Source organism: Caretta caretta, chromosome 2, assembly GCF_965140235.1.
Source record: "Caretta caretta isolate rCarCar2 chromosome 2, rCarCar1.hap1, whole genome shotgun sequence".
Classification (NCBI taxonomy): Eukaryota; Metazoa; Chordata; order Testudines; family Cheloniidae; genus Caretta; species Caretta caretta.
In genome coordinates, this window is record NC_134207.1 from 267,888,240 (window position 1) to 267,992,964 (window position 104,725).

Below are 104,725 nucleotides of genomic sequence, written 5' to 3' on the forward strand. Positions count from 1 at the left end.
CCAGTCATGGACCAGGACCCCATTGTATAGGTGCAGTACAAACCCAGAACAAAGAGATGGTCCCCAACACAAAGAGCTTACAATACCAATATATCTGAGGAGACAGATGGATACACACAGTCCAGCAGAGGAGTACAAGAAACAATGACAGCCTAACCATTAAGTCTTTGGTAGGCTTCATGGCAGAGGAGTTTTAAGGAGAGATTTGGAGGAGGATAATGAGTTGGTTTTGCAGATGTTTATAGGGAGCTTCTTCCAAGTGAGAGAGGCAGCATGGGAATTGTCCACACTACACCATACTGCTCAAGGCTCGTAATGATGGAACTACATTGGAAACAAACAGCTTGGATTTTAGGTAGTTTATTCCCTCAGCCTGCAAGAGTCTATTACAGATGCAGGCTGTATTAGTACAGATCCTATTTAGGACCATGTACATCTTACAACTTCCCTCCCACCCAAACAAAATACTCAAACCAGGGTACATACAAAAGAACAAAGTAAGGTATAAAACAAGGTTTTGTATTTCCACACCCTGTCCCCCCCCTCCCCCACAAGGTTACATGGAACTCTAACACAAACCGAACACTGCAACTAGTTAACAATGTGGTACAGCAGTGTTAAACAGCGATACTCAGCATACATTTAATATCCTGAATACCAGGAAGTTGGGGGTATTCTCAGGAAATACAATGGTAAAGCCACAGATTGCTATAATGGTTATTGTTACACAAGAAACCAAAGGTGAATGACCCTTTTCAAATGGGGGGGAAAAAAACATTACTCAAACAGTCTCCCACCTGCTTTTTTTGGATGTGACTTGGATCTTCACAATTGTTACCGACATGACATTTGTTTGCATGTTGCACTGGGGGAATGTGTATGTCAGATATGTTGCTAAATTGCCAGCTTTGAGTACATACTGATCACCTGCATACAGTGACGGTAATCATGTATCAGAAGGTAGCTTTAGTCAAATGGATTACTGATTAGATTTCAGAACAACTTTCCCCTTCCCAGATTTAATACTGACACATAATTCAGAAAGTTTAGACTTAAGTCATTTCACTGGGCTTCTTACAGAAATTCCTAATACAAAATACCATACAAGGATGTGGAATACAACTTCCCTCCTGTTTTTTGATTATAAGTTTGGTAAATCACCAGCACTGATTTAACACTTATTAATCCACCCATAAGAGACTTAACTTTAAAAAAGAATAAAAGCGTTACGTAATGTTTTTGAAACTTAAAGGAATAAAACTTGAACAGTAGACGTTAGGAAATGGAAAACTTAAAAACAAAATAAAACGCCACAAAACCTTTCCAACCCTATACTTTGATGTAAATGCCTTTTTTAATGTTGACCTGAAGGGCACAAGTCAAGCCATCTGAAGCACTTCAGGATTTCTGCTAAGCTAAAAATAAGGGTCTTTGAGAATCTCTGGAAAGTAAGGCTGCTCTCTTACACATAGAGCTGGTTTCACTGATATGTTGGCACATGGGGAAGCAGAGCCATTGCCAAATCAGACATACTAGTCTCGCTGTGCTCAAAGTGAGAGGCAGATCACATGCTAAGTCATTAGACCACAGGTGGGCAAACTACATCCGGCAGGCCACATCCAGCCCGCAGGACCCTTCTGCCCGGCCCCTGAGCTCCTGGCTCCTCCCCTGCAGCCTCAGCGCTCCACCAGCACAATGCTCTGGGTGGCCAGGCAGCACAGTTGCAGAGCCGCGGCCTGACCTGGTGCTCTGTAGCGCCACCAGCCACCGGTGCTCCAGGGAGTGTGGTAAGGGGGCAGGGAGGGTTGGGTAGGGGTCAGGGTAGTCAAAGAGTGGGGAACAGGGGGTTGGATGGGGCAGGGGACAGGGAGTGGTGGATGGGGCAGGAGACCCGGGAGGGGCCATCAGGGGGCAAGAAGTGGGGGGTTGGATAGGAGCTGGGCCACGCCTGGCTGTCTGGGGGGAGACAGCCTCCCCTAACCGGCCCTCCATACAATTTTGGAAACCCAATGTGGCCCTCACGCCAAACAGTTTGCCTGCCCCTGCATTAGACTGCTTTAGCATTTGCTAGACATGCTTTACATGTTGCCAAAGAAGCAACTAGAACAGGTTTAACACTGGCACAATCTCTTGCCATGGGATCCTCTGCTTTGGGTAGCTAATTTCTAGGATTTAGCTCTTTATTTAACTGGAGAACACAAAGCCGGCCTTTGAAAGTTTTTCCTTTTACCAGCATCAACTATCTACTGATGGAGAAAGCTCATTGGCTGCAGGCTCCTCTCTTGCTTTGTCCTTCCAACAAACCCGTTGTAAACACCTGAAGTTAAAAATCCACAGCTGCTGAAGCAGTTTTAGAACAGCTGCACAGCGGGAGGTGGCTGAAGTTTCACTGAGAAGCAAATCAACTTGCAAATGACAGGATAAGCATGATTCCACATAGCCAGGTTCTCTTCCAGATGTAAACCATGATAATACCTAGAACTGAAAGAAGCAGCAATATGCTGCTCCATCACTGCTCAATTTGGCAACGCTAAATACATAATCAGGTTTGCCGCCTGGCATTTCAGAGTTCATCAGAAGCAACCTGTTCTCTGGTTTATGGGAACTGGCAGTAATTCTGCCCACTTTGAAATGATGGTTCCTTCAGATTTAATGAAGCAGCTAAGGAGAAGTTCCTGAAGTTAAAATATAAAATAAAGCAACCTAGATCACAGAATAAATTAAAAGAACATGATATCTGTACAACGAGCAGTTTCCCGTTATACTGTCAGTAGGCTTCCTGTAGGTGTTGCATTTTAGTTGTGTGAAAAGCCTCAGAGAAGCACCACTCCCCATCCCACTTCACTACAGTGTGTTACACTGCCAACAAAAACCAATCAGAGCTGCAGTTGAAAGGAAAGACTTGAGAACGCCACAGTAGGGGTTGCCTGTTAGCAGAAATTAGGTCTCAGTGCAATCCAGATGACTCGCCTGCAGTGGTATTAGCTTCATTCGACTGTACTTAAATAATAAAATAAGGCATAGTTTTAAAACAGGCACTAAAATAATCTCACCATTAACACTTACACAGCACATGCCAGCTCAAGCCACCGCACCTACAGTAGGCTGTTGGGTAGCTGTTTCTATGTATGCCATAGAAGAGAATCCATTTCCATGAACCATGTTGTGGAAGGCATACAGAAAAGTCATCTTTGCAGTCAGCATGCAGATCACTAGGTCAACAGGAGCAGCATGGTGAATACAAGTGTTCCATATTGTTTCTCTTATCACTTCCAGCAAGACTGACAAGAATGCAAAGTTGTCCATGGAGTGAGTTGGTGCATGATAGTCATGACCAAGGAACAGATACACTCTTCTCCCCTCCCACTTCAGTTTTCCTACATGGTGAGCAGTCTTCCGCTGCCCATCAATACAGCTCTTAGAGTTTCTTCAGGCGACTGTACAGTTCCCTTTTGCTCTTCTCACCTGCCCATGTTCTACTTTTCGTGCGGAACCTTTTCAAGTCTTCCTTAAAGTCCTCATGGTGCATGGGGCGGTAGCTTTGGGGTTCACAATAGTTCTAGGAAAGAGAAGCTGGTTTCACATCAATTTGTCATTGCTTCATGTACAAATAGAAAAGGAGTACTTGTGGCACCTTAGAGACTAACCAATTTATTTGAGCATGAGCTTTCGTGAGCTACTGATGAAGTGAGCTGCAGCTCACGAAAGCTCATGCTCAAATAAATTGGTTAGTCTCTAAGGTGCCACAAGTACTCCTTTTCTTTTTGCGAATACAGACTAACACGGCTGTTCCTCTGAAACCTGTCATGTACAAATGACATTCCTATCTGAACCCTGTCAGACCCCAGGTCCCAAGCAAACAAGCTCATGCTTACAACCTTCCATACAACTACCCAACCATCCTATCACCGTGGCATCTAGATCCAGGCCCCAAATTGCAATTTAACAACTGGTTAAGGTGGTTTAAGTCAACATTCACAAACTGAACTCATCATTCAGCTCTACTTGACATCTTTCTCCTGAAGATGGCCCGGCTTTGAGACAGCTGACAACCTTATATTCACATTGTTCCCATCCGAAAGCCTCTTCCCAAGAAACACTCTTCCCACCAATGAAACCAACAGAGCACAGCAACACTACACAGCCATTTAGGAGAGAGAAACAGTGTCCACCCTGTGAGTGTAGGAGAAATTTGGCTAGGACACCAGTCTTAAGTGGAACTTACAAAATACAAAGAAATGGATTTATTTGCAATAGAAAGGCTAGGAAGGGGGGAAGGGAGCATGGTTGGTTTACTTTATTTTTAAAAGAACACTCTCCTTGCCTATGCTGGAATGGTATGGAGAGCTAGCTGGAGAACTGGTAGAATAAGGGCATGGCACCAAAGAAATGGAACCTGATTGAGATGGAAAGCAATTTTTATTCAAACTTTTAAATGCACTAAGGCAGAAAAAGCGGTAAGAGATTTAATATCACCCTTCAAAATAAGGGCTGAGCATACCCTGAAGAGCCCCAGCAAAGACCAGATTTGACATTTCTGATATTTCTAATGTAAAAACGAGCTGAGAATCTATGGGAAAAAACTCAAGCTTTTGATCATCATACAGCATCAGACAATGACAAACCCATGTTTCTCCTTTGTTCTTGCTTTCATGAAGAATATCATGGATTTTAAAACTACAAAAGGTCAATTTTATACCTCATCCAAGAGACATTGGTGAGTGCCAGAGTGACTACAATAGGTAGCTTTGAGGTGTTGAGAGGGTTTAGGCAAGAGCCTTTGTGACGCATGGCTAGAAAGGGTTGAACATCCTGCATAATAAATAACCCTCAAAAGACATGTGGGGAGATAATGTTTGTGTTTTTGTATATTTATATATGTATGACTAGGGTCCACAATGTAATCAACAGTCCCTGTTTATGCTGTATTCTGATATCATTTAAACAAATTGTAAACATGGGATATCTCGATATTCATCTCTCTTTGAAATATACTGTGAATGGGGGAGGAACAAGCAAATGGCCTTATGTTAATTTGTATAGCTAAGTACTGGTGATGGACCTCCTTCAAAGTCATCCTAATTACCTTTTGTTCCCTGAAGAACTCCAGCTTGTCAAAAGACATGGAATTGTACAAAAGATCTTTGGATCCTATTCTGTCATCCCAGATCTGCTTAAGCTTCATCAGGGGAAGTTTAAGTTGCAAGACTGAGGTCCCAGTTATGCTGGTATGCCCTGAATGAGAGATTTGGACATTGGACTATGACCTATGAACTGAATTCTATAGGAACTCTTTGCAACTACAAAGCTCACCAACTCTGCTATGAATCTGAACCTCAATGGATTGAACTCATGTCTGTATGTATATTGATTTTTTAACCATACTCTCTCGTTTTTTTAATAAATTTTAGTTTAGTTAATAAGAACTGGCTGTAGCATGTATTTGGGTAAGATCTGAAACATTCATTAACCTGGGAGGTGATGTGTCCGATCCTTTGGGATTGGTAGAACCTTTTCTTTTATATGATGAAATAAGATTTTCAGAAATCATATTTGACCTGGGTACCTGGAAGGAGGCCTGAGGCTGGATCACTTTAAGGGAACTGTGTTGTTTGGACTTCTGAGTAACCAGTAAGGTAATAAAGAAGCTGTTTTATGCTGGCTTGGTGAATCTAAGTATTGGAATATCCACCAGCTTTTGGGGGTTTGGCTGCCTCATTCTTTGCAGTTCACCCTAATTGAGTGACCACAGCTGGCCCCCACTAGGACCCCGGTCACAACCTTTATTGCAAAAACTCCTCAAATGGCAAGTTAATCATAGCAATCAATCTAGTCTTGTAGCACAGCAAGACCACTATGTACAAAAGAGCAAGAATCAAGTATAGTGCAGTGAAATACTCTTCATCTGTTCAGAAGCACAGTTTAAACCCTATAGCTGAATTTAGCTGGAGAGAGAGGCATTTCTTCAATGTTATCCCTGTTGTGAAGAGTGAAAACAAAAGGGCAATGAGAAGTTAATAAATGAGCGATCCTTACTTGGCATCTTAAGAAGAAGTCCTTATAGCCCCCCTTTAGCACATAGAGCTCTGGATAATGCAGGTTGGGGTACTCGTTCCCCAGTCTGTCTCTCTCTCTCACAAACCGGCACCTGTAATAGGGACAGAAGTTAAAACCTACAAACCTGAGTTTAGAAAGGAAGTTATATTTGCGCAAACCACATTCCTAACCTGTGCCTCCCGATACTCCAAGAACAGAGTACAGCAGCCAGCCCCCACCTGTTAGAAACAATTGCTGTACTGTCTGACAAATTCTGAAAACTAGTTGTCTATCAGGAACGACAGAGCCACCACCTACTACAGTAAATTGCGTAAGCGGTTGACACGCTGCTATCTAAAGTCTTAAGCCACTTTCAAAAGCTTACTAGTAACAACTGTGTCACTAGCACAGCTGTGGGGTTCCAATCCCAGTATAGGTAGGACCATGCTCAGATACTCACATTCGGGGACCCCGCTCTGAGGAGAACTCACAGTGGAATACTATTATTACTCGTTTGTTCTCTGATGGCATGATAGGCTTCTTCAGCAGGAAATCCTCCACATCCTCTTCCATGTGGAGGTTTACAGCACCCTGGGAAGGCAGAGTCGCAACTGAGCATACAGCACAAGGTAGGAGGGGAGATGTAACAAAGCCACTTCTATCTTCTTGTTGAGCGCAGTTGCTTTGCTGTTTACACTCCTTGGAGAGCAGTACTCTCTGCTGGAAGAGCTCCCGTTCTTGTGGTCACTTGGGTGACTGCACAATGTCGGTAGGATTTAGGATTTAGCTTTCCACCTCAAAGCACAGGGCTCTGTTGAACTGCTTTTTCAAACTAGCCAGCTTACTCAAGCAGCACCCTTCAGAATAACTGCTCACATGTCAAAGCTTGTGTAAGAGAACAACATCATTTCTTCTACAGCTAGAATATTAACATTTAGTTCAAGTAAACTGAATGTCCAATTAAGCTACGGAAGTTTTTAATATCTGTTTCCCGAGAGACAATAGGTACCCTAACACTCTGATTCTTCTACAGAGAAACAAGTGTACGGCCAGTCCTCTACAATTGCCCTACACTTCCCATTAAGGCACTCCCTGCTTCCAGCCAAGGAGAGCTGAGTGTTCCTCCCTTCAGAGGGAAAGCTAATCCAGAGATCACGAAGAGTGAGCTTAGTCCTAAACAATTTGTACAGCACACAGCACAACATGGTCCCAATTGTGTTTGGGGACTTTGGGCAGGGCTGTAATATAATTTTAAATACAAGATCAGACACCATCTCCTTAACCTGAAGGGGCAACAAAAGAAAAGAAAAAAAAACCCTCAGCAGCCAGCCTTCCCTTGGATTTTCTCATGAATAGTTAAGAATGAGCATCTTTAAAGATACTTCCCAGTGCTCCCTGATTTGCCCAAAGGGTAGCCATACATCAGACACCTATACATTTCTCCTGCAGGGTCACTGTACCTTGATATGGCCTCCCTCATATTCATATGGATATCTGCAGTCAATTATCACACACTCCTTAATAAAGCTTGCAAACTTCCCAGTCAGCACAGATACAATCTGCACAGAAAAAGAAGATTTCAGGAGTTTATCTTATGTGCTACATGAGTTTGCTTCCTTGTAAAAAGCAATTTCTTATTGCCACTGGGATACATACCATTTCTGGGTCAATATATTTTAAATCTTGATGCTTCCCATCTACAGTGTGGAAAAGGTAATCCTAAAAAAGAAAACAAAGGCTAACTCAGCCTGAGGAAATCCCATTTATGACAGTGTAAACCATACATCTCAGTTACAGAATGTCTAGTTATTGATTTTATAGCACCCACTAGTATAACTAGACACTCAGATCAGCAGAGGCACCTGCCCATTATTTATTTTATTATTAATTTGGCATAGGCAATCTGGTCAAGCCAAGCCACAGCGTTCTTAATAATAGTCAAGGCACGAAGACTTCCAGGAAGTTGAGTCATTTTGCAGTCCTCCATGTGTGTCATGGTTTGTGGCTGCCCACACTGACATAGTAGCCAGTCTAAAACTCCACCCACCCACAAGACCTTACAATCTAAAGAGGCAGAGGGAAAATGGATGCAATTTTAACAGTTTGTAGGGAGTTAGAGAATTATGAATATTGTGGGAAAGGATTGAGAATACCTCACAAGGGTGAGGAGTTAATTAGTAAATGATTGTTAAAGTACTTTAGTGCTTAGCATTTATAGAGCACTCAGACATGCACTGTTGGAGCAAGAGAGAACCTGACTTGGGTTAGTTTGACACACAAAGATGCTATTAAAAAAAAAAAATCAATGTTACCTTTGAGAAATCGCCAATAAGATTTCTTTGGTCACTGTCCAAAATGCTCTCAATCTCTGAGGATGACTGAGTTCTAATTAGTTTCAGACTCTACAGGAACAACAGTTAGAGAAGATTGCTGAGTAACAATGGCCTATTATCCTTTCCCACAGAGAATCAATGCACTTCACTAAGAGTGGACACTAACATCAATTGGTATATATCATAGAACACCTAAATCCTGGCCTGCCACACCCTCAAATTTATTTTCACTTGGGATCACAATGGAAGACCTGAGCTTAAGCCCACCTAACCCATCCTCTAACGTCATGCATTAAGAGACTACAGCTTGTCAGACGAACAGTTATCTACCTGGAAGATCACTGTTCTCTTGAACATCCTTATTATAATTTATAAAAGAATTGGATACCTAGCCTCACAAAATGAAACTGATTAGACAAGGGTTAATGTCAGATTATTAGGCCACCAACCATTGCTTCTTCAGAAGTTGTTCCAGGCACATTTCTCCTCCTTTTGCTGTTTCCTGGAGAGGTCTCTTCTTGGGACCTTTCCATTCTTTTCAGGGCAGTCCTAGCCACACCACTGGGCAGAGATGGTGATCCAAACAATCTGCACCGTTTAATCTGGAAAAGAAGCAGAGAAAAATTAGACACTCCCCCCAGCCAAGGATGAGGTTAAAGTCTAGATCAGTCTCAAACTTAAAGTTTCCTGCAAACATGTTTATAGAAGATTTCATTAGAGCATGAGTGGGTGTTGGACTGTCACTGCAAAGTAGCTGAGACATAATTTGGTGCCACAGCCAGCTGACCTCTTTTAACTTCAATACTGGGCCATATATTTAGTTGCCATGCAAGAAACCTGGGTCCTAATCACTGTTCTCCCTAATTTTTTTTAATTTTTCATGTGCAGAATGAATTTTATGTGCACCAGTATGGAGGTGATGTGTGACACATGACCTTCATATTGGTGCACATAAAATTCATGTGGTGGGGATGGGGCTGAGGGGTTCGGAGGTGGAAGGGGGCTCAGGGCTGGGGCAGAGGGTTGGCATGTGTGGGGGGTGAGGGCTCCAGGGGGGGGTGCAGGCTCTGAGGTGGGGCTGGGGATGAGGGATTTAGGGTGCAGGAGTGTGCTCCGGGGCTACGGCAGGGAGCGAGGACCCCCTCCCCCCGGGGCCATGGGATAGGTGCCCCTCCCCCGGCAGCAGCAGTTCCTGGACGGGGCTGAGGTAGGGGAGGGGAGGGAAAGGGGCACCTAGGCCATGGCAGGTCCGGGCCAGGGCTATGTTCGGGCCAACCCTCCCCTAGCAGGTCCAGGGCTGGAGCACCCACAAAGAAAAAAGTTATCGGGTGCTACACATAAGCACCCACTGGCAGCCTAGCTCCCCCTCCCCCCAGCACCTCTCATCTGCTGGCAGCCCCACTGACAAACTCCTCCCCCTCACTCCCAGCACCTCCCGCCTGCTTCGAATAGCTGTTTCGCAGCATGTAGGAAGGGAGGGAGAGGAGCAGCGATGGGGCGCACTTGAGGGAGGAGGTGAGGAAGAGGCGGGACAGGGCAGAGCGGGGTAAGAACTTGGGGGGGGTGTTGAGTACTCCTGGCTAGAGGGGAAGTTAGCGCCTATGAGTGCCCCTCCCCCAGCAGTTGGGGCTGGGAGAGGGGCGCCCCCCTCCGGCCATGGCAGGTCCCAACTGGGCGGGTTCCCTGAGTACCTGTGCAGCATTACAAATGCTGCTGTGCCACGCTGTTTGTAGGGATCTTAGGTCCCAATGTTGGTCTCTTGCTATGCAGGTTTACCAAGTTTGGGGAACACTACAAGAGACACATGCTCTGCCCTTCGGGTGAGGGAGTGTTTTGTAGAGCTTGACAGCAAATCCTCTGGCAGATTACAGAACTGAGTTGATGGACTGTGAAGGGAATCCAGACTTCAGCCTTAAAAGATGGTGGCTGGAGGCATTACAGATGGGTGTACGCAGAATGGGTTGGAGAGACATTTGTAAGACTCTGTTTAGGATGCAAACTTTGGACATCTCGCAAATTGCTGAAGCTTTAAATCCTATAGACACTGTCCTACTGTTTCCAAATGCTACAAAGACAGAACCCTCTAGTCATTAGGCAGGCTAAGGTTAAGAGCAAACACGTAGGGACTACCATGCCCTGGATCCTGAGAGGTACAGGCTCAATGTCATAATTATGGTCACATGTCTCAAGGGCAGTTTTCGAAAGCCATATTAGCAAATGTATGGCTTGAGTGTACGAGGGATGCCAACTAAGAGTAATGATTTAATCTGTATTTAATAAGGAATTTCAATGGTCTAGATGGCCTTTTGAAAGAGATGCAAGTTTCATTATGTTGGGATGGGACACTTACGTAGTTGTCTGCTTTTCTCATGACCAGCGGAGCCGTCCAAAGGCTTGCCACACCAGATGGCATCTCTTCATTGTTCTGAGGAAGCAGAAAGTTCTATCACATTTCAGGAGAACCACATTTTATCATGGACAGTGATTACACAACATGTCTAAGGCTTTTGCCCAGCTCAAGCAGCCATTTAAATTTAATGCAGGTGGCAGAACAGTTCTTTGGGATTACTTATTCATTCACAACTGGGGGAACTACCGTTTATCTGGTAATTCTTAGATTAGCAGGAACTCCAATCTAATGAAGACTAGGATACTGGAAAGGCAGAGTCTTAAAGCTGTTGTAAGGGAAGTTACAGCAATTGATTCATTTAGCAAAAACTCCATTTATGGTTTTTAAAAATGTTACTTTACAACTTTAAGAGTCTCCTGCTCTCACGCATTCAAATAGGAATAGCATCCTGTTTAAGCAAAGGATTGCAAAGAAGGTACATCCAATTCTGGGCTTACCAATCATGACTCCATCCCCAGAAATATGGCTTCTCCATTAAATACCCCACTGTAGACAGATTTTTTTCCTTCCCACTATTTCCTGGGCATTCCCCAGTAAATTGCAATGTAAGTACTTTATCATCAACATAGGAACAGCAGCAAATTGTCTCCATTTAACTGCTACTGTCTGCTGGTGAGGAACTGAAGTGACAAGGTCTACAGTCTACTGTTAGAAGCAGAAGCATAACATTTCTGTAATTCTATGAAAGGCAATAAGAGGTGGAAAAAGACTACAGCTATGTCTACGCTAGCACTTTTGTTAGTAAAACACTTGCCAGTCAGGAGTATGAAAAAACCCACCCCCACGACGTACACAAGTTTCACTGACAAAAGCACCCGCGTGGACAGTGCTGTCAGCAGGAGACGCTCTCCCGCCGACATAGCTACCACCACTTTGGGGTGGTTTAATTATGCCGGTGGGAGAACTCTCCCCCACCAGCACAGAGTGGCTACATGGGAAACCGTACAGCTGTGCTGCTGTAAGGTCTGTAGTGTAGACACGGTCTACAGCATTAAGTCCTCTTGGAGGATCATCTGCAATTACCAACTTTTTGCCACTTGTGATGAAAAAATTCTATTGTTCTATCTATCTTAGTTATTGTAGTTACTCAACATAGATGTTCACCCTGGACAAATACCATTAACAGATTGTTGATGGCCCTACAAGGCTTAACTAGAATTTACATTACTATGGTCACTTAAAAACCTGCATCAAGACTCTGCACTCAGGACATTATGTATACACATTACTTCTAAATAAGTGTTCAGTACAGACAAAGGAATGCTGTCCCCTGCAAGCATAAATCAACCACTCCCCTTTCACGTACCTTCAAGTCCTCCCCATCCAATATATCTAGGAATCCATCATCTTCTTCCTCAGTGTCAGGGGAAGTTAGAGATGATTGCTGTATGAAAGCAGGCCTATAGTTTCCCAAGTCACCTTCAGGGGCTTCACCAGTGGGAAACTGGAAAGAAGACATTTTGGTTGAATGGCAGCCTCCATCCAGCCCTTTATTCTGGGGATTGTGTGTGACACTGACAGGCCAGCAGGTCAGAGCCATAGGCCAATTCACTTGTGTGTGAATATCAAAGAAATGTTAAGTGTACTAGTATGCACAGACCAATTCACTGATGTGTTAATAGGTATTGTTTTCACCTATCCATACCCTGTTGATTGCTATCACGTTACATTTGTATATTCCTGTAGGTTTCAGAGTAACAGCCGTGTTAGTCTATATTCGCAAAAAGAAAAGGAGTACTTGTGGCACCTTAGAGACGAACCAATTTATTTGAGCATGAGCTTTCGTGAAAGCTCATGCTCAAATAAATTGGTTAGTCTCTAAGGTGCCACAAGTACTCCTTTTCTTTTTGCATATTCCTGTACTTACTTAATCATAGATCAAAACTGAGTGTTAGCATTCAGATGAGAATTTACTTGATGTGTAAACTTCATGAAAACTAATTACATTATAATTTACATAGCGTATATCCTGGTAATTAAGTTTACCCATCAAATGCAATTGGACCTTTGGAAATACAAATGAAGAAGGTTGCTAACTTCAAAGCATGGGTCATTATGTTCCACAATGGAAATTCAGACTCAGTATGCATTTAGTCAACAAAGCAGAAGTCCATGCTGTGAATGAAAACACTTGCCAGATGGCTTTCAGTGGAAAGGAGCTATAAGAATGGATCCAGGGAATGAGACTGTCTTTGAACTATTTGGACAATCACAGAGAAGCATTCCAGATGCAAGACAGAGATCCCCAAAGTTATTCTGGGTAACCTTGAGAGATTTATGGAAGACTAGCAGATTATTACATCTTTGCTATCATTTTGGACTTACAAACTTAGACTCACCTGTTAATGTATTTTACCTGCTTTAACCTCTCAATAACTTCATTTATTTTTCTTAGCTAATGAATCTTTAGTTAGTTTACTAGAGAAACTGGCTGCCAGCCTTGTCTTTGGTGTGACATAGAGAGTATCCATTGACTTGGGGTAAGTGACTGATCCTTTGGGGTTGCAAACGTGGTGTGATTTTTGGTTTTAATAACCTTTTATCACTAAGATCAGTTTGTGTGGCAAACAGGCTGAAAGGTCTAAAGGGACAGTCTGTGACTCCATGGTAACACTGGTATAGTGATCCAGGAGTGCACTTTTGTTACTGTCTTTGTGAAATCTAATTATAGAATATATCACCAGTTTGGGGTGTCTGCCCTATTTTCTGACCTGAGATTGGCACTCACAATTGTGAACCACTCCAGACAGCATGACACTATGGTCTCCCTTCTAGATGACTAGGAATACTGGTTCTAGCAGCTAAGGCAGTGCCATTCCTTGAAATGGATTTACAGGAGTTGTTCACATGGTCACCCCACCTATTCATCAACTGGCTTAGGCAGCTCCAAACCTGGCTCTGGCACTGTTATTTGGCCAGCAGAATAGTGCAAAACTTCATTGCTAGTTTTCCATTAAGGGATAATCCTGCATTCTGGAAAATTATACAATCCAGCACGTTTGCAAAGAGGAGCTCACTTCCAGGATGGTGCAGAGAGAGGAGGTCTCAGTAACAGGAGGTTACCCAAGTCTCCAGGTTTTGTGCATGCAGCCAGGAGACTTTCAGAAAGAAGAGGGATCACCATAGTTAAGTAGTAGATGAAAACCAAAGTCCCCAATTCCCTGCTTCTATATAGTGGTCTTGGCCCCTTTCCTGGCCAAGCAACAGAACTTGCATAGAATAGTACTTCATCCCTGTATTATAAATGCAATTTTATTCTTTTAAACGCATCTAAATTTTAACACAGCTGTCTGCTTCACTGCAGAACCAGCAACACAACAAAAAGATTAATCCAATCCATGCTTTGTTAGACATCCACGCTCACTTGACTTATTGCCGTTTAGCTCAAGTTTCATGAAGGATTATAGTCAGTAACTACTTGTGGTGTTTTGGTAACACCCCTAGCTGATCTCCCATATTCAGGGTACAATGAGATTTTTCCCAGCGTTAAAGCCTGAAAGCTGGGTGGACTTTTTTTTCCAGCTCAGTGTGTTATCAATAAAGATGCAGAAAGTAGTCGGTGCTTCTTCCCTCCCCCACTCCCAGAGCATCATGTCTCCGGACCACCGCTTCAGTGTGCTTTTTCTCCTAGAACCAAGCAAGCCTACGGCTAGGCAGAGGGTTCGTTGCCAAGGACAGCCTGATACATACCATCCGAGCTGGGGCAGAGTTCTGTCTTTGCCCAAAAACATCTTTTCCATCTTCAAGGGAACGGACACGCAGACAACTACGAGAAGCGGGCCTGGTTGGCTTCTTAAACTCAAAGGACTCCTTAATGAAAGGGAGCAAGGCAAGCATTTTATCAAACCAACGAAGCTTAGAGGTTGAAGGGCCCATTGCACAGAAATTTTACAGCCCCCTCTTGGACTCAGCTCCCTGCAGTCCAAGGGAGTAAGTAAATCTTTCAGCATATGTGCATTTCCAAAGGAAAGTTGTTATAATAGTGATTAATATAGGAGAATTAGACTCACTTTCTCAGAGTATCCTTTACAGTCAACTATCAGCCCTGCACCTACCAAACTTTCCAGCAAGAGTCTTGTCTAATCATTTCAAAGGCAGCCAGATCTGTGCCTAAATCACTAGAATGAACTTGCTGTTGTGCGACAAGCTGCGCCCTCCTCCCATTACTCCTGAGAATGACAGATAGATTTCTGCAGAAATCTGAGTCCTTTTAAGATTTCTTCATTGATCAAATTCACAGCTAGTTGGTCTGTAATGGAGTTGGACTCAATAGCCCCAGACAAGTTCCTTAATCAAGTTCCTTAAAGATTTACTCACTCAGTTTAAATGAAATCACAGATGTTTACAGTTTGATAATTACAACCTGACAGGTCAGTTGTCTGGTGAGGTAAGGGAAAGCCTTGAAAGTAAGAGGGATGACAAGGTAGTAGGTTTGGACTCTAGATCCTCAGCGAAGGTAGGATGCCCTAATTAGGTTAGGGCCCATCCCGCACAGACTAGTTTCGAGATAGGAACATCCCTAGCAAAGAGCTGAAGTGGTCCTAGAAAAATGCTCCATTTTAATAGGGCACAAGAGTTAAGGAGCATCCATCTTCCCTTTCCAGTTACCCTCACCTCTCTATAGTTCCCACCCAATCTCCCCCTTTCTTTCATCAGAATATAGGTCTCACATCCACCTCCTCCCCCTCACTTCTGGTGACATTTGCCCCAGCAGGGGCCCTCCTCCTATCCCCACCCCCACACCTGTCCCGTCGCATGCTACCATTCTTACCCTGACACCCATCTCCTTCCTTTTGCTGTCTGTTGAATACTCCTTCCAGCTCTAAAAAGATCTGTGAAGCAAAGCTTGTCCCTTCCACCAACAGAAGTTAATCCCAACAACATACTGTTGTGCCAACTGTGTCTCCCTAACAAGATCTGTCATTCACAACCTCTTCATATCTCTCCCTCCAGCTTCTGGCTCTCCCAGAACCCTTCATCTGATGCTGCCTCTGTAGCTGCGCTCTTAGGGCTTGTCTACATTACCGGCTGGATAGAGGGGCAGCGATCGATCCAGTGGGGGTTGATTTATCGCATCTAGCTGAGCACTCTCCCCTCGACTCCGGTACTCCACCAGGGTAACAGGCGCAGGTGGAGTTGACGGGGGAGGGTCAGCCATCGACTTAACGCAGTGAAGACACCACGGTAAGTAGTTCTAAGTACATAGACTTCAGTTACGTTATTCACGTAGCTGAAGTTATGTTATTCACGTAGCTGAAGTTACATACCTTAGATCGATCCCCTCACCCAGTGTAGACTAGGCCTTACAGAGGGCTCTTCCCTTACCCAACCATAACAGATCAGACCCTGGTGGGGGTGGGGCTTCTCTCCAGTTACTGCCACTTTAGATCCCCTCCCCCCCAATTTCAGCATCACTGTATCTGGTTCTTCTACCCTTCTATGTTGCTATTATTTACCATCCACCCAACTCCTCCCCATCAGCCTTTCTCTCCAATTTCAACTTTGGCTTTCTCTCCTTTATTTCCCCCACTCATCCTTGGTGACTTCAGCTTCCATGCTGATGACCCATCTGACCCTCTAGCTGCACAATCCTTCACGTAGAGCTCTTTATTCAACCTGGAGTCCTGGTTCAACTCTCCCACTCACCAAAAGGGCCATTCACTTGACTTGGTCTTCAAGAGGCACTACCCTCGATGATCTCTGTTGTGGAGTTCCCTCTCTTCAATCACCACCTGATCTCTTTCAGCACACCCATCAGCCTGTGCCCTCTCACACGGCCTTACTGTGACTTGCAGTCTATCTGCTCTCAGTCCCCTTCTCTTTATAGTATTGTTGTCCTTCTCCCCCATCACAAGGTCTATCCTGCCAACCTCCAGCTCTGGCTCACCTTCAACATCCATTTCCTACACTCCTGCTCTCATGTTGTGAAAATCTTCAGCAGAAATTCTGGGACCAGGCTGACTTCCTCTCTTACAAGTTTGTTCTCTCCTTCAGTTCTGCCATCTTCCTAGCGAGACAAATCTAATTCTTTAACTTAACTGAATCTCACACCCACAATCCCAGCTGCTTTTTCTACCACCTTTGACTCATGCCTCAAACCCTCCCATCCTCCCTCCACTTCTCTGCACAGGTTCTTACTGACTTCTTCCAAGAGAAAACTGACAAGATGTGACATGGCCTTCCTCCTCCCCTCACCTTGCCTTCCTGTCCCTGCCTATAATTCTCCTTCTCCCCAGTGAGAGGCAAATGTTCTCCTCCTCTAACCCCTCCACTTGCCCTAGTGACCCCAATCCATTTTCTGATCTCCCTCACGCCCACTCTCAATCCTTACCTACATTCCTCCTCAACCTCTCACTCTCCTCTGGCTCTTTCCCCTCACAAAAAAACCATACTTTAATCTCCTCCCATTTAAAAAACACCTCATCCTTGACCTAACTTAACTCTTCAGTTATTGTCTCAGTTCTCAATCTCTTTCATTCCTAAGCTCATTGAATGTGCTATTTACAGTCGACATCCAGAGTTCATCTCCAAATCCATCCTAGATCCTCTCCAATCTGGCTTCCGCCGCTTGCACTCAACTGAAACTGCTCTCATCAATATCTTCCTGGCCAAGACTCAGAACCTGCACCCAGTTCTCCTTGACCAGACAGCTGCCTTTGACACAGTAAACCATGCTCCCCCTCTTGAAATCTTGCCCCCTCTTGGCTTCCGTGACTATCCACTCCTAGTTTTCCCTCCTACCTCTCTAATCATGTCTTCAGCACATCCTTTAGAGGATCCTCCTCATCCACCTTCCAATTTCTGTGGCTCTAGAGGGCTCTCTTTGGTTCCCTTTTCTTCTCCCTCTACATCTTATCACTGGGTAATATCATCCACAAATTCAAATACCATCTCTATTCTGATGGCTCAGATCTACCTCTCTGCTCCGGACCAGTCTTCTTTTGTCCAAAGTTAAAATCTCAGCCTGATGTTTTCCAGGTGGACATTTCACCATCAACTCAAGCTCAACATGGCTAAACCAGAGCTCTTCCCCCAACTGCCTTCTCAATCACCGTGCATGACTACACCATACTGCCTGTCACTCATGCCTGTAACATGGGCATCATCTTTGACTTGGACTTCTCTAGGGCCTCACATCAAGGCTATGTCTAAGTCTTGCCAATTCTTTCTGCATAACTTCTCTAAGATATGGCCTTTCCTGTCCATCCAAATAGATAAAACTCTTATCCAGGCTTGCATCTTCATTACTGAAATGTCCTTTTTTCTGGCTTTGACAAATAGTGTTTCCTGGCTCGTATCCATTCACAATGCTTCTGCAAAGATGATTTTCCAACTTACAGCTTTGATCGTGTCACCCCTCTCTCAATCCCTCTACTGGCTCCCTCTTCTCTATCATATGAAACATAAGCTACTTGTCACCACGTTCAAGACCCTTCACAACCTAGCCCTCACCCTATCATCCGTCATTCAGTATTAACAGGTCAACTCCTGCCTCCAAGCAGCCTTCACTGCCCATTTTTTAAATTTCCAAACAAGCATCTTTGTGCTTTCTCCCTTGCAACGCCTCATGCTTGGGTGCCCCCCCCCCGGCCCCATTAAACATCTACAAAGCCACTGTGGTGGTTTCCTTCAAATCCCATGTAAGAGCTCTTTACCACAATGCCTAAAAACTTGACAACAGCTAGACTAGACCAGTACCTATCAGGCTGACCGACACTGTCCACTGCCTCTTGTACTCCCATGTCTTTCTGTCTGTATCAGTCTGTTGTCTTTTGTCTTAGACTGTAAGTGCTTTGTTCTGCATTTGTACAGTACCTAGCACAATGGGGTTCCTAGGCATTATGGTAATACAGAAAGTGGAAAGTCAGCTTTTGCACCAGATTAGTGCGAATTCTGCAAGACAAACCATGGAGAAGTTTAAGACTGCCACAGTTCACCAAAAATAATAAGAAAGGCTTTACCCACCACATCAACCACTCATTACAAACCTCCTCCCCAAATAAGGAGTTATCCCTATGTATCAAGCCCCATACAACAAGTCACATCTTCCTGGGTATAGCTTCCCATACTACACTACTTCGGAGATGCGTAGAGTGAATTAAACTTACATTCTCTTTGTTGTCATCTGTTTCAGTCAGGTGAAAAACATCACAATCCAATGAATCCGAGTTGCTCCTCTTCAGAGCAGGACTAGACCCCAGAAGCTTCTGCTGCAAAAGTGAGAGGGTATATCCTGCTCAATATCAACCAGTTCCCCAAATTTTGGGCAACTGAGAGGCCATGCTGACAGCTTGCCAAGAATGTAAGGGCTATGGTACCCAAACTGGCACAAACTATGTTAAAGACAAGGGCTGGCCATGGACATGCAGCCCCTGGAGACAACAGGTCCCAGCATGCAATACTTCCACATAAAGCTAGTGATAGGCTGCTTGTAGAACATAACAGATTACACTTTGATCCATTTCAAGATTATAGCCTATGACTTTGTTATCTTAATTTTAAGCAACAAGCAACACCAGATTCTTGGGACTGGAAGATTAATGAGTTTTGCTGGATATCTGCGAATAAAAAAGTGGGTGCATAAGTAGCGTAACGCTTAATACTGAAAACCTCTTTGCCACTCCTGAAAGACCAAAATCCCTCTCACTTACCGGGAGGGAACGTATTCTTCTGATGGGTAATTGAATACTGCAATGAGAACACAGACAAAAATAGAATCAAATTTTACTTTAACACTTAAACTGAAAAGCTTTTAACAGTAACTGACAACACAACTCAGATTTTCCACTGCAAAACTGAATTAGTTAGTGGCATAATTTAATAGATCAATAGATAACTAAGAAGGGAAGTTAAAATTCAAATTGTACTCACTTAGTAAATCTGCCAGATTCTATAACTCTTTTCTCAAAGCTGAAAAAAGGCAGACAAAGGACATTAGTTACTTTTACTGCTAATTCATTATCCAATACTTTGGACTACTTAGTGTTGTTTAAACTCAAAGTCATGGAATGTTTGTTGCTGCTACTTGTCCCCAGCTTTTAAACTTGTGCACCTTAGGCTATGTCTACATTACAGCTTATGCTGACATAAATTGTGTGAATAAAGCACTTCCCTGAATGACAAATTATGCTGGAATAAGCGCTGGTGTGGACAGAGCTATGTCGATGGGAGAGCTTCTTTCACCAACAAAGTTTCTACTGCTTGTGAGGGTGTTTTTTGCATAGAGCACCTTCACCACACCCACTACAGCACTGTATGTATAGACATGGCCTTAAGAACAGCAGACCATCTTGTTCTTTGTTTCCTAGAGACTTATTGTCTCAGCTGGGCTGGAGGACTAAACCCAGTTTCCCCAAGGAGACTAGAGCTAGTGTTTCCTAATTCAGGATAGTATTAACAGCAGATTAGCCTAAATGGAAACAAGAGTTTCTCAGTGAGAAATGGGACAGGGTGGCCCAAGGACCAAGTGTGTCCAAAACACCATCATCTTCTTTACCTGCAAGGTAAGGACATAACTGATTGACCATAGGTGGAAAACTCAAAACAAGCAATTGCTGTTAGCCATCAGTTAAGGTACATGTACAAGCAAATAGTATTGCTGAGTATTTAATGAAAACTATAAGTTACATGCAAGATAGGTGTAGCCCTCAGACTCCTAAGCAAGGTGCCAATGTGATGCTCAGAGTCTAGGGTGCTCAGAAGTACATACTTTGGTCTGGGCAACACATTAACTTAGACATAAGACTGTTAAGCAGTCTGGGCCACATTCTGTTGAAATAGAAAACCTAGAATTTCAAGCTGCAATGTGCCAAGACATACACTTCAAGAAGGTTAAGTGAGAAGAGCCCATTTTACATGTACTAGCTGTGGAATTTTCAGATCAAGCCTCCCATTAGCCCACATTTAGCAGTTAATAGTATAGTCTAAAATGCCAAAAGTTTAGCACATTTTTACATACGTTTCCTCAATGTCTGAGTTCAGGGGATCAGGAAAATCTAGACAGTAGCCTGTGAAAGATAAAAATTTTTTATTAATATTGAAAATATAAAGTACAGGGCACTGTTAGCGAGGAGTCTTAGATCTTCTCCCCCGAAAAGGAGACAGTGACTTGCTCAGCAGGGCAACTTTTTGCCATGCAGAGAGAGTCATAGACCAGATAAATCATCCCCTACTGGAATCCCTGGAGTGGAGGGGGGGAGGGGAAGAGGCAGGAGATACAGCCTTGAGTATCACCCAGCTACTACTTCTGACCACAGGTAATAGTTTGATACTGGGCTTTTGGGGTGAGTGAGAAAAGGAGGAATAAAAATATCCCACCATAGTGCCCTGTATGAGAAACTGTCACATAAGAAAGGAACATACCACTTTAGAACCACAGCTTAACTAATATTTTGGCCTTTTTCCACACAGACTAATAAATTGCCATTCCTTTGCAGGTTAGCCCTGCCAATTGATTGTTTCCTATATGCAAGCTTTTAGCCATGCTCTTTTATTACCCCCCTCCCCTGCACAAAGTAGGTAATATTAGCAAATCTCACGCAGTCATCTATCGAAAAATGCCTTCGTGGCACTACACAAGACAAGACATACACAGAGAGAAGGCCGTTTCCCTATACTGGGTTGTGTCAATAGAGTACCATGAAACTCCCACGATTTTAGTGGTATTAGTTAATCATATCACTCTAAACAATATTTACATTGATGTAGCGCCTCCCATCCAAAAATACTTCCAGTTTTAGACATAGCTGTATTTAAGTGGCTCTACATATCTCTGGGGTGCAAGGACAATAGTTGGACAACCAACAGCACACAATATGCCACCATGGTTTAAGGTATTAATCAAGAAGATCAACATGAAATTACATTGTATTCACGCAGTTTATCTACCTCAGAAGGATGAAAAGCACAGTCAATTCTGCTAAGAACTCAATTTGTGATTCCAAGGAGTGTAGGTATTTCAAACCCACTGCTTAGACCATTAAGCCATTACCTCTTGATTGTCAGCAACCACAAACTAACATGGGAGAGCTATGTTTACCAGCCAATGGTTTACAGAGAGGCAGAACAGACTAGAGAATTGGAGCCAGAACTGATTTTTCACACTGGCTCTGCCACTGACTTACTGTATGATGCTGGACAGGCCACTTAACATCTGTACTTACATTTCGACATTTTCTTTTTTTTATAAAATGGGGCCATCTCCCTCCTGCTTCAGGAGGGTTGCTAAGATTAATTATTGTTGCAGTGAATTATGCAAGTACACAGTATTAGCTTCCTGTTAAACCTGAAAATTGCTCTTTATAATACAAGGCAAGAGGATGTCAAGCTTTTTCATTCCTTAGTACTTATGTGTGGATTAAAAAGTAACCTGAATCAGTAGATTCTGACGAGTCTGTTCTTTGTAGATTGTTACTGTTCCTCATTCCCAGCATTTGCACAGAATTCTCATACTGACTGTAAAGATTAAGAAAATGAGTTATTTTACTGAATGTTTCAGACAGGAACCACCACAATAGGTTTAAAATGTAGAAATAAACTGTAAATGAGCTCAAATTGGAATGGTTACTCTTGATCAGTTTATGTAGTGGACAACGCAAAAGGTGCCAGTTTAACAATCCTGCAGATTGAAGTTTTGCGTAACCATAGCAGAGACAGTACTGGTAAGAGCAATACAATACTCCTAGGGAATTCTGCGTCACTGCGCATGCACAGAATTCATGCCCCCCGCAGATTTCTTTGATTCCCCACAGAAAAATGACTTCTGACAGGGAAGCCAAAAGAGCGGTCACACACCTCTCCCCGGCATTGCAGGCAGGTTGGTTCAGGCATCCGGAGCAGCCAGTAGAGACATAAATCACTGTCTGAGAGGAAGAGGTTACACAATTGTGTGTGAGACACACACACTCTGTCCCTCTCACTCGCTATTGCAGTTTGCTTGGCGTGGAAGGGCAGGGCTTTAGAGTGTTTCTGAGGAGTTAGGCATGGGATAGGCACTGTCCCCTGAGGGAGGGCAGAATGTAGCTACCTGCTTGCTTAGTGAATTGTTCCCATTCTTTTTGTGAATTCTCCCAGGAGTATAAAACAGGTGTAAATGATTTAAGGCTCCTTTACATTGCCAGAGTGGTGTATCAGTATGGCCTGATAAAAGCTTATGGTGCTTCAGTGATTAAAACTGGTCTAATTTTTGGACTGAATTTTTTCTAACAGAATGTGGTCCATGAACTGTTTGCTACGAACCTTTCTGGAGATGGACAGTAGCCAATATAAATTGTGAGTTTGATTCCCCAGCCCTCACTTGTTCTTCAGTTGCCTTTGATGTAACACTAAGAATATGGATGCATATATTTGTTGACTAATAACTAGAAATAAAGGGTCAAAGCTAGTTACATTACTGTTAGGCCAGGGGGTTTGGGGATTTCCTCCAATACTCCCCACTCCCATTCTCCATCCATTGTACTGTAGTTTAAGTAAATTACTGAAATAATTGAAACCAGAGTGATTATATTAAGTTATTTTGACACATAAAATATGCAGAATTTTGTAACATTGTGCACAGAATTTAATTTTTTTGCTGCAGAATTCCCCGGGGGAGTAATACAAGTTTCAGCACATTCCTGCCAATATGACTCAACCGAATGATGTGGACTGGATTTACACCAATGTCCTTAAAGCAATTAAACCCCATTTCTTTTAGTGACTGGTGTATTGTAGGTGCACAAATGCAGAATTGCTAACCTCAAGAGTTAAAAAATCGGGCCTAAAATCATGATAAATATATTTGGGGTTCTTTGCCTTCTGGTTTCCATGTCATTCAGAAACACTTGCATCAAGATTAAGCTTTTCTCTACATGTATCAGAGCTAGAAACTACCTTTTTTACAATTAAAGTTGAAATCCTCTTCTAATCTCATGCCTCCAGGAGCTGGGGCTTTGAAATAAACCCCAAATATCATAAAACTTGGAATAACGTTGTGAGCATTGGCAACATTGCATGTGTGATAGAGTACTATTGTATGGAATGAATTTATAGGTATGATGTGGTCTATCAAAGAGCCATGAAGAGGTAGAATAGTGTCAAACAGCCCAACCCAAATAACCCCACGTTTAATTCCTTTGTTGCCTGGAAGAGAATGGTGGGAGAAAATAATTCATCCCTGTGCAGAGGGCCATCTAAAAACAACTTTATACCATTTATTTCCTCCTCCCCCCGCCGCCGCCAGCCCAAATCAGGTTTTAAATGCTGTGTTGGTCTTGTGCTGCCCTATGCATAGGGATGAATTTTGCTCATAATGTGTAGTTATTGACTAGTGATTAAATCATTATTTTTGCAATATTATTGCCAACACCAGAGAGAAGAGGAAATCAGCAGATTTTGTGCCTATACAACCTTGATGCTCGTTTTACAAAACTGCGTTAAAGAGTGGTACTAATGAGCTCCAAAGGGACTCTAACCTAGTCCCATTTGAGTGGTGGCTGTAAAATCTTCAAATCTGAAGATCCTGCCCGATGCAACATACACCCATGAGCAACAACTTATTATCCACCCTCAAACACACATGGTAAGCACCTGTACAAACCTAACTCTGGGAATAGGGCAGAATGGGCCAAACTAACATATTGGGCAGATTCATCCCTGGTAAACTATCAGCAACAAATTTACACCAGGGATATACTTGGCCCTTTATGATTAATTCACAGTCTCAGTTATTTCAGTGCAGAGAAAGAACAGAAATATTGAGACAGTAATGGAGGAGGACTTTGCATGGCATGGGTAAGAGGCTACATGGTGTGGGGTGGAGGAAGGGCTACAACATGGGGTTCTCAAACTGGGGGTCGGGGGGCGAGCTGTCAGCCTCCACCCCAAACCTTGCTTTGCCTCCAGCATTTATAATGGTGTTAAATATATTTAAAAAGTGTTTTTAATTTATAAGGGAGGTCCCACTCAGAGGCTTGCTCTGTGAAAGGGGGTCACCAGTAAAAAAGTTTGAGGACGACTGGCTACAGGACATGTTCAGAAGGCTTTGGGAAGTGAGAGGATGTGGTATAATAGACTGCAGGGTTTGAGCGAAGAAGATTGAAAGTAGAATGCAGGGATTTACCAGTGCACAGGACTGCTGGTACTGTTTGGGGAGTCGGGGGTGGGGGTGGGGAGAGAAGGCTGCAGGGGTCAGAGTGTCTGGAGAATGGAAATAGGAGCCAGGGAGAACTGAGGGTCTACTAAGATGTGATCATGTGGGCTGTGTGAGGAGGAAGAGAAGGCTGTAGGGACCAGGCAGAGTTGCCAGGACAAGATAGGGGTTGATTAGAGAGGCAGGAGTGGCATATGGAGAAGGATTACAGGGATCTTGGAGCCCAGGTACCAGGAGCAGTAGGTGGGGAGCTGCAAGGCTTGGGAGTTGTGTGCGGGACAGGTCATAGGGGCCACATGTGTGGGGGTGGTGGCAGCCACTATGGATAATATAGAGATCATGTGGCACCATGTGTGCACTCTGTGTTAAAAGAGCACACCAAGGAGGCCAGTGCCAGGAAGCTATGGGGTTGCAGGGATGAGTTTAGAGGGAATACACATTGGGGAAGTGGGCAGACACCAGTGGGATGTGAGGGTGGCATAGGTGGGGTATCAGGGGCCATATGTTGGGGAGATGGGCAGACACCAGGAGTCATAGGGGCTGTATATGGATAGCCACCAGGATTCACAGGGATTGCGGATGCAGAGGGAGGGTCATGACGGCCATGTGTCAGGGAGAAGGGAGGCACAAGGTGACTCTGGGAGGCCGCAAGGGTGGAGTCCGGGGAGCCATGTATGGGAGAGTGCACAGGCAACAGGGGACTAGGGAGGCTGCAGGAGCAGGGTCATGGGGCAGGCACCAGGAAGGGCTATAGGGGTGGGGTTAGAGAGACCAAATGGAAGCAGTCACAGAGGGACTCTGGAGGCTGCAGGGGTGGGGTCCTGGGAGCAATATGCGAGGGAGGGCAACAAGATCCAGGGGGCTATGGAGGTTGCAGGGATGGGGTCCCGGGGAAGGCACCAAGGGGACTATGTAGGCTGAAGGGATGAGGTCCCGGGGCAGGCACAAGAGGGCTCTGAGGGGAGCCACATGTGCACCAAGGGACTATGGAGGCTGCAGGGGTGGAGTCCTGGAAGCCATGTACGGAGGAGGAGGCCAGAAGGGGTGAGATTATGGGGGCTGAAGGAGTGGGAATCCTGGGGGGTCAGGCACAAGACAGCTCTGGGGTGGGGTCCTGGGAGCCATGTGGGGGGGAGGAGGACAGGCACCAGAGGGGGTATGGAGGCTGAAGGGGTGAGGTTATGCGGGGGGGAGGCACAAGGCAGCTCTGGGGTGGGGTCCTGGGAGCCATGTGTGGGGAAGAGGAGGAGGAGGAGGACAACAGACACCAGAGGGGCTATGGGGGCTGCAGGGGTGAGGTTATGGGGGCTGAAGGGGTGGGAATCCTGGGGTGGGGCAGGCATGGGGCAGCTCTGGGGTGGGGTCCTGGGAGCCATGTGGGGGGGAGGAGGAGGAGGACAGGCACCAGAGAAGCTATGGGGGCTGCAGGGGTGAGGTTATGGGGGCTGAAGGGCTGGGGTCCTGGGAGCCATGTGGGGAGGAGGAGGACAGGCACCAAAGGGGCTATGGGGGCTGCAGGGGTGAGGTTATGGGGGCTGAAGGGGTGGGGTTCTGGGAGCCACGTGGGGAGAGGAGGACAGGCACCAGAGGGGGTATGGAGGCTGAAGGGGTGAGGTTATGCGGGGGGGAGGCACAAGGCAGCTCTGGGGTGGGGTCCTGGGAGCTATGTGTGGGGAAGAGGAGGAGGAGGAGGACAACAGACACCAGAGGGGCTATGGGGGCTGCAGGGGTGAGGTTATGGGGGCTGAAGGGGTGGGGAGGAGAAGGACAGGCACCAGAGGGGCTATGGGGGCCGCAGGGGTGAGGTTATGGGGGCTGAAGGGGTGGGGTCCTGGGAGCCATGTGGGGAGGAGGAGGAGGAGGACAGGCACCAGAGGGGCTATGGGGGCCGCAGGGGTGAGGTTATGGGGGCTGAAGGGGTGGGGTCCTGGGAGCCATGTGGGGAGGAGGAGAAGGACAGGCACCAGAGGGGCTATGGGGGCCGCAGGGGTGAGGTTATGGGGGCTGAAGGGGTGGGGTCCTGGGAGCCATGTGGGGGGAGGAGGAGGAGGACAGGCACCAGAGGGGCTATGGGGGCCGCAGGGGTGAGGTTATGGGGGCTGAAGGGGTGGGGAGGAGGAGGACAGGCACCAGAGGGGCTATGGGGGCCGCAGGGGTGAGGTTATGGGGGCTGAAGGGGTGGGGAGGAGAAGGACAGGCACCAGAGGGGCTATGGGGGCCGCAGGGGTGAGGTTATGGGGGCTGAAGGGGTGGGGAGGAGGAGGACAGGCACCAGAGGGGCTATGGGGGCCGCAGGGGTGAGGTTATGGGGGCTGAAGGGGTGGGGAGGAGGAGGACAGGCACCAGAGGGGCTATGGGGGCCGCAGGGGTGAGGTTATGGGGGCTGAAGGGGTGGGGAGGAGGAGGACAGGCACCAGAGGGGCTATGGGGGCCGCAGGGGTGAGGTTATGGGGGCTGAAGGGGTGGGGAGGAGGAGGACAGGCACCAGAGGGGCTATGGGGGCCGCAGGGGTGAGGTTATGGGTTCATGGGGGGAAAGGCACCGGGGAACTATGGGGGCTGCCGGGGTGGAGTCTTAGGGGGGCGGCACGGGGGGAAGAGGAAGGCACCACCGGGGGGCTCTGGGGGCGGCGGGGCGGGGCCGTGTGAGAGGCACCAGGGGGCTCGGAGGGTGGCAGGGGATGGGGCATGAGGGGAGGGGCACCAGGGGGCTCGCACGGCCGGTCTCACCTGTAGCCAAGTCCCTGCAGCTGCTTCATGGTGAGGCTGAGGCCGGAGACCGGGGAGAGCTCGGCGGGGAACAGGGACTTCACCACGCCGGGCCCGGCGGCCGGGAGCTGCGGCAGGAGGAGGCGGCGGCGGCGGCGGGAGCTCGGCGGGGCGGGGCTGGGGGGCCCGGGATCCATGAGGGCGGCGTGGGGTGGGAGCGGCTCCTGCTGTCAGCGCGACCCCCCCCCGCTCTGACCCTCCCCGTCACCCGTAGGGAACAAACGCTGCGCAACCCGCGCGCGCTCTCTCGCCCTCTGCCTCCACCCGAAGCTGGCGCCAAACTTAGGCCCACCAATCAGAAGCGGCCTCCCCGCGCCTCGGACCGCCCACTTCTCTGAGCGACAGCAAATCCGGTGAGTGAAAGAGAGCTCTAGCTTTATACGACCAATCACAACCAGACTCTTTTCCTTTCCTCCCACCCACCAAATTGAACGACAGAGACACTAACCAGTAGAATGCGACCCTTCCCTTCAGCCGGCCAATCACCAAGTCTCATCACTTTGCCCTGCCCAATTCTCTAAGTGAAAGGCCAATAGAATGCCCAGATGCTTTTTTGGCTAGCAATCAAAACAAGCTTCGTCTTTTCTCCGCCCACTCAGCAGTTCCGACCAATAGAATAGAAGAGCCGGCGAGGGGGACGACCAATTGAAACCAGTCGAATCTTCTTTCCTCCCGCCCCCTGGATTGTTTGACAGGAGATCCGACCACTAGAATTGCAGATAGGCCCATTGGACGCCGGCGGGTTTTTCGTTGACACTCGCGTGTAAGTGGCGCGATCAAGGGGTTAGCACCGAACTCTGCGCGCCTGGCTTTAGACGCTCCAGTGGCACTACAAGTCCCAGCATGCAACGCTCCCGCTTGAGCCAGTCGGCTCGAGCGGGAGCGTTGCATGTTGGGTCTTGTAGTTTCCAGTGGCCTCACAGCAGAACCTCAGTAGAAGCCATAACCGAGGGCATCATTGGGAGGGGAATGGGGGCTGCAAGAGGGGTCAGGGGGTATAACCAGCAGAAGACCATGAGGCTGCACAGGCATCAGTGAGGCCATAACCTGGCCCCCAGAACCTTGCTGTCTGGCAATGCTGCCCAAGGTGGGAAAGAACCAGCTTGACCCTCAGATCCCAGGTGGAGGTCACAGGCCCGGCAACGGGCAAAGCAGATCTTTCGCCCTGTAATCTGAGACCCTGTGACGCCAAAATCAACGAGGAACAAACGTGGAAACCCCCCACTGCCCTGATGATGTTTTTACAGGCAACTTTTCTGACCGCTTTTGAGAGCAACATTCCCAAATCTCGTGATTTTAGCGCAAGTTCAGTGGCGTTGGCATAATTTTTATAGTGGGGGTGCTGAAGGCGGAAACCATGTATTTGGGTTGTTGTTGTTACTACTTAAGACAGGAAGTGCGGCAGCGCCCCTAGTTCTAGCACCTATGCACAAATCTCACAACATTTGGTGTTTTTCTGTGAAGCCCCTGCTCCTGGAGGCATGTGATAAAGTGATACTAATGTAATCATACCTAGCTTTTATCTCTGCTTTCATTAAAAAAAAGAAAGTATATTGTTAGCCCTCCTGATTACAGAGAAAAGCCTCAAAACGTGACTCTACTACATAACTAAAGGCTAAAACACGGGAATAAAAAGAGCCCATGTTTTATTTTTTATTTTTAATCTCCTGGGTTTTGGACGCCCAACTCCCAATTTTTAAACATTTGGGGTTGGCAATACTGTAAGGGAGGGCTGAAGCTGACACCCATGAATCTGAGAAGCTCATTGGGGGCTTGTGATACTTCTGCCACAGCATCACACTTCAGTGTGGTGATGTACAATGCAAATACCGTTCACTAATAAGAGTGTGCGCTTAGGCATTTGGAACTGGGAGTCCACATCCACAGCTGTTAAGTTTTCTATGTAATTTCTGATCAAAGTCAGACCTTTGCCAGAACAATAAACGAGTGCAGCGTGGCACCTTTGGGAAACATTTGCTAAAGGGAAATGATCAGCTCCTAAAAAAAAAAAAAAAAAAAAGTCATTGCACATAAGGAGTAGAAAATTTTGGTCTGGATTCTGAGCTGCACCAAACCCAGTGCAGATTGCAGGGAATAGGAGGGGAGAGGGAGCCAAAGGTGGCTATCAGCAATCTATGTACCCTCACCCCCTGGATTCTAGTGCACTTACAAAAGATAAGCTGTATGCCTCTTATGCCTCTTCCCCCCACCACCCACCCCATTTTATATGGTAATTCCTGGAATGACAGCCAGAGATCTAGTGTGTGTAGGGAACATGTGGACAGGCCGAACCCAAATGGGAGCAATATGTCTGGAATCTCCCCTACTGTTCTGACTGCAGGGAAAACTGCCAGGACTGGTGCTTCCCAACCTGCCCAGCCAGAGATGAGTTACAGGTACACACAGTGTAAGGAGAGCTTCTGATAGCAGTAGAATCTCACTATGCACATGTGCATTCACATGAGTGAGACGCTGCTCTGTGCAAGGTGTGCAAGAGCAGCTTCAACATATTGTCTGACCTCAGGACTCATCAACGAATTAACAGTGGCCAGAGGCCATATCAGTGCAATGAGGGCATGAAGGGCAACCAAAGTACCCAAAACTCAACCTGCGCATGTGGATCCACATGGGGGAGAGGCTCTGAGAGTGTGCCCAGCTGGCAGTCCTACCTCACTGTGCACCAGTGTACACATACGCACAAAGGTGAGAGCGTGCCATGAGCCAGCGGCATGATGGCAAGCTCTCCAACCTGACCATGCACCAGGGAATGCACAGCAGGGAGCAGGTCTACAAGTGCATCAATGGAAGAGGAACTTCACCATCCTGTCCATCCTCACCATGCACCAGAGGGATCACATGAGAGAGAGGCCCTTCCAGTGCACCCAGTGCCGGAGGCGCTTCAACTGCCAGTCCAACCTGGCTGTGCACCTGAAGGCTCACCAAAGAGCTGGCCATGACATGTGCAGGCCCAGGAAAACGCCCTTGGGAAGGGGGTTGAGGGTGGCGACCAGATCTCTTGATGGGGTCAGCCCTAAGCACCTGCAGACCCTGTGACCAGCTGCAGTGCTCAGGGGTCCCTCCACGAAAGTTTATGTACACCTTTTACAATGTCAAGGAGCTCACGTAGGATGCTGTATTAATGATGACAGGGTAGAAAATATTGTTTCTATAGCCCAATCCCTAACTCAAGATAGGCTTCCTCCCGACCACACCCAGCCTGCTCCCAGGAGCTGTGGACAATAAAGCAGATACTGGACACAAGCATCTCTGTGCATGTCCAGTCATTCCTGGGCTATAAACACTGCATAGGGGATGTCCCATACATCCTTGGGACAAAGGGCATCAGACTGCAACCATGTCTCCTTGTAAATTGGATAACATACCCTTGGATAGAACTCCTTTGGTGTTTGAGAGGATTTTTTTAACCCTTAGGTTGCTGCTATGTTCTAAACTCCTGGATAAATTTGTTTTTAAGACATCTCTCCTGTTTGGCCACCTGCTTAAATGAGTTAATAGACAGTCACTCTGTTTCCATTCATAACTTCAGTGACCAGAACATTCATTTTCTTTCTTTCTTGACTATATGTATAAGAACATAAGAACAGCCATACTGGGTCAGATCAATGGTCCATGTAGCTCAGTATCCTGTCTCTGACAGTGGCCAGATGCTTCAGAGGGAATGAACAGAACAGGGCAATTTTGAGTGATCCATCCCCTGTTGTCCAGTCCCAGATTCTGGCAGCTGGAGGTTTAGGGACACCCAGAGAATGGGGTTGCATCCCTGACCATCTTGGCTACTAGCCATTGATGGACCTATCCTCCATGAACTTATCTATGCCTTTTAACTCGGTTATACTTTTGGCCTTCACAACATCCTCTGGCAACAAGTTCTACAGGCTGACTGTGCGTTGCGTGAAGAAGTACTTCCTTTTGTTAATTTTAAACCTGGTGCTTGATTAATTTAATCAGGTAACCCCTAGTTCTTGTGTTATGTGAAACTGAGTTTCTGGAATTGTGGCTTTAGTGTATGGGTGTCTGTCCCTGTGTGTGTCTATCCAGTTGGTTCTCTTTTGCATCCATGACTGAGAAATCCAAGAGCCGAACCACCGTCTTTCAATCCCTGGACAAACAGGACTTATTTTTCACCTAATAGGCTAAATGACTGGGGTCATGAAGAGCCAGGTGCCTTACACTGCATAGTCCATCATGGCCCAGGTCCTAACTGGGCTGGGGAAGCCCATGCCTTTCTTGGACATCTATGTACCTCAGCAGGGGGAAAACAAATGCCCAAAATCTCCCTATCAATGATCATCAGTGTGGCTGTCTGATTCCTGTCATGCTCTCATTCCAGTCTTGCTATGGTGACCACAATCACTCTGTTCAATAAGTGGTGTACAGTACAGTAAGTGGTGTAATTTTTAAAAATTTCCCATGATAAATTCTCACTGTTCTCAGAATTTCTAGAGCAGTGGTTCTCAACCAGGGGTACATATACCCCTGGGGGTACGCAGAAGTCTTCCGGGAGTACATCAAGTCATAGATATTTGCCTAGTTTTACAACCGGCTATCTAAAAAGCACTAGCAAAGTCAATACAAACTAAAATGTCATACAGACAATGGCTTGTTTCTACTGCTCTATATTCTATACACTGAAATGTAAGTACAATATTTATATTCCAATTGATTTATTTTATAATTATATGGTAAAAATGAGAACATCAGCAATTTTTCAGAAATAATGTCCTGTGACAGTTTTGTATTTTTATGTTTTATTTTGTAAGCAAGTAGTTTTTAAGTGAGGTGAAACTTGAGCGTAGGCAGGACAAATCAGACTCCTGACAGGGGTACGATAGTCTGGAAAGGTTGAGAGCCACTGTTCTAGACTAGAGCATAAAGCCTGAGCCTGCAAGATGCTGAGCACCCTCAATGACTTCCTTATCAACTGCATGAAAAAACTTGTACAGATACAGACAGACATCATCTTCCTTTCCAAATGCAAACAGATGGACATCGTACCAAAAGGACTGAAGGTAAAAAATCCATTACAATCTACATACCACACAGACTATGCTGACAGCTTGTGCCACACGCTCTCAAAGAAACTGCGGAATCACCTGATCAACATCCTCTACAGCAAACAGGGAAAGATTAAGAATGAGCTCTCAAAAATGGATACTCTCATAAAAAAACAACCTTCCACACAAACTTCCTCATGGCTGGATTTTACTAAAACTAGACAAGCCATTTACAACGCACACTTTGCTTCTCTATATCCCGACCTGGGATATTCTATCTACTACCCAAGATCCATAAACCTGGAAATCCTGGGCGCCCCATCATCTCAGGCATTGGCACCCTGACAGCAGGATTGTCTGGCTATGTAGACTCCCTCCTCAGGCCCTACGCTACCAGCACTCCCAGCTACCTTCGAGACACCACTGACTTCCTGAGGAAACTTCAATCCATCGGTGATCTTCCTGATAACACCATCCTGGCTACTATGGATGTAGAAGCCCTCTACACCAACATTCCACACAAAGATGGACTACAAGCCGTCAAGAACACTATCCCCGATAATGTCACGGCTAACCTGGTGGCTGAACTTTGTGACTTTGTCCTTACCCATAACTATTTCACATTTGGGGACAATGTATACCTTCAGATCAGCGGCACTGCTATGGGTACCCGCATGGCCCCACAGTATGCCAACATTTTTATGGCTGATTTAGAACAACGCTTCCTCAGCTCTCGTCCCCTAAAGCCCCTACTCTACTTGCGCTATATTGATGACATCTTCATCATCTGGACCCATGGAAAAGAAGCCCTTGAGGAATTCCACCATGATTTCAACAATTTCCATCCCACCACCAACCTCAGCCTGGTCAAGTCCACACAAGAGATCCACTTCCTGGACACTACAGTGCTAATAAACAATGGCCACATAAACACCACCCTATACCGGAAACCTACTGACCGCTATTCCTACCTGCATGCCTCCAGCTTTCACCCTGACCACACCACACGATCCATCGTCTACAGCCAAGCTCTGCGATACAACCACATTTGCTCCAACCCCTCAGACAGAGACAAACACCTACAAGATCTCTGTCAAGCTTTCTTACAACTACAATACCCACCTGCAGAAGTAAAGAAACAGATTGATAGAGCCAGAAGAGTTCCCAGAAGTTACCTACTACAGGACAGGCCTAACAAAGAAAATAACAGAACGCCACTAGCGGTCACCTTCAGCCCCCAACTAAAACCTCTCCAACGCATTATTAAGGATCTACAACCTATCCTAAAGGATGACCCAACACTCTCACAAGTCTTGGGAGACAGGCCAGTCCTTGCCTACAGACAGCCCCGCAACCTGAAGCAAATACTCACCAACAACCACATACCACACAACAGAACCACTAACCCAGGAACTTATCCTTGCAACAAAGCCCGTTGCCAATTGTGCCCACATATCTATTCAGGGGACACCATCACAGGGCCTAATAACATCAGCCACACTATCAGAGGCTCGTTCACCTGCACATCCACCAATGTGATATATGCCATCATGTGCCAGCAATGCCCCTCTGCCATGTACATTGGTCAAACTGGACAGTCTCTACGTAAAAGAATAAATGGACACAAATCAGATGTCAAGAATTATAACATTCATAAACCAGTCGGAGAACACTTCAATCTCTCTGGTCACGCAATCACAGACATGAAGGTCGCTATCTTAAAACAAAAAAACTTCAAATCCAGACTCCAGCGAGAAACTGCTGAATTGGAATTCATTTGCAAATTGGATACTATTAATTTAGGCTTAAATAGAGACTGGGAGTGGCTAAGTCATTATGCAAGGTAGCCTGTTTCTTCTTGTTTTTTCCTACCCCCCCCCCCCCAGATGTTCTGGTTTAACTTGGATTTAAACTTGGAGAGTGGTCAGTTTAGATGAGCTATTACCAGCAGGAGAGTGAGTTTGTGTGTGTATGGGGGTGGGGGGGGATGTGAGAAAACCTGGATTTGTGCAGGAAATAGCCCGACTTGATTATGTAAAGAGTTGTCACTTTGGATGGGCTAGCACCAGCAGGAGAGTGAATTTGTGTGGGGGGGTGGAGGGTGAGAAAACCTGGATTTGTGCTGGAAATGGCCCACCTGATGATCACTTTAGATAAGCTATTACCAGCAGGACAGTGGGGTGGGAGGAGGTATTGTTTCATATTCTCTGTGTATATATAAAGTCTGCTGCAGTTTCCACGGTATGCATCTGATGAAGTGAGCTGTAGCTCACGAAAGCTCATGCTCAAATAAATTGGTTAGTCTCTAAGGTGCCACAAGTACTCCTTTTCTTTTTAATGACTTCCTTGTGATCCTAGAGCTACAATTACCCACATAAACCAATAGATGGCACTTTCAAACAAAATATGCAAAGTAAACACAAAGTATGCATCTGATGAAGTGAGCTGTAGCTCACGAAAGCTTATGCTCAAATAAATTGGTTAGTCTCTAAGGTGCCACAAATACTCCTTTTCTTTTTGCGAATACAGACTAACACAGCTGTTACTCTGAAATCTGAAAAAAGTAAACACAGTTGCCAACTTTCACGCGGTAAATAAGCACCCCGACTTTCACAATAAGCCAAAAATCAAGCTAATCCCACTTCAAAACAAGGCCAAAACAAACCAATCCCAAAGAACCCCAACATGCTATGTGACTAGATCCCCACACCATGCAGTCTGGGACTGTGGTGGGCCCGCTGTGCACCCTGACTCTCTCCCACCCTTGCCCCTGCTTGCTGGGAGCTGATCAAAAAAAAGAAGCAACAAGTCAAAAACTAGCCAACAAGCAACTCACAAGCCAATTAACCCCAAATCAAGCCCCATTTCTGTGGTTTTTTTGGTGGGTTTGGCCTGTCTGTAAAATGAAATACATGTAACCCTTCTGCCAGGCCAAGTTGATAGCAGCAAGGGCCGGGTTCAGTACACAGGGGTTCCATACAGAAAAGCTTCTCCAGTCGGGGTAGTTAACCCACCTCCCTGAGAGGCGGTAGCTGTGTTGATAGGAGAATTCTCTGGTGGACTTAGCGCTGTCTACACTGGGGTTAGGGGGGTATAATTATGTTGCTCAGGGGAGTGGATTTTTCACACCCTGGAGTGATGTAGTTCTACTGGTGTAAGTTTCTAGTATAGACCTTTTGGTAAATCGCCTCACCCCTTTGCAGATGGCAACAGGCCCATGTCACTGATGACCAAGATGATGGGGACCTGAATGAAAGTAGCTTGATTTGTTCAAAGCATTTTCAATCCCAAAGGGCTGACAGACGAGCTCCAGATGCACAGTTTGGTTTTTGTTTTTTTTTTGTTTTCTTTTACTGTAGCTACAAACCAGCTGAAAAGCATAAGCAGAGAAGGAGAGAGGGAGGTCCAAAATACTATGGGGAATGCATTGGGGCCTGTGAAAGGAACCCCATTAGCGACCCTAGAGACTGACAGTCTGTGTGTGTAGCACAGGCAGGAGCATTGCCAACCATCCCTGCCCTGCTGACATGCTTCAGTCCTGCTCCTGAGGGGACCACACCTTGGGCTGAAAGGGTAATTAAATCTCTGTGCCTCATGGAGTCTTTCTATCCATTGCAGGTATTGATCTGGCCTCCCATCACTGTTATTTTAGCACTTCATAATCTTGAACATATCTTTCCTGGGTGTCTGGCTGGTGAGTCTTGCCCACATGCTCAGGGTTTAGCTGATCGCCATACTTGGGGTCGGGAGGGAATTTTCCCCCAGGGCAGATGGGAAGAGGCCCTGGGGGGGTTTTCGCCTTCCTCTGCAGCGTGGGGCACGGGTCACTTGCTGGAGGATTCTCTGCACCTTGAAGTCTTTAAACCACGATTTGAGGACTTCAATAGCTCAGACATAAGTTAGGGGTTTGTTACAGGAGTGGGTGGGTGAGATTCCGTGGCCTGTGTTGTGCAGGAGGTCAGACTAAACGATCATAATGGTCCCTTCTGACCTTAAAGTCTATGAGTCTATATTTATCCTCTTAACTCCCCTGGGGAAGCAGGGAAGTACCATTCGGCCTGTTTTACAGATGGGGCACTGAGTGACTTGCCCAAAGTCACACAGGAAATCTGTAGCAGAGCAGAGTATTGAACTCAGGTCTTCAGTTTGCATCTTAACCACTAGACTCTCCTTCCTGTAGTCCTCCGCCTTTAGAGCCAACTCTGATGGAAATTGGTCCACGGATATTTGGCCCATCAATTCATAAGTCACCAAACAGCCATCAACAGGTAACAACTTCTGGACATTATTGATGCAGTAGTGATCCAAGCCAGTGACATGGAGGCTGAAGAGTTCCATGTCCATTATCAGTTCCCTGAGACACCCAGGCTCCCAACAGAATTAGCTTTACATACAATATTGGTGTCATCTTTACAGTAGCCAAAAATTTCCCCCATAATTAATTTACTAAACCACCTTAGTTTCATGTGACTCTTCTTCCTTCTCCTCCTGATGGATGTAGAGCAGGGGTGGGCAAACTATGTCCCGCAGCTGTTTTAAGCTGGCCCTCAAGCTCCCTCTGGGGAGTGGGATCTGGGGCTTGCCCTGCTCTGGTACTCCAGCTGGGGAGCAGGGTCGGGGGCCGTTCCATGTGGCTCCCAGCAGCAGCGGCATGGCCCTCCTCCAGCTGTGGAGCAGGGTCAGAGGCTGCGCCACATGGCTCCCGGAAGCTACGGCATGGTCCCCCTCCGGCACGCCAATGGGAGTTGCAGGGGCAGTGCCTGCAGATGGGGCAGCGTGCAGCAGAGCCGCCTGGCTGTGCCGCTGCCTAGGAGCCGGAGAAGGGACATGCTGCTGCTTCCAGGAGCTGCTTGAGGTAAGCGCCTCCCAGAGCCTGCACCCCTGAGCCTCTCCACATGCCCCAACTCCCTGCCCCAGCCCTGATCCCCCTCCAGACCTCCAAACCCCTCGATCCCAGCCCAGAGCACTCTCCTGCACCCCAAACCTTTCATCCCCAGCCCTATCCCAGAGCCTGCACCCCCAGCCAGAACCTGCACCCCGCACCACAACCCCCTGCCCCAGCCCTGATCCCCGTCCCACCCTCCAAACCCCTCGGTCCCAGCCCAGAGCACCCTCCTACACCCCAAACTCCTCATCCCCAGAGCCCACACCCCAGCTGGAGCCCTCAGCTGCCATGGGGGGGCCCTTGGAGCTCCCAGCCACCACAGGGGGCAGGGGGCCATTGCAGCTTTCAGCTACTGGGGGGACCCTGGAGTTGTCAGCCGCAGTGGTGGTGGGTGCTGGACCTCCCTCCCTCCCCTCCCACAGCAGGGCTCAGGCTCAGTCCCACTGTGTCACAGTTATTTTTAATGAAAGTCAGGGACAGGTCACAGGCTTCCGTAACTGTTTGTTTATTGCCCGAGACCTGTCCCTGTCTTTTACTAAAAATAACCGTGACAAAACCTTAGCCTTACCTCTAGTGGTAAAAGTGCAGATTTGAAAGTATAGCTGCATTTACACTCGGGGCTTTTGCCGGCACAGCTGTGTCGGTCACAAATTACACCTCATCACACCCCTGCCTGACATAAGTGTGCCAGCAGAGTGAAGCGACGACGCTTGTGGTGACAACCTGGCATGGACACTTAAAGAGGCAGTAGATAACATCCAGTAGACCCTACAGGTTGATGGCAATTCACACAGGAGATGATGCAGCCCGAGGCTATGGGTAATGAGTACAGATGAACTTACTGCAATGAGAAATACAAGCAGGTCATGTCTGAGCGTTCGCTTAGTTAGGGCTATTTTAATGAATCCTCTCTTTTTCCAGCTGCAGGTAACTGTGCAGGAGTTCTCCTGTGAGAGTCACTGTAAGAAGCTTGATACCCATCAGGGACACATCTGGATACATGATTCTGGGGACCAGAGCCAAAAGTAAGGGAAGATTTTCTCGTTGAAAGAGGCAGAGAAATTGAAGATTTGGGCCATGTTCTCTGCATTGTAAAAGGTCACTTGCCCCTCTTCATAGTCCAAGTGAACTCGGATCTTCCTGGGCTTCTCGTCAAGTGAGAGAGGGGTCGGGGGGAAAGTGAGAGCTGCATATTGACAATCCCAGCCCAGCCGTACAGCCCAGATCCCTTCCGTCTGAAGCCTTGACGGCCCGTTTCTCTCCACAGACTCTCTGGCAGCCCCCACAGCCCAGCCATCCCCATCTCCTACCTCCAGCTCCCAATAGTGTCTCCCTGTTGTGAATCCCTCAGAGCCCAGGACACAGGGGCTCACCATGAATCTCTTGGGATTGTCAGGCACATCCAGCCGCCCCGCTCCAAGTCTCACGCTTTTCCCATCCTCTGACAGGACGAGGTGGGGATTTGCTGTTTCCGGATCCAGAGTCACGTTGACTAGAGAATGATGCAGATAGAGAGAGGCAGACAATCAGAGAGAGGCAGAACCCCTTTCCAGGTCAGCTCTGGAGCAAATCAGTGGATCTCCTTCCTCCAGAATTAAATGAAGTGGGGAAGGCAGGAGGAATGTTCCTGGTCTGAGCCAAGAACAGGAAAAACTCCTTCCACTGGAGCTAAATCAGGAATAAAAACATGGGTGACGTGTGACTCATGCATTTGGGGAGGCTAGGTGCGAGCGCCGGAAGTGGGAGGGGCCACCGACACCTGGACCATGGTCCCGCCCCCTGCTCCCCCCCAAGGCCCGCCCCTGCTCAACCTCCTCCCCCTGAGGCTCCACTAACACTCCACCCCCCTGCTTTGCCCCAGGCCCTGCTCTCACTCAGCCCCCTCCCCTGAGATCCCTGCCTGCTCGCGCCTCTTCACCCCCTCCCCCAAAGCCTCCCCCGCCCACTGCTCGCACCTCCTCACCCCCTCCCCTGAGGCCTCCTCGCTAAGGAGTGGCAGGGGGGCCTCAGGGATGGGAGCGGCGGGGTCCTCGCGGGAAGAGGTGGAGCGAGGGCGGGACCTCGGGGGGGAAGAGGTGGGGCAGGGGCGGGAAGAGGAGCAGCGTGGGTGGGGCAACAGGGGAAGAGGACAAGCAGGAGTGGAGCCCCGGGGCGGAGCATGAGCGGGGCAATGGCCCAGGTGCCCTTTCGGCAGAGGTGGTGCTTCAAAGACGGCAGGCCGGTGCACCTCCAGAGGGAGGGGCACCGAATCCCGTTTGGGGAGGCTTAGCCTCCCCTAGCCTCTTATATCCGCCGCCCATAAATAAAATTGCACATGGATGCAATCCTGGACCCACTGAAACTAATGGGAGTTTTGCCATTGACTTCAGCAGAGCTAGGATTTAACCCCATGAATGCAATTGGCTTTAGCTTCAGCGGATTGTATGTTGGACCATTTCCAGTCCACTCTGGATTCTACTTGTCACCCCATAGCCCGGACGCACACGGGACTTGTCTCAATTTCTGTTTCAACCCTGGCATGGCAGTGAAAGAGACACAGGTGCAGCGAGTTCCCCGGTGACTTTCTGTGCTATGCTTTTCTGGAGAGAAGCGTGCTTTTATGCCACAATGGTGGAAGCTGTGCTGGTGAGAGCTCAGTGGAAGCACCATTTCCTTGACCAGTGTGGACAGGGATTTTTATAAGCAGGGATGTGCCTGTATCCCTGGCGTTTTGGGGGTGGTAATGGAGGGAGATGTTCAAAATCCCAACCTAGATCTAAATTCTGGGGCTGTCTCCTCTTGCTGTTATGGCCTTAACCAAACCTCTGGTTCCAAATATTTTTGAATGTAAGGCTGTTGCATATCCAGATCAGGCCTATTTCTACTTGTAACTGTGTAGTGTAGGCCCCTATGTAGACTCTATAGGGTACATAGATCTTTAGCACAGTTCTTATCTACTCTGCTTTAGGAGAAGGGGGTAGAACATCATGTTTAAAAGACACTGTTGCTGCTACAATGGTTTCAGTTTTACTGTGGACAGGGCCTAAATACTAGGGAGTTAGCGACGGTAACAGTTCTTAGGGTTACAAAAAAGGGTCTGTTCTTAACTTGGGTTAGCCAACCTGCGTGAGCTCATGGGTTAGAATAGCGGTGAAGACACGGCAACTCAGCTTGGACCTCAGGCTAAAGCCCACAGATATGGAGGAGCCAGGGCTTACAGTCAGTCTTAAAACTCAGCTGCCGCCAACCCCAAGGTAGTTTCTATAAAGTAGTGATCACCTTCTCATTGGCCTGCCGTCACCTGGCCACTCAGTAAAACCATCTTATGTTTGTCTAGCCCCAGCCCTTTCACCTCATTCCTATTTTGTATTTTTCATTACACTGACAGTTCCTCAGCCCCTCCTTTAAACCACCATTCCAGCAACAACTAACTGCGTCACAGGATGGCACCTGCCTGTCTCCAGGGGTTCATACAGCTGGTGGAGACAATCTCTTCTAATGGCGAAAACCTCTCTTTGGTTTCAGTTGCCTCTTCTCCCAGAAAATCCAGAGGGAGCAGAGATGGTCTGAACCAAAATTGTGGATCAGAGCATCCTTGAACTTCATTGACATTATGAATCTGGATCCCAATCCAAAAGTGCCTGTGAGGATATGTGCGCTGTTTCTTTAAGAGCCTAGTTCAACAAAAAGAAAAGGAGTACTTGTGGCACCTTAGAGACTAACCAATTGGTTAGTCTCTAAGGTGCCACAAGTACTCCTTTTCTTTTTGTGAATACAGACTAACACGGCTGTTACTCTGAAAATAGTTCAACAAAGTGTTTAAGCAAGTGCGTAATTTCAACCATGTATGTAGTCCTCTTAAAGTTACATGTGTTTAATACCTTGCTGAATCTGAGCCAGAAGGGAGATGTGGAGAGAGACAGAGTAGCTTTAGAGCTGATACCGTTCTGAGTAACGTTCCCTGTTCAGTGTTAGAAGACAGCAACTTTCTAGGATTCTTTACCATTGTCACAGGACAATGCTGGGCATGTATTTCTATAACAGACCTAATCACAACCCAGATCTGAGCCCTCGCCAGTTCGCTGTGTTCTAAATCCACATCCAGACATTGTGGCCTACGCCCATCTCTGCAATGGAGAAGTAAGTACCTCATTTTAGAAAATCTTTGCCTCTTATTTGTTCCCGGCAGTCACAGAAACGTACCTTTTTCTTTATCCAGCTGAGCTCGCAGATTCTCTAGATGAAGAAAAAGGAGACAGGGATGAGATGTCATGCACACCAGTTCTCATGGCACTATTCCAGATGTGCTGTCTGTGCCAAATCCTGAGTATAAAGTGGTTGGAATCTGTGCAAAATGTCACAATCTCACCCCGATCTGGCCTCCCATCAGTCGTTCATCATACCCAAAACCGGCATTGCACACCCTTCAGCCATGTCACCAGGAGGGACAAAATCACCCCAGCACACCGGGTTCTCTAACTTTCCATAGATATGCAAAGAGACACATGCCATGACCCTAGCTGGGGCCGCCTGTGGGGCCACCCAGAGATTCATGGATTTGCAAGACTGAGTCAGATTTTGGAACTTCCCTACATGGCGCCTGGTGTGATGCCATCACCCATGGTCACTCTGGCTGGTGCGACAATCCCTAGTAGGCTATGTGTGTGTGTCTTTTCCTGCCAGTCTTTGTAGCACTGAGGTGGTAGCATGATTATCTCTAGTTAGAGGGGACAGAAGCCAAAATTTGGAACAACCCGCCACCCACCCCAAGTACACCCCATTGCTCCCCTCCTCCCAGCTCCCACTGAGTGTTCTGTTATATCACCTCCCAAAATTGTGGATCACCCTCTCTGCCCCTTCATGTACAGCAAACACATTCAGTTCCCAGAACCCTTTGCACTGGCTGCATTGAGGCTTCACAGGACTCAGGAGCGGATGGAGACTCATAGGTGCCAACAAGACATGACAGAGTAGAACCAAGGGCAGACACACTTCTGCATGAGGAATCAGCTGGCAGAGATTTTGTAGCTGAAGATGGTTCAGGAGTGGTGAGGAAAAAAGCTAAGGTCCAGTGAGAGACATGGTGGGGACCCATAATGACAAAAAATAGACGAGAAAGAGTGAGTGGGGGAGGAGGACAGAGGCAAAGGAGCAACAGCATATGGGGCACCATGAACCAGAGAATGGGGTGGAAGAGAAACACAATGGGCCCCTGGGAGACAGGACTGGAGACATCACCCACAAGGTCACTTTGTTTTACCTTTGAACATAGCCAGCACCCCCATTACAAGGCTATTATTTTCAGAGAAGTCGCTGACTCTCTTCTTCAGCACAGGAGAAACGGGCGCTGGAGTTGGGACTTTCACACACTCGCACCTAGGAAAACACACATATCCTGAGGTCTGGTCTACACCTAAAACTTAGGTTGACCTACCTTCATCACTCAGGGCTGTGAAAAATTTTATGCCCTGTACAATGCAGTTAGGTTGACCTAACTCCCACTGTGGATGCAGCTAGATCGATGGAAGAATTCTTCCGTCAACCTCGCTACCACCTCATGAGAGGCTAAATTTATTACAGTGATGGAAACCTTCTTCCGTTGTTTTAGTCAGTGTCTATGCTCCAGCTTTGCTGCAGCAGCGCAAGTAGTGTCGATGCACCCTGAGAACATTCACCCAGCTGTCGAATCCCAAACTCTCCACCTGCGCAGAGAGAATAAAGACCTCAGCCTATGAGCTGCTGAGCCCATCAACACCCTAACAGGGACAAGTGCATCTAATCCGCACAGCAATTATCGAAATAGGAAGGGCAGCAGTTATACTGCTTAGCAAGTACAAATGTGTACCTTACAACCCCGCTATGAACTATTATTGTTATGCAGATTACAGAAGTGTCCAGATAAAATCAGGGCCCTGTTGGGTTGGAAGCAGCACGAACTCACAACAAGAGAGAATCCCTTTCCTGAAGGGTTTATAGTCTAACTAGACAAAGGCACAGGGAGGGGACGTGACTGCCCAAAGTCACCCAGCAGGTCAGTGGCAGAGCTAGGACTAGAACCCAGCTCTCCCAATACCTGGTTTAGTCCCCTGTCCACTGGGGAGTTAACACCTCATTTTACATGAGGAGAAAGAGAGGTACATAGAGGCTAAAAACATGATTTTTCAGTGCTGCTGAGCAGACATAACTCACTGACTTCAACTGGCTGTAGGGGACTTGCCTGACCCCTCGCTCTCACCAAATGCCAAGTCATTTAGTATTATTTTAAAAATGTAAAACAACAAAGAAAGTTGAGTTTTTATCAAAGTACCATTCCCGTGGCAACCAAAACTCAGCCTCTTTGTACAAATGACAGATATATTAAATACAAAACATTCCCACAGTTGCTGCATGCTGGGAAGCTGGGTCTTCAGGACTGTTTCCAAGACTTTTCTGAGCACACCATGGGGGGAGGGAGAGCGGGAACGAGCCCAGTAAGTACCTGTTCAAGGTGCTGCCAATGTCCTAGAAGGGAAAGAAAACAGATGATCAGTTCATGTGCCACAAGAAAGGAGGGTCGAATGCGGCTCTCCGCTACACCAGGGCAAGTCAGTGGGGCCTTGCTGGTGAATCCAGCCCGGCAGGTTTCTGCTGGGGGGCCTGAATCACTTTGTGTTTGCAGTTTGAGTCCCATCTGCAGATCTCCACACTGGAGAACATTAGATTTCTGGTAACTTAGGCCCCCATCCTACAATTGACTCCACATGGGCAGGTGCCTGCCCATCTGTGGGGCTCCATGAAGGTGAAGGGGTCTGCCTGCATGACTTTCACTGCAGAATCGGCACCAGAGTCAGAAGTAAAAGGAGGCTTTATTTGATTCCCAAGGATGGCTCCCTCGTCTTCTCATCTCCATAGCCCCTCTTTCTCTGCCTTTTCCCACCTCATGAAGATAAGATGCCTCCAGCCATTCTAGCCTCTTGCGGCAAGTGCCGTAGGACCACCCACCTCTTCCCCCGTCTCATACACCAAAAGGCACAGAAGCCTTGCGCTCACCCTCTCTTCCAGTCCTGACACCTCCCTGCATGCAGCCCCTCTGGGCTCCTCCCCATTCTTCTCCACAGTCAGCCTCAGATCCTGACGTGCTCTGTGTCCCTGGTCTGGTTGGAAGTGAAGGCCACAGGACTTCCTTAAAGGGTGGGGTTTGTTCCTCCTACAAGTCCTGACCTGACCCATCTCCCAGCAGCCAGAAATCTTCCCCTCATGCCTGCCTACATAGCAACCTACTGGCTTTCTCTGAACCCAGGAAATGAGCCAGTTCCCAGGTGACATCCCAGGTGGGAATTAAATAGATAAACATTAACCTTTTGGACACCAGGTACTTTCTGAAGCCCCAGAGACTGTTTGGAGTTTCTCCTCATGGGTAATTTTTCTCCATTTCTATTCAAGATCATTCAGAGGAAGAAACACTGCCTCTGTTTACATATAATCCAGAGACCCACTGACACCATATAGTTCAGTGTTTCAATCTTACAGTCAGTATTTCAGTTATACCGTGAGCTCTGAGTCTTGGACTCCAGTATCCCATAGCTGGGCTTCACTAGCTCAGGAGTCTTTCCTCTTTTTGCACAGGGTCACAGAGTATATACAATGCAGCCTCACCTTCAGGAATTCTGTCGCTGGCTGGGAACATTTCCTTTCTATCTCGCTGATGAGTTCGTTGAGTAGTAACGTTTTCTCTGAAACTTTGGTTACATATTCATTCCGCCTCTTTAAAATCTCCTCGTCTAGCACTTCCAGCTGTGCCAGAAGAAGGCACTGTTGTTCACTCAGAAAGTCATGCAATTGCTCAAATTCCAACAAAATCTTCCGTCTCTCCGATTCTGTCTGTCTCTGCAGGGAACAGATATAATGAGGGGAGGGGCACGTCAGTATTACAGGTGGAGTCTTTTCACTCTCCATAGATCCTTGTGTGTGTGGATGTAGCAGATGAGACAGAGTTGGGGGCTGGAAGAATAAACCTTACAGTGAGAAAGAAGGACAAAAGAGTCTAAGGGGTAGGAGATCGAGAAGTGGAGTAAATCATAACTGAGCCAGTGGAGAAGACAGCAGGAGGAGTTGTAGAGAAGCCACTGGAGATGACAAGAGGACCTGGTGCGTGTTGTTGAAGGAGATGAGGTGGTGGCAGGACAGAAGAAATGGAGCTGAGAGGTTAGGGAGAAAGCAGTGTTTAGAGAAGACAAGGTCAAGTGAGTAGCCGTTTTGTCAAGAAGGAGATTCAAAATAGGGATGAAGGTCAAAGGAGAAGAGGAGGGGGAGGCTAAGAGGTTGGGCTGGACACCAGTATGGAAACTGAAGTCCCCAAGGGTGAGGGTGGGGATTGTGAAGAGAGGAAGAGCCAGGACTCAAAGTCAAAGAAGGTGGCCAGGGAGGCATCGGGGGTGTGGAGGCAGTGGTTGAGGGTAGAGGAGGCCACCATCGGGGAAAGTGTCTATTGAAACAGTGTTAGACGGGACACCTGATTTTATGTGGGTGCCAGGAGATGAAGAAGTCTTGGCAGACTAACCCTTTTGGAGACGGAGTGAGCCTGCCAGGGAGAGCAAGAGAACAAAAAGTGGGAGGTTGTGAACGGGGGCTGAGATTGAAAAAGAGGATCCAGAGGGACAGAGGTGGTGACGGAGATGGGGGTGGGAGGCAGGGAGTATGGGGATGGAGGGAGGACCAGGGTTAGGGTAGATGTCACCAGAGGCGAGGCAGAAGCAGCAGAGATGAGATGTGGATTTGCCGGGGGCAGGGTTGAAGGAGGGCAGTGAGGGTAAGGGAGAACTAGTAGTAGCAGTAGAAAGTGGGGGTTAAAAGGGATATGGAGACAGTGGGAGAGGAGGGAGGGAATAATAGATACATTAGTAGAAGATCAAGATCAGTTGGGAAGTGATCTGCTAACCAGAACGAGAATACATCTGTAACCAATACTGTTTTCTATGAATAGCTCTGCCAGCTCTATGGACCCCAGACAGAGTAACATGTTACTCATGAGGGGGTGTAGTCCGCACTGTCCACTCATGGAACAGCCAAGTGCAAAGCATGCCCGTATTACTGCCACATTACTAAGGCCGTGTCTATATGGTGGGTCAGTGCACGGCAAGCTCAGATGTAAATCTACCAGCCTCCTGTGCAGTAACTGGCCCTGTGACCCTGCCCAAAAGTTCCCTAGTGTGCTGTGTGAAACTGCAGGGTCGTGGCGGTGTTGTCAATGTCATGGTGTGAGCCCACTTGTCATGCGAGCAGCCAATATGAGCCCTAGAACTGCTGTGATGAGGCCCATGTAAACAAGTAGAGAGATAGGTAGGTAGATACCAGCAGTTCATCGCTTTTCTCTTCTCCATACGGCTCAAGTTCTTCTCTCTCTTGTTGTAAGAAACACAAATTGCTCTGAAGCTTTTCCTGCAAAGAAATATGGATTTGGTGATTTCCGTGTTTTATTTTACACAATATACAGCAGTATTATGTTTGGTTATGTCAGCTCTACACATCTGCAAAGCTCTCTTATGGAGTGACAGTAGCAGCTTGATAGTTAAGGCCAGCTCCCCGTTATAAGTCCAGTTTTCAAGCCCTCCTCTAACATCCCCCTAAAGAAGCCAAAAAACTCAGGCAAAGAGTTTTAAAGTTATCATGACTAAAGCTTTAGTTTACTTGTTGAAAAAAATCCTAACTTTTTGGCCAATAATTCTAAAATGTTTTGATATGGGGCCCCCAAAAATGTTTTGTTGATCTTACTGAGAAGTGCCTTCTGGTATTGGGGGCTGAGTTAGCTGGAAAGGGTTTGAAAAGATATAAACACTTGTTTTTATATTAATAAAATGGATCAATGAAGTTATTGGCATGTAAAAATTCATCATACTCTCAGTCATACTTTTAGTCTGGTGGAAGTTTGCAAGAGTTAGTAGGAGTTGTTGGGTTTGTTTTTTTCAAATGTAATGGGCAGTTACCAAAGTTTGAATTCTCCAGATAATAAACACTTACAATGTTATCTATTGTTATCCTTTTTGTTGTGAATGTTTGAAGACTAGCTACAGTGTAACTTGCACGGGGTGACTGCAAGTGAAGGATGAATATGTGGCATGAATTAAGCATCTTCATGCTTTAACTAGTTACTTCTGAGTTTTTGAGGTAGAAGAACTCTATTGAGATTATAATAAATAAAATTACAACAAATGAATAATAATACCTAGCTCTTGTATGTATTTTCTGAGTGGTAGGTAAATTCCACTGAAATATACTGTCACCATTACAAACCCTAACAAAGGTTTTGTTTGTGAATTTCCCTAGCTTACACACAGATGTGTCGATAGCACTTTTCACCCTAAAGCACTCCACCAGAACAACCAGCATTTACAGTTTACAAACCAGTCCAAGACGAGCCACAATGAGTAGAAGACTCAAGCCAGCACCTGAGCGAGAAGGGATTAGAACAAGACCAGCAGCTGGATCAGTGAGCCAGACCCAAATTGGTCTGCTCATCATACATCGTCCATTTCTCTTCTCATCCCTCCTCTGGCTTCTCAGCAGGACAGGCTCTTGAGGGGGGGGGAGCGGGGAGCCGGGGGGTATAGGGCATGCTGGGCAGTGTGTCCCTTGGGGGGAAGGAGGGAGCCGGGGGGTATAGGGCATGATGAGCAGTGAGTTCCCTGCAGGGGAAGTTGGGGGGGGATAGGGCACGCTGGACAGTGTGTCCCTGGTGGGGAGGGGAGAGCTAGGGAGGTACAGTGCACTATGGGCAGTGTGTCGCTGGGGGGGGGGAGCTGGGGGTATAGGGCACGATGGGCAGTGAGTTCTAGGTGGGGAGGAGCTGGGGGGGTATAGGGCACAATGGGCAGTGTGTCCCTTGGGAGTGCTGGGGGGGTATAGGGCATGGGCAGTGAGTTCCTTGTGGGGGTAGCTGGGGGGTATAGGGCACGATGGGCAGTGTGTCCCTGTGGGGGAGGGGAGAGCTGGGGGGGGAATAGGGCACGCTGGGCAGTGTGTCCCTGTGGGGGAGGGGAGAGCTGGGGGGGGAATAGGGCACGCTGGGCAGTGTGTCCCTGGTGGGGAGGGGGAAGCCGGGGGGGTATAGGGCAGAATGGGCAGTGCGTTCCGGGGCAGGGAGCCAGGGGGTCTGACCTTCCCCTGACCTGGTTTGTTTACTAGAACCAGCTTCTGCCCCCCCCCCACAATTCAATGGGAAAACTTCCATTGACTTGGACTGAGCCCCTAGACAGCGTCTCTTCAGAGACATTACTTAGTGCCGGATTTCCTACCTTGTAGGCCTGCGCCACCTCCTCTATGGGAGCCAGGGTGTGATCCCTGTGCCGCCGGGACTCCCTGCACACCAGGCAGATCGGTCTCTGGTCCTGTTCGCAGAAGAGTTTCAAAGACTCCTTGTGCTCCTCGCACACAATCTCTTGCGCTTTCTTTGCTGCTTCAACACCAAGCTGCACAGCGATTTCTACCATGTTTGCCAGCTGCCTGTTAGGCCTGAAGTTTCTTGGCTGGATTGTCTTTCTGCACTGAGGACAGGAGAGGTTCCCGGATGATTCCTTGCAGTACTCACCGATACATACCCCACAGAAATTGTGGCTGCACTCGGTGATCACTGGATCTTTGAAAGAGTCCAGGCAGATGGGACAAGTGGCTTCATTTTGGAGATTTTCAGTCAGAGTCACAGCAGCCTGAGCCATGATTCTTTCTCCAGGAAACAGAAGCAAAGTGAGTTTCACTTTCGTCTGCTCAGCAATGGGTTTGCCAGCAGTGGGTGTGGACGCCCTCCTCCCCTGGCTTTGTGCCCAGAAAGTCCTTTGCCCTGCAAGCTCCTAAGTCACACCCTAGAGCAGTGATACTCAGATCTCAGTAGTTCAGGAGCCAATTTAGCAATCAGTATTACCCAGAAGAGTCACAGTCATGTGACTTCATTGTTTCATTTATTATAGTGCTCTATATTCATATTTAAACAGTCTGAGAGGGGAAATATTTAGTTAATATATATCATTCTGACAGCAAATAAGTTACTAACTTAGTGCAAGTTAATAATGTAATTGGTTAATGAAATAGTAAAAGCTTCCTGATTGGTTAATAATTAAATCACAGTGTTTTAATATCACGTGCTGCAGAGAGCCACATGAGACACATTAAAGAGCCGCTTGCAGCTTTCGAGCCTTGGCCTGAGTATCATTGTCCTGGAGAGTCAATATGGGGGCATGGAGGAAAGACACACATTCCTATACCCTTCCCCAGGAGCAAGGGAAATGTTCTTGCGCAGAAAATGTGAGCGTTGCAGGCCTGTCAGTTTAGATGAAGGATTCTCTTGGGATTAAGGACTCAAAATCAGCAGCTCTATGGTAACATTTTCCAAAGTGCCTAAGCAACTTAGGTGCCTAAGGGTACATCTCCACTGCAAAAACCCCTCCCATGGCAGCGAATCCCAGAACCTGGAGCACGGGCTCTGAAATTGTCCTCCTCAAAGCCCGGGGTTCAGCCTGAGCGGGAACATCTACACTGTTATTTTGGGCCCCATGAGCCTGAGCCAGTTGACATGGGCTCTAAGATTTGCTCCCAGGGGTTCTTTGAGATGTACCCAAGGTACCATTTTCAGAAATATAATGGGATTTATTCACTTAAGCCACTTAGGAGTTTTTGAAAATGTTTCTCCTATGCTTTACACTAGCCTTGGACCTCACTCTATGTCTTGGGAAAGTCACCTCACTGCTTTTTGCCTCAGTTTCCCCTTTTTGTAAAAAAACAACAGGGAAATACTGACTAACCTCACAGAGGTTTGAGGGGTGTAGCACGTCAGTGTTGGCAAAGCAGCTTGAGATCCTGAGAAATCAGGTGCTGTATAAGAGCAAAGCAGTCTTAAACAAGATCTCTTCTCGGTGCTGAGGTAGCGAACTGCATCTGGTTCAGTGATGAAGTGAAGGCAGCAATTAGAAATAAAAAACAATATATGACAAATGGGAAAAGGGGAAATAGATAGCAATCAATATACATTAGAATTCAGGACGTGTAGAAAATTGATAAAGGAAGCTGAAGACATCAGGGAAAAATCCACGGCTGGCAGAGCTAAGGGTAATAAGCGGGAGGTTTTCTAAATGTGTTAGGAATGAAAGAAATCCTAGAACTGGTATAGGCACATTAAATGATGGAGATGGAGGACTTGTGGCAACTTAGAGACTAACCAATTTATTTGAGCATAAGCTTTCATGAGCTACAGCTCACTTCATCGGATGCATAAAGTGGAAAATACAGTGGGGAGATTTATATACATAGAGAACATGAAACAATGAGTGTTACCATACACACTGTAACCAGAGTGATCACTTCAGGTGAGCTATTACCAGCGGGGGGGGGGGGGGGCGAAAAGAACCTTCTGTCGTGATAATCAAGGTGGGCCATTTCCGGCAGTTGACAAGAACATCTGAGGAACAGTGGGGGTGGGGGAATAAACATGGGGAAATACTTTTACTTTGTGTAATGACCCATCCACTCCCAGTCTTTATTCAAGCCTAAGCTAATTGTATCCAGTTTGCAAATTAATTCCAATTCAGCAGTCTCTCGTTGGGTCTGTTTTTGAAGTTTTTTTGTTGAAGAATTGCAACTTTTAGGTCTGTAATCGAGTGACCAAAAAGACTGATTTCAGAGTAGCAGCCGTGTTAGTCTGTATTCGCAAAAAGAAAAGGAGTACTTGGCACCTTAGAGCACTAACCAATGAAAGCTTATGCTCAAATAAATTGGTTAGTCTCTAAGGTGCCACAAGTCCTCCTTTTCTTTTTGCAAAGAGATTGAAGTGTTCTCTGACTGGTTTTTGAATGTTATAATTCTTGACATCTGATTTGTGTCCATTTATTCTTTTACATAGAGACTGTCCAGTTTGACCAACGTACATGACCATCTCTTTGGTCACTTGATTACAGACCTAAAAGTTGCAATTCTTCAACAAAAAAACTTCAAAAACAGACTCCAACGAGAGACTGCTGAATTGGAATTAATTTGCAAACTAGATACAATTAACTTAGGCTTGAATAAAGACTGGGAGTGGATGGGTCATTTCACAAAGTAAAACTATTTCCCCATGTTTATTCCCCACCCTGAGCGTTCCTCAGACGTTCTTGTCAACTGCTGGAAATGGCCCACCTTGATTATCACCACAAAAGGTTTTTTTCCTCTCCTGCTGGTAATAGCTCACCTTACCTGATCACTCTCGTTACAGCTCTCGTTATGGTAACACCCATTGTTTCATGTTCTCTGTGTATATAAATCTCCCCACTGTATTTTCCACTGCATGCATCCGATGAAGTGAGCTGTAGCTCACGAAAGCTTATGCTCAAATAAATTGGTTAGTCTCTAAGGTGCCACTAGGCCTCCTTTTCTTTTTGTGAATACAGACTAACACGGCTGCTACTCTGAAACCTGTCGTGATGGAGATGGTAACACTGTTAATAGTGATACAGAAAAGGATCAATATTTGTGTTCCATATTTGGAAAGGAGCAGGGTGATGTACTCGATCACATGAAGATGATGAAGTACCTTCCAGTCTGTTAGTAACCAAAGAGGATGTTAAAGAACATCTCCTAGGGATAAGCATTTTTAAATCAGCAGGCCTGGACCCAAGAACCCTGAAAGAGCTGGTGGAGGAGATCTCCGAGATTAGCACGTCCTATTGAGCCCTGGCACGGGCAGTGGTGGCACAAGTCTCCCCCGCCTTGGCCCTGGCTGGAGGAACTCCTCCACAGTGGGAGGGCCTTGCCAGCTTGCAGACCCTGTCAGGGTGGCCACTCCGGCTGCTTGTGCTGGTTTTGATGACAGGTCTAGGCCCAGCTCCCAGCTCAGCCCAGTGGATAAACAGGGGTTCAAGTAACAGGGGGACAGCAGCTCCCCCGCTAAGCGTGGAAGGGAATCTCCTTGGAGCTGGGTTAGGGGAACTCAGCTCTTCCCATCACTGGGAACCTGCAGCAGGAGGAGCTGGAGTGTTTCTGGGGCACTTCCCGCCGACAGATGGAGCAGCAGCAGCACCTGTCAGAGGGAAAAAGAGTCCACCTGTGTCTGACTCCTCCAGCAGAAGATCTGTCCCCTGCCACCCAAGCCAACCTGCCAGCTCCCACTTCTCTGGAGAAGCGGGGAAAAGGAGCCACTCCTCCTACCGCCTCCATCCATCCTCCAGGCCCCCAAGGAAGGACAGCCACATTCAGAAGCTTGCATAAAAGGCAGGAAACATTTCTGGGTGGAAAAAGTCCCTTTATTCCCTCCACTTCAATTGGGTTTGTGCATCAGTGCGAAATACTCGCTGGGGCCCTGTCTGAGTGATAGCCTTTCTAGGAGTGGGGGCACGGAGCACTGCAGATGTGCCCGGGGACCCCCACATGGCCCGCCTTCAGCTCAGGCCTCCTTTGGACAGGAACTCCTTCCTCAGTCATGTTGCCTCTTGTCCCCATTCTCTTTTTCTTGCTGTGTCCTATCACTAGATGACCTCCTGAGGTCCCTTCCAACCCTGAGATTCTATGATCCTTTGATCACCACAAGATGCCACAATGACGGATAACACTGAGACCCACCATGGCAGGTCCTGAAAGAGGTGATCACACTCCTAGTTTAATCTACTTAGTCAGTGTGGCTACATACCTAATGGATCTAGGCTGGGACCATCAAACAGTGTGGGCAATCCCAAGCATTCAGAAATCATGAGTCAGGTGCCAAAAAATCATGATAGTTATTATATTTTAAATCAGTCTCTTCTATGGCACTTTTCATCAGGAGAGCTCAAAGCGCTTCACAATCTTTTATGTATTTATCTTCGTGACACATCGGTGAGGTAGGGCAGTGCTATTATCCGCATTTTACAGATGGGAAACTGAGGCACAGAGAGGCTAAGTAACTTTCCTAAGGTCACACAGGAAGTCTGTGGCAGAGTCTAAAAATTAAGTCCTTTTTATTTGTCTTCTGTTTTGTGAGCCTTTAAGTTACACCTACTTCATGTTTTCAAGCTTTTCCCTGCAACCATGAGGGTGAGAAACTTCTTTTTTTTTTTTTTTAAAATGAACACTGCAATTTGCACCTATTCTCTTGATTCCAGCAGCTGGAGCTCTAGAAAAACCAACAAATATTGCAAGATTTATAGCAGAATCACACAAGTTAGCAACACTGATTCACACAGCAACTAGCGGGGCACGGGAACAATTTTTATAGTGGGGGTGCGGAGAGCCATTGAATCAAACTGTAAACCCCTTCAAACCAGGGGGTGCTGCAACACCCGCCCCTAGTTCCAGCACCTGTGGCAACTGTCACGTAGTAATAATGCCCTTCCATACTGGCCTAAGCTGGATCTGAACTGCTGACCAAGGGGTGAGAAACTCTTTAGCTCATTCTGGATCTACTGAGCCCCCCTTCACGTGTTGCTTTGTATTTTAATTTCTTTGTTTCTTATTTTGATGCAGAACACTTGAGACAACATGGAAAAATGAACTAAATTATTGAAATTCCATGGTCTGTACTATGCAGGAGATCGGGCTTAATGCTCATAATGAGTTTTTCTGATGTTAAAATCTATGGGTGCGTGTATACTGCAGCTGGGACACACTTCCCAGCAGGGGGAAGCTTTCGCAGCCAGGGATAGCTCAGGTGGCAGCTTGGACTAACCACTTGAGTACATAGCCAGGGGGTCTGCATGGATTTATCCTGTGCTACCCTGACTATTATTAGCCCACTAGCTCGAACCGAGCTAGTGTGGGTCTGTCTAGGCTAAGCTGCAGTGTACATATAACCTATGTATATATGAAACACCTATTAGTCTATGCCTACAATTTCCTTGTCTCCTGAAGTACCAGGAATAGTTCAGACCATAAGTTTCTCCCAGGCAGCCTGAATCATATCATTTGTATATAAATAATTGTAAAATCAAGCTAAACAAATACACGCAGTCGATTGTCTTCTGCAGTAATGAAGGGAACTAACCAAAGGTGGAATTAACTGAACTTGATAAACACCCAGCTGATGATCAACTTGTGTTACACAAGTTGATATATGCCATCACAATGTGATATATGCCATCATGTGCCAGCAATGCCCCTCTGCCATGTACATTGGTCAAACTGGACAGTCTCTACGTAAAAGAATAAATGGACACAAATCAGATGTCAAGAATTATAACATTCATAAACCAGTCGGAGAACACTTCAATCTCTCTGGTCACGCAATCACAGACATGAAGGTCGCTATCTTAAAACAAAAAAACTTCAAATCCAGACTCCAGCGAGAAACTGCTGAATTGGAATTCATTTGCAAATTGGATACTATTAATTTAGGCTTAAATAGAGACTGGGAGTGGCTAAGTCATTATGCAAGGTAGCCTGTTTCCTCTTGTTTTTTCCTACCCCCCCCCCCAGATGTTCTGGTTTAACTTGGATTTAAACTTGGAGAGTGGTCAGTTTAGATGAGCTATTACCAGCAGGAGAGTGAGTTTGTGTGTGTATGCGGGTGGGGGGGATGTGAGAAAACCTTGATCTATGCAGGATATAGCCCGACTTGATTATGCAAAGAGTTGTCACTTTGGATGGGCTAGCACCGGCAGGAGAGTGAATTTGTGTGGGGGGTGGAGGGTGAGAAAACCTGGATTTGTGCTGGAAATGGCCCACCTGTTGATCACTTTAGATAAGCTATTACCAGCAGGACAGTGGGGTGGGAGGAGGTATTGTTTCATATTCTCTGTGTGTATATAAAGTCTGCTGCAGTTTCCACGGTAAACATCTGATGAAGTGAGCTGTAGCTCACGAAAGCTCATGCTCAAATAAATTGGTTAGTCTCTAAGGTGCCACAAGTACTCCTTTTCTTTTTGCGAATACAGACTAACACGGCTGTTCCTCTGAAACTTGTGTTACACAGAGACACGGATAAAAGAGAGCTGCAAATATTGGAGAGATATAAAGGTGGGTGAGGTAGTACCTTCTATTGGACCAACTTCTACTGCTGGGAGAAATCTCACCTCACCCACCTTTCAGAGTAACAGCCGTGTTAGTCTGTATTCGCAAAAAGAAAAGGAGTACTTGTGGCACCTTAGAGACTAACCAATTTATTTGAGCATGAGCTTTCGTGAGCACCTTGTCCCTCTCCTATCTTGGGACCGACATGGCTAGAATCCCACTGCAAACAGATACAAATATTCTCACTTGTGGAATGGCCCTTCAGTTGGGCCTATATGAACTATTCTTTATTATAGGCTGTGCAGCTAAAATGTATGTCTCAAGGCTGCAGTCCGGGAGGGCGCTGTTCCTGTTATAAACGAGACACACAGGACTGCGCTAAGAGCCCGATTTTTATTTCCTAGCCCCAATCGAGTACAAAAGAGAATACATGGCATGACACATGACAAGCATCAGGATCTGCTGATTTCAGGGGCACTGTTAATCTTCCTATTTTTTTCCTTTTGAAGATCAAACACAAATAAAACATCACCCCAAAACCCCCACGAATACAGCCAGCTCGTAAATTTACGATCTAGATGGAGGTCAGACCAGACAAGCTACATCAGGCTCTACTCACTGCCCCCTACTCACTTCCCAGAGGACACCATCCATCTGCTTAGCATGGTGTCCTCTGTACAGAATCCAGTCACATGCAACAACTTCATCTCTTTGATTCCAACTACATTAAATGCTTGGAACTTCCTGACCTTTCACTAGCTGGCCACCCATCTAGAATCACTCTCTCAAGCTGCTGTCGTCACTTGTCTTATTCTCCAGAAGTAGCTGAGGCATATTTACTTCATACTCCTGCAGCTCCAGGATTTCACAATTTATAGGCACTCCCAAAAGCCTGTCCACTATGAAAAGCTCCTTGCAAGGCCTGTATTTTAATATTTGAGGAGTACTCTGGCAATTTCGTGATCATTTCCAGAAGCGAAGACAGTGCTTTCCTCCATGGCTTCCCGGCCCAGAGCAGCTGCATTTTGGATGAATTGGAAAGGGCCAATAAGGCGTTGTGGAAACGACGACTGTGGTAATCAGGACTGGAGAATATTGGAGCACAGATGAGAGTTTCAGATGGTGGGATAGAACAGAAAGGTTTTAAAACATTTTTTAAATTTTATGAAAGAAAAAGCAATATTTAGGCATGATCTGGATGAGTGGAAAAGTGAAATAAGAGGCCCAAGATCACACAAAAATGTTTCTGCAAGATTTCACAGAGACATTTCTCACCAGTTTTGCACAGCTCTGCCAGACTGACGCTTTCTGTCAAATGAGCGTTGACCTCCAGATTACATTGGAGAAATCATCTTTTCATTATTATTATTTGTAAGGTGGTAGCACCCAGAGGCTGGAGTCCGGATCAAGGCCACGCTGTGCATAGGGCTATGCAAACAGAGAGAGTCCATGCCCCAAAGAGCTTGCAATCTAATTGGAAACAAAACATAAAGTATAAAAAACAATAGGAGGGAAGACGGAGATGTGGGGATGAGGGGAACAATAAGATCACCTGGTCATGCACATTACAGTCCCAACTAGTAATATATATGCTTGGTGCTTCAAAGGGGCTAATTTTCCCTAGACTAAAGGAAATTGATTGTGATAAAAAATTTAGATAGAAAAGCATGAAGGAAAATTGGGAGTTCTTTAAGAAGAGTTTATTAGTTGGCCAAAAAGCCACAATTCTACAATCAAAAAAGACGACGACTTTGGCTAAAAGGCCATCCTGGTTCAGAGGTGAATAGAAGGCAGCCAATATAATACAGTATAAACAAATGGAAAAAAGGGGACTAGATAGCAATCAATGCAAATTAGAAGTTATGAAGTGTAGAAAATTGATAAGGGAAGCTAGAAACATTTGGGAAACATCCATAGCTGGCACGAATCAGGACAATAAGGAGTTTAAGTGTATTAAGAACAAAAGAAATTCTAGCAATAGTATAGGCTCATTACTAGATGGAGATGGTAAAATGGCTAATAACGATGCAGAAAAGGCAGAAGTGTTAATGTTCTGTATTTGGAAAGGATGATGGAGTACTTTGCAATCCATTAGTAACCAAAAGAGGATGTTAAACAATATCTCCTAGGGATAAACATTTAGGCCTGCTTATTTTAAAATAACTTGCACCCAAGAGGCCTAAGTCTGGTCCGCTGATGTTAATTTTTAATAAATCTTGAAATACCAGGAAAATTCCAGAAGACTGGAGGAGTGGTAACGTTGTGCCAATATTCAAAAGAGGCAAGTAGGATGACCTGGGGCACTACAGGCCAGGTGGTCTAATGTGAATCCTGGACAAAATACTGGGAAAGCTGATACAGGAGTCAGTTGATAAAGAATTAAATAGTAGGAATATAATTAATTCCAGTCAAGATGGTTTTATGGAAAATAGGTCTTGTTAAAAAACCATGTCATTTTCAGATGAGATTACATGTTTGGTTGACAAAGTTAATTCTACATATAATAGACTTGTAAGGGGGTTGACTTAGTACCACATGACATTCTGATTACAAACTTAGCACTGTACGATAGCCATAAAACACCAATTAAAAGGATTAAGAACTGACAAGCTCACAGAGCTCAAAAAGTAGTTATCAATGGTGAATCATCCTCACTGAAGGGGAGTGTTTCTAGTGGGGTTCTGTAGGGATTGGCACTAGGCCCAGTGCTATTTAACATGTTCCTCAGGGATCTGGACATAAATATAAAATCACCGCTGATCAAATTTGTGGGTGACAATAATTAGCAGAGTGTGGAATAATGATTAGGATAGGGCAGTCATACAGAGCAATCTGGATTGCTTGGTAAAATGGGTCCATTCAACACAATGCGTTTTAATACAGCCACACCCAAAGTTATGACAGGTTTCAGAGTAACAGCCGTGTTAGTCTGTATTTGCAAAAAGAAAAGGAGTACTTGTGGCACCTTAGAGACTAACCAATTTATTTGAGCATGAGCTTTCGTGAGTGAGCTGTAGCTCATGAAAGTTTATGCTCAAATAAATTGGTTAGTCTCTAAGGTGCCACAAGTTATACATCTAGAAACAAGGAATGCAGACCACCCCTACAGAATAGGAGACTTGTCCCAGAAAGCAATGAATCTGGAAAGTTTTAGAGTCCTAGTGGACAAATAACTCAATGCGAGCTCCCAGTCCAATGCTGTGGCAAAAAAGGGCTGACGTGATCCTGGGTGTGCAAACAGGGAAGTGATTTTACCTCTGTATTCAGCACTGAGGAGACTGCTAGTACTGGGATACTGCATCCGGTTCTGGTGTCCACATTTTAAAAAGGATGTGGAAAAATTAGAGAGGGTGCAGAAAACAGACAGAAAAAGGATTCAAGGGCTGGGGAAAATGCCTTACAATGAGAGACTTTGAGCTCAATCTGTTTATCAAAAAGAAGATTGAGAAGTGACATGACTGACTCCCTCGGGGAACTGATGGGCAGGAGATCCCCTGGGAGAATAACATGAGGGGGAAAAGGAGTCCAGGAGAGCTGGCTGTATTTTAAAGAATCCTTATTGAGGTTACAGGGACAAACCATCCCAATGTGTCGAAAGAATAGTAAATATGGCAGGCGACCAGCTTCGCTTAACAGTGAAATCCTTGCTGCTCTTAAACACAAAAAAGAAGCTTACAAGAAGTGGAAGATTGGACAAATGACCAGGGAAGAGTATAAAAATATTGCTCGGGCATGCAGGAGTGAAATCAGGAAGGCCAAATCACACCTGGAGTTGTAGCTAGCAAGAGATGTTAAGAGTAGCAAGAAGGGTTTCTCCAGGTATGTTAGCAACAAGAAGAAAGTCAAGGAAAGTGTGGCTCCCTTACTGAATGAGGGAGGCAACCTAGTGACAGAGGATGTGGAAAAAGCTAATGTACTCAATGCTTTTTTTGCCTCTGTCTTCACGAACAAGGTCAGCTCCCAGACTACTGCACTGGGCAGCACAGCATGAGGAGGAGGTGACCAGCCCGCTGTGGAGAAAGAAGTGGTTCGGGACTATTTAGAAAAGCTGGACGAGCACAAGTCCATGGGGCTGGACGCACTGCATCCGAGAGTGCTAAAGGAGTTGGCGGATGTGATTGCAGAGCTATTGGCCATTATCTTTGAAAACTCATGGCGATCGGGGGAAGTCCCGGATGACTGGAAAAAGGCTAATGTAGTGCCCATCTTTAAAAAAGGGAAGGAGGAGGATCCTGGGAACTACAGGCCAGTCAACCTCATCCCAGTCCCAGGAAAAATCATGGAGCAGGTCCTCAAGGAATCAATCCTGAAGCACTTAGAGGAGAGGAAAGTGATCAGGAACAGTCAGCATGGATTCACCAAGGGAAGGTCATGCCTGACTAATCTAATTGCCTTCTATGACGAGATAACTGGTTCTGTGGATGTGTTGTTTCTTGACTTTAGCAAAGCTTTTGGCACAGTCTCCCACAGTATTCTTGCCTGCAAATTAAAGAAGTATGGGCTGGATGAATGGACTATAAGGTGGATAGAAAGTGGGCTAGATTGTCGGGCTCAACGGGTAGTGATCAATGGCTCCATGTCTAGTTGGCAGCCGGTATCAAGTGGAGTGCCCCAAGAGTTGGTCCTGGGGCCGGTTTTGTTCAATATCTTCATAAATGATCTGGAGGATGATGTGGATTGCACCCTCAGCAAGTTTGCAGATGACACTAAACTGGGAGGAGAGGTAGATACACTGGAGGGTAGGGATAGGATACAGAGGGACCTAGACAAATTAGAGGATTGGGCCAAAAGAAATCTGATTAGGTTCAACAAGGACAAGTGCAGAGTCCTGCACTTAGGATGGAAGAATCCCATGCACCGCTACAGGCTAGGGACCGAATGGCTAGGCAGCAGCTCTGCAGAAAATAACCTATGGGTTACAGTGGAGGAGAAGCTGGATATGAGTCAACAGTGTGCCCTTGTTGCCAAGAAGGCCAATGGCATTTTGGGATGTATAAGTAGGGGCATTGCCAGCAGATCGAGGGGCGTGATCGTTCCCCTCTAGTCGACATTGGTGAGGCCTCATCTGGAGTACTGTGTCCAGTTTTGGGCCCCACACTACAAGAAGGATGTGGAAAAATTGGAAAACGTCCAGCGGAGGAGAACAAAAATGATTAGGGGACTGGAACACATGAGTTATGAGGAGAGGCTGAGGGAACTGGGATTGTTTATTCTGCGGAAGAGAAGAATGAGGGGGGATTTGATAGCTGCTTTCAACTACCTGAAAGGGAGTTCCAAAGAGGATGGCTCTAGACTGTTCTCAGTGGTAGCAGATGACAGAACAAGGAGTAATGGTGGGGAGATTTAGGTTGGATATTAGGAAAAAGTTTTTCACTAGGAGGGTGGTGAAACACTGGAATGCGTTACCTAGGGAGGTGGTGGAATCTCCTTCCTTAGAGGTTTTTAAGGTCAGGCTTGACAAAGCTCTGGCTGGGATGATTTAGTTGGGGATTGGTCCTGCTTTGAGCAGGGCGTTGGACTAGATGACCTCCTGAGGTCCCTTCCAACCCTGATATTCTATGATCACAATATAGAAGTACCTTCACTGGGAGAAAATGCCAGGCACTGCAGAGCTCTTTCATCTTGCGGAGAAAGGCACAACAAGAACCAAGACCTGGAAGCTGAAGTCAGGCAAAGGCAAGTTAGAAATAAGGCACATGTTTCTAACAGTGAGGGTGAATAACCATCGGAACAAACTACCAGCAAAAAGAGCAGATTCTCCCTCTCTTGATCAAGACTGGTTGTGTAACCCACACACCTCCTGGGTGTGGTGTTGTGTCCCATCTAGTGGCACCTAGACCACTTAGAAAGAGAGAAATTAATGAGTCTGCTCTACAGCCTTAGCTAGCAGCCAGCTGGCTTTTAGCTCATGTGGTAGAGGCTCATGCACTAAGCTCCAGAGGTCCCTGGTTCAGTCCCGCCCGCCGATGACCGGGGTTTGTCGGCATCACAGTTGCCTTTCTGGAAGATGCTTTAGTCAAACACAAGAGACTGGGTTCAATACAGGGGTAACAGGGTGAAACTGAACAGCCTGTGCTAGACAGATGGTGAGACTAGGTGATCCAATGGTCCCTTCTGGCCTTCAGCACCATGAATCCATTAAACTACTGCACCATGTCATGGTTTTCACCTGCATATGCCTCTCCCACCACACAGGGCACCTCACAGACACCCAACCGTCCTGTCCTTTACGGGGCCGGTGAAATATAGAGAGGTCGGAAATCCTGCCTGTCCTAGGATAACTACACAGAGGAGAGAACAGAAGGGCTTTATGGGGGTTCACAGGAAGGACAAGGCCCTCTATAATGATTCAAATACATCAAAGAAACAATAAGTGCTGTGAGACTGTGGCTGCCTGGACCTTTTGAGGGAATGGAGGTGAAGCTCCTTCACCTTCTCCGGGGTGGAGTGTGTCTGTCGTGTTTCTTCCCCTCCATTCTCTGCCAGGAGCTATGAAGGGGTGATGGCTCCGGGGGTGGTTTCTCCGAGTCCCTGTGGAAGCAGTTTCCCCTCCACGGGGGAAGTGAGGAGGGAGTTTGGGGCAGGACGACTGCATTGACTATGGTCTAGTCTACACTACCATGCGCCGCTGTAGTGCGTATGGCGAAGATGCACTGTGCCATAGGAGAGTGCTCGGCCGTCGGCGTAATCACTCCACCTCAACGAGAGGAGGAAACTATGTCAGTGGGAGAGTGTCTCCCGCCGACATAAAGCGCTGTCCACACTGTGCTAAGTCCATGTAACTTGTGTCGCTTGTGTGTGTGGGGGGGGGGGGGGCGGCTTTTTCACATCCCCGAGCAACTCAGTTACATTGACTTAAGTGGTAGTGTAGACAAGCCCTATGTCTGCGCCCTTTGGTGGGTTCTCTGGTGTTTGGCGAGGGAGTCTTTTCGCCGGAAGTGTTTCCCGCACTCTGAGCAGGCATAGGGCCGCTCGTCCGTGTGGATCCGGAGGTGGGACACCATCTGCTGCTTCTGCCGGAAGCGTTTCTCGCACTCCGAGCAGGCATAGGGCCTCTCGCCCGTGTGGATTCTCTGGTGTCTCCTCAGCTTCTGCTTCTCCCTGAAGCTGAGCGGGCACTCGGGGCAGCGGAAGGGCCTCTCATCCGTGTGGATTCTCTGGTGCGTGGTCAGCTCCTGCCTGCGCCGGAAGCTCTTCCCGCAGAGCGGGCAGTTGTAGGGCCGCTCCCCGGTGTGGATCCGGCGGTGTGGAATCAGCTGCTGCCGCTGTCTGAAACACCTCCCGCAGTCGGCACACTGGTAGGTCCGCTCGCTGGCGTGTGCTTGTCGGTGCGTTAGGAAGTCGTGCCTGTGAGCGAAGACGGCCTTGCACTTGGGGCAGGTGAAGGCCCGCCCTTTGGCCTGGCTCCCCTCAGAGCCACCTTCTCCCACGTGGGTTTTCTGGTGGACCCTGAGCGCCTGCTTCCAGCGGAAGCTCTTGGCACACTGCGTGCAGGGGTAGGGCCGCTCCCCCGTGTGGATCCGGCTGTGTGACACCAGCTGCTGCTTCTGCCGGAAGCTCTTGCCACAGATGGCGCAGGGGTACGGCCGCTCCCCCCTGTGCATCTTCTTGTGGGTGCAGAGATTGGCGGTCTGGCTGAACCTCTTCCCACAGTGAGTGCAAAGGTAGGGCTTCTCCCCCGTGTGGGTCCTCTGGTGCCTCCTGAGGTCCTGCCGTAGCCGGAAGCACTTCCCACACACTTGGCACTGGTGTGGATCCTTTATCTTGTGGATGCTGCGTTTGTGTCTGCTAAGGGCTCTCTCTCCCTCGAAGCCAAGTCCACACATGTGACACGTAGCTGGGCTCTGGCTCGTCTTTGGTCTTCCCTGCGCAGGGAGCCTCGGAGGTTCCTGGCCACCCCTTTCGCAGTCCCTTGGGGTAGCTGGCTCATTCCCCGCCAAGATCAGCTGCAGCCTCAGCGACCTGCGCTGCCTCTGGCAAGTTTCTTCCCGCTCGGGGCTCTGGAAAACTCTCTCTTCCGACCTACTTGGTAAAGTCCCCTGTGGCTCCAAGTTCCCAGGACCTTCCTCCTGCTGCTGCTGCTGCTCAGTTCTGCTCAGGCCTGCACCCTCTGGAGAGGAGAATCCAGACATTACTTCATGTTTTGCTGACAACACCACTGCTCCTAGGCAGTCGGGGAGGGGTTTCTATGGCAGAATCATCTCATCCTCAATGACAGGGGACACCCCTAAAAATGGGACATTCCTACAAGGGTCAATTGTGAGCAGGTGCTTAACACAATTAATGTTTATGATAAAGGGGAAAGATCTTGGGCTAAAATAGGGAGAGAAGAGGTTAAAGAATATTTGGATGTTAGATGCATTTAAGTCAGCAGGGCCTGATGAAGTTCACCCTTGGGCAGAGGTGCCCAAACTGTGACATGAAGGAAAATTCAGGGGAGCGGCGGGGCCCAGGCCAACTCCCAGGGCGGGCAGGGAGGGAGCACCACCCAGCCCCGCGCTGCTTCCAGCTCTGCTTGAGCCCCGCCTCCAGCCGCAGCCCCGCGCCTGGCCGTGGCTCTGCACCCGGCCCAGGCCCTGTTCCGGGTCCCGGAACCACGCTCAGCTGTGGCCCCAATCTCAGCCCCCTTACCCTGTCCACATACCCTATCCTAGGAGCCACGGCCCCGCTCCCGGCCCTGGCTCCAAGGGGGTGGACAGGGGCAAAGGGGGCTGCGACCCTGAAAAGTTTGGGGACCACTGCACTATGGTACTTAAGGAACCAGTTGAAGCACTCTCTGAAACATTAGGGATTATCTTTGAGAACTCATGGAGGACGGGTGAGGACGCAGAGGACTGGAGAAAGGTGAACATAGTACCTATTTTTAAAAAGTGGGCAAAGGAGGCCTGGGGAACTATGGACCAGTCAGCCTAACTTCGATATCCAGAAAGGTAGCAGAACAAATTATTAAACAATCAATTTGTTCAAACCTAGAGGATAATAATGTAAGTAACAGCCAATATGGATTTGTCAAGAACAAATCATGTCAAACCAATCTAATTTCCTTCTTTGGCAGGGTAGTTGGGCTAGTGGATAGGGGGGAAGCGGTAGATGTGATATGCCTTGACATTAGTGAGGCTTCTGACACAGTCCCACATGACACTCTCATACGCAAACTAGGGAAACGTTGTACAGATGAAATTACCATAAGATGGGTGCACAACTGGTTGCTAAACTGAACTCAAAGAGTAGTTATCAATGATTCGCTGTCATAAGAATGTAAGAACGGCCACACTGGGTCAGACCAAAGTCCATCCAGCCCAGTATCCTGTCTACCGACAGTGGCCAATGCCAGGTGCCCCAGAGGGAGCGAACCTAACAGGTAATGATCTAGTGATCTGTCTCCTGCCATCCATCTCCACCCTCTGACAATCAGAGGCTAGGGACACCGTTCCTTACCCATCCTGGCTAATAGCCATTAATGGACTTAACCTCCATGAATTTATCCAGTTCTCTTTTAAACCCTGTTATAGTCCTAGCCTACACAACCTCCTCAGGCAAGGAGTTCCACAGGTTGACTGTGCGTTGACTGAAGAACTTCCTTTTATTTGTTTTAAACCTGCTGCCCATTAATTTCATTTGCTGGCCCCCAGTTCTTATATTATGGGAACAAATAAATAACTTTTCCTTATTCCCTTTCTCCACACCACTCATGATTGTATAGACCTCTATCATAAGTGGGAGGATCCAAAAGGGGCTGTTCTGGGTCTGTACTATTCAATAATTGTATTAAATGACTTGGATAATGGAGTAGTGAATGCGCTTCTAAAATTTAGAGATGAAATCCAGCTGGGAGGGGTTGTAAGCACTTTGGGGGACAGGATTAGAATTCAAAATGATCTTGATAAATTGAAGAACTGGTCTGAAAGCAGTGAGATGGCATTCAGTGAAGAAAAGTGCAAAGGGCTACACTGAGGAAGGAAAAAGCAAATTCACAAATACAAAATGGCAAATAATTGGCTAAGTAGCTCTACTGCAGAACAGGGTCTTGCAGTTATAGTGGATCCAAATTGAATAGGATTCAACAATATGACACAGTTGCAAAAAAGGCTAATATCATTATGGGGTGTATTAACAAGAGTGTCGTATGTAAGACATGGGAGGTCATTGTTCCACTCTACTCAGGACGCTTGAGGTCTCAGCTGGAGCACTGTGTCCAGTTCTGGGTGCCACACTTAAGGACAAATTGGAGAGAGTCCAGAGCAGAGCAACAAAAATGATCAAAGATTTAGAAAACCTGCCCTCTGAGGAAAGGTTGAAAGAACTGGGCATGTTTAATCTAGAGAAGAGAAGTCTGGGAGGCAGGGAGGTGAGGGAAACTAATAACAGTCTTCAAATATGTTAAGAGTTGTCAGAAGGAGGATGGGGACCAATTGTTCTCCATATACCCAGAGGGTAGGACAAGAAATTATTAGCTTAGTTTGCAGCAAGGGAGATTTAGGTTGACTGTGAGGGAAATGTTTCTAATTCTTAGGACAGTTAAGCACAAGAACACCTTACTCAGGGAGGCTGTGGAATCGCTCTCAAACAGGTTGGACAAACACCTATCAGGGATGGTCTAGGTTTACTTGGTCCCGCCTTAGCACAGGGAGATGGACTAGATAACCCCCCAAGGTCCCTTCCAGCCCTACATTGCTATGATCCTCAGGCACTTACTGCTTTGGCTGGAGCCTGGCCCCAGGGTAATGCTTTGAGAGAGGTATGGGAAAGGCTGGAGGGTTCTGGATAGCCTGGGAGTCAAGACAATTGGTGAAATTCAGTGGAGTTGCACCAGCAGTGACTTGGTTTAATCCTTGGGACAGAACATAAAAGGCTGCCATTTTAGGGCCTCTGAAAGGCATGCAGGAGGTGATAATGCCAGTGATCAGGGAGGCCTGTGTGTGGAGTCGGGGGTGGGGTGGGGAGGGAGGGAAGGTCTGACACTGCACTGGGAAGCAGGATTGGTTGGGATTCTGACCCGGAGCAAGATTTCTGCCAAAACCCCCTATTAATCCTGGGGGTGTACTGCCTGCTGCCAGCTCCCCAGCTTGATCCTGGGCCCAAGAGCCAGCTGGTGGAGGGGGTGAGCTGGGCATGCATGTTTGTGGGTTTGACACTTGCCAGAACAGCCCTGCTTATAAAAACAATGCGGGAGAGACTGGGGCAGCAGCCTGTGACAGGGGCACTTGTCCCCAGCTCTGGGGTCTATAGTCAGAGCAGGTCTGACACAGTTTAGGTTATAACTGCTCACCATGCAAGGTGCATTCCAGCCTCTCTCTTTCCTCCTGCTGATCCATGACCCACGGCTCTTCCCCTCGTTCGATCCGCGATAACACATCAGGCGTGGTGCCTGCATGGCCTATTTGTGGGGACATAGATCAGAGGATGTTATGGTTTGGATTGCCACCATGGAATGCTTGTTACAAAGCCGTGTGAATGGTTTGACACCAGTTCCCTCCCTTTGCTCCAGGCACCATTTATTATGAATGGATTTAAAGCACAGATATCAAAGTATTCCCCCTTCCACCATCCAGCTGCTCCTTAGAAATGGATGCACCCTTCACAGTAAGATCCCAATTACGTCCCTCCCCTGCCCTTAAATCACTTTAAAAAAAAAAAAATCAAAAACTTTCTGTTTACAGTCCAGGCCCTCATTGCACGTTTGAGGCCAGTCCTCTGAATGACAGGCTTGCAAGAAGCTGTGGCTGCAGCTGGCTTGGTGTATGCAGCTTGAAACCATTACAGCTTTGTTTTCCTTTGTATGGCACCTTTCAGTTTCTAAGACTTCTGCCTCTCTGCAGGGGAGGCAGCCATTTTGCTATCAGAGTTGCTGCAGCAGTTTATAGAAGAGACTATATGCTCACACTTTGCTCTTTCATGGAGACTTTCCTTTTGTTCTTTCTTGTTGCTATTTTCCTTTAATCTAAAATACCCATCATTTTGGATTAAAACAATACGGTTGCTTTTTGTGTGGACACATGACAGCTGGAAATAGAAAACAGGAACAAAGCTGTTCAGTTTTTTTTAAACCCTCCTTAGGGGTTTACTCTAACAGGCCCAGCGATTTAGGAAATGCATGACTGGAGGTGAGCTCCACCCTTAAAACACATGGATGAATTTTGCAAAGCTCAGAGAGTATAAGAAGAAAATGGACTTTTACCCAGGGAAATCAGATTGTCATAATGTTCCTTCATCACGTCCCGATACAGCTCCTTCTGCCACTCTGCCAGCATCTCCCACTCCTCCCGGGTGAAATAGATGGCAATGTCCTCAAATGTCACCAGGACCTGGAATTTCAAGAGTTACTCAGCACCTTCTCTGCAGCTACCTCCTGACACCTGCACCCACAATCAGTGGCCACTTTATATCATTTTTGACTAAATTATTTGATCAAAGTAATACACTAAGTCAGTACCAGAGCGGAAACAGCAGGTAGGTGTCCTGGCTCCCAGTCCACTGCTCTAACCACTACACTACAGTAGGTTGTTATTTTGAGAGCTTCCTTCAGAGCAATCTTGAATTTGTTTTGCGTTGTGTAATGCAGGTTACTCTGCTAGATGTAATAAATAACCACTATGACGTTTTGCATTGTGGCAGGCTTGTCACGTTTCTTTATTAGGCGTGGGCTTTGAACTATATTGATTTTACAATATGCTCACTGCTCCGCTTTTTCCAAGTGGGACAGGAGCCCTGTTACGCAAGGCACTATCCAGACCCAGAGACAGTCCCTGCACCAAGACAGGTAAAGGGAAATGTTCCAGTATTTGTAACAGAGAGCAGGGTAGAAGGGAGAGCACTGGGTAGATTAAGGCCAGTGTTGAGATTTCTCGAAGGAAAAGGGGCTGCACAAGCTGGTGTTAACTGAAATGGTTTCATGACATTAGTTGGTTAGACGTTACTGGTTTGAATTGATACCTAACCTTTGCGGCAGTGTAATGCAGCCTGAGAACCGCCCCATGAAACTGAGGAGCTCAAACGCCCGCTAGAGGGTGGTGTGTAGGGTGACCAGATGGCAACTGTGAAAAAACGGGGCAGGGGTAATAGGCGCCTATATAAGAAAAAGTCCCCAAAAATGGGACTATCCCTATAAAAACGGGACATCTGGTCACCCTAGTGGTGTGGGGCCATTCTGGTGACAGTCTCCCCCTCTCCTGATGTCCGAGTGGGGAGCAGCCGCCTCGGGTCCTGACACCCAAACAAACAAAAAGTTGGAAGGTTTCAGAGGAACAGCCATGTTAGTCTGTATTCGCAAAAAGAAAAGGAGTATTTGTGGCACCTTAGAGACTAACCAATTTATTTGAGCATGAGCTTTCGTGAGCTACAGCTCACTTCATCGGATGTTGGAAAGTTGGAAGGTAACTTATGTGCAAGCGAAAGGCCCCGTTTTACTCCCACTGTTGTCAATGGAGAGTTTTGCTGTTCAGCAGGAGCCCAGATTTGGATGAAACAAACAAAGCAACATTTATTTAACCCCCCCCCCCCCCCCACGCCTCCTCCAACACCATCAGAGCCAGGCGCTTTGCGGGGTGAGCATTCAGCACTTCAGTCCTTCTCCTTAGCACGCTAGCCCCGTGGAAAGCGGCTGGTGGGGGCCTGTCAGGTCCCGGCTGCCCCTCCCAGAGGGGTCCACTGCCACTTTCCAGCAGGATGCTCCGCCACAGACAGCGCCTTGCCAGGAGATCAGCCTGGGGAAAACGGGATCTGCCCCTTGATAAGCGGGGGCAGGGCTCGATGGGCCACAGCCAGACCTGCTCGCTGCAGGGCCACCGACAGCCGAAGGAGCAGCCGTTCCCACCGGCCCGGAATCCGGCCTGGTGCCTCCCCGCTGCCGCGCATTTGACTGCCTGGCTCCTACCTGCAGAGCGGCCCCGGCTGGCCTCGCCTCTTCGGCGTCTCCTCCCTGCATGCCGAGCCGCTCCTCGCCGCTGCAAGAGCCGGAAAACTCCCCCTGCAGCCTGGGGCCCTGGCGTGGGCTCGCTGCCGGAGCCCTGCTCCAGCCCCGCCACCGTAACCGGAGACGGGAAGTCGAGGGAGCTCACACCCAGAAGTCCCCGGGCCAGAGCTGGGCTGTTTCAGGGACCGGAAAAGGCCCTTTATAGAACCGTGCCTGCAGCCAGGGCAGAGGGCTTGGCCCACAGGACAGTGGTTCTCAGCCAGGGGGACGCAGAGATCGACCGGGGGGACATCAGCTCCTCTAGAGATTTGCCTAGTTTTACAGCAGGTTACATGAAAAGCGCCAGCGAAGTCAGTCCAAACTAAAATTTCATACAGACAATGGCTTGTTTATACTGCTCTGTGTGCTAGACACTGACATGTAAGTACAGTATTTATACTGCAAGGGATTTATTTTGTAATTATATGGTAAGGATGAGAAAGCCAGCAATGTTTCAGTAAGAGTGGGGCTGTGACACTCGTATTTTTAGGTCTGATTTTGTAAGCAAGTGGTTTTTAAGTGAGGTGGAACTTGGGGGTACGCAAGACAAATGAGACTCCGAAAGGGGTTCAGTCGTCTGGAAAGGTTGGGAGCCACTGGTCTAGGAAACGGGTCTTGCCGGCTGCAGAGCGATGGGGGCGAGGAGTCTGAGAGCTGTGGAGGGGAGCAGGGTCAGAGAGTCACACCTGGCTGCGCATGCAGGGGGTGCCCAGGTTACGGAGAACTCAGAGCGAGGGGCGAGCTGGGAATTACTGGCTTATTGCATTAGAGAGATAAGGTGGGGGAGGCAATATCTTTACTGGGCCAACTTCTGTTGGGGAGAGAGACTGAGCTCTGGCCACACAGAGCTATTCACAAGTGTGTGTAAGCCCCTCATGCAGAGGCTTGCAGAAGGAGAGGGGGGAGAGGGCGCGTAGGTGGCAATCATAAACCGTCTCTGCATTTGTCCCTGCAACATAGCCTTGGACAGGGCCCTGTGGCATACCACCGCTGCATGGAGCAATGGGCATGGTCCCTGGAGCTTTGGGAGAGACTGTGCCCCAACCTCTCCCCCATCCCCTTAAAGAGGTGTGACTCCTGCTCCTCCTGCCCCAAGGCCAGCCTGGAGCCCTGGGCACAGCCGGGCCCTTAATGTTGCATTTAATTATGAACTATCCCACCTGCTTCAGTAATGCAAAGGCCCTGCATTATCTTGTTGGCTGAGCTTGTGAAGGCTCATCTCAACACCATTTCTCCATCTGTCTGTCTGTCTGTAAGGCACACGACAAGATAACTTTGGAACACTGCATCCTGTCATTTCCAAAATCGCAGGCACTGTTCTAGGCATCAGAAGCCAGGACCCTATTGATTTTGGGAAGAAATCAGAAAACCAAAAAGGGGAAAGTGAGGAACACATGAAGCCCCTGCCAGCTCTTTAGCAGGGCCACAGCACCTAGAGATCAAACAACTGGTTGATGGCCCCATTAACACCTGTCAGCATAACAAAACCTGCTTATCTCTGCTCATCGGGTGAAGTGAGCTGTATCTCACGAAAGCTTATGCTCAAATAAATTTGTTAGTCTCTAAGGTGCCACAAGTCGTCCTTTTCTTTTTGCAAATACAGACTAACACGGCTGCTACTCTGGAACCCCCTAATAGAGTTTAACAGGTTTGTACCTTGACAGACTTAACTCACGGATAGAAAGAAGAATAGTGTGTGGAAGAGGACTAGCAGGGCATAGGGGAAGGGGAAAATGCAGATGGCCCCTGGCATGGAGGTGGGGGAGGTGGGAAAGGGGCACACAGATGCCCTGGTGGCAGAGGAGGTTGAAGGACCATGGTTCTGAGGCAGTGGGGAAGGGGGCACAAAGGGAGACAGAGCTCCTGGCACAGGGAGTGAATGGGGGATGCTGCTATGGAGGAGAGGGGAATACACTGAACCCCTGGAAAGAGGGAGGCTGTAATTATTGGGCCTGCAAATTTCCCCTAATTGTGAGTTCAACCGTGGGAAAGTGGAGAACATTTTATGGAATGTTTCAATCCCCTAGAACAAACAATGTTGACGGGAAAAGGTGCAGAAAGGACAGGGCTGAATTAGCCCAAACGAAAAGGCCTCCTGCCGTAACTCAAAGGCTGTGTTAAGATCATGCCTGGTAAACAAGAGACTGGAAATCAGGGAACCAAAATTGGTGTGTCGGAAAGTAGGTCTGATTGGTGGACAAACTAATGAGGAGATGGGCTATTCCACCCATCACTGCCCTGTGAGGTTCTTCACAAGAAAAGACTCTGTGGGGAACATTAATGGAGGCGAAGTGAAGGGACAACGACTGGCTGAAAGAAGGAGTGAGCGTCACCATCATGGCTGCCATCCCTGCTGTCCTCTAGGGCTCCGGGATTTACTGTATCATCGTAAATGGGCCTTTGTCATCCTGCTGCTGAGAGATGTCCTGACCAGACCGGGCAGAGAGGGGGACCCAGATGACACCAGCAGCTCCAGCTCCATCCCCGCCACCATCTGGGATGTGAGACTTTGTCACCCACCTATGCCTCCTTGAGTGCTCTTTTCCTTCCCCAACTTATTTCTTCTCTTTCCTGGCCCGCTCCTTTTTAACTCCTGTCTAATATGAGTCTGGCTTAGCTGCTCAGTAATGTATATTTTGAAACACTGAGGTGAGTCTGTGACCAGAGAGACGGATAAAAATAGTGCCCTAAACCTAAAAAGCCTGATGCTGGTATGAGTTTCATTCATGCAAAGGCCCTGCATTATCTTGTTGGCTGGTGAAAAGGCTTTTCAATGGGGTGTTTGCCCTGGTGCTAAGCAGGTGGAGGTCTCTGTGTACCAAACCCCGAACCTTGCTGAACAAAGTGTGTCATGTTGGGCAGTGAGTGACAGGGTTATATTAATCTCTTCCACTGAAATTAGTACAGTAGGGGACACTGGGGGGACCTGGTACAGGGAAAGGGGGACAGAGCCCCTGGAGGGGGGGAGAAAGGGGGACCCTAGAAGAAGCAGCGAGGGGGCCCACAGAACTCCAGGCAGAGGGGAGATTGGAGGAAAGTGCAGGGAGTTCCTGAAACTGGGGGATATGGGGCAGGCAGGGAGCTTGTGGGGCAAATGGAGGGATGCAGGGAGCCTGCAATGAGCCACCCTACTGCAGCGACAAACCCTGTGTGACCCACTGTAAGAAGTGTATTCACGGGAGACATGAATGGAAATCTCTGATGCAGAAACACATTTTGGCTTCAACTTCCACAAGTGCCCGTCAGTTTTGGGGCGCTCAGGTTTTGGGTGCCCAGCCTGGGACATGCAAACCTGAGAGTCGGAGGCGCTGCACACTCACGACTCCCACTTAAACCAGCTGGAGCTGGGGCTGCTCCGCACGTCTGCCAGTCCGGCCCTGCATTACCCCCCATGCAGCTGGTGGGTTCCCATTGCCTGTGCAATGGGTTCTCCACCTGCATCCAGCCCCGTGCGCCGGGTAGGTGGGTGGCTTAACTTGCACAGTAATAGATCCATGGAGTTTACAGCTAGAAGGGCCCATTAAGCTCGTCTAGGCTGAACCTGCTGCATGACACACCTAACAGACTTTCACCCGCAATGAGTTCTGGGGGGGCGCTGGAAGCTCCATGTTCAGGGTTCTTTGCAGGAGCTGAACTGGAATCACGCCCTTGCTGTGGCAGGAGCAGCAGGACCAGGCTGACTGTGTGAAGGGCCTCCCAGCACTGTAGCCTCACCGCAGAGCTGCCTATATGGGTCGCTCACCCTGCTGGGTGCTCAGCGTCCGCTGGGCTGGCTAGCGGAACCCCGCCAAAAACTTCCAGTCGGTCAAAACCATCAAACCCCAAAACATTCAGGTCTCACAAACTGGCAAATTCAGCCCCAAAATCTTCCTGTCACTGGACACGGAGCAAGGGAGGGACACTGAGCTCCAGCCTGGATTATGGGATGGGAACAGGGGAAAGCCAGGCTGTAACAGCAAAGGAGAGGGCAGGATGTGGTGGGAAGGGGGCCGCTGGGGGAATGCAGGCCCCTGTCGCTCAAGAGGCAAGCGAGGGGGAGCAGGCCACGTGCTGGGAGAAGCTGCAGATGTAACCAGTTGCAGTCCCCTCTGCACGCTGATACCACAGGAAGGGTTGAGGCGCAGGACTGGTACTTGTGAGAGCTGGGTTCAGTTCCCAGTTCTGCCACCGACTCCCAGGGACCTTGGGCAAGTCACTTGGTCTCTGTGTCTCAGGTACCCATCTGTAAAATAAGAATCCTTCCTTTGTCTACCTTGTCTGTTTCCATTGTGAGTAATTGGAGCAAGGACTGTCTCTCATTCTGTGCGTGCAGCATTTAGCATGGTGGGGCTCCGATCTCAGCAGGGGCCTCTAGGCAATACTCTAATCCAGGGGTGGCCAAACCACATGCGGCTCTTTTACTGTTAAAGTGTGGCTCATGGAGCATCCCATGCCCCCCCCCACACACCATTTTCCACCTACCAGACAGCTCATGGGTTCTGCCCTTCGGCATGGTGGTGGAGCTAGGGGCTTCAGCCCCTAGCCCCACCACCCTGCCACAGGGCAGATGCTCCAAGCCCTGGCAGGTGTGCCCAGCTCTCAAACATTTGAAGATTATAGTCTGCAGCTCAGAGGGTCAGTAAGTTTGGCCACCCCTGCTCTAATCTAAATAGTAATAACATCAGCAGTGATTGAACTCAGAGCTTCCAGCACCAAAAACTCAGGCATCTCCCACTTGACAGCTACTGCAGGGTGTTTTTAGCTCATGGGGGTTGTGCAACTACTGGGACCAGAAGCAGGGCTGGCTCTCCAGTTTTTGCTGCCCCAAACAGTGAAAAAAACTTGGAAACACTGGTGCCTGGAGCCGGCCCTGACCAGAAGCTAGAGAGAGACAAGAATTCACAGACCACAGGCTAGTATGTTACATAGACATGTTGATAGCTCCTTCTAACAGAGGTGTTTAGATACTACCATGGTAATATGCTATTAGGTAGCTGGTCAGCCAGGAATACAGGTGAGTGATGGGTGGATCTTTTCAAGATTTTAAGAGTGGTGTAACTCCATTGACCTTTATGGAGGTGTTCCGGCTTGGCATCTCTTTAAAGAGTGTGGCGAATCAGATGTTGGTCAGTTAACATGCAATTCAGCCTGCTTTAATGATAGACTGAAAACACAGAGTCACGAGGCATCTGACACTGCGTTATACCAAGGATTTATTTTATCTGCTGTTACTATAAATATAACCTAGGTCTGTTGTTCCCATGAGGTTCTATACACATGCTTGCTGAACCTCTATTGAAAGTTTCATTATGTTTTGAAAATAAGGAACATTCCATGTTGAGCAGCCACCTCTGTCATTTCAGAAAGGACGATGGGCTCTAGGTCTGAGCTGTCCAAGGAATTGTTCCTATATCTTCTGCGTTATACAAAGTCCCCTTTGTACTGCCTGGCACTGGGCTATTGTAATAAACATTGTGACCAGGTGGCTGGGATGAACTACATGGAGAATGCCACACTCAGGGCAGACTGCAAGAAACAAGGCAGACAATCCCCCCCAAAACTGGTGGTTTTCTCTATAATTAGATTCACCAAACCAGGAACTAAAGAGCTTCAGCACCACACTGATTAACCAGAAGCCAGTCCCCTTTAGGCATTCCAGCCCTTGACTCCCATCTTGACAAACAGGTCGAATCTAGTGAGGGATTACACCAGCTGTGTAACCCAAAGGATCACTTACACCCAGGTCAATGTGTCTGTCAGCCAATCCTTCATAAACTAACAAAAGATTTATTACTAAAAGAGCTATTGACTGGTAAAGAATCACATATGTACAAGAGATCTGCAGTGTTCATAGATCAGGATCACAGCAGAGGTGGAACAGACCCCTGGCTTGCAAAAGTCTCTCTCTGGTAACTGCCAAAAGATGGGAAGGTCCTCAGTCCACAGCTTAAAATGCTCCTTGTAGAGAACGGGAGCAGGAAAGAGGCAAAATGGAGATGTCTCCAGTGTCTTTTATATCCTCTGCCATGTGCATGGAAATTTACTGTCCTAAACAAAGCCCACAGCCTAGGTGCATGGAAAGTTACTGGCCCAAGATGGATCCCAGGCTCACATGTCCACACCACATGTACTTACATGGTTTGCTGAATGACAGGGGCGGCCACTGGCCCCTCGCTGTCTGAGACATCCACAGGAAAGGCCTACTGGGCGGGATGAGTTTCTTCAATGGCCCATGGTGAGAGTGGAGTGTCCTTAACGGGCCATGGACACCTCGCTGTCTAGCCCTGATGTCAGTCTGGGGGATGTCACCCAGGAACACAACACAGGGTTTGAGATACAGGTAGACAGCCAATATTCCTAACATCAGGTACACAGATGATACATGGATCTAACCAGGATCATCATACTTGATAGACTGTAACTTTTCCATTGACAGCTTACATGAGACACTTTGTATAAAATTTGTTACATTTGTAACACTGGCAGCAACAACAATACAAATGGTCATTTTCAATTATACAGCATCACAAACCTAATCAAGGAAATTGCTGATCCGGGGTACATTAGCCTCAATCCTATGGGATTAACAAAAAATTGTTCAAAGCAAAGCAAAACCAGTTGTAATTCTATATCAAACAATATAAATAAGAGCTACAAGAGACCTGTTTCTCTTTGATACTTATCCGGCTCCCTTCACCCCATTATCTGAGCACCTCACAATCTTTGATGCATTTATCTTCACACACCCCTGGGAGGTAGGGTGGTGCTATTATCCCCCTTATACAGAGGGGAAATAGAGGAACAAAGAGGCTAAGTGACTCGTCAAAGGTCACACCACAGGAAGTCTCTGGCAGACCCGGGACTTGAACCCAGCTCTTTCAACACCTAAGCAAGGGGCCTAACCATTGGATCATCTTGCCCTTCTCCAGGTCACCTCTCAGCTTTGCTGGTGCAACTCCCATTGAAGCCAACTGCCAATTTAGCCCACTAGGTTCTAAGGCTGCGCAGCAAGTGTCAGGAGTGATCAATAGCGACCCTCTTCGCAGCCAAAATGAACCTGTCTGTAGCTCCCCCGCCTCCTTCATCAAAAGGTGAAGCACAGAGCCCCTAACAGTGCAAGAAACAGAGGTCTTGACATTTAGGTACTAAGGTGATGGGTGCCTTAGAAATACCTTACCAGCCAGACTAGAGGAGATGCACAGGGGACTAGAATGAGTTTATGGGGTGCCCAGGAGAGACAAAAAAAAAACCATTCTGTGCAGGAGGAAACTGCCAGGGCAATGAGCCAGACCCTTGAGCCAAATGAGGCACAGCCCCTCCTGCCAGGATCTCCGGAGGTCTCATGAGCATTTCTCCTGCTCTGATGGAGACCGCATGGGACAAGGAATCAATTCTGCAGCACTTAAAGGAGAGGAAAGTGATCAGGAACAGTCAGCATGGATTCACAAGGGCAAGTCATGCCTGACTAATCTAATTGCCTTCTATGACAAGATAACTGGCTCTGTGGATGAGGGGAAAGCAGTGGATGTGTTGTTCCTTGACTTTAGCAGAGCTTTTGACACGGTCTCCCACAGTATTCTTGCCAGCAAGTTAAAGAAGTATGGGCTGGATGAATGGACTATAAGATAGAAAGCTGGCTATATTGTTGGGCTCAACGGGTAGTGATCAATGGCTCCATGCTAGTTGGCAGCCGGTGTCAAGTGGAGTGCCCCAAGGGTCGGTCCTGGGGCCGGTTTTGTTCAATATCTTCATAAATGATCTGGAGGATGGTGTGGATTGCACTCTCAGCAAGTCTGCAGATGACACTAAACTGAGAGGAGAGGTAAATACACTGGAGGGTAGGGATAGGATACAGAGGGACCTAGACAAATTGGAGGATTGGGCCAAAAGAAATCTGATGAGGTTCAACAAGGACAAGTGCAGAGTCCTGCACTTAGGACGGAAGAATCCCACGCACCGCTACAGGCTAGGGACCAAATGGCTAGGCAGCAGCTCTGCAGAAAAGAACCTAAGGGTTACAGTGGAGGAGAAGCTGGATATGAGTCAACAGTGTGCCCTTGTTGCCAAGAAGGCCAATGGCATTTTGGGATGTATAAGTAGGGGCATTGCCAGCAGATCGAGGGACGTGATCGTTCCCCTCTATTTGACACTGGTGAGGCCTCATCTGGAGTACTGTGTCCAGTTTTGGGCCCCACACTACAGGAAGGATGTGGAAAAATTGGAAAGAGTCCAGCAGAGGGCAACAAAAATGATGAGGGGACTGGAACACATGACTTATGAGGAGAAGCTGAGGGAACCGGGATTGTTTAGTCTGCGGAAGAGAAGAATGAGGGGGGATTTGATAGCTGCTTTCAACTACCTGAAAGGGGGTTCCAAAGAGGATGGCTCTAGACTGTTCTCAGTGGTAGCAGATGACAGAACGAGGAGTAATGGTCTCAAGTTGCAGTGGGCAAGGTTTAGGTTGGATATTAGGAAAAACTTTTTCACTAGGAGGGTGGTGAAACACTGGAATGCGTTACCTAGGGAGGTGGTGGAATCTCCTTCCTTAGAAGTTTTTAAGGTCAGGCTTGACAAAGTCCTGGCTGGGATGATTTAATTGGGGATCGGTCCTGCTTTGAGCAGGGGGTTGGACTAGATGACCTCCTGAGGTCCCTTCCAACCCTGATATTCTATGATTCTATGAATGGCTTTGGGAAAGGGCTGGTTTCCCTCTGTCTCAGCTATAGTGGCTTCCCTTCCTCCACTTCCTATTATTGTGCACGCTCAGTTAGAGGGGGGCCATAGATGGGATGGCCAGAGGGGGACCTGTGGATGGGGTGCCTAGAGAGGGGACCCATGGACGGGGCGGCTCCCCAGCCTTCCCCTCTGGATTTTCGCATGGGTGTGCTGAGAACTCTGGGGTGTCTCTGCCGGGAGGCCCCTGGTGGTTGGGGAGGTGGGAGAGCTGAGTGAAGCTCCTCTTGCAGGCCAGGCAGGGGCAGGGCCACCCCAGCATGGGTTCTTGTTATACCAAGGGGGAGGGATAGCTCAGTGCTTTGAGCATTGGCCTGCTAAACCCAGGGTTGTGACTTCAATCCTTGAGGGGCCATTTAGGGATCTGGGGCAAAAGTTGGGGGATTGGTCCTGCTTTGAGCAGAGGGTTGGACTAGATGACCTCCTGAGGTCCCTTCCAACCCTGATAATCTATGATTCAATAAAATAAAAACCAGCAGGATCTTATTAAAGGGACAAGGCAAAATGCCACATTTATTGTAAATATAATAATAAAAAATATAAAAAACTCACACTGTTGTATTGTTGCTTATTCCTTACTTATCTATCGATCTATCTATTCATTCATTCATTCCAGTTCTGCATAGGGGTTATAGTTACCAGCCTAGAAGTTGCCCGTCACAGAGTACTGGCCAGGTAACCTGTACACGAGAGTGGAGCCGAGTCTGTGTCAGATACGCATCCGATGCTCCTGGAGGGTGGTGGCAGAACCAGAGACTCAAAGTTCTCAGTCCTTAGAGAGTCCACTTTTATAGGAATTTATTCCTATGCCAGTCCATGGAAATTGCTTTGTCATATTGTTAGTCATGAGGGCTCCAGGACAGCTGTCAGCTTTCTTCATCCTTTGAATTGGTCGGGTGGATTCCAGTTTGCCCTCCGGGGGTTCTCTGGTTGTTTCCACCTGGCACCTTCTTCAGCTGATTGATACCGAATTCCTAGGCTGGCACTTCGCAGATGATTCAAAACCCACCATTCATTCACATACATTCTTTACTTTAATAAGACCACACCTATCATTTCACTGAGTATTGTTATTTATTTGAGACTCCCTGTCTCTTAACACTCCTGATACAAACTATAGAGGGTGGGAGTCTGGAGGTGATGTTTCTATGAGCGCCCCGCTCCAAGGAAGGGCCTTTCCGGGTTGTTGTTACAAAGAAACAAGTCAATCTCCATTACAAAGTATCAGTTTACAGAGCAGAGTCAATTGAGCAGAACCATTCAAGAAAGTAAAGTTAATTGAGTGGTTTACCTTCATAAACCTCAATCTCAATTACACTCAAGAGAAAGTGTCAACTCAGAGAGAGTAGAGTGGATTGAGGAGTTTAGGTTTACAAGCGTCAATCTCAAGAACACCAAGTTTCAGAGTAGCAGGTAACAAGTTTGGAGAGAGAGCAGGTTTAATTAACGGCTTCCAAGGCACTTAGAGTTAATTGCCGGTTTGCAAGCTTTAACAGGGACACCCTCAACAGTTATGGGGAGCTGCAAATCAACAGTGCAGAAGTACAATGGTTTCAAACAGGAGAATTACAAATGTTAAGACTATGCCCACTTTCTCCGGTGAATGACCAGGCGGGAGCGCTGGCCGAAGCCCCGCTGGCCCTGGGCGCAGGTGTTGGGCCGCTCCCGGTGCGGGTTCTCCGGCGCGCCTGCAGCTCCGGCTTGAGCCAGGAGCCTGTGCGAGCCGCGGCGCCAGGGGAGGGCGGAGAGCCGGCTGAGGCGTTTCCCGCACTCGGGCAGGCGTGGGGCCGCTCCCCCGTGTGTGCGCGCTGGTGACTGCCCAGCTCCTGCCTTCTCTTGAGGCTTCTTCTGGGCTGCTGGCAAGGGGAGACTCAGGCCACGGGCGGCGTGAGGCTGAGTTCCAAGAAACGGGGTTCGTGCGGGTCTGCCGAGCCCTGACCTCCCAGCTTGGGCCAAGGTCTGCTCCGGCCCGGTCCCCAGGGTCCCTCACTGCACGTAGCGCCGCTCGCCATGTCGGGGTGAGGCGGGTCCCCAGGAAAAGATCTCAGTGTTGGGGGGTCTGTATTACGCTCGGGGCTCCAGTGCCAGGTATTAAAGCTCGGATACCTTCAGTCTAACTCTGCCTGAGCCCAGCAACACGGGGGGGGGGGGGGGAGACAAGGGAAGCTACCCCCAGAGGTTTCTAGCGATTTCCTGCTATGGCCCAGCGCCATCGTAGGAAGAGGGGCCCCAGGAGGTGAACGGATCCCACCAGTGCAGGCCTCTTCCTGGGCTTTCAAGCCCACGTTCCCACCAGCTGCCCGGAGGCGCTGAGTTTCTGCCTCTGGTCAGGCTTTGGAGGGAGGCTAGCGGGTGCAGCAGAGCAGCGAGGCCTGGCGGGCTCCCACTGGCCACTGCTGACCACGTTAGCGGTGCGGGACCCACAAGGCAGGCTGGCTCTCGATTTAGATCCCTTCTCGGTGCTCAGACCCTGCTTCCCTCAGGGGAAGGGGCTGGAAGGCTGCTCTGCTGGGACCTGCTGCATGGCGCCCAGCCCTTCTACAGTGGAAAGGGGGCATTTCCCGCCCCTGCCTCCCACACAGCGTTGGGGGAACAGAGGCCTCTGGCCTCCGGGTGGGGCATGACCTAAAATCCCTGGGCTGTGCAGTGGGAGGGGCAGAGGTGGAAGGAGAGGCCTGGGGTTGCCAGGGTGGCTGTTGGCTGCCTCTCAGCCTGTGCTTTGTCTCTCCTGAGCTGCCCTAGGCTGGGACCATTGGCAGGAGTCGGCTCCTTCCCCCAGCCCTCCCAGGAGCAGGAGGTCCCTCATCTGCTCCTCGCCTGCCTCCGGCACTTTTCTCTTGGTGGCAGCAGGGGGATGGCCAATGGGAGCAGGCCGCTGCTGCCGCTGGAAGAAAGGAGCTGGGGAAAAGGAGGCGATCAAGCAGGAGATAAAAGGTTCTTCTCCCCACTGCTCTGCACTAAGAAGAGGGGCCTCGCACCCTCCCTCCAGCACCCCATTCCTTCCTCTGCCTCTTCAGGGTGAGACCGCAGGGAGAAAGACCTTATCACAGACCTGGGCCGTGCTGAGCCCCAGTCTGTCAGCTGCCCGGGTGTTTCTCTAGACTGCTCACAAGTCTTCCAAGCAGCACCCTCCCGGCCCCTCCCCGCTCTAAGCTTGCAGGTCTGGAAACAAAACCGCCACCTACAAATAAAGCATGAAGTGAAGGCGGCAGGGGGTGAAGGACCCGATTGAGGTTGCGCTTTGAATGTTTACAAAATGGAGTTAATAGATCCTCACTTGGCAGGAGGAGGTTGCCCACGCCTCGGGGGTGCAAGTGGCGACAAGAGACTGCAAGTTTCTCCCCAACTTGCTACCCGAGCGCTTTGCAGAGAGCTAGGCATGATAGCCACCCCCCTGGGGATGGTATTGTAGGGTCCTTCCTACTTGATTTGGGAGTGTTGGACTATAGGATCCAGCAAACCCCTCCAAGCCAGACAGTCAGAGAATCGCCAAAGTCGCAGAGCGGGAGAGCTGGGAGAATTCCCAGCATGTGCACCCCATTTCCAAAGGCTGCAGACTGGCGGGCTGCTCACCTACTCCTCCTGAGCATCACTCATCGGGGTGGGGGCTCTGCTTTTCACCCAGTCCTGCTGGTTCCCCACCCCTGGCTCTTCCCCTCGTTCCATCTGGGGTAGGGTGTCAGGTGTGGCCCTGTCATAGCCTGGGGTTAGGGGGCAGATGAAGGGGTGTATTTGGGGATGTATGCTCCCACTCTTGTGTTCACGCCACCCCTTGCACAAGGAACTCTCATCCTCCCCTTGTGCCACAGCTGGCTTCCCTTGCTCCCATCAGATCCCAGCTCCCACAAACCCTGGCACCAGGGACTGGCCGAGGACAGAGGGTGTAAAGATAGCACAAGGAAAACCAGTATCTCCTGATGCTCGGATAGTCTATTCTGTTATCCGCTGGACAGCGCTGCCTGACTTCGACTTGGGGCAGGAACTGTGCCTTGCTCTGCACTGGTACTGTGCCGAGTATGCTGTCATCCCACGGTTAAGTCAGACTGCATTGCCAGGAAGGGGCCAGACCCTAAGTGGCTGTAAATCAGCATAGCCCCAATGACATCAATGGGGGGTTTGGGCCAGTAATTTTACAATAGCCCCTGCTCTGTGCTGGAGGGTGCACAGATTGCTAAAGCATCCAACCACACTAACAGCAACCCTGAGAGAAAGGTCCTCTGGATATTTCGCAGCTCCCCCTGCTCGAAGAGAAGGACACCCGAGGCTCACCCAGCAAGACCAGACTTCTGTAGTTCTCCTTCATCACCTCCCAGTGCAGCTCCTTCTGCCACTCCGCCAGCATCTCCCACTCCCCCAGGGAGAAGTGCACTGAGACATCACCAAAGGTCACCGAGACCTGTAATCACAAACCCGACCCACTCAGTCCCAGCCCTGCATGCCAAGCAGGAGAAGAGTTCTCAGGAAATGGTGTCTATCGACATCTCTGGGTGTCATATGGCTGTGTCTGAGGGCAGAACTGGGCATGGTCGGACTAATTTGTAATACTGTAGTAGCAGGTGATATTCCAGGAGATTTATCTCCCAGCCCTGGTCCCTGGCCAGATCACCTGGGTAACCTCAGCAGGATAAATGTGCTGATTTCTGTGAGTAGAACAGAAATCAGAGGTGGAAAAGCTCTCTTCGGTTATCTAATGCATCCCATGCCAGGGGAGGACTTTCCCTTCCAATATGTTCTCCAGGACTTGATCCACTTCATTTTTACACTCCCGACTTGATGGGCCTTTGCACTTCTGGAACACTGTCCACTCTGACAAACAGCCCATCAGCTTTCTCCAAGGAGGTTTACCTGCATCCCACCGGGGACCTCTCCCCTGTGCTGATCTGCTGGTCAGACTGGAAGGTAATGAGTTACCATTCTCTTCCCATAGAATCATAGAATATCAGGGTTGGAAGGCCTTCAGGAGGTCATCTAGTCCAACCCCCTGCTCAAAGCAGGACCGATCCCCAATTAAATCATCCCAGCCAGGGCTTTGTCAAGCCTGACCTTAAAAACTTCTAAGGAAGGAGATTCCACCACCTCCCTAGGTAACGCATTCCAGTGTTTCACCACCCTCCTAGTGAAAAAGTTTTTCCTAATATCCAACCTAAATCTCCCCCACTGCAACTTGAGACCATTACTCCTTGTCCTGTCCTCTTCCACCACTGACAATAGTCTAGAACCATCCTCTCTGGAACTACCTCTCAGGTAGTTGAAAGCAGCTATCAAATCCCCCCCTCATTCTTTTCTTCTGCAGTCTAAACAATCCCAGTTCCCTCAGCCTCTCCTCATAAGTCATGTGTTCCAGTCCCCTAATCATTTTTGTTGCCCTTCGCTGGACTCTCTCCAATTTATCCACATCCTTCTTGTAGTGTGGGGCCCAAAACTGGACACAGTACTCCAGATGAGGCCTCACCAGTGTTGAATAGAGGGGAACGATCATGTCCCTCGATCTGCTGGCAATGCCCCAGCTTCTCGTCCACTGTAACCCCTAGGTCCTTTTCTGCAGAACTGCTGCCGAGCTATTCGGTCCCTAGCCTGTAGCGGTGCATGGGATTCGTCCGTCCTAAGTGCAGGACTCTGCACTTGTCCTTGTTGAACCTCATCAGATTTCTTTTGGCCCAATCCTCTAATTTGTCTAGGTCCCTCTGTATCCTATCCCTACCCTCCAGTGTATTTACCTCTCCTCCCAGTTTAGTGTCCTCTGCAAACTTGCTGAGGGTGCAATCCATGCCGTTCTCCAGATCATTAATGAAGATATTGAACAAAACCGGCCCCAGGACCGACCCTTGGGGCACTCCACTTGATACCGGCTGCCAACTAGACATGGAGCCATTGATCACTACCCGTTGAGCCCAACAATCTATCCAGCTTTCTATCCACCTTATAGTCCATTCATCCAGCCCATACTTCCTTAACTTGCTGGCAAGAATACTGTTGGAGACAGTGTAAAAAGCTCTGCTAAAGTCAAGGAACAACACGTCCACTGCTTTCCCTTCATCCACAGAACAAGTTATCTCATCATAGAAGGCAATTAGATTAGTCAGGCATGACTTGCCCTTGGTGAATCCATGCTGACTGTTCCTGATCACTTTCCTCTCCTCCAAGTGCTTCAGAATTGATTCCTTGAGGACCTGCTCCATGATTTTTCCATGTGGCTCTGGGAGAGGCAGCTCTGAGGTGCTGCAGAATTTAGGACATCATCAGTAAGGACCTGGAGGGGAAACTGGGGAAAGTTCCCCCCGTTCTCCCTGGCCCAACTCTGTGTGATTGCCAGAAGCCCAGTTCATTTGGTTTGTTCCCAGGACAAAGACCCCAGCCTGTCAGGGAACAGCCCAGAGCAGAGTGCATGCTGGTTATTTGTACCCAGCACCCCACTGTGCTGCAGGATCCCCAGCGGGCTTGTGAGTGGCAAATCCCAGCAGGACTCTGTCTCCACTGCATTGTACACTCAGGGTGTGGGGCCTGGGCTTGTGGACTTGGGGTATCCAAGCCCACACTTGAGCATCCATGCTGCATTGTAAACCTGGGGTTACAATAGCAGGACTGTGTCCATACTGCGCTACGCCAACCTTCTGACTTGGGTGTGCGGCTTGAGCTGGGTCCACACTGCACAATAACAGGGTTTGGACCTCAGTTAAAGCAGGACTCAGGCTCTGACCCATCCCCCAGCAGGCTCCTAGGACCCAAGTCAGACTGATCTGTGTGTGGCTGGCGAGGGGTGGGGCTCAAACCTGAGTCTGAGCTCTGGTTCACACTTCAGTGCGGATGTACCCTGTGCCACTCGCTCCCTGGGTCTCCATTCAGCAGGTCCAGCCTAGCCTGGCAGCAGAATGGACAGTGGCCAACCAGAGCTGATATGGTGGCGACTGACTGCCCCTCGCACAAACAGGGTTACTTTGGGACAGCTATTCACACTATCTCCCCAGAGAGAGAGAGACACCGGGGCAGATTCCCTCTCTGGAGAGCGGCTGGAGAGGGGCCTCCCGTGACACCTCACTAAGTTATGGCACGAGCCCCCGGGATTTTTCCTGTCTGTCTCCTACCTGCCAAGGGGCCCCCACGGCCATTTCCCCGAGGCCTTCTCCTCCGCACATGCTGATCCTTGCAGCCAGCTGCTAAGTCCCCTCCTGGAGTCCTCAGCTCTGCTACCATGGCTGCTCTACCCCCTGCCTCTGCCTGTGATGGGCGGCCGAGAGAGGAGCACTCTGCCAGCCAGGCTAGTATCCAACACTGCTACAGCAACACTGCAAACAGGAAATGATCACACGCTCCCAGGAGTCCCCATTGGCTACCAGGGAGCAGAGGCCCCAAACCACAGAGAGTGCAGAGCTGACAACCCAGCCATGGCAGAGGGGTTAGTAGCACATGGGAAGGGGAGGGGCCAGCACTGGTCCCCACGCCAGACGGATGGGGCGGGAGATGTACAGAAGGAATCACAGACAATGAGGGCCTGGCTCACACATGGCACAGGTGAGATTCCCCCCCCCCCCAGAAGGAGGGGAATGGGGAATGAAGTAAATCTCCCTGCATAAAAGCTAAACGCGGGACAGACTCAGAATCCCAGCACAGTGGAAACTTGAGAGAGACAACACCGCAGCCCTGTGAGAGAGGAGACTGAGCCTGCAGGACGCCCAGAAAGGAAGAATCTCCCTTGACTAATCCAAAATGACAAAGACCTTGGGTGAGGGAGGAAAATCTCCACTGGAAAGCCATGAGATCCGTAACAGTCTGCTTCTCAATCAGAGCTGGGCTGGAACATTCACCAGGGCTAACGCCCCTGAGACAAGGGCTGATGCTCAATGCTCTGCAAATACGCAGAGTGAGAGATGTATGCTCCCCTCCCTGCTCCCAGCTTTTAAACTTGTACCGCTCGTCACCCAAGCGTAGGACCCCATTAATGAGCATAAACGCTATAAGTGAGCTCTCCCTCATTGAGATGAATCGTGCAAAAACCGCACCGCCAAATGCACATTCACACCCCGCGCAGTCCAGCCACTGAGCCACGTTAGTGCGCAGCATTACTGGCTCTTCACAGGCATTTGCATCAAAGGGCTTCTGTTTGCACAGATGTTCAGGGATTGTCCGTTCTCTGTGGGTGAAATTCACTCCACACATGTAAAGCCCAGCTACCCAGGCTCTAAGTAGGTAGGATGGGGGTGGTTAATACTGCTATCGGTCACCTCTATGCTGTTTCCTACCATCCAGCTAGGCTTTTCTTACCTTATCTTGGCATGTCAGACACCCATCCCTTGATGTGTAATTGATAATGCATATTCAGATTCTGCAAAGCCTCTGTAGTCATTTAAAAGAAGAAAATATCTAGCCCTCGTGGGTGCAAACTGGAAAGCTTCCAGATGTGAAGGGAGTGTAACCAATGCAACCCGGTCTTTCTGAGTCTGCAGGCAGCTTGAAACAAGGGCACAGTGGTGTGATCTCTGCCAGTCCTCCATCAATCTCAGTGGTGTGTCAGCTCTAAAGCCTAATGCTGACACTTCAATGTCAATATTAACTATTTCATTGTTGATCATTTTAGCAGATGAAATGGGGCAGGGGATGGGAATGAAGCCCATGAGGATGGAATTAGAAGTCACTGTGAGGAAGGAAATGCAGCAGGAAGAACAGAGGAGACCCACAAAGACACAGAAGAAGAAGAGAAACAGAGAAAGGGGAAGGAATGGGAAGAATGGGGAAGGAAGAGAAATAAAGGCAGAATAGTGGTGGCCTAAAGAAGATTGTATTTTTCCACAGGGCGATGCTGGAAAGACCAGTAAGGTATTAAGCAGATAAATAATTATGTTAACTAAAAGTTTGGCCACTACATAACGTCCCTATTCAACTTCTGATCTTTGTGAAAACCTCCCATCGAGCTCAGCGGGGGAGCCAGGGACAGTGATGGGCGTGCAGTGCTAAACTCATACTCTGGCAAGTGAGCCATAATTAAATAGGGAATTCATCCATCTCCACGGAATCAGTCTGACCCCCCCTGCACTAACAGATCAACCAACGCAACCTTCTAGGTTCTCTATATTTTTTTGGTATGGTTGCTTCTATGCTCCTAAAGAAACTTGTTCATGCAGAATTTGTGGGGCCTTTGAGGTGAAAACAAAACTGGTTGATATGAAAATCATGAAATCCAAATCTGCAGCAACGGTGTTGTTTTTATCGGTAAGAAACAAATACACCCAGAACTGCAGGCGTTCTGCGTGTGCTGCAAGGCACCAGCTTGTGCACATCTGCATGGTGAAAAAACAGGGCTTGTGATTTTCAGGCCTCTGCTGTGAGGCCATGGCAGGCCCTGATTTTACATGCCCTGCCTCCCTGTGGGCTTAAATACCCACGACGGGTGCAGCACAAGAGCCCAGAGAGACAGAGACAAGCTACTGAACTTCCCCGTGCCTCAGTTTCCCCCCCGGTAAGGGGTGGGAGGCGGGGTAAGAAGACTCCGCTCAAAGGGCTGCTGTGAGCTTTACCTAACGCCCTTCCAGTGCCTCAGACGCTGCAGAAGAGCAAAACAGTCGCTGGGTTTTTTTGTCTGCCAGGATTGTTCCAGGTTCGCACTCCCAATGGCCACCAGGGGGCGGCCTATCCTCGCCCGGGGAGCGGGACGTTCTCGCCCTTTGCAAGGCGTGCAGGGCGCAAGCGGCGGGCCCGGGTCCCTTCCTCCCGCATCTCCCCGGCTAACCAGCGGGAGCGGGCTCCCTCCTGCCTGCATGCCCCGCAGCCCGAGCGGCTGCCGCGGCCCGTGGGTGACGGGAAACCGGGGACCCCCTGAATGCAGCTGGAGGCGCCCAGGGATCTGAGCAGGCGGTGTCTGCTGTGGCAGAGCCTGGGGCTGCCGAGGAGGCGGAAGGAAAATGTCTGAAAGGGAGTCTGGCTCGCAGGTAGGGAATGGATCTGCCGCCTCTCGGCTTGGCCCCTTTCCCTTGGGCTTGGCAGGTGATGCTGCAGGATGGAAACAGCCCGCAGGGAGCTGGGACTTCCCTCCTTCAGCCTCTGCCCTGGGCCTGACCCAAACCAAACCGAACCCATGGGCTGCCCTCCAGGTGCAGCTTTCTTAGCTGCACCCATGTTCCTGGGTTAAAAAGCAGCCGGGGGCAAGGGACCCTGTGCGACTGGTTTCAGAAGTAAAGAGAGACCAGCCCTGGCTCTAACATAAGCCCATTTTTAAACTCTGCAATCGCAGAATGAGATCCTGTCATGTTAAAACCAGCCATGAGAAATGTCATGATCAGAACCGGGGGGTGGGGGTGGAGATAAGCAAAGCTCTCATTTGACATATTTAGCAATGCTTCTGTGTGGGTAAAAATAATTTACACTTTATGTCCTGTGGCCCAATTCTGCAGTCCTCACTCAGGCAAAACTCCCAGTGACCTCAGTGGGTTTCACCTGGGCAAAGAGTGCAAGATCAGCCCCCGAACTGACCAGGTGAAACCCTGGATGCTAAATGGGGATACTCTGTCCCCATCAGGGGATGCTTTGTTTGGTTCTGCAGCCCTTCCCTCCCTGCACATCCCCACCAAATTCTCACGGTCCTCCTGGGGGCAGCCATTTTACAAGAGGCAGAAGCAGGAAGCTGAAATTTTTAGTTGTTCTGCTCGAATACACAAATGGTGCTCAGAGATTTTATTAAATTGCAAAAACTTGGACAAAAGTGCTACCTGGGATGTTGACAGGTGCTGATTGGTCGGGACTTGCAACAAGCTTGAATGAGATAGGCTGAGTGATTTTGATGCAATGTCTGATTGGTCAAATGCTAAACATTGCCTTGGTGAGGAACTGGCTTCAGGAATCATTAGGTGATTTGATAAATTTTCCACCTGTCTTGTCCCTGGTGCATGCATGGTAAATTGAAAATGGTGCGCACATTTGCTGCGAGATTGCCATACTTTATATAACAACGTGTAATGTTTATGCCGTGTGTAAAATGTCTGTGATCATCCATGATTTACAATGTCATTCTATAGCAAACCATTGACTGTCATTTAAAAAAATTCATGCAATTACTGTGCACATTTATATGGAGGGTCCTGGGTGTTTGTTTTTTGCATGTGACTTAAATAATAATATAACACTTGTGACAGCTATCGTGGGTACCCTGATGATGACCCCTGCACATACCTAGATAAATAGAATGCATTAGTTAAGTTTGAGAAGGCATTTCTTTGTTCTCTCTCTAAAACATGCATCATTCTACAGCACTAGTCCAAACCACTCCATTTGACAGTCGCAATACTGCAGTGTTATCGGAAATGACTGTTGAATGTGGTGTTTTTTGATAGGTAAATTCTTTAAAATGCTTATAACAATTTCTTAGGGTGTTTTTCCCCCTAAAACTTCAGGCCTGATCTCATTCAAAGCTGGGTGAGTAATGACAATCATGTGTTAATTTTATTCAGTTAACATATTCATGGCAGGCTCATTTTTGTACATGTTAATTATTTGCCCAGCTTCACAAATAGGAAGAATGCTGGTGAGAACTGTCAAATAATGTTTAAAAAATTCACCAAATAAAATCAAATGTTGGAGAGAGCTCGAATCTCAACCAAAAGGCAAATGAAAAAAAGAGAACAAATGATTTCTGCTGACGTTTGAGTGAGAGACCACGGAGGGGAAAAGGATACTTTTCCTGCAGTTAGAAAACCCAAAACCATATTTCTTCCTCCTCCTCCCAATCATGCAAAAAGGCGGAACATGAAGGTCCATATTTTCTTCTTGGTTCTGCTGTTGAAATTCATGTTGACCTGCTACTGCAGTACATATGAATAATAATTTCCTGTGATTTCAGGTCCCAGTGTCATTTGCCGATGTCTCAGTCAGTTTCACCCGGGAGGAGTGGGAGATCTTGGCAGAATGGCAGAAGGAGCTGTACTGGGACGTGATGAGAGAGAACTATGAGATACTGATATCGCTGGGTAAGTGACTGTACGTTAATGAGGAGCTGTCATGTCTGAATGGCTTTGAGAGTTTGTTCCCCTCCTTTTAATCTGCTAGAGAAGGGTACGGGCTTGGCAGCCCTGGAAACTGAAGGCAGTGTGTCCTAGCGGATAGGGCCGTGGGTTAGGGCTCAGGAGATCTGTGTCCTAGTCCTGGCTCTGCCACTGGCCTGCTGTTTGACTTGGGCTACTCACGTCATCCCTCTGTGCCTCAGTTTCCCTGTTTGTAAAACACAAAGCGCTTCCCAAAGGAGGTCAATATCATTATCCCAATGATACCGATCTTTTTTGTTGAAGCGCTTTGAGATCTACTGGTGAAAAGCAACCTACGAGCTAGGTCTTGCCTATCCGCAAAGCAGGGGCGTAGCAGCAGTGTCTGCTTCTCACATTCTGTTCCAGCGCTGTCCACCCTTCCAGCGTGAAAACACTCTGGACGAGGGGGGAGTCGCTCTCTATGGTCTAGTCGGTCTGCTGAGACCACCAGTCAGAGCCACTTGGTGCCAGTTGGGCCAACAGCTTCTTGTGATTGCTGTGCTGGGAACTGGGATTCTCAACTTGTTTCACACTGGTGTCCTGAAGATCTTTGGTTTTGCATTAATGAGGGGCCACCTCTGTAAATAACCCTCAGTGTTCATCTATTTTGCCTTTAATCGTTACCCTCTTACAGAATTGAGTTCTCTCTTGTTAACAAGAACAATTTTGTTGTCAGTTTTCATAGAAGTGTCTAAAATTGATACTTCGGCATTGGCCGCTTATTCCCAGAAATAGCTTCTTGTTGAATGGGCTCAGCTAACCCCACCTGCCTCATTGCCAGCCATGCAGGCTCAATCTAGCTTCTGAAAAATCAGGATGTGTTTTTTCTGCAAGCAATAAAGATCCTGGAATAGGGATTTAACTGGTAATTTTGTTGGGAATCCATGAGGCAGAATGAGGTGCAGCTTTGCTTGCCTGTATGTACAATCTATTAGATCTTCAGGGCTGACCATGGTAAAACAGCCAGTGGAACTCATTGCCACAAGATATCATTAAGGCCAAACACTTGACCGGTTTCTAAAAAAGGACTGGGTGTTCATATGGATAATGAGACTGTCCGGCGTTGCAGCGATAAAGGTTTAAAAAGTAGTTTGGAAGGAACAGAACCCTTCATGCTTCAAGGCAGTAGACAGCCTTTAATTGAGGAAGGGATGTTAGGAAAATTTTTTCCCCGGTGGGCCGGTTATTCCAGAAGTGCCTACTGCAGGGGGTGTCTCGCCTTGTATTGCGTCAGGTGTTGGTTGCTGTTTGGAAACAGGATACTGGACTAGGCGGTCTGATCCCGTCCAGCAATTGCTATGCTCCTTGTAAAGGGCTCTGCTCACCGCAGATGTATCTCCTTGTGGCTAGGTCTGGGAATTAGCTTTCACCCTGTCCGGTTGTTAGATCATATTAAAGAAGTTCTGTATTAAAATCACAAATGAGTTTGATTCCCCAGAGTTTAAATTCCAGGGTATTACTAATTAAGAAGTCTCTTGGTTTTTGGTACTGTTTCTCTCCCTCTATGTGTGAAACTTGCAAGCTGCTAATTGTGTTAGTACATTCTAAGACAGAGTCTGTTCTCAAAGCAATTCACAGAGAGAGAGACTCAAAGCAATACTCTAACAACAGAAACAACACCCAGAGACTCCCCACCCTTTTGTTGTATTAACAATTGTGATTAAAATAGAGATAGAGGATGTATGTGGATGGATGCTTGGTGTGGATAATAACTGAATGATCAGGGAGGTGCCAGCCTAAGAATCCAGTGTCCATCGGCTGAAGAAGGCGTCAAGTGGAAATAACCAGAGGACCCCCCGGAGGGCAGACTGGAATCCACCCAACAGCCTCAAGAATGGGAGAACCAAAGAACAAGATAACATCTTGGAGCCGTCAGGAATGTGCTATCTGCTGATTGATTCAGCAACAGCATGATGAAGCAATTCCCATAGACTGGCATAGGAAGAAATTCCTATAAAAAATAGACTCTAAAAAGTGAGAACTTTGGGGGGTCTGATTCTGCAAACCAACTTCCAGGAGCATCAGATGAGCATCTGACAAGGCCCTGCTCCCTCCTCATGTCCAGGCCACCTGGCCAGTGGCTTGGCATGAGCAACTCTAAGGCTGGTAACTATGATAACAACCTTGCAGAACCTGTGTGTATGTGTGTGTGTTTGTATGAATGAATGTGTGAATAAATATGAGATTGAATGGAATGTTATAGCTATAACTAACTGCTTACTATGATTCTTTCTATATTCACAATAAATGTGGTATTTTGCCTTTTTCCCTTTAATAAGATCCTGCTGGTTTTTATTTTAATACTACAACATTTTGGTGGAGAATTGCGAAAGGGGGAATATTGGTAAAAAAACCTCAGTTATTGTAAATATTGGTGTGCACACCGCCAGCTCTAGTGAGCTAGGCATTTCTATTAGGTTAAACCAGACCTGCTGGCCTCCGAGAAGGTAGCAGGGGACCTGCTGGCCTCCGAGAAGGTAGCAGGAAAAACAGATTAAACCAGACCTGCTGGCCTCCGAGAAGGTAGCAGGGGACCTGCTGGCCTCCGAGAAGGTAGCAGGGGACCTGCTGGCCTCCGAGAAGGTAGCAGGGGACCTGCTGGCCTCCGAGAAGGTAGCAGGAAAAACAGATTAAACCAGACCTGCTGGCCTCCGAGAAGGTAGCAGGGGACCTGCTGGCCTCCGAGAAGGTAGCAGGAAAAAAACAGATTAAACCAGACCTGCTGGCCTCCGAGAAGGTAGCAGGGGACCTGCTGGCCTCCGAGAAGGTAGCAGGAAAAAACAGATTAAACCAGACCTGCTGGCCTCCGAGAAGGTAGCAGGGGACCTGCTGGCCTCCGAGAAGGTAGCAGGGAAAACAGATTAAACTAGACCTGCTGGCCTCCGAGAAGGTAGCAGGGGACCTGCTGGCCTCCGAGAAGGTAGCAGGGAAGAACAGGTTAACCGGACCTGCTGGCCTCCGAGAAGGTAGCAGGGGACCTGCTGGCCTCCGAGAAGGTAGCAGGAAAAAACAGATTAAACCAGACCTGCTGGCCTCCGAGAAGGTAGCAGGGGACCTGCTGGCCTCCGAGAAGGTAGCAGGGAAAACAGATTAAACTAGACCTGCTGGCCTCCGAGAAGGTAGCAGGGAAGAACAGGTTAACCGGACCTGCTGGCCTCCGAGAAGGTAGCAGGGAGAAATAGGTTAACTGGACCTGCTGGCCTCTGGGAAGGTAGCAGGGGACCTGCTGGCCTCCGGGAAGGTAGCAGGGGAAAAACGCATAGATTAAGCTATGATTTCAGAATCTAGGCTGTGTCACTTGCTAAGTAATACCAGCAGTGACAAAGAGATTGAAATATCCATGTTAAAGATGTTTAAAAGAAAACAGGGTAAGCCAGTACCAGAGGGAGGAATGGAGTCAGAAGGAACTCCAACCTCACCTTTTGTTAAAGAAATTACACCTTTTAAACAAATCCTTCAAAAATGTGGGCACAATCCTTGGACTAAACAAGCCCTAGCTGATGTCTGCACTATTTCGGACCTAGAGGATAGATTGGCTCAGTATATCCTCATATACAAACCTTCTAGTGCTGCCAAAAGAGATGCAGCAGCAATTTGGTTGTTGTGGGAGGCATGTAAGGATTCTTCCCTCCGCTTGTCCTCATGTAAAGAGGAAAAGGCACAAACAGAAAAGGGAGCAGACAATTGGAAGGTGCTGGTTACAAATACCCAAAGCCAGCTGAAAATAGTGAAAGAGGCACTCCAGGAATACAAAAAGAGTGAAAAAGTTAACTCTGCAGAGGCTGGAGGGACGCAGGTAAAGGGGGAGAAGGCCCTATGTACGGCACCCCCAGGCATAATTACAAAGAGAAAAGAGAGTAAAAAAAAAAAAAAAGTTAACTCTGCAGAGGCTGGAGGGAATTAAGCAGTTAAACGTGTATGTATCTGTCTCTGTGTGTGTAAATATGTAAAGTTCTAAGGACCAGTTAGTTTTGTTTTTGTTTTAAATAATGCCACTAAAAATCCATTTGACTCTTTAATTCAAAGTTGCAAAACTGACAGACCTTTTTGCTAGACACAGGTAATTAGTGTTGTTTGGCTTTGGGATTTGGCATTTAACCCTTAAAAGGTAACTCAATGCTTTACAAAATTTAAAATGTTTTTAAGTTGTGGCTGCAGCAGGGCAGTCAAAATCAGGAGAATATAAAAAAAATATTTTTGGATTCTTTTTGTTTGTTTGTTTTTTGTTTGTTTGTTTTTGTAATAGCAGATGAGAGTTGTAGTAAAAAAAAAAAATTAAAAAAAAGACAGTGTCTCTCTGAAGCAACAGCAGGGGTGAGGTGCACAAAACAAAAAGAAGCAATGTTAGAAACACTGAGTCTTAAAATGGCTCTGAGTAATCAGACTGTCACTTTGATAAAGGTGCATGAAAACTCTGTAAGCAAAAAAAAAAGAAATAGTGACACCTTATGTAAAAATGGATCTGGATAATGTTATAGAAGTTAAACTATGGAAGGAATGTGCATTTGCCCCAGAACATGTGCAGGGTATATTGTAGAAGGGGCAAAAGAAATGCAAACATACCATGCTACTTAATTAAAATGCTATTAGGGCTCCAAAGGGAGCCACAATAGGTTGGGTTTTCTTTTTCAGATTGCTGTGTGTTTTGGAAGCAGAAGTTAAAAGTAATCAAAACTCTGGTTAAAGTTGATTGTGTCCCTTTTAAGATAGACTCTCTGAGCTGCTGATGGCTTTAAATCCAAAAGCAGGAAGTTTCTGTGAAAATGCAAATTACCTAAATGATGAAGGAAAGAACTAGCAGCACAAAGGAGCTGCAGATAAAGGACATACCTGGTCAGCAAACAAATTGTCTAAATAAAAGGCATGGGATAACAAGATAATTTTAATAAATTTAATGATAATAAGTATCCCTGTAACAACGTATAGTGTGTATGATTTTTGGAAAAATCCTTTAAGGTCGTATGGTAATGATGCTTCTCAGTTATTACCTGTAAATAAAACTTAAAGCTTAACACAGCAGGAAAAACATTATAAACTTGGTCTGCTGTATAAGAAGGAAAACTCAGGGATTTAATGACTAAACAGTGGGATAATTTCCCCATAACCCTTAAAAGATAAAAGCCATTGAACCCTGGCCTGCCTATAGAACAAAAGCAGGAAAATATGGGGGCAATTTCTCTGTTTTGCCTGCAATCAGCAAGGGTATTTGTAAAAGAAATATTTTAAGCAATAATCTGCCACCCCAAAAGGGGTAGAAACATGTTCTTTTTGTCTTTCAGAAAATCAGGAAAAGTTGATGCCAGCTGAAAAGCAACCCAATACCATGAATCTACTGTCACAATAGAAATTGTGTTCTGTGTTCTATGTTTTGTCTTGTGTTTTGTCTTGTTGCTAGCACTGTTGTGTGTTTAAAAAAAAAAAATACTGAAGACCTGCAGGAACTTAAAAATAAATTAAGCTTTCTGTCCCAGCTACAGGACAGCCTGATACAAAAACAAGTACATGCCAATGTAGACTTGGTCCAAATTGGTCTGGGTAACCTAAAAGGCCGATGGAATCTTTAGTAATGGCTTAATACTACCACATGGCTTATCCATAAGAAAAAAAAAAATATTAGAAATAGGAAACTACACAGCCATAGCTATGGGATGCACTGAAATGCAGATACTTGCACTAGCTACTTTGGAACACAAAATGTTCTGGGTCATATTGGGAAATATTAAGGGTTTGATGCATTTGTTAAAAAAGAAAGAGATCATTGTTTGACACTTATCAATATGAATGGATGCAATATGTTTCCAGTACTGTAAACCAGACTTGTTAATGGGAGAAATTGTTGTCAAAATTGCACACCAACAGTCCCTGGAGGCAAAGGTATTGAAGGTTAACCCACTCCCCATATTACACATGGGATACTTCTGGCTACCCTGGACCTCAAGCCAGTGGGCTGGGGAGGGAGGGAAGCTATTGGACACTAGAGGTTGTACCGAATGGACTCCTCAAAAGTGGATGTGCCTCACCTTGCCTGTTGCCCCAGAACCTTGTAGTAAAGATACATCACTAGGATCATGTATGTGGCATGAATTGGAATCACAAACTCAAATAGCCTCACAGTACTTTCTCTTGAATAGGCTACATAGAAAGTGACACTGACGATTATAAATCTTAGTGTCAAAAGGGGGATTATGTTGGATCATATTAAAGAAGTTCTGTATTAAAATCACAAATGAGTTTGATTCCCCAGAGTTTAAATTCCAGGGTATTACTAATTAAGAGGTCTCTTGGTTTTTGGTACTGTTTCTCTCCCTCTATGTGTGAAACTTGCAAGCTGCTAATTGTGTTAGTACATTCTAAGACAGAGTCTGTTCTCAAAGCAATTCACAGAGAGAGAGACTCAAAGCAATACTCTAACAACAGAAACAACACCCAGAGACTCCCCACCCTTTTGTTGTATTAACAATTGTGATTAAAATAGAGATAGAGGATGTATGTGGATGGATGCTTGGTGTGGATAATAACTGAATGATCAGGGAGGTGCCAGCCTAAGAATCCAGTGTCCATCGGCTGAAGAAGGCGTCAAGTGGAAATAACCAGAGGACCCCCCGGAGGGCAGACTGGAATCCACCCAACAGCCTCAAGAATGGGAGAACCAAAGAACAAGATAACATCTTGGAGCCGTCAGGAATGTGCTATCTGCTGATTGATTCAGCAACAGCATGATGAAGCAATTCCCATAGACTGGCATAGGAAGAAATTCCTATAAAAAATAGACTCTAAAAAGTGAGAACTTTGGGGGGTCTGATTCTGCAAACCAACTTCCAGGAGCATCAGATGAGCATCTGACAAGGCCCTGCTCCCTCCTCATGTCCAGGCCACCTGGCCAGTGGCTTGGCATGAGCAACTCTAAGGCTGGTAACTATGATAACAACCTTGCAGAACCTGTGTGTATGTGTGTGTGTTTGTATGAATGAATGTGTGAATAAATATGAGATTGAATGGAATGTTATAGCTATAACTAACTGCTTACTATGATTCTTTCTATATTCACAATAAATGTGGTATTTTGCCTTTTTCCCTTTAATAAGATCCTGCTGGTTTTTATTTTAATACTACAACACGGTGCCCCTGTGGTTGGCTGCTCGCACATGGTCCCTCTGGCTCTTGGCGACGGGAAGCGCTCCCCCCGCGTAACTCGGCCCTGCAGACCTGCCACTACACAGTCTCCCCTTTGTGGGGTACGAAGGGCCCACTGGACAAGCTGTTCAGATGCTGCCTCAGATGGTCTGTGTTCCCCCTCTCGGTCCTGTGCTGCTGCCCAGTGGCTGGTAGGGGAACCTGGGCCCTCCCGCAACTCAGGTTCCGGCCCAAGGGCCCTCTGACTAGCAATCCAGGGCTGCTCAGTCTCCGTCCCTGTCGGCGTTTCCCTGGGCTCCTTCCTAACCCCACTTCTCTATCTCCTGGTCTGTCTCTGGATTTACCACCAGAGCTTCCTCTGCTGCACGTGGCTACTTCTCCCCTCTCAGCCACTTGCCAGACTCCCGAGTCCAGGACAGGAAAGCAGACACGGAGGCCAAGTGAAGCCTCTCAAAGCCACAGAGGGAGTCTAGGTCAGAGCCGGGATTAGCGCTCGGGAGGGCCTGCATCTCAACCTACTAGTAGGCAATTCTCTCCTGGGAAGTGATGGAAAGCCCACATCCGTGTGACGGGTTCAGGCAGGTTTGCCGTACAGCCCTTAGCAGAAGGATATGACTGCCATGGTCTGGCTCTGATTAGTTCCGATTGTTTGTTTGTGACATGCAGGTGGTGATATGCCAAAACCTGCCCTCCTGCTGCTGACAGAGGAAGGGGGAAAGCCCAGTGCGGAGGATGCCTCTGCCAGGGTGGCCCTGGCCCCCGTGTCTATAGGTGAGTATGGGAAATGATGGCAAGAGAAAAGAAATGTCCCTGAGCAAAGGAGAGCTGGCTGAAATATTTCACCCCCAAAGCTTCTGTTGTGGAAATGGGGCCTTGTTTTGAGAGTGAAAAATCTTCTTGAAAAAATCTTCTTAAAAAACAATTACTTGACATTTTTATTGTGCTCCAGGCTTCTGGTGCATGAAAAAATTAGAAACTGATGCGTTGCTAAAATTTCAATTAATTTTGAATAAACAAAACATGGGGCACTTTTGAACCCTACGAAAAGGAAACAAACAGTCTAGAAATTTGTAGCAAAACTTTTTCCCCCCACTTATTAACCAGCTCTAGTTTTAAGTAGGAAACCTGCTTAAAAGCTTCGTCATCACAGACAGCTTAGTGTGGTTCTGTCAGCGAAACAGCCAGGACCTGCAATCGGCCTGGCTTTTTATGGTACAGAAATTGGGATTAGTGACCCCATGCACAATACATGGTTGTGTCTCCACTGAATAAGTATCGCCTTGCTCTTCGATTCATAGATTTTGAGGCCAGAAGGGACCACTGTGATCATCCAGACTGCTCTCCTGTATGACACAGGCCAGAGAACTGCCCCGAAATAATTCCTTTTAGATCTTTTAGAAAAAAAATCCCACCTTGATTTAAAAATTGTTAGTGAAGGAGAATCCACTTGGTAAATTGTTCCAGTAGTTAATTACTCTTGCTAACTCCCTGTTTCATATATGGGCCCTTTTGGAGTTCAGGGTCATGTCTTAGTTTCAGATTAATATGACTAGGAATTCCTAAGAGAATTAAATCTAGTCAAGAAATGCAGGGGGAGCTTCACTCTTCCGTGTGTCTAATGAGATGAGTGTTGTTTCCTTCCAGTTGCTGAATGCCTGAATGCAAGTGGAAAGGTGAAACTGGAGGACAATGAAGTTGAAATCCAAATCCCTGAGCATCTCCCTTTGTCTGTGGAGGGGAGGCCCATTTCTTGGGGCTCAGAGAGCAACGCTTCACCTTTGGGTGGTCAACTGCACACGGCCCCCCAGGTTGCTCTCGGCGACGTCGATGGCAAAGCTCCCAATGTCCTGACTAAGTGCAAGACGGAGCCCTCCAGGGAGGTGGAAGTTCCACCCGAGTGTCCTTCGCGGTGCGACGGCAGTTTGCGATGGCTGCGTCAGGTCGACGGCACAGCCCCGCAGAAGGCTCGCTGCCTCGTGAAGGAAGAGATTGAAGAAGAGGGCGGCTACGGAACGGGTTTCAGTGCTCAGCAGTCCCAGCGCTCCCCTGGAGAAGAGGCAGAGGCTCCTCCATGCACCGAGTACAATGAAAGCTACAGCCCATGGCTGGGCGCCGCCGGCAGCCAGAGGACTGGTGTCGGTGCGGATCTGTCCAGCGGCGGCCAAGACCAGCGTGTTGTCATCTGCAAGACTGAGATAAGGGATGACCTCCAGGTTCACGTCATGGAGGAGCCTTACCCGGGCGCGTCCCCGGCCGGCGACCAGCCGCGAGATCAGTTCCTGCAGTGCTCCAGGTGCGCCAGAGACTTCCTGCGCCGCTCGGACCTGGTGAGGCACTGCCGAGCGCACAGCGGCGAGCGGCCGTACTGCTGCAACCGCTGCGGCAAGGGCTTCCGCCGGCGCTCGCACCTCAGCGACCACGTCCGCACGCACACCGGCGAGAAGCCCTTCCCTTGCCACCTCTGCCCCAAGAGCTTCAGCCGGCGCTCCACCCTCAAGAAGCACCAGGAGACCCACGCCAAGGAGCGCCCCAAGGAGCCAGCCTGGCAGAATGACCCGCCGAAGCCGTGCCGGGCCCGCAAGGCGGACAAGGCCTACCCGAGCGGGAGGGGTCACGCGACCCAGCAGGAGAGGACGCACGCCGGGGGGAAGCCCTTCTCTTGCGGTGTCTGCGGCAAGAGCTTCAGCACGCGTTCCTACGCTGCCAAGCATGAGCGTGCCCACCTGGAGGAGCGGCCCTACCCCTGCGCCCTGGGCCCTGAGAGCTTCGCCGGGCAGCGGGCCCCGGCCAGGCGCCAGCGGGCACCCGGCGGCGAGAAGCCCTTCCCCTGCGGCTTGTGCGGCCAGTGGTTCCGCCGGCGCTCGCACCTCAGCGACCACGCCCGCACGCACACCGGCGAGAAGCCCTTCCCTTGCCACCTGTGCCCCAAGAGCTTCAGCCGGCGCTCCACCCTCAACAAGCACCAGGAGACCCACGCGCGGCCAGGCCTGCACACCAGCCGGGACAGGGAGCCCGTCCACAAGCTGCCCCGCCGCAGCCACCCAGCCGCCAAGCCCTACCCCTGCCACAGGTGCCACAAGAGCTTCAGCACCCGGGCCTATGCCCAGCGGCACGAGAGGGCTCACACCGGGGAGAGGCCGGGTCTGCCTGGCATGGGCGACCGGAGCTTTCGCAGGCAGACTCGCACCGTCAAGCATGAGTCCGGCCCCCGGGGAGAGGAGCCGTGTTGGCCCCACGGCCAAGGGAACGGGGTCGGGTCACAACCGCACGCCTTCAAGGAGGAGAGGCCATTCCCAGGGGCCAGCGTCCTGGGGGGGGCGCCGGAGCATCTGCCTGCTCCTGCCAAGGACAAGCTCTACCCCTGCGGCCTGTGCGAGAAAAGCTTCAGGTGGCCGTCGACCCTCAGCAAGCACCAGAGCAGCCACGCGGCCAAGAAGCTGCACCCCTGCCCGCTGTGCCCCCAGAGCTTCAGGAGCCCGCTGGCCTTGAAGAGGCACCAGCCGAGCCACACGGAGGAGAAGCCCTTCTCCTGCAGCCTGTGCCACAAGCAATTCCGCCGGCGCTCCTACCTCAGCGTCCACCGGCGAGTGCACCTGGAGAACGGCCCCTACCAGTGTGCCCTGTGCGAGAAACACTTCATCTTCAAGTGCGACTTCGTCAAGCATTACGGCTTCCACACGGGCGAGCGGCCCTACCCCTGCAGCCGCTGCGCCCGCAGCTTCCGCAAGCAGTCGCACCTCACCGAGCACCTCCGCATCCACACCGGCGAGAAGCCTTTCTCCTGCAAACTGTGCGACAAGCGTTTCGGCCGCCGCTCCACGCTGACCAAGCACCAGCAGATCCACGGCCGGCGCGCGCCCCTCCGCTGCACCGACTGCCGGAAAACCTTCGCCGTGGAGTCGGTGTTTCTCGTGCACCAGAAAATGCACGGCAGGACGGCCGCTCCCAGCGTGTGACTCTGTTTCCAGAAACACGGCACACCTGCATGGGCCACAACATCTGGGCAGCCGATGATCTGTAGCCAGCTGCTGCATGGGCCAGCGAGTCACTCCAAAGGTCAGCTTTGCTGACTGCCAAAGTGGAGAAGGGGTCTAGTCAATTGCCAGGTGCCTCCCCCTTAAAAACGGCACTAGGGTTATTTTCATGACTGCAGTGGACAAAGGATCCGCATGGAAAACTTTGCTTGGATCATACAGCGGGCTGGAGGATATGCAAGACATAAGAGAAATTATTGAAATATGAGCTATTCGTTATGCCTCTGGGCGAGTCCCCAGCAGTGGGGATTGAACCTGGGATATCTAGATATCAACACATGAGCCTCTCTCCTGCTTGGGCTAAAAGACTCAGCTGTTTAAAGCTAAGAACATAAGAACAGCCCTGCTGGGTCAGACCAATGGTCCATCTAGCCCAGTGTCCCGTCTTCCGACAGTGGCCAATGCCAGGTGCCCCAGAGGGAATGAACAGAACAGGGAATCACCAAGTGAACCATCCCCTGTCGCCCATTCCCAGCTTCTGGCAAACAGAGGCTAGGGACACTCAGAGCCTGGAGCTGCATCCCTGACTATCTGGGCTAATAGCCATTAATGGACTTATCCTCCATCAACTTACCTAGTTCTTTTTTTTAATCCTGTTACAAGTTTGGGCTTCACAACAGCCTCGGGAAAAGAGCTCCCCAGGTTGGCTGTGCGTTGTCCTGATGTTTGTTTTAAACCTGCTGCCTATTAATTTCATTGGGTGACCCCTGGTTCTTGTGTTACGGAAAGGAGTAAATAACACTTCCTTATTCACTTTCTCCCCACCTGTCAGGATTTTATAGATATCTATCATATGCCCTCTTAGTCATCTCCTTTCCAAACTGAAAAGTCCCTGTCTTTTTAATCTCTCCTTATATGGAAGCTGTTCCAGACCCCTAATCAGTTTTGTTGCCCTTCTCTGTATCTTTTCCAATTCTAATCCATCGTTTTTGAGATGAGGTGACCAGATCTGCACACAATATTCAAGGTGTGAGCGTACCATGGATTTACATAGAGGCTGTTTGATATTTTCTCTTGTTATCTCTTCCTTTCCTATTGCCACTCTGTTCATTTTTCTGAGTGCCGCTGCTCATTGAGCAGAGGTTTTCAGAGAACTATCCATGATGACTCCAAGATCTTTCTTCATACATCATTTTTTATGTCAGTTGGGATTATGTTTTCCCATGTGTATTACTTTGCATTTTATCAGCATTAAATTTCATCTGCCATTTTGTTGCTCAGTCACCCAGTTTTGAGATCCCCCTGTAACTCTTCGCAAACTGCTTTGGACTTAACTATCTCGAGTAATTTTGTATTGTTTGCAAATTTTGTCACCTCACTGTTTACCTCTTTTTCCAGATCACTTATGAATATGTCAGACAGCCCTGGTCCCACTACAGACCCCTGCGGGTCACCACTATTTTCCTCTCGCCATTGTGAAAACCAACCATTTATACCTACCCTTTGGTTTCTGTCTTTTAACCAGTTACTGATCCATGAGAGGCCCTTCCCTCTTATTCCATGACTGCTTACGAGTCTTTGGTAAGGGCCTTGTCAAAAGCTTTCTGAAAATCTAAGTACGCAATATCCAATGGATTACCCTTGTCCACATGTTTGGTGACCCCGCTCAAAGAATTCCAGTAGATTGGTGAGGCGTGAGCTCCCTTTACAAAAGCAATTTTGACTCTTCCCCAACAAACTGTGTTCACCTATGTGTCTGATAGTTTCAACCAATTTGCCTGGTACTGAAGTCAGGCTTACTGGCCTGTAATTTCCGGGATCACCTCGGGAGCTTTTTAAAAAAATTGTTGAAACGTCCCCACGTACAGCCGCGTGAAGAATACAGGCACTTTGCCTGTCGCTGCACGCCACAGTGAAAGGCGCTGGTAGGGGGCGGCGACGGGACACTACACTGTTAAAAGTAGCAGTGTAGACGCGGGGGGCGCTGCTTGGGCGTGCAGAGAGCTGTGTCGGGTGAATATGCCCTAGAGATCAGGTGCACAGGGCATGCTACTCGCCTAAACCGTGTCTTGCCGTCTACACTGCTGGTTATGCCTGTGCTAGGGGGGTTGCAGCATTTGGACTCTACCTGCTGCCAAAAGCATAGAAGAAGCCTTAGCCAACGCTGTGGCAGGCTCATCAACCGCTATCTGTGGCCTAGCCACCGCTAGAGGGGGACAGAGCACCGCCGTGAGTGGTCGCCGCTTACATATTAAAGAGTGTTTTCTCACCTGGGGCTGAGACTCCATCAGCTCTCATGTGCTAAGCTTGGTCACGCCAGGTCAGTACTTGGACGGGGGACCGGCTGCTGAAGGCAGGATGGGAATTCGAAAGGTGACTCTTCCACGTGAGTTGGTGCTGAACCCAGGGCCCAGCATGGTGCGAAGGGACACAGTGCTTCTGGAGGTGCTGACGTTTGGACGAGACGTAAGACTGGGGTCCACCACTTGTCCTCATTAAAGATCTCCTGAAGTGCGTCCAGAGTGCTATCCCGGCCCCATCCCATCTCTGGTATCAGCATTCAGCCAACTTGGAAATCTGTCCCCACACTTTCAGTCGGATGGGATATTCTTCCTGCTGTGCCGTGTTACTGCGTGTAGTTAAACCGTTGCCATGTTCAACCCCAGAGGCAGCTGCATATCAGTGATAGAGTCAAGGGGTAATTTCCAGTGTATATAGTTGAAGACTGCAAAGAACGAGATGTGCAAGATATTACCACTAATATCTAGCTCAGGCCTCCCATAAGAGACATGTGCCCACAGGGTGGGGGAAAGAGTTCTTGTAAACGTAGCCTGGTATCGGAGCACAGTCGACTGGGTAGTCCTGGTGGTGCACAGGTGTGTGGAATGCAGCATCCAGCCTCCGCAATACAGACCTCCTCTTGCTTCCGGCTCGGCCTCCTACTTAAAAGACTGATGGTTTTTACTGTAGGTAACAAGGGTGAGAGCCAATTGCACTGATTAGTCAGTAACGATTCCAGTTCTATCACCGTAACCCGATGCTCAATTTCTTGCACTCAATGGCTTAGCTGTAAATGGACAATAAAAAGGTTTATTACAAGTGCTGTGGCTGGTTATTATCTTGGAATAGGACCTGAGTTCAGGTCAACAGTTGGTCTTTTATTTAAATGTTCTAATGGTGGAATATGTCTGGGCCAAATCCCAATGGACCTTGGCAGGAACCTGGGGGAAAGAATCCTTCCCATGCGCGGCTTCCTCCGTTCTCCTGGGAGGCAGCGGAGGACTTCAGCCACCCTAGTCAATAAGAGGGTGCCTGTAGCATTAGGCCAAAAGCACACAACTTGTTTGTCATGTCTTGTCCAGTGTTAGCGAAATGCCAGGAGTTCTCCTGGAGCAGGAGAGGCAGGGAGCTGTACAGGGTTGGGTGCCAGCCTGGGAGCTCGGGCCAGTTCTGCCATTGACTTACTGGGTCAGCTG

At 48.1% G+C, this 104,725-nt stretch overlaps 4 protein-coding genes and 1 long non-coding RNA gene across 14 annotated transcripts; 2 read left to right on the forward strand and 3 right to left on the reverse strand.

The window, feature by feature from the left end:
* Positions 1-344: 344 nt before the first annotated feature.
* On the reverse strand, positions 345-27,926 carry CDC25A (cell division cycle 25A). The gene is made up of 16 exons (XM_048842063.2): positions 27,637-27,926; positions 22,148-22,233; positions 20,738-20,786; positions 19,651-19,689; positions 19,431-19,467; positions 18,888-18,989; positions 14,470-14,589; positions 12,086-12,223; positions 10,720-10,794; positions 8,819-8,971; positions 8,349-8,438; positions 7,693-7,755; positions 7,497-7,595; positions 6,497-6,627; positions 6,037-6,148; positions 345-3,559 (listed from the first exon to the last, which is right to left on the reverse strand). Exons 1-16 carry the CDS (start codon positions 27,810-27,812, stop codon positions 3,419-3,421), a joined length of 1,611 nt encoding a protein of 536 aa, XP_048698020.2. The 5' UTR covers positions 27,813-27,926; the 3' UTR covers positions 345-3,418.
* Positions 27,927-38,446: 10,520 nt separating this feature from the next.
* On the reverse strand, positions 38,447-56,872 carry LOC125632988 (E3 ubiquitin-protein ligase TRIM39). 4 transcript variants are annotated; one of them, XM_075124701.1, is made up of 10 exons: positions 56,749-56,872; positions 50,325-50,457; positions 48,825-49,252; positions 46,885-46,971; positions 45,190-45,420; positions 44,033-44,055; positions 42,815-42,930; positions 41,758-41,790; positions 38,949-39,067; positions 38,447-38,581 (listed from the first exon to the last, which is right to left on the reverse strand). In XM_075124701.1, exons 3-10 carry the CDS (start codon positions 49,242-49,244, stop codon positions 38,468-38,470), a joined length of 1,143 nt encoding a protein of 380 aa, XP_074980802.1. In that variant the 5' UTR covers positions 49,245-49,252; positions 50,325-50,457; positions 56,749-56,872; the 3' UTR covers positions 38,447-38,467. The 4 variants fall into 4 exon arrangements, with proteins under 4 accessions (XP_074980802.1, XP_074980801.1, XP_074980800.1 ...); XM_075124700.1 differs by having other exon boundaries at positions 38,447-39,067; positions 48,825-49,073; XM_075124699.1 differs by having other exon boundaries at positions 38,447-39,067; positions 48,825-49,248.
* On the reverse strand, positions 55,607-69,478 carry LOC142068321 (uncharacterized). 7 transcript variants are annotated; one of them, XR_012666664.1, is made up of 6 exons: positions 69,347-69,478; positions 67,652-67,778; positions 66,743-66,850; positions 61,906-63,583; positions 61,053-61,133; positions 55,607-56,943 (listed from the first exon to the last, which is right to left on the reverse strand). XR_012666664.1 is itself a non-coding variant. In XM_075124697.1 (4 exons), exons 1-4 carry the CDS (start codon positions 69,395-69,397, stop codon positions 62,352-62,354), a joined length of 1,518 nt encoding a protein of 505 aa, XP_074980798.1. In that variant the 5' UTR covers positions 69,398-69,478; the 3' UTR covers positions 55,607-62,351. The 7 variants fall into 7 exon arrangements, 1 of the variants encoding a protein (XP_074980798.1); XR_007355456.2 differs by lacking the exon at positions 61,053-61,133; XR_012666663.1 differs by having other exon boundaries at positions 55,607-61,133.
* A 41-nt stretch (positions 69,479-69,519) lies between these two features.
* Positions 69,520-70,990, forward strand: LOC142070717 (uncharacterized). The gene is made up of 2 exons (XR_012666667.1): positions 69,520-69,805; positions 70,682-70,990. It is a non-coding gene; the product is annotated as an uncharacterized LOC142070717 (long non-coding RNA).
* Positions 70,991-87,743: 16,753 nt separating this feature from the next.
* Positions 87,744-104,348, forward strand: LOC125632965 (uncharacterized). The gene is made up of 4 exons (XM_048841962.2): positions 87,744-88,056; positions 89,961-90,087; positions 97,942-98,046; positions 98,920-104,348. Exons 1-4 carry the CDS (start codon positions 88,030-88,032, stop codon positions 101,229-101,231), a joined length of 2,571 nt encoding a protein of 856 aa, XP_048697919.2. The 5' UTR covers positions 87,744-88,029; the 3' UTR covers positions 101,232-104,348.
* The last annotated feature ends 377 nt before the right edge of the window (positions 104,349-104,725 follow it).

Coding starts and splice junctions, on each gene's coding strand:
- CDC25A (XM_048842063.2), bottom strand. CDS start 27,812: ATGGATCCCGGGCCCCCCAGCCCCGCCCCGCCGAGCTCCCGCCGCCGC. Junction 22,234..27,636: donor CTGCAGGGACTTGGCTACAG/GTGAGACCGGCC, acceptor TAATCTTTACAG/TCAGTATGAGAATTCTGTGC. Junction 6,149..6,496: donor TCAGAGCGGGGTCCCCGAAT/GTGAGTATCTGA, acceptor TCCCTATTACAG/GTGCCGGTTTGTGAGAGAGA.
- LOC125632988 (XM_075124699.1), bottom strand. CDS start 49,244: ATGGCTCAGGCTGCTGTGACTCTGACTGAAAATCTCCAAAATGAAGCC. Junction 44,056..45,189: donor CAGCGACAGAATTCCTGAAG/GTGAGGCTGCAT, acceptor TTTCCCTTCTAG/GACATTGGCAGCACCTTGAA. Junction 42,931..44,032: donor ATTGGCAGCACCTTGAACAG/GTACTTACTGGG, acceptor GTGTTTTCCTAG/GTGCGAGTGTGTGAAAGTCC.
- LOC142068321 (XM_075124697.1), bottom strand. CDS start 69,397: ATGCAGGGAGGAGACGCCGAAGAGGCGAGGCCAGCCGGGGCCGCTCTG. Junction 66,851..67,651: donor TGACAATCTGATTTCCCTGG/GTAAAAGTCCAT, acceptor CCCCACAAATAG/GCCATGCAGGCACCACGCCT. Junction 63,584..66,742: donor GCTGGAATGCACCTTGCATG/GTGAGCAGTTAT, acceptor TCTCCTCTCCAG/AGGGTGCAGGCCTGAGCAGA.
- LOC125632965 (XM_048841962.2), top strand. CDS start 88,030: ATGTCTGAAAGGGAGTCTGGCTCGCAG. Junction 88,057..89,960: donor AAAGGGAGTCTGGCTCGCAG/GTAGGGAATGGA, acceptor CTGTGATTTCAG/GTCCCAGTGTCATTTGCCGA. Junction 98,047..98,919: donor CCTGGCCCCCGTGTCTATAG/GTGAGTATGGGA, acceptor GTTTCCTTCCAG/TTGCTGAATGCCTGAATGCA.